The 142,887-nt window shown below is 37.9% G+C and overlaps 5 protein-coding genes across 10 annotated transcripts in view; all 5 read right to left on the bottom strand.

Moving 5' to 3' along the window:
- Window positions 1–13,872, bottom strand: part of LOC139758941 (uncharacterized) — a 222,005-nt gene extending 208,133 nt beyond the window's left edge. The window contains exon 1 of the mRNA XM_071680756.1: window positions 13,765–13,872. The gene's annotated coding sequence lies outside the window, so the exon portion shown is untranslated. The remainder of the gene's footprint in view (window positions 1–13,764) is intronic.
- A 7,741-nt stretch (window positions 13,873–21,613) lies between these two features.
- On the bottom strand, window positions 21,614–73,394 carry LOC139758972 (ribosomal protein S6 kinase delta-1). Its single transcript, XM_071680823.1, has 12 exons — window positions 73,299–73,394; window positions 71,105–71,262; window positions 69,946–70,057; window positions 67,874–67,935; window positions 63,218–64,185; window positions 53,520–53,632; window positions 51,679–51,831; window positions 49,005–49,132; window positions 45,463–47,304; window positions 43,632–43,896; window positions 39,937–40,032; window positions 21,614–37,977 (listed from the first exon to the last, which is right to left on the bottom strand). The coding sequence occupies exons 1-12, from the start codon at window positions 73,392–73,394 to the stop codon at window positions 37,876–37,878; spliced, it is 4,095 nt and encodes a 1,364-aa protein (XP_071536924.1). The 3' UTR covers window positions 21,614–37,875.
- Window positions 73,395–76,228: 2,834 nt separating this feature from the next.
- On the bottom strand, window positions 76,229–97,698 carry Xxylt (Xyloside xylosyltransferase). The gene is made up of 4 exons (XM_071680814.1): window positions 94,106–97,698; window positions 90,740–90,922; window positions 89,331–89,562; window positions 76,229–84,818 (listed from the first exon to the last, which is right to left on the bottom strand). The coding sequence occupies exons 1-4, from the start codon at window positions 94,559–94,561 to the stop codon at window positions 84,553–84,555; spliced, it is 1,137 nt and encodes a 378-aa protein (XP_071536915.1). The 5' UTR covers window positions 94,562–97,698; the 3' UTR covers window positions 76,229–84,552.
- Window positions 97,699–100,223: 2,525 nt separating this feature from the next.
- Window positions 100,224–113,363, bottom strand: LOC139758971 (protein HGH1 homolog). Of its 6 annotated transcripts, none has more exons than XM_071680819.1 (8): window positions 113,222–113,363; window positions 112,148–112,265; window positions 110,279–110,481; window positions 107,476–107,708; window positions 106,362–106,483; window positions 103,766–103,956; window positions 102,992–103,125; window positions 100,224–100,390 (listed from the first exon to the last, which is right to left on the bottom strand). In XM_071680819.1, exons 2-8 carry the CDS (start codon window positions 112,230–112,232, stop codon window positions 100,246–100,248), a joined length of 1,113 nt encoding a protein of 370 aa, XP_071536920.1. In that variant the 5' UTR covers window positions 112,233–112,265; window positions 113,222–113,363; the 3' UTR covers window positions 100,224–100,245. The 6 variants fall into 6 exon arrangements, with proteins under 6 accessions (XP_071536920.1, XP_071536918.1, XP_071536916.1 ...); XM_071680817.1 differs by having other exon boundaries at window positions 113,154–113,293; XM_071680815.1 differs by lacking the exon at window positions 113,222–113,363 and adding an exon at window positions 113,052–113,164.
- Window positions 113,364–119,647: 6,284 nt separating this feature from the next.
- Window positions 119,648–142,887, bottom strand: part of LOC139758969 (major facilitator superfamily domain-containing protein 6-like) — a 31,821-nt gene continuing 8,581 nt past the window's right edge. Inside the window, exons 3-12 of the mRNA XM_071680813.1 lie at window positions 136,279–136,357; window positions 135,621–135,923; window positions 134,857–135,217; window positions 133,761–133,915; window positions 131,447–131,634; window positions 129,933–130,069; window positions 128,285–128,397; window positions 125,636–125,887; window positions 124,413–124,553; window positions 119,648–121,759 (exon numbers count right to left, since the gene is read on the bottom strand). Coding sequence (XP_071536914.1) covers window positions 121,575–121,759; window positions 124,413–124,553; window positions 125,636–125,887; window positions 128,285–128,397; window positions 129,933–130,069; window positions 131,447–131,634; window positions 133,761–133,915; window positions 134,857–135,217; window positions 135,621–135,923; window positions 136,279–136,336 — 1,893 coding nt within the window. The 5' untranslated portion in view covers window positions 136,337–136,357 and the 3' untranslated portion in view covers window positions 119,648–121,574. The remainder of the gene's footprint in view (window positions 121,760–124,412; window positions 124,554–125,635; window positions 125,888–128,284; window positions 128,398–129,932; window positions 130,070–131,446; window positions 131,635–133,760; window positions 133,916–134,856; window positions 135,218–135,620; window positions 135,924–136,278; window positions 136,358–142,887) is intronic.

The raw sequence follows: 142,887 nt of genomic DNA, 5'->3' as shown, positions 1-142,887 counted from the left end.
TCTGAATGACATAACACTATTAGCCCTCAATCACTGTCTCCCAAACTCTGCCTCATGTTCTACTGTTCTCCAACATCTCCTTCATGTTCTACTGTTCTCCAACATCTCCTTCATGTTCTACTGTTCTCCAACATCTCCTTCATGTTCTACTGTTCTCCAACATCTCCTTCCTGTTCTACTGTCCTCCAACATCTCCTTCGTGTTCAGAGATGAACACCAGAGAAAAAGAAGCGAAGAACAATTAGAAAACTTAGGCGAGAGGTAATTAGAGAGACAACACAGAATGGTTATATTGAAATAAGGTAAATTCTCACATAACAAAGAACAAGTGATAATGACTCACACGAAACAAAGAATAAATAAAGAGAACATCATCAATAACATGAACAAGAACAAACACACATTAATGTTTCCAGACGAGAACGTAACACAAGCCAAAAATGAAACAAAATAAAAGATGAATTCAATATGCTAATTGAATCAATATTATTCACAAGACAATACAAAGAAAAAAAAATATACAAAGATTATATCGATAACACGTTATCTACACAGTATGATAAGAATGATATCACTCAGGTTGATAAGTTGAAGGTGATAACAATGACCACAGAGGCACTTGAACACAAAGACCATATGGGTTTTCTAACAGACCTTCCCAAAGACGAAGAGGGAATACACAAACCAACCAATGATGCTCAAGTTTGACACAGCCAACCCGAGGGTGTAGCACAGACGAAGGAGGAGTGTACAAGACACGAGATGACAGTCCTGTATATCTGAAGTATACTGGAACTTCATGATGGCAGTGTAGTTGAAGTATACTGAGACAGAACCCAAATGACGGTAGCAGAGCTGAAGTATATTTATAAAGCCAAGATAACAGTATGGTTACACAAGATGACACACCGTGTGCCACACATACACGAAGGGTTGATCTACGCGCCCCCTAAAAACACAGTCTAGCTCGACCTTAACGTGTGACTTCCCTCGTGACTGTAGTCTTTGAACAAGTAATGAAGGAAGGCATAATGCAACAGCGAGTGAATGACCATCACACTGATGAAGGTCAACATGGATTTATGGCCGCCACAACAACACAAACGCCCTCTGCACAAATGGAAGACGAACACACGTGGAAAATACCACAACGGGGAATAAGGACGCATCCCGTGTGTCTTGCCTTGACTAAAACCTTCTCACAAACTATACAACACCACTGGATAAAACGGGTCAAACTATACAATACCACTGGATAAAACTTGGTCAAAGTATACAATACCACTGGATAAAACTGGTCAAACTATACAATACCACTGGATAAAACGGGTCAAACTATTCTATACCACTGGATAAAACGGGTCAAACTATACAATACCACTGGATAAAACGGGTCAAACTATACAATACCACTGGATAAAACGGGTCAAACTATACAATACCACTGGATAAAACTGGTTAAACTATACAATACCACTGGATAAATCTGGTCAAACTATACAATACCACTGGATAAAACGGGTCAAACTATACAATACCAATGGATAAAACTTGTCAAACAAAACTTAACAGGTACATTTGGTCAATGCACTGAGGAGTTTCTATCTGTTGGAAGATGCTTCGTGAGAAGTTGCTCAAGGCACACAACCAGGTCCCACACTCGTCCACAAATCATGACAGAAGACCAACTTATGCACGAAAGTGTAATCCTTGTGGTGTCCACTGACACGCCCCACGTGCAGCATGCCCGCGCGTGCACGACACGAGAGCAGCAGAGCTGTGTGGCAAGAAGGTGAACAGTCAAGGAACTGGACACAGTCGAATGGAATTTGGAGTGAGAAAGGGGTGTGAGGGGGAGAGGGATAAACGAAACAAAAGCCAGGTGATACAAGGGGGGGAGACAGAGTGAGCCGGATGGCATCTTCAAAACAAGGTCCAGAAAGCGAGCAATAATCATCAATGGCGTAGTAGAAACAGATGGAAACAAAGAAGTGGGTGTGGGAGCTGTTGTTGACGTGGAAGTGGGTGTGGGAGCTGCTGTTGTTGACGTGGAAGTGGGTGTGGGAGCTGTTGTTGACGTGGAAGTGGGTGTGGGAGGTGTTGTTGACGTGGAAGTGGGTGTGGGAGGTGTTGTTGACGTGGAAGTGGGTGTGGGAGGTGTTGTTGACGTGGAAGTGGGTGTGGGAGCTGTTGTTGACGTGGGAGTAGGATGGGTCCCACAGGGTGGTCAACTGGGTCCTGGGATCTGTCCGATCCCGCTCGAGCGGTGATCTTCGCTGGAGAGTTTCAGTGATGTCGGCACTGCCGTAAACCACAATTTGTAAAGGAAGAAAAAAAATATTAGATCAGATATCAGGATGTGTGTGTGTGTGTGTGTGTGTGTGTGTGTGTGTGTGTGTGTGTGTGTGTGTGTGTGGTACGTAGTGTCAAGTGCTGTGAGTGAGCAAAACCGTGTGGGACGTGGGTTTGGATGCCAGCAACCCTACATGTAGCCGCTGCAAGAGAAGGAGAAGAAAAAAAGAAAATGAGATATGGGCCCGAGACGGTGCTGGCTTACTCCCAGGCGAGAGCAACAAGATAGTGCGATGTGAACGAGGTTGAATGATACCTAACTACACAGCCTGGGAAGACGAGGAAGGGAAAGACATGTGACGGTCTATGTATAACAACAAACGGAGGACAGTAGATGGAATATACTGGCTTTAAACCCAGCCCGACGTGGAAGAAAACAGGCGCTAACTCTGCAGTAATACCATGGAAAATACCACGAAGACCCTGTACCCTGGAACATACCACGAAGACCCCTGGAACATACCAAGAAGACCCTGTACCATGGAAAATAGCAAGAAGACCCTGTACCCTGGAACATACCAAGAAGACCCCTGGAACATACCAAGAAGACCCCTGGAACATACCAAGAAGACCCTTTGAAAATATCAACAAGATTATCAAACAAAAATACATAAAAGCCCAGAAAAGTGACAAATCTATATACGAACAGGAACGTTCAACAGAAACCTTGACACATGGCAGAAAACACTTCCAGATGAACCCAAGAATGATGATGATCATGTGTGCAGCAGATGAGAAGGAACCAGGGGTGTTCATCAAGCAAACTTTGCGGTCAACGGTACGCGCTGGCACCACGCTCGAACGTAGGTGGGTCGTTACTGTCCCTACACACACACACACACACACACACACGCACGACGGGCCGGCTGGAGGAGTGGTATAGCGCTGTCTTGCACCCTGCCTTCCACAGAATAGCTGATCAATACACAGAGGTGGAATTCATAAGGCTACTGACCTCAGGGCCCGCCATGTTTATCATCCTATCACTGATCACCCCCCTACCCCACGACGGTACGACCAATTGAGCACGACGGTACGACCCTTTGAGCACGACGGTACGACCCTTTGAGCACGACGGTACGACCCTTGAGCACGACGGTACGACCCCTTGAGCACGATGGTACGACCCTTGAGCACGACGGTACGACCCTTGAGCACGACGGTACGACCCTTGAACAAGACGGTACGACCCTTGAGCACGACGGTACGACCCTTGAGCACGACGGTACGACCCCTTGAGCACGACGGTACGAACCCTTGAACAAGACGGTACGACCCTTTCGGAATGATGACCAGTGACCCCTTAAGCCTGCAGACCCAGCTAACGGACCAGGTTAATCCAGTGGACAGCGCGAAGGCAACGCGAGCAGTGGAGGATGATACGGGCGCTGCTCGGGTCTTAAAACCCCAGCGGGACGTGGAGGATGATGTAAGCGTCCCGTCGTGCTCAAGGGTCGTACCGTCGTGCTCAAGGGTCGTACTGTCGTGCTCAGGGGGTCGTATGTATAACCTCCTCCTCACTATACTAGATGCAGGCGGTTGTAAAGGGGGATGCGCGACGCGGCCTCAAACAGTCTGTGTGATCATCGCTGTACGGGTAACGACACGAACGACACGAACGAACGACACGAACGTACCAACGACACGAACGAACGACACGAACGTACCAACGACACGAACGAACGACACGAACGTACCAACGACACGAACGAACGACACGAACGTACCAACGACACGAACGTACCAACGACACGAACGAACGACACGAACGTACCAACGACACGAACGTACGTACGTACGTACGCATCAAGCAGTAATGCCAATGTTGATCATAACTAGCCACTGTTGCCAGCTCCTAGACACCACCAAGCCACCCAGCCACTGTTGCTAACGTTCAGCATAATCAGCCACCCAGCCACTGTTGCTAACGTTCAGCATAATCAGCCACCCAGCCACTGTTGCTAACGTTCAGCATAATCAGCCACCCAACCACTGTTACCAATGTTGAATATAATCAGCCACCCAGCCACTGTTGCTAATGTTGAATATAATCAGCCACCCAGCCACTGTTGCTAACGTTCAGCATAATCAGCCACCCAGCCACTGTTGCTAACGTTCAGCATAATCAGCCACCCAGCCACTGTTGCTAACGTTCAGCATAATCAGCCACCCAACCACTGTTACCAATGTTGAACATAACCAGCTACCCAGCCACTGTTGCTAATGTTGAATATAATCAGCCACCCAGCCACTGTTGCTAATGTTGAACATAATCAGCCACCCAGCCACTGTTGCCAATGTTGAACATAATCAGCCACCCAGCCACTGTTACCAATGTTGAACATAATCAGCCACCCAGCCACTGTTGCTAATGTTGAACATAATCAGCCACCCAGCCACTCTCTCTAATGTTGAACATAATCAGCCACCCAGCCAGTTGCCAATGTTGAACATAATCTGCCACCCAGCCACTGTTGCTAATGTTGAACATAATCAGCCACCCAGCCACTGTTGCCAATGTTGAACATAATCAGCCACCCAGCCACTGTTGCCAATGTTGAACATAATCAGCCACCCAGCCACTGTTGCCAATGTTGAACATAATCAGCCACCCAGCCACTGTTGCCAATGTTGAACATAATCAGCCACCCAGCCACTGTTGCCAATGTTGAACATAATCAGCCACCCAGCCACTGTTGCCAATGTTGAACATAATCAGCCACCCAGCCACTGTTGCCAATGTTGAACATAATCAGCCACGGTGGAACATTACCAACCACCCGGAAAATGTTGCCAATCCTTAACAACAACCATCAGCCTAAAGGTCAGCAGTCGTGTCGGGACCGGGTGTAGCCACACACACACACACACACACACACACACTACGCACGGGGGATGGAAATACGACGAAGAGCGTTGACGTACGACTGGGACCAACTGCGCATGCGCGGCTGCGCTTGCTCGATAAGCCAGCCAGTTCTCGCTCTTCCCAAACCCCGTCTCAATACATTTCTTCCCATGAGTCCGGCAAGATAAGAGAGATTACAGAGATATACAGAGATATATCTTGGATACATTTCGCTCGTGTGTGTGTGTGTGTGTGTGTGAGGTATGGATGGGGAGGAGGTTCATGTGAGGGGGAAAAACAGCTGAGTGACTCAGGTGTGATGGAGTAGTGGTGGTGGTGGTGGGAGTTGATGATGAAGGCCAAGTTAACTGTTCAGGAAAGCAGAATGGTTATCCCAGCGCCGGCTGGGTGGTTCACACAGGAAACCAAACCCCAGGGAATTATTTTTGTTTACCCACATAAGATGATTTAGGCATTACCGTGAAATAGGCCTATTATTCATAATTGGATAATAACAATCGTAATTAATGATATATTACCACTGGGTAAACGCTAAAGGTTATCTACTACAGATTAGGTAATTACCGTACCCCATGTAACGACACGTCTCAGCAATTTAACATGAAATCACCCACAGTGATACAAACATAAACATGGCTCAGTTATCTGCCAATTACACTGTCTATCCAAATGGGTTTATCACATCAATGTTGACCAATTTTCGGTTTGTTGCTAACCTGGCCTCAGAATTTGACTGCCAAGATGTGGGTTTGTCAAAGGCTCGAGGTCATTAATCTTCGGTAATTAACGTGGAGAAAATAATTACTCAAATAGTGATGAGAGAGGCACTTAAACCCTTTCATCACGACGGTACGACCCTTGAGTATAACGGTACGACCCTTGAGCACGACGGTGCGACCCTTGAATATAACGGTACGACCCTTGAGTACGATGGTACGATCCTTGAACACACGACGGCACGACCCTTGAGCACGACGGTACGACCCTTGAGTATAACGGTACGACCCTTGAGCACGATGGTACGATCCTTGAACACACGACGGCACGACCCTTGAGCACGACGGTACGACCCTTGAGCACGTAGGTACGATAATTGAACACACGACGGTACGACTCTTGAGCACGAAGGTACGACCCTTGAGCATGAAGGTACGACCCTTGGGTATGATGGCCTGGCCTTTTGATCTGATCTTATCTGTGTCGTTTGGTCATACTCAAATAGTCGTACCGTCGTGCTCAAGGGTCGTACCGTTGTGTGTTCAAGGGTAGTACCGTTGTGTGTTCAAGGGTCGTACCGTCGTGTTCAAGGGTCGTACCGTCGTGCTCAAGGGTCGTACCGTCGTGCTCAAGGGTCGTACCGTTGTGTGTTCAAGGGTCGTACCGTCGTGCTCAAGGGTCATACCGTCGTGCTCGAGGGTCGTACCGTCGTGCTCGAGGGTCGTAGCTTCATGTTCAAGGGTCGTATCGTCGTGTTCAAGGGTCGTATCGTCGTGCTTAAGGGTCGTACCGTCGTACTCAGGGGTCGTACTGTCGTGCTCAGGGGAATTACATATGAGATTACCTAGTGTTATAACGAACAATGATTCTAGAACTTCTAAGACGACCTGTAGATCTAGAACTCTAGATCTAGACGTGATATCTAGCCAGTTCTCCTTCGTCATGAACTTTCCTCTTCAATATCAAGTCTTGATTCTAAGTAACATTCTCACCTCAAACAGCCGCACCAACACAAGAACACTCAGCTGCCCTGGGCGCTCAAAAAACCATCTTTAATAATAATAATAATGTAAGGCATATGTACGTGTAGGAAGAGAGGAAGAGGTGATTGGTTCTCAGTGAATGTAGGTTTGCGGCAGGGGTGTGTGATGTCTCCATGGTTGTTTAATTTGTTTATGGATGGGGTTGTTAGGGAGGTGAATGCAAGAGTTTTGGAGAGAGGGGCAAGTATGCAGTCTGTTGTGGATGAGAGAGCTTGGGAAGTGAGCCAGTTGTCGTTCGCTGATGATACAGCGCTGGTGGCTGATTCGGGTGAGAAACTGCAGGAGTTGGTGACTGAGTTTGGTAAGTGTGTGAGAGAAGAAAGCTGAGAGTAAATGTGAATAAGAGCAAGGTTATTGGGTACAGTAGGGTTGAGGGACAAGTCAATTGGGAGGTAAGTTTGATGAGAAAAACTAGAGGAAGTGAAGTGTTTTGGATATCTGGGAGTGGATTTGGCAGCGGATGTAACCATAGAAGCGGAAGTGAATCATAGGGTGGGGAGGGGGCTAAAGTTCTGAGAGCGCTGAAGAGTGTGGAAGTCGAGAACATTATCTCGGAAAGCAAAAATGGGTATGTTTGAAGGAATAGTGGTTCCAACAATGTTATATGGTTGTGAGGCGTGGGCTATGGATAGAGGTGTGCGGAGAAGGGTGGATGTGCTGGAAATGAGATGTTTGAGGACAATATGTGGTGTGAGGTGGTTTGATCGAGTAAGTAATGAAAGGGTAAGAGAGATGTTTGGTAATAAAAAGAGTGTGGTTGAGAGAGCAGAAGAGGATGTTTTGAAATGGTTTGGTCACATGGAGAGAACGAGTGAGGAAAGATTGACAAAGAGGATATATGTGTCAGAGGTGGAGGGAACGAGGAGAAGTGGGAGACCAAATTGGAGGTGGAAAGTTGGAGTGAAAAAGATTTTGAGTGATCGGGGCCTGAACATGCAAGAGGGTGAAAGGCGTTCAAGGAATAGAGTGAATTGGAACGATGTGGTATACCGGGGTCGACCGGGGTCAATGGATTAAACCAGGGCATGTGAAGCGTCTGGGGTAAACCATGGAAAGTTCTGTGGGGCCTGGATGTGGAAAGGGAGCTGTGGTTTCAGTGCATTATACATGACAGCTAGAGATTGAGTGTGAACAAATGTGGCCTTTGTTGTCTTTTCCTAGCGCAACCTCGCGCACATGCGGGGGAAGGGGGTTGTTATTTCATGTGTGGCGGGGTGGCGATGGGAATGAATAAAGGCAGACAGTATGAATTATGTACATGTGTATATATATATATATATATATATATATATATATATATATATATATATATAAGTTGAGACGTATAGGTATGTATATTTGCATGTGTGGACGTGTAGGTATATACATGTGTATGTGGGAGGGTTGGGCCATTCTTTCGTCTGTTTCCTTGCGCTACCTCGCTAACGCAGGGGACAGCGACAAAGCATAATAATAATAATAATAATAATAATAATAATAATAATAATAATAATAATAATAATAAACATTACTCAACACATCTAGTAACTATACACTTTATTCCATAATCATGAAGAGTAAGGACATAAAAATAGATTCTAGAAGGCTTCAGAATTCTTCAGTTACCCACCACCAGCCACTGGTTCAGCAAGGCCAGTGGTGGTGGCCAGGTGGAATCCTTCTCGAATATCACAACCAGTCTCCAGTCCCGTAGCGCCAGACGAGAATATGTGTGAGTGGGGAAGAGACAGAGAAGAAGGAGATGGTAAGAGAAATATTACGAGACAAATCATAAAAATGGTTTTAAAACACCAAGAACGTAACGGAGACGCCCAACAGCCTTGCAGGACGCTATGTCTCCGTTTTCTGTTGAATAATTCAACCCGGAGCTTTCCAGCTTCCCTATTGGCTCGTCGGTAACAGCCAACCAGTCTTCAGCCAGTTACCTAACGACCACCACACCTCTGTCACCACGGGGGGAAGACGTAGCCACGCAACATGAGTATTGTGGTCGACCTGGTAGAAGTGTTCACGCTAGATTGTTACCTGGTCGACCAAACTTATTATTTCTCTCGCCTGAACCCAATAAGCTCACCACAACTGCTGTTTGTGGTGTATACAATCCCGTAATGACCTCATTACAACCATTATATATATATATATATATATATATATATATATATATATATATATATATATATATATATATATATATATATGGGCCATTCTTCGTCTGTTTCCTAACGCTACCTTGCTGACGCAGGGAACAGCGATAACGTATAAATAAATATGTATCCAATTAAAAGCGGAGTCCGGTAACACTTATTTATTTCACTCTATTGCACTCTTGTTGTAGACCCCCCACCCCAACCCATCCCCCCATATATCTAACTTTTCATCATTTTTCACTTTTTCTTCATCTGACACCGTGAACTGAATATCATCACATACTCATTTTCAATATATTCTTGAATATATATATCTTTCTTTCAAACTATTCGCCATTTCCCGCATTAGCAAGGTAGCGTTAAGAACAGAGGACTGGGCCTCTGAGGGAATATCCTCACCTGGCCCCCTTCTCTGTTCCTTTTTTTTTTTTTTAACTTTCCAAGAGAAGGAACAGAGGAAGGAATATATATATATATATATATATATATATATATATATATATATATATATATATATATATATATATATATATAAAACGTTCTGGGTATAAAACATTAGCATATCTGTAACTAGATTACTGTGTGGATAATGAGATACGACATAAATAGATAAAGATACAGAAGAACGCGAATACCATATTTGAGCAGAGTTATATGTAGGTGGAACACTCTCAACAGGCCATTCAAACCAGAGTTATATGAAATGTATTATGAATGATGAAAGCTGATGTGTATGGTTCATACTTGGCTTGTACCGTCGTGCTCAAGAGTCGTACCGTCGTGTTCAAGGGTCGTACCGTCGTGCTCAAGGGTCGTACCGTCGTGTTCAAGGGTCGTACCGTCGTGCTCAAGGGTCGTGTACCGTTGTGCTGTTACAGAACAGCGTAAACATATCATCCAAACGAAGAAATAAAAAGTTCTTTCCAAATACATACATATATATGGTCAGCTCTGGAGGCCTACCTCAACCCCTAAGCCTGTGTGTGGATCCCTCCTTCCACGCTGCTCCTCTGATCAATCAGGTTGTTTGAGGATGTGGCCAGCAAAGCTCACGTTCCATTCATAGGTACTCAAATCGCATTTACCCACGGGAATGACACCAAATAAGAATGGTAGTTCCACCACAACTAATAAGCCACTTTGTCACAACCTAAAATCATTCGTTTCCTCGTCTCACAAACATCCAGGCTTTAAAGAATAACAATTAACACTCATTATCAATACGGTAATTAGTCCCAGGAACTGTAATTCGTTTCGATGGGTAATTTTGCACACTAAATTGCCTAGATCCGTCGCTAATATACCCATAATAAACCACGGACACCACCACCAAGGTTCCTTGTCACATAACACGACCCCCCTCTACCACATTATCACACAATCATTCTATCGCGTTACGGCACGATGCTAACTTGCATATGGCAAAGGCTTCACCAACATGTTAAGTTCATCGCTATTGCACGCAAGTTGATGCGACATTTCCACAATAGAGTTTATCTATTAACAACCATCTGAATTCTTAATATGAAATAATTAAATATTAATTACAAGAATCGGATTTCCAAACTTCATATAAAAGTGCTTTTCAAACTAGATTGCTATCATTATAACAATTTCTTTAAAACAAACAGGAACTTCTTTCTTAATAAATGATGTTACTGTAACATAAAATATTCCGGGATTTTACTTTTTTTTTTTAAAATTCCATTGTGGATTCCAATCCCTGAAATATAAACCATAACCCGTTTTCTTTCCCATGTAACTTCAGGTACCCAGAGGTCAAACTACACGACTGAATCTATATTCAACTCGTTACTAATCAACGAAGACACAATACACAATAAAGTATTTACTTTTCATTTACGCTATAAACTAAAATTTTTCTCTATAATCACAAATTAATCATAAGTAATCATAAATACGTTTGCTTTCCCACACCTTAACGCTCCACTTCGCAGAACGACCAGACATAACTACTCCAGACGTGACCACTTGCAAGCAAAACCCACACATAATGACATGATAGTATATCTAATTATCATACTTGACCGCCGTCTCTCGCGTTAGCGAAGTAGCGCCGGGAAACAGGTGAAGAAAGACCCATCCACTCATCTTTTTTTTTATCTGTTATCTGACACGGCATGGACAGCTCAAGCCCTCAACAAGGCCATCCCAAAAACGCTATATATAAATATATACAGGAGGGTGAAAGGCGTGCAAGGAATAAAGTGAATTGGAACGATGTGGTATACCAGGGTCGACGTTGCTGTCAATGGAGTGAACCACGGCATGTGAAGCGTCTGGGGTAAACCATGGAAAGTCTTGTGGGGCCTGGATGTGGAAAGGGAGCTGTGGTTTCGGTGCATTATTACATGACAGCTAGAGACTGAGTGTCAACGAATATGGCCTTTGTTGTCTTTTCCTAGCGCCACCTCGCGTGCAAGCGGGGGGAGGGGGTTGTTATTTCATGTGGCGGGGTGGCGGCAGGAATGGATGAAGGCATGTATATGTGCATGTGTATATATGTATATGTCTGTGCATGTATATGCAGATATACGTTGAAACGTATAGGTATGTATATGTGCGTGTATGGGCGTTTATGTATATACATGTGTATGTGGGTGGGTTGGGCCATTCTTTCGACTGTTTCCTTGCGCTACCTCGCTATCGTGGGAGACAGCGACAAAGTATAATAAAATAAATAACATTACATATATATCCTAAACTGAGCCAGGGATGTATTTTATCGAGCAACTCCTAGGCGTGAATGAACAGCTGGGTTCACTGTGGACCGACTTCCGCAACCGGGATTCGAACCTGTGTGGTCGACTCGTGACTGTGTTACCGGACTCCCGTCTGCTTGAGCTTACACCTGTAAGTACAGAGTGACCTCTAACGAGGCTGTTACACTTGTCAGTTGACGAGAGTAAAGACCAAGCATACAACTTCTGGTCACAAAGAAGTCCATCTGGTCTCTGCTAAGTATGACGTAGCCTTAGACCTGCAGGTGCCCTTGGTCTATCTAAAGGGGTCTTGGGAATATGTGTGTGTGTGTGTGTGTGTAATTATTATTTGTATCAAAAATGTTTTACACTAGTGTTGCCCCGTCTCTTAACTTTAAACATGTGTGCCATGTCTTCCCTCTTATGGGTGTACACACACACACACACACACACACACACACACACACACACACACACACACACAAGCCACAGCCTTAGCGAGATAGCCATCTACCGGCCAATCCCCAGAGGAGGATGAAAACCTAGGTTAAGTGTGGGCCGACTATCGAACTTAGGATTCGAACCAATACAGTCCCAACCTTTGTTGGGCCCGTGGGTGTCTCATGGTCAGTAAAGCTAACCGCTATATCACGAAGGCCCGTATATATATATATATATATATATATATATATATATATATATATATATATATATATATATGTGTGTGTGTGTGTGTGTGTGTGTGTGTGTGTGTGTGTGAATGATGCCAGTCTACATTTACATGTGGTTAAATCCACGAACGAAAAGTCACTTTCTGCCTGGCTGTATCATCGTTAATGAGAGGAAAAAAAAAGAAGTACGGCCTTGTCTAAGATCTGACTCCAAAGACGTCCATCGTTTCCCTGATACTGATTGGAGCGCAGCCATGGAACTGCATTATCCCACAAAATGGTTCTACGGGTTGTAAAACATATACATGCATTTCATCCAAATAGATACATGGAACTCCATTTACGACATGATAGAGAGAGAGAGAGAGAGAGAGAGAGAGAGAGAGAGAGAGAGAGAGAGAGAGAGAGAGAGAGAGAGAGAGAATCATAGACAAACACGAGAGAGAAAGAGAGAGAGTGTGTGTGTGTTGCAGCAGCAGCAGCAAGGAGCGAGGGAAGACATGGTGGAGTCTAGCTAGCCTAGTCTGGGGGGGGTAGCAGCGGGGGGGGGGGGGGGTAGCAGACGTTACGGCGGTAGTGTGTGACGGCTCAGGGAGGGAGGGAGGGGGGAGGGGGACGGTCCGTAACATGCCGTCCGTGACACCATTCACAAGACCCCCCCCAGGGGGCGGAAGTCGTCCTATACTCGCGTATATTGATCACACAATCCAGACCTTTATGATCTGCTGCTCCTTACGGCGGTATACCACCCGCTTATTGGGGGAAAATGAGGCTTATATACACAGACCTTCCTTCATCCACCGACAAATAACAGGTTGTAAGTAAGGGACGCCTCGCACTGTTACCTGTTAAACAAACCATTTTCCTGAAAATAAAATTCGTCTTGCGATCTCATAAAGAGAGCGCGCAATTACCCAGGCGGCCACTTAGCACATGCTAGCCGGGAGATAAAAGCTGGATTGATCTTTGTGCGCAGGTATTTCGTGTTGCAATATTGGTCGGGTGAGCCACCATACTGTGCCAGTCTTCAAGGAATCACTTCGACCTTCATCCAATGTAAACACAGCCAGAGGCCACCATGATCAGCTGAGTAGCAGACGACACACACACACACTCCCCCCCCTCGTAATGAACCTTGTTTCACCATCCCCGCGCCACTACACACCTCCATTCCTCACATCATATAAGAGGATCACCACTGAGACTCTAAGGATACTAAATCACGGCATTTTCCTCACTAACCATTGGTATTCAGAGGTATTTGCACGGAGGCCGCGCGTACATCCTGACTCCACTCGCTCAGTGACAAGACTGACAGTTGCCTGCCATCTGTTGGCCGAGCTCGCTACTAGCCGCCGGACCTGCGCCTCCACACCTATGGATTTTCAAGTACTATTCACCAAAATATACATATTCTCTATCCACTCACGAATATTCTTGATTATTCAGTAATTATGCATATATATTTTTGCATAGTATAAAACTCCAAAGCGGTCTTATTACACAGAAGTCTGTGGGTTATTCATCTTTTTTTTTTATCCTCAGTCGTACAAGACACCTGCTCTATCTCGCCCCAATCTGTAACGGCTCCAGAAATTTCCAAATTACTGGCGTGGACGAAGCACAATCAAAATTCCTCTTCGACACGACTGCCAGGCCTACAGTAGCATTTTTGCTTGCCCTTAAGCCATAAGAAATAAACATGATTCACCCCCAACCCCATCAGTGGTGGAACCGCGTTTGCCTAAAACTTCCGAGGAAACAAAAGAGCTTCTAAAATGATAATACTTTCCCTAACAACGTAGTTAATTGGTTTACTGGTTGGCGGTGGACAGAGTCAGTTCTTGCAGTTTTCTATTAATAGCCTTCTCCCACTAGACTAGCCTATATGGGTGTTTTACACTAATAAGCAATATTTATGGTTGCAAGGAGGCGTTGAAGTCACTGTTGATGAGGTCATGGCTTCGATGCCTGCGCAACACACACACACACACACACATACACACACACACACTTACTCAATTTTTACCTCACCTAAACAAATGTCCACTCACTCATTTCAGAATATATCTTCTATAACCAGCCACTAGTGTCACACGTTCAAATAAAGATATGACGACAAAAGAACGGATTTTTCCCATTGTTTCAACAACAACAATTACAAAATTTATTAACTGTAGCTGTATTGTCTTCCACCTAATTCGAGTCTGGCTAAAAATACAACATATCACACCTTTTTTTTTTTCACCCGACTGATTCATAAAGGTATTATATTTTGGTTATTCATGTATATATAGAATATCATAATAATGATGAAAGGAACCCATAGTTTAGCATTAATGAAAAATTCAAAGTTTTCCAAAAAAAAATTTTGTTTTCTGCCCTTCCATCATCGGGAGGTTCATCCACCACACATAGATCACAATTATATGAACATATATCTGTTATATCTGCCTTTCCTTCTGATCCTAACCTGTTTAACCTGACCTTCATAGACCAATGCATTTCCGTCGCCGTGACGTAGAGAAAACCATTATTACTTGTTCATGAAGGTTGCCGCCACAGCAGTAGTGTATCGTAGCGCAATATCCATGGACACTACATTTTTTTTTTCGTCCATGTGTCTGTCTGTCTGCGAATTATATAAGTTCAAATCCATACTAGATTCTGAAAATATGTAGCATTCATATTGTTTTTCGAGAGATAAAATCCCTTGCTCTTCTTTTTCTTTTTAGTAAATTAAAAAAACTTGATGTTTTATGAAATATAACCAAATATCTTATTTATGAAGTACTAATTAACGAATCTAAGTCGGGGTGTACAAGGGATGGCCATTTATAGAATACCTCTTAACCTACTCTGTTAACTTAGCACAATCTAATGTGCCATAAAATACCCTAACCTAACCTAACCTAACCTAATCCAACCTACCCTAGCTACCCTAACCTACCCTAGCTAACCTAACCTACCCTAGCGAACCTAACCTAATCCAAACTACCCTAACCTAACCGAGACTGACCTTGCTTCCTTCGCTAACCCAATCTAACTCGACTACACCCACAAACATAATCTGACGAAACCTCTTGCAAGGGAAAAATAATATACTAGTATCCTTTTCGTCCCATGTTGGCTGAGCAGGTCGAGTGGAAGCCAGCTAGGCTAGGCTAGGAGAGGGCTGGGGTGTGGGGTGAGGACTGCCTAGTTGAAAATTTGATAGCTCCAGCCTCCCGACCATGACAAAATCCAGCGATAAAGATGAAGAACCAGGTCAAGCCGGCCACCACTGCCGCCTTCCCACACACACACACACACACACAAACACACACACACACACGACCCTTGTAAGCGCTGCTTCCGTACCATGGCTGGTTGTTTGACCCCTTTGAGTACGACGGTACGATCTTCGGGATTAAAGGTACCTGCGTTCTTTACGTATAATGGCCAATTATATCGTCGTGCTCAAGGGTCGCGCTATCTTGTCCAAGGGTCGTTAACGTCGTACCCAAGGGTCATGCCCTAGTGCCCAAGGACTATACCGTCGTGCTCAAGGATCGTACCGTCATGCTCAAAGGGTTGTTATGTCATGCTCAAAGGGTTGTTAGGTCATGCTCAAGGGTCGTACTGTCGTGTTCAGGGATATGGTTAAGCCATTACAAACAATTTCGTAAGCTCGACGACTATTTGCAGCAAAAAAAAAAACTTTTCCTTTCCTAATCCCTTGTATCAATCAAGACTAAATATTAAACCATAGTTTCAATGACCTTATCTTTCAAATAAAGTGATATTATTTACTCAAAACATAAACACCATACTCACCTGTATCAATAGACTGACTGGGAGAATATAAATTTAATGTTAAATAAACATTGATGCTATTCTCAACCACAGATTATCAAACTATGTTCACGTTTTCTTCATATTTTAACGATGGAATTAAGCATTTATCTTCCATGTCTTTACAATTTTTCTCTCGTTCGAATGTTTCCAAAAATCTCCAGGTTGATAAATAATTATTGGTAAATAAGGTGAATTAAATTGTTTATCTCTAAATACGTCAAGGAAAATGGGTAATCTTCATTCTACAAGAGTAATCTTAAATAAAAAAGATTTCACAATTTAATTAATTACAGAAACTTCGTCAGTATCTCACAATTTACAGAATCATTGTTGTGGAGGTCAGGTCAAGTTGGAAATTAAGAACTCGACTTGACCAAGGTCAAGCGCTCAAAGAATTAACTGATGTATCACCTCAAACTTAAAATAAATTTTACACCAGAGGTTTTCTGAAATAAACAAGAACTGACTTTAGTTATTAGGAAACTGCATTAATGTAACTTCAGGATCACAGAGTTGAGACTGAATGACCCGTTCACTCATTATAGATTTATGGCCATTTAATCTCGTAAACAATAGAAAATGGCTCCTCAGATGATGACATTAGTAAGATATTATTTATCAAATAAACTACCAAACAATCAACCAGTATAATAGGTACAGTTTATACATGTAACTAGCGTCTCTATGGTCTTGAACACCATTAGAAATTGTGAACTGGTTTACGATTGTTTACCCTAACGACCCCAGCAGTTAATATTTTATTATTATCTGGCTACGCTTTTCCTTTTATGTAGTGCGTTCTTCAAACATCGAATGTGTCTATATAACAGCCGATTGAACACAACGGTACGACCTCTGAGCACAACGCTACGACCCTTGAGCACGACGGTACGACCCTTGAGCACGACGATACGACCCTTGAACACGACGGTACGACACTTGAACACGACGGTACGACCCTTGGGCACGGCGGTACGACCCATAAGGTACGATGAGCTGGCTATTGATTTGACACCTCAAGGATCAAGTTTGTAGTGGAAAAACTAACAAACAATTTCGTCTTTTACTTCCACCCACTTGCTTCAGCAGGAGAGAGAGAGAGAGAGAGAGAGAGAGAGAGAGAGAGAGAGAGAGAGAGAGAGAGAGAGAGAGAGAGAGAGAGAGAGAGAGAGAGAGACTGGTCCGCCTCGCATCAATGCAGGGTCACACTGACCCCAGCACAGCCCCGGCCCCCACCCCAGGAGGAAGGTACTAAGGGGTCGTCGTCCCACAATGGCTTCCTCGTTATATACAGGACAAAATCAGGCGGGAGATATGAGCAGACACGAGCACAGGAGACGCCCCAGACCCGGTGTGTTCTTACAGTGAGGAACATCACAATCAAAATGAACGTAAGTGATAGTTCAAAACCCCATTGGAGGTGGAATACCCGCCATTTGTATCAGTCTGTAATTCATTGATGAACGACATTTTACGAAGGCCAAAACAGTATATGGAAAGTGGGAAATAAGTTATTATATATATAGGAGTTGACGGTTACATATTAAGATATTTAATTTAATTTATTATCTACCAATGAGCAATTCTAAGACATGTTAATAGTATTATATTTACTACACTCACTACTGCAGGACTTGTTTTAAGGTAACAGGATAATATGAAAACTTACTAGATTTTAGGTAATAACTAAGCTATGAATATTGATCCGAAGCCAATCTTGAAATCTGTCTTTCAGGTACCGTTAAGTTATTTTACGTCGTATATTGTTCATAAGTAAATCTGAATTATAATTTAGAAGTAGTGTAAACATTTATGATATTCCTGAACATTTTATATTTGCCTCCATCTTCACTCAATGGTTGCCTCCACCTACCCACAATATGCGGTATGCTTCCCCAACCTACATTTTTGCCATGTTCCCTTCAGCTACACAAAGAAACCCTTATTTATATTTACCAGTAATTCAAGATGTTTACTAAACTGAAATCTATGTTATATAGCTACAGTTAAGAAGACCATCAGGTCGTAGAAGTAAGGGGTTAGAGGACCACAAGGGTGTAGAACTAAGGGCTTATAGGACCATTAAGCCGTATAACTAAGGGGTTGTAAGGCTATCAGGTTGTAGACACTGAGGTAATGGGTCTATTAGGCTCTAAGAATAAAAGCTTCAAGAACGTGAACGCTGTAAAATGGAGGGGACACATGCGCAGTCATCTTTGAGTAAAGGGTTGTAAGACAATCAAGTTGTCAAACTATCAATATAGGTTGATTAGCCTGTGGAAGCAAGGTCATGGATTCATTACACTGCAGACAATGTGGCCATAGGGTTAAACGTTTATAGGACACATTAGTCTTGAAGTAAGAATGGAGGGTTATAGAACTATAAGTCTGTCAGTGATATTTCGAAAGATAGGATGACAAATATGCAAACAAGACTAAGACGGTAATATCCATGAGCATGACAGTACGACACCCCAGTGCAACGGTACGACTTTTGGGTGTGATGTCCTTGACATGAACATTCCAAGGGTCAGGTCAAAGGCCATTATGCCTAAAGGGTTCTACCGTCGTGCTCAAGGGTCGTACCCTCAAGGTCATGCCGGTACCGATAAAGGAGGTAGAATCTAATCAATAACTTCATCTATAAACTTAAGTTGACTATGGAGGAGTGGTCTCGTTTATAGTTAATATATTAGCTCTATACAGTCCCTGGCAGCACAGTCGGTTAGGTTAGTAAAATAATTCTTTGATATATGTTTCACACTCGCGCTTTCATGTGACTTAACTTGGCAGCTAAACTGTTGAAACGATTTTGAAACTCTCTCTCATACATTCATATATATATATATATATATATATATATATATATATATATATATATATATATATATATATATATATATATATATATCCTGTCTACCAGTAATGCTAACTAAGAATGCTTTGTTTTAATACAAATGTGTACTTTCAATTAACAATACAATGTCATCGCTGAAAATGCCGTTTGCTAACATTTTTTGTACTGGTTCCTGGCGGGAAATTTGCTTTTCGCAAACGCATAAACTATTTCTTTGTTTAGGGTTAAACAAATTTGTTGTTTTTTACAGCTTCCTAAATAGAAAGAATGAGTTTAAGACGAAATTTTGCTACCCAAGAGAGAGAGAGAGAGAGAGAGAGAGAGAGAGAGAGAGAGAGAGAGAGAGAGAGAGAGAGAGAGAGAGAGAGAGAGAGATCAAATATATCTTCCCTGCACTTCACGTCCATCTCTCTCAAGAGGTTGGAGCGCGCCTCCACTTCACTCAACAAACTGCCCCTTTGTCGGCTGCAGGCATCATCATTCACCATACTTATGAATGATACTGTTCCTCTCTCGTTCACTTAATTGTAATCAATACTTACTAAAGACACTTCATGGTGCTTACCTACTTCATACTGAACAGGCCTTCATTACCAGGGCGGTTCTCATGGGGATTGCCCTCGCGCTTCCATGCTGTTGATAATGCAACAATAAAAAGATTAAACTGTGAAGCCTTAAATAATTTCCTTTGCCTTAATGGCTCAATCATCTTATGGTTAGTTAGATGTAATACCTTAAGCATGAACCCCCACAACATTCATATTCTTTATCATATTCATAGCAAATTTAATTGTATGTGGCATTAGTTTCATTGCAGAGACTGCGGCAGCTTTTAAAAAGTGGGGGCTTCATCACCCCCTGTGCCACCACCACTGCACTGGATAGGTTTAACTTAAATCTTCATAGTTTTGATATTTTCGATTTCCCTAATAAACTCCCAGAAGCTCTATACAAGTCTAAATACATCAGACTGGTTGCTATGAAGAATTTTCAACGATGATGGATTTATCTCCACCACATGGAATGAAATATTTGTCTAATAGCTACCTGCTGTGTACTGAGGAAATAAAAAATAATAGCATAAAGCCCATGAAACAAAAGCCAAAGGGAAGCAGTTGTAAGTAACCACAGTACCACCATAATGAAATAATATGGTAACCCCTTTCAAAGAATTATTTCCCATATTGCATGATACATAATAATTTAGGTTACGCAGATGCTCAGTGTTAAAAATGTTCTCCAACAGTAAAACAAAAATATTTACCAGAGCAATGCCACTTACCGTGAATGAAAGCCACACTGTCTGTCATAGTTCAGTACAAAAGGTTCTCTGATCCATCTTGCTCCAACTACAGGCTTTTGTTTTGCAGGCATCTTACTGAATGATTGTACAGAAGTATTCTGGACACTCAACATAGCATCTTTTAACACAGTAGTGAGGAAATTCCCCCAGTAGGCCCTTCCTTCTCCCCCAGTATTCAAGAGCAAACGGACATTTTTGCCACAGAAACTAGGTTCTCTGAGGCCCTTTTTGGTATAACAATTTGAATTGTAATGTTCCTTGTGAGCTTTCTATCCTCATGATAATCATAATTTATCTCCATGAAAGTAAATGGGCCCTCCTGAAAATTTGCCTCAGTATTGAAAATTCTTTAAAAGATGCCCACTCAGGCAGTATGTTAGGTAAGGAGAACAAGGAGCAAGCTCTCTGAAACACAATTAGAAATTAATGTTTGTCTTGAAGTATCACTTTTCATCTTAAATATTGTGCACTGTTGATGAGCAGGCAGATCCTGTGGTCAAACTTCCTGCTAATCCTGACATAAGTAAGATTACTAAAAACAATATCATCATATACTTTATCAAAAGGTTGAAAATTTAAGCATAGCTTAACCCTAAAAAAAAAAGCTGTTTCTTATTCAGCACAACATGTTGCTATAAGAAACAAGCAAATTCATATTTTCAGAAATGTACTGAATATTCTAATATGGAGTGATCTGTAGAACAATTTGGTGAGAGGATCAAGATTTTCCTATATGAATGAGGTATCTCATTAGATACTAGTGCTTGAAGGACAGTTTGTCAATGAAATTTTTGAAAGACTTGATAGTTACGCTGAATTTATCTTACATTAATGTTTTTCCATATGATGTCTGGTATTGTACTGAGAAATGAAAAAGCATATTCACAGATATTCTCTGACTGTGATCATAAAGTCTCTAAGAGAGTGATGTTATCAATAAAAACAGATCAGTCAAGGAAAAGATAAAAGATAAATAGACATGAATCAAATATCTGCATACTATCGTACAAAACTCATGAACACCTGTAAATACAAACACTGTCATCATATAAACTGCAGACCTTCTAAGAGCATTATGATAATAATGATAAATATTCTGGGAGAGTAAGGTATTATATTTGCATCTTAAAAAGTATAAACATACAATAGGTCTTGGGTACCATTGCACCCATGCATAACAACTAGACTACAGGTATTTATAATATATGTAACAATTTCACAGTTCACAAGTGCATTTCATAAAAATCTGATCTTAATCATACATTTGTAATTATAAAAAATGAATAGGATATCTTATTACTATAACATTCCATCAAAACATCCTTACTTACTTATCAGACAATATAATCACATTACATGTTGGCTGATGGCTTATTTCCTATAAATAAATCAATATTCATATCAGGTGATGCTACTACTATGCAAAAGCTTTTATAATTTGGAACATTTCAAAGCTTTCTGAACAAAGTGATATTTTTCTTATAATGACAGCATGCAGAGTTGCTTTATATATGTAGGAAATCAATAAGATGTTCATAGTTTCCACGAGTTCATATCCTTTACAAAGATAAGTTAATGACAGATGGAGTCGATTCTCTTTCATTAAATTTGAGATTCAAAAAAGTGACTAAATGGATAGTTAAAAAAGAGAGCAAGGGTGGCTGAAGATCTTCTGAGAGTGAAGTTTAAATCTGACTCTAGTGTAGATACAGACAAAAGAATAATAGAATTATCAGTCTGCCTATGAAAAATAAGTTGTCCAAGAGGAATGTACAAGAAATAAATTGTAGAGTGTTATCAGATCCACTTTAAAGATTCCTGGAATGAACAAGGAAGTTCAAAAAAAAGTGCTCTGATTATGTGGTCAAATTGGAATATAAACAGTATTAATTTCACAAAGAAAGTTAAACAGTTTCTCGAAGCAACAGGAAACTGAATACAGGTACATAGCTGACATACAATAAAAGAGAAGTATATGGGTAGAACTGCTGTGTTAAACATATCATGGATGGAAAAGAAAGTCAACATTCTTACTGAATGTTCCATGCATATATACTTTCTGCCTTTCACTTTTTTTATGAGTTATCTTTCTATATCTACTTTATGAGAACAACAGTGTGATCAACAGTACCAAAGCATTCTAGGGGAGATTCAATACAAAGAGGGTTAATCAATGAATAAAGAAATTTCAGATATTACTATTAATGGAATGGTCCATGCTAAGTACTCAGATAGTATGTACATGTGAAGGAAACTAGGGACATTTGGTGCAGGGTATCATCACAGACTGGGTAGAACATAATGATGGAGGACATATGTCCATAAACAAGGGGTCCTCAAGATAAGACACTTCTATTTGCAGCTTTCTGCTTTAACACATTTTAGAAATGGGATACAGTGCATCAATACAGTGCTTCAACTTGTGACAGATTGGAAAAAAGACAACACATAAAGACACATATTACAGTATCATCTACTGTGTATGTTTACGTTTTGCTATGGGTTCTTGATGGCTTGAATTCTATCATTCATTACATAGATGCTCAAACTCTAGTACCCATTTTTGGCATTCTTTTGTGAATACACAAAATATTATTTGCTCAAGTTAGGCAAGAATCTGCTAAAAGAACTGTGCAGGAAAAATTATGAAAAATACAATTTACCATATCATTCATTAGGTATAATTTACTTGCATCAATGGTGCTTAGCCTTCTAATGATCACTACTATTCATGTGCTACCTAGCTATGATGTTTACCAACCATTTCCCTTATCAACTTTGTGAGCATGTATATAATTATGAATTTATGAGTTAGTTCAGAAAATAAGAAAAGCATCTATTTTTAAATCATGCAACAATAAGTGCAAATTTTTGGCATTCTAATGTAGCATGTATGTCCATCCAATATAAATGAACACCTGTGATAAAGTTTGACCTAGCATATGTGTCCATCATGAAAGAAAGCATCAAATATCATATCAATTAAGTTTAAAGGGAAGAGCATGTGGTATGTCATTCTTCACCTAAGTGGTTTCATGTACTGTATATTCAATAATTAAGAGTCAAGTACAGGAAAATTTCAGTTCAGGGACATAACCCCCATATAAAATGGGTTTATGTGGTTTGACTTACAAAAATCTGACTTGCAACAGCTTGTCCAGGAACATTACCCTGTCAGAAGTTGAGGCCCCTCTGTACAAATATGGACAGGGACCGCGGTGTTCAAAATAGATTGTTCATCAGCCACCTTGTTGCATACTCGGGAAAAGATAGATTTGAATTAATGAGACATTACAAATGTTGAACACACAGAGCAACTGAAAACTATCAAATTTCACGAATTCTTACCATGAAAGTGAGTATTCCAAGTCAGTCTGTCATATGTCACAAACTGAGCTCCTAGTACTGTAAATATCGTGTTCCAACAACCTAGCTTGAGAAATTTGACAAGATTAGCTTGTTCTCACAATTTACAACAAACACAAGCATGTGTTTCCTATGTCTTTTAAATCCATTCCATTGACCATTCAATCCACGATTGTATAATTTTCTTTTACTTTTTCCACAGTATAAAGGCAAGCAAATAGTTATAACCATAGATAACAATAGCACATCCTTTGTTAGAAACAACTTAAATCACAAAATATTTCACACATGAGAGGATAGTGAATACAATATATTTACACTTAGCTTGTTACTGTACCAAATATAAAACTAAATGACACTGATAGTATTAATGAGGCAACATAGACCTAACTAAAGGGAGTGGTTCGGTGGATTCTGGATTAATGAGACACTGCTCTTCTTTAACAAACGGATTTTTTTTTAAGAATCCTCTGAAGTAATATTTAGAATTCCAGATTCTATAGTACATTCCAAATAATTCTTAATTTCGAACTTCTGTATTCAAAAGTACTGTTTCACTGTTTCACCACCTTAATTTTCCTACACAGGGCTATTAAAAAGATGACAAAAGAAGAAACTGACATTTTGATATGGACAGTTACCCTGTTTTTTAGCAACCAAAGCACAACCCAATCTATCCCATGTGACCTAATCTTTGCTAATTATCTTAGTTGCAGAACTTTATCGAATACCTTCTGAAAATCTAATCAGATGACATTAAGAGCTTTACTTTCATCATACACATTGAATATACCAGAAAAGATATTAAGCAGATTTGTCAGAGGTGAATGATCACTTCAAACCCATACAGAGAATCATTTACTGAAGTGATACTCAATATGATTTGCTATATTATCTTAAATGATGGCTTCTATGGGCTTACCAAATATGGACATTAAAGTAAGTGGTAGTAATTACTGGGCAAGAATTTATATTTTTTTATCATTGGTGTTAAGCTGGCAAACTTATTCCCTGGGTCTTTTCTTGTAACAAGTGACTTACTGAAAAGAGCAGTCAAAGGCTTAAATATTTTGTTTACCATCTATTAAATACAGATAAAACTGATATGAGTATGGACGATTTTGTTCACAAAGAAATGATAAATGAACCAGAAACAACTTCGTGTTAGATGGTCATATAAGGAATGATATTGTTGTATGTGTGATAGTGCATGTAGTGCGACTGAAAAGGCAGATCAGCGTATGTGGAAATGGTTCAAGGATGAGAAATGGATGAGTGAAGAACTGACTAAGAGGATATATGAGTCAGAGGTAGATGGAGCACAGGGAAATGGATGTCTAAGGAGATGGAATGATGGAATGAAGGTTTTGGGATTTTGGGGCCTAAATATTCAAAGATGTGAAAGGTATGCACTGGATAGTAAGATATGGACTGATGTGATATATGGGAGGTAATGTGCAGTCTGCAGCTAAACCACAGAGGATGAAGTGGTGAAGGTAAACCACTAAATGGTGCGTGGGGTTTGGCTATAAATGGTAGGCTCTGATTTTCGTGCACTGTAGAAAACAAATGGAGATTGGATGTATGCAAGTGAGGCCATTTAAGTCTTGAAAATAAATAGTATCTTAAGAGTGTAAACAACAAAGTCTAGAAGTACTGCAAGAATTTACAGAAATATATAGGGGTGTTGAATCAGGTTTGAAAAGATTTTACAAATGACTTTGTGAAGGTAGATGTGTGAATTTTGATGAAAGATCGGTATTTTAAGAAGATATCTGCTGCACCTATGTAAGACCTGGGTTATTAGTCAAAAAATTTCAAGCATGCTCGATCTAAAATTATTATAGCAGTTGTTTATGTGCTATGTGGTAATATGCAAGAGGACCTTTAGGGATATTTTTTGAGGGGAACTTTGAAAAACAGTTACAAAAGTAGACCCAACGAGAAGTTACTAATAATAGTAACACATAAACGGATGGGAGATGAAGTTGTGGAAGAAGTGATATGTAGCTATGGGGTCCCAAGCCAAAATGACAAAAGGGTATAGTATAAAATAATCTTACATCAACAAGGACGGGTGAGAGATGTATAAGATAAAGGAGCGACAGACAGCTATAGGGACTAAGATGAATATGAAACTGGTGAATGGATACAAGGAACATGAACATCAGCTGGTCTAATTGTTGCAAATACAGCCTTTTAACATACGGAGTTACACAAACACACATATTAAAAGTACAGAGATGACAGATTGGATGAGAGAATAACTAATAGGATTCTGCATGGGTCACACAGACGTGCTATAACAATGAACATACGAGATACAGCTTGACAACCAAAAATTGATGTAGAATTGTTTCATACTGTACTCTGAAAACAACTAAGAACTCATAGTACTGATTTTTAGATGATTATAATCAAAATACATGATTACACAACAGATACTTCATGATCATCTTATTTGGCCAGATATTCTAATATCCCAAAGTTCTTGATTTATGCATTCAGCAATGCTCAGCATGATTAGTTCTGATCTCATGTCTGATAGCTGGTTACCGGAAACACTGATCCAGGAAAGGCCAAGCTATATTTCGTAACCATGACTAGAGTGTACAGGGTAGATTCTGTACATCTGACCCTGTTTTAAATCAAGGAAGCAAGAAAAGCCACACTTCCGAGTTACTGAATTTCCCTCTGAATAGCTATCAATATAGTTATGGCTGAGAGTATACAAGAAATGAATAACAAATATAAGCATGCGTTTTCTAGATGTTCGTTAAAAAATTTATACATGAATATAGTATTCAGAAGGATTTCCTTAAACATGAAAGCAAAAATGACACATTATTTTGCTTTCCACACATATTAAAGTGGTAAAACAGCTTACAACAGTGATTGTCTTCCTCTGTTAAACAATCAAGTTAATTGGTTGAGAGACTTTGCTAATGACAGCCATGATAACATGAGATGATGGGAGAAGATAGACTGGACGCAGATAGAGGGTCATACCAACAGACACGTAAACAAACAGGTAAAATCATTTTCATCTTAAATCTGCACTGCAGTATGTATTACTCTTAGTACTTTTAAATACAGGCATTGGAGCAGCATCACTTCTTTTTAATCTATCATATTTTCAAGTTTCCATATATTACAGAAAATATCAAGTAACTATATAACTATCTCAACAAATAGGACATAAAAATACTAAACACACTTATATATAAAAAAATATAATTAATAATACACTGCAAATTATGTTAGAAACATTATATATTAAAATTAGTAAAGTACATCAATAACTATGTCTGAAACCTTCAGTATAATCCTCTACATATGGAAATTAGATAAATATAAGTAAATACAATCCTTCTGTTAATGCACTGGTGAATACCAAATACATATCTTCACAAACATCCATAGGAATAAAAAGTGTTATGGAATTACAAAAATATGCTTGAGTATCAAGCTGAGCATCAATATATTTTGAAGCCCATGGACATAAATTATGCATACTATCAATTAATAAATCATTATTTGGCATGGTAAAGTTTACAGGAGTGCTTAAAGAACAATTCAGATCTACACGATAAAAATGATATCTGGCTTACTAAGTATATGTGATCAGCAACACAGATAATCAATGAAAGAGCTACACAGAAAATATAAGAAAAACTTTTAAAATGTAATTAATACCAACAACTCTTTAAGATACAGTGCTCAGTTATGAGTGAACACTATCAATGGACCTGGCTATTATTTGGACATCACACTTTTAAGGATGCTGAGAAAGGTTTGCACAAATTATGGCAATGGAGATGGTGCATAGTATGACAGTAAAAAACATAATGGATAATCTACAGTCAAACCTCAGACTTTAGTCATCGCCATCAATCCAGCCGTTCAAACATTATCCACAGTTATAGTTAATGTTCTCCAAGAAAAAACTAATCATAACCCTTACACTTCATGCAGGATGATTTACAGTACAGGGCAACAGAAAATTCAGCACCATGAAAATTATACTGTTTTTACTCAAAGCCACTATCAGATTTTTGTAAATGCTCAAGAGGCATTGTTACAGCACCTTTAGTGACTGAGAAGCATGGGACCAACACAAGACTGAGCAATTTTGAGGGACAGTGTTGAATATGAAAATTTGTGGGAGACTATCAAGTGGGGCCTCAGTGTAAATTTGGTTAGACAACCTATGGGATAAGAGATTCCGTCTTTACCCAGGGAAATATCACAATAGCATTAGTATGGCAAGTGTTCTTCCTCTACTTACAATTATTTTGTTCCAACAAAAGTTATACCTCACCCCCACTTGGTAACCTGCTATGCATCCTCAAGTTCCATACTGTCTTTCAATGTTTGCAATTTTTTCTTTTTTTGATTTACCTATCATATCTTGCTGCCTTTTCCTTTTTTTCCTTACAAGTATACTTGCTAGGCCATCCTTTATTCTGTAAAAACACTTATATTTCTTACAGTACAAGCACCTGGTCATAGTATCACTAATGTGACAGCTAGACCAAAAAACAATTTTTCAGCAAATGCTTTGTGTCGTTACTCAATCCTCAACACTTCAAGGGTATGGACAAATGCTGTCTAAGTGTCAGGTTAAATGCTGGTAATACTGATTAGGTTCCTTACCCTATCAAACACTAAACTGTCTGAAAAAACTCTAAAATGTAAGAAGAGGTAAGGGTAAAGATTCAAGCCACCATTGCCAGCAATGGAACACACATGTGTATCTGAAAGAAAGAAAAGGGTCCAATTTGTTAAAGTGGCATTGCTCTTACAGTCATACACCTCACATTCTTTAAAGAAAAAAAGTAAGATTTTATGAAGTCATGGGTCAGAAACTGAATTTATCTACCCCTTAAGGCTAGTGGTAAATGCTTACCCTGTCAGCCTGACCCTCAATACGTCCTGATGTCTTAAAGAAATTTATACCTTAAAATCAGATGGTATTACCGTTTCACTCTGCACTCCAGAACTATCTAGCTACTGTTTCCTAATTCAAGTATTAGTAACATATATCTTGCAATATCTCTTCTAATTATCAAACATGCATGCAAATATTCATTAACATTTATCATATATTTCTGACAATATTTGAATTAATCGTCATATACATCATCAAAACTTGTTTTACATGCAAAACATATTTTTCTAATGACCATATTATCTGTAAAATATAATACACATCAGACATGTCTGCAATTTCATCACTTTAATAAACAGATTATATTTCAAAAAGACATTTCTCAACTTTTTAGTGATTACAACTGATGTGGTTGTGTTTGGCTTGAGAAGTATGTGCAGAATCAAAACAAGTGAATACGAACTATCACATTAACTCAACTACCATAAGATACTGCAGAGTTTTATCTTATTGTGATAGGTAATCTACTTAGAGAAATAGAGCCCTCCAAAAAAGGTTGTACTTTATATGCTTCATGTTGTACAAGTAGATTTTTATAGGGAGGAAAACTTATAAATGACTGTGCAATGATTAATGCTGATATTACTGGAAATGTTCATATACATAAGCCAAAAAATTGATATCAATGAGAAAGTGTGGCAGCACCCTAAAAACTTTCTATCCTTTCCCTAAATTTCCAAGTTTACAAAGCACTGTGACACTATGAATACTTACATAACCTTGGTTTAATTCTCTTGCAATATCTTATTTGTGTATGTGTCATGCTTTCAGCCTTGAAGTCAAGAATTTTATGAAATCTATAAATTCTTTCAGTGATATTTTCACTCAGTGCAACTGATTCATTTACCACAAGACTCCTGAGCTGTGGAAGGACCTCCGCTTATAGTTTTGTATACTGTACACCTGTGCTAATCTCTGTGCAAAAGAAAACATGGTTGGATTCAAGCACTAACTTTCTGTCTTGCTTTCTCACAAGTAAGTTTCTACATCATCAAAACCTTAAGATTTTGCTCTTTAGAGCTAATTTTTTACAATGTTCTACATTACAATTGTAATTCAAAGTTTTATAATCTGGTCAGATTTTACTACAGCCTTGAAAATTCTGTAGAGATTCATTTACTTTTACTTCCTTGTCTCTATAAAAATTCATTTCATGCCTTGCAGGCATAATTTCAGAAAAGTGTTTTATCGGTTTAAAATTGAAGTGCAATTCTGAAAAACAACACACCATATCACTTTAACTTAAATACAAAAAAGTGCAATATGAAAATGTTGCTCTTTAAGGTAAATTTTTTTCTTAATTTCAATCATTACTAACAGTACACTGGGACCATGTCCAATGCAGATTAGTTTAATTCTAACAAGAGTTTCATGTAAATCTATATACTTTTATGATTTTCCTCAGGAGTTGAGGTAAGTAATGCCCTAAACAATAGGGAGGTCACAAATCTAACATGGTTATATTTCTAAACCTCTGATTAAGTACACCTCTTCAACATCGAATAAAGCCCCAACACCATGAAAAAATTTTTCCTAACAATATATATATAAAAAAAAAAAATCCCAAATCAAGTCCTAATATACTGAGTGAACTGAAAACATGTTACTAAAATCATAACTGCAAATTCCAAGGACTGTTAAAAAAGTACACCATAAGTGTGCTTTGCACCTTTTGATGAGAAAGCTATTGTGAAAACTGTATTCTTTGCACATTTTCATAACTGAATCAAGGATGCAAGATTAAGTGCTGCTCATATTTTCCTCCCATGTGCCATCATTTCAAACACCTGTAAATGAATGTATGGTCCACACGACTAGGAGTTATGAGGTTATTACTATCATCATCATTAGGAAAATATGAATCCTCTGGAACAAAACGTTCTTTGATGAAAATTTACTACAATGATGCAACCACACAGAAAGTGACTTTTCACTCGCACTGTAACCACCACCAGCAGAGTCCAGTAATGCCAATTCAGAGTCGTCAAACATTCTGACAGCCATTTCACTCCTTTCTGTACTACAGTGTGAAGAAAAAGTGCTCTAATCATGCAAGTCCTAAGACAGACACTTCTACAGGAACTAAGATCAGTATAGAGGGGACTAAATAGATAATCAATTATCAGTATTTGTACATTTGTAATGTATGGGAAGAGAGTGTTACACTTGTGGGCCCCATATCATGAACTTCCTCCACTAATATACAACTTTTTGAACTTAGGCATGTTGTCTACATTCACTCCTTCATGGCTAAGTATCCCCAATGCATCTACTTCCTCTATATGGTGCTATAAAAGTACTTCTTTACATATTTTTTACAAATATCCAGCTTGATTTCATGTTACTGCCACTGGTTGTTCTATTCGTGCATCTTTAGAAGAACTGTTCATGATTTACGTTATTGAGTTGGTTTAAAAATTTGTTAGTTGTGATCAGGTCACCCTCAACTTTCTCTCTTCCATGATGGGCAAATCTAAAGCCTCTAGGTCTTCCCTAAACTCAACTCCTTTAGTTAAGACCTCTAGACTTTCCATGCAACTCAGCTTCCTTAATCAAAGTATCATCTTTGTTGATTTCCCAGTGGACCTTTTCTGTTAGTTCTCTGACCTTCTTAATATGCACTGACTAAACTTGGGAAGCATATTCAAGTTTTGGTCTAATGTTGGCTGTGTACAGCTTGCTATTTCCTTATGCACATATCTGAATGTATAACATAATATCTAATGTGGTAGGTAGTTGTTAGTAGGTAGTCACTTGGGAGGTACATTTCCAGTACTACCTGCCTGGGTATTGGAAAGGTTAGTGATGGCTGCATAGTCAACCAGTACTTTGACCCAGGTAGCCGTTTTTTCTTTCTACCTCACCCAACCGGGGACTGCTGGCATTCTGTCCACAAACCTACAATCTCTCCTTGTCACAGATAACACTTTGTAATGCTTAACTCACACAATTCATTCTTTGTAACCCTGGATTTTCCTGTGGTGGGTGTTAAGTGCTAGCCCTACCTTTTGGGAAAATGATGGAGCAATACATAGAAGTGGGAATTAGGAATGTCAGACTAGAACATTAGGTAGGAACGTTAAGTACAAGAAGTAGGCTGGAGCATTAATTGGGAGCATTAGGAGAAAGTAGCAGACTGGAACATTAGGTATACACATTAAGTATGAGTTGGTAGGAAGTGGCGTTTGAGATATACATAGATAGACAGATAGATATACTTGAATGTTATTCTAATATTAGCTACCAGACAGTTTGTATCCTTCTACTACATGTGGGATTCTGGCAACATATTAGGGATGCTATCAACTCCTAAGTCCCTCTCACTGAATCTCATCAACCATGCATCAGAAAAAAATGTTGCTTGTCAAGGTTCTCATGAGGGTTGATGCAATCCTTTTTGCTTTTCACTTTCCTTATGATCTTGACATCATCAGCAAACAGATTCAGATAGCACTCTAATTCTTTTGGCAAGACACTGACAAAGATCTAGAAAAGCAATGATCCTAGAACAAACCTTTGTTCTCTTCCAGTAAGATAACCTTTTATCCATGAAAGTAGTCTCCCTTTTATTCCTACCTGAAGATCCAGCTTTTTACTAGCCTCCCATATGGCAGAGTGCCAAATGCTTTGGTGGCCCAGTTACAGATGATCCATGCAGCCTTCTCTTTTGCTTAAAATAAGCTCACATTTGCATAGAAATCTAACAAGATTTGTAACATGACCCTCTTTTCCGGACACCATGATAGTCTCTCACTTTTCTCGTATCTTACAGACCACCCTCGCCAAGGGCACTAGCCTGTAGTTCAGTGGTTCAGCACCTTTTCCTGGTCTCCTTTCTTAAAGACATGTATGATGTTTTTCCTTGGCAGTTTACCTTTTTGCAAGGACATCTTGAAAATCATTTCAATCAGTATGTTAAATACATTTTCTACACAGCTTCAGCACACAAGGAGGAATTTCATCAGGACCACAAGCACTATAAGGGTCAACACCCATGAATATTCTATTCATGTCTTATCAAGATATTTCAGTGCTTTCCATTACCTTGTACCCATTCCATCCCAATAGAGTTAGGGATATAATGTCTTTCACAGGGAACACTTTTGAATCTGTCATTCAGTTCTTCATATATCCTTACATCTCTGTCATTAAAAAACACAAAAAACAAATAAAAGGTGGACTGAGAGGCAAAAAAGATGGTACCAAAATCAATAGAGCTGGGTTAGAGGGAAAAGCTAAAAGCCTTAAATTTGTCCATCATGGAAAAGAGAAAAGAGAGGGGTTATGTTTACACAACCTTTAAGTTTCTAAACCAGAGAGATGATAAATAATGAACAGTTCAATGAAAGAAGTAGGGAAAGAACAATCAGAGGCCATACCAAAACATCAAAAAATAAACTTGCTGTCAAGTACATAGGTTCAAATCCTGGTTGTGGCTGTCAGTCCACAGTTAACTCAGCTGTTTATCCACCCCAAGGGGTTGGTCAATAAAATGGGTACCTGGCTCAGGCAAGGGAGGGAGAGAACATTGTCTCGGAGAGCAAAAGTGGGTATCTTTGATGGAGCTGCAGCTCCAACAATGTTATATGGTTGTGAGGCATGGGCTGTAGATAGGGTTGTATGTGTGTATGTGTGTGTGTGTGTGTGTGTGTGTGTGTGTGTGTGTGTGTGTGTGTGTGTGTGTGTGTGTGCATGCGTGCGTGTGTTGGAAATGAAATGTTTGAGGACAGTATGTGGTGTGAGGTGGTTTGATTGAGTAGGTAATGAAGGGGTGGGGCAGATGTGTGGAAATAAAGAGTGTGTGGTTGAGAAAGCAGGAGAGGGTGTGTTGAAATGGTATGGGAATATGGAGGGGGTGAGTCGGGAGAGATTAACAAAGAAGACATACGTGCCAGAGGTGAAGGGAACAAGGAGAAGTGGGAGACCAATTTGGAGGTGGAAGGATGGAGTGGAAAAGATTTTGAGCAATTGGGGCCTGAACATACAGGAGGTCAAGACGCATGCAGGGAATGGAGTGAATTTGAATGATATGGTATACCAGGGTCAATGTGGACTGAACCAGGGTATGTGAAGTGTCTGGGGTGGTCCATGGAAGGGTCTGTGGGACCTTAGTGTGGATAGGGAGCTGTGGTTTTTGTGCATTACACACGACAGATAGAGACTGAGTGTGAACAAATGTGGCCTTTTTTGTCTGTTTTCCTGACACTTTCTTGCTGAAGCGGGAGGTAGTGACGCTATTTCCTGTGGGGAGAGGTAGCAACAGGAATGGGTGAAGGCAAGCAAGCAAGAATATGTTCATGTGTATATATGTATATGTCTGTGTATGTGTGTGTATATGTATGTATATGTTGATATGTATATGTATGTATATGCGTGTGTATGGTCATTTATGTATATATATATGTGTTTACGAGTGGTTGGGCCACTCTTCGTCTGTTTCCTTGCACTACCTCACTGATGCAGGAAACAGCGATTAAGTATATAAAAAGAATAAGAAAATTATTCTATTTATTATATCATACTTGATCGCTATTTCCTGCATCTGTGAGGTAGTGCCACGAAGCAGACAAAGAAAGACCCATCCACTCATATACACACATACCTACATACTCGCCCAAACATGACAAAAGCTAAGGAAGGAGTAGCACTACTCCTGAAGCAGGAGCTGTGGGAGTATGTGATAGAGTGTAAGAAAGTAAATTCTAGATTGATGTGGGTAAAACTGAAAGTGGATGGAAATAGATGGGTGATTATTTGTGCCTCTGCACCTGGTCATGAGAAGAAAGATCATGAGAGGCAAGTGTTTTGGGAGCAGCTGAGTGAGAGCATTAGCAGCCTTGATGCACAAGACCTGGTTATAGTGATGGGTGATTTAAATGTGAAGGTGAGTAATGTGGCATTAGCAAGGTAACATCAAGAACGGAGGACTGAGCCTTAGGGGGAATATCCTCACTTGGCCCTCTTTTCTGTTTCTTTTTTTGGGAAAATATGTATATAACATTAATGGGATGGCCTTGGCTAGGGCCCTAGTTGCCTGAGCCATCTGAGTTAACATAGGAAAAAAATAAAAGTACATTTACTGTAACAGTAATAAGAATAGTGGACGAATGGAATAAACTGAATGAGTAAACAGTAAAAGTGCACAGCAAACAGAAGTATAAAGTTGCAAGACAGCAGATGTGTTTAAAAAACTGGGTCCCACGAGTATAAAACTCCCTCTTTGTAAACTGCAAACAGGTAATTACACATACATACACTTCCACTAAGTTGCTTTCTGGTATGATTAAATGATTGTTTTCAGGTACCGCACCATTTCAGGTCTACAGTATGTGAGGTATAGAAACAATAAAACATTAAATAAGAAAACTGAGAATTAAATAAAATAAAAATGAAATGCAGGAGGGTGAAACATGCATGGGATAGAGCAAATTGGAACATGTTATACAGGGGTCAACATGCTGTCAATGGATTGGACCAGGGAATAAGAAGTGTCTGGGGTAAACCATGGAAAGGTCTGTGGTGCCAGGTTGTGGATAAGGAGCTGTAATTTTGGTGCAGTACACATGACAACTAAAGAATGTATGTGAGCAGATGTGGCCTTTCTTTATCTGTTCCTGGTGCTATCTCGCTAATGTGGGAAACTGCAATCAAGTATAGAAAAAATTAAATTCATGTCAAATGATAAAGATGGGTATGTCTGAAGATATGATAATCCCAAGGTTGTATAAATGTGTCTTTTACCTTGAATGAAAAATAATGAAAGAGTGAACAAGCTAGATACAAAATGCATTAGGACAATATGTGGTGTAAGGAGGGCAAATTGCTTAAAAAATTATAGTCAGAGTGAGGTGTGGTAGCAGATGCAATCTGATTGAGAAAGATGACCTGGATGTACTGAAAGGGTATGGATATATGGAGAGGATGAGTAAAGAAACACTGACAAAGAGGCCCTCCATGTCTGAAGCATACATAAAAGTATTCATTTCATGTGTATTCAACAAGAAGCCCAATGTCTGTATGTCCATAATGTGCAACATAACTAACTAATGATGAATTAGCATGTAATACCAGGACCCCTTCACCAGGTTCCTTCAACTTCAAGGAAACCCTGGAGAAGGGGATAGGATGGACTTCTTTGGAGTGAAAAATTCTTCAATGATATTGTACTCTGATTATACAACCTCGCCTAAGGTGACTTTTCACTCGCAGTACAACCACAAGCAGGTAAAGTCCACATCCACAATAAATATATGTAATAATAAATCAATATGTACAATAATATTTACAATACAGATATTGCAATACAAGAATTAAATAAACTGCCCACTTCCACAAGGATGGAGTTTATTCCTTTTTTCAAATGATCCATCACTGTCTTTCCCCTACACTAACTAGTGCTCTATCCTTTCCCTATACCAACAGCTTTGACAAGTTCTGTCTAACTGTACTGGTTAGTACTCAAAATTATATTTCCATGTTCTGTTGTTTTATTTAGTGTAATGTGTATAAGTTTTGTGAATGTATATGATAAAGGGTTGTGAACATTGGGTATAAGGGTATCTGAATTATAACCTCCTTTTACCTTTGATGCAGCTATGATGCAGCCTTATTGTCACACCTGTAATAGTGAACTAATACTACGTTATCCTGAAGTCTTACAGTCTTGCCTTTGATAGTAAACTAATGCTATGCTATGATGCAGTCTTACAGTTGTGCCTGTAATAGTAAACTAATACTATACTATGTTGCAGTCTTCCACTCTTGCCTATGATACCAAACTAATACTATACTACGCTGCAGTCTTATGGTCTTCCCAGTGATGAGAAACTAATTTCTTTTACTGTGTTGAAGCTTCAGTCTCTTTTATGTGATAATAAAAATTTTATGACTTTTCCACTAAATCAGTCTCAAATGTCTGATTGTACGTTACTAAATTGTTTAACTTTAAACAATTCACGCAAGTGATAGTTGAGTAATTCACGATTGGAAAGTTCACTATAGTTTGACTACAGACTCCTCAAATAGTAATTCTAGACACAACATTCTGGCCAGTGTTTGCAGCTGCATCTCTGGAATGTAAGGAGACAAGTGATACCATAGGTATGAGGTGATTACACAACCTGCCATGACCTAACACAGGTATGCCTCCTACCCTGATCTTATGCAGGTATGTCTTATCAAACATAGATATAGATGGGCAAAAGACTGGGTGTATGAGGAAATCTGACATAATAGTATGAAAAATCTAAACTTAACACTGATGCTCAAGAAAATGAAAGAACATTAGTAGCGTATTTTGTGTCTGGCAGTAAGGTTGTACATCACCTCTGGCATTCAGTTGGCCAGGAAAGAATTTTCTAAAAAGTTACATGTACTATATATACAATGTTTGCCATAAAAACGAATTCAACACTTTACGATGTTATAATCACTGATTAGAATGTCTAAACTGCAAAAAAACAGAAACAACATTCATCCATTGTTAATGTATGTATGTACAGTACATATCTATTTCACTCATTTTCAAGTACTTCATTTCAGATTTGTTAACTGTTATAATGCATGCTACTTTCCAGCTCCTGCATACAAAAAGATACAGATGAAGTTTCAAGATATGAAGTCCCTGAAAGTGCTAAAAGGTGATATGTCAACATTTATTCATTTACCTTTATTGCATTCATCCTTTCTTTTGTAACATTACATCTAAAACATTTTTTTTTTGAATCAGTTTGCTACAGTTTACTAGGCTTACCTTATCCATTTCGATTTTGGTAACATTAATTCAAGTCATACTGCTATACTGCATTCAATCATTCATCACTTGTTTTACACAGGAGCATGATGAACCACTATAACTGCTGGGTCAACTGCATCAAATTTTCTGTCTATCAATGCAGCTACGTAAAATTTTCCAAGTATTTGGCAATTAGATTGGCAAAGCACCAACAAAACTGTACCATTAACCAGTTCACTGTAAAGCCATCATTCTATTTCTAAACTGTACTCGATAACAATAAAGCTATAACTATCACAGAATTGCTAATCTGGCCACTGTATACCCGTGAAGAAGGCATGGTCCTTAATCTCCTGTGCCCCAGCAACTCCGCCTCCAAGACGCTCAGTTGGGTGAGCACACAACAGCTGTAAGTACAAGGAAATCTATATTCAACAGAAATATATCTAGACACCTGAAATAATTATCAGCCCCTCAAAAAATGTAAAAAATAATCATGCAAGACATCATCTTGTTTCTCTCTAAACTCCACTTCTTTACATGACACTACCAAGAACTTTTCAAGGATGGAAAACTTACAAATTCTTAAAGAAAGCATGATTTCAGTAAAATCAAAATACTCCAATACTTCTTCTCTTGTCTTTAGGGATCAACTCCTTTGATAAGGCACTCTAAAATATATCTCTACTCTCTTCATAATCATGTAAAGAAACACTCAAAAAGAAAAACAAGCTAAGATGAATGTTACACTTCAAAGTTCCACTTCTTGCTAAGACAATAGAAAGATTTTTTAAAGTTTTAAAACAAAACTGAGAAGTATGATAATGGCTCTGTCTACTTTCAGAACAAGTATATGGAATCAAAAGGAAAACTTTGATGCCTCTTTCTCGAAATGTCTCAGGTGGCATCATCACCTTGGATGAGAGCTGAGAAGGCAAGTAATGAAAACTAACATTATAACCCCTGACATTCTTTATTTCTTTTAAAAATACTGTTGCTTACATCTGACAGTATCAATAGATTTCTTCAAAACTTCACATGGCTGAAACTGTCACATCTACCAATAAAACTGGGGCTTCTTTGGGTTTTAAAAGTACTTCTCTATAAAGAAGCTAACATCTGTGTTCATCAGTATAACTTTTGCCAGTCTGTATATTCATGTACCACATATAAAAAAGCTAATCAGACACTGAGATAGAGTACAAATAGTAACACTACAAAATAGAAAATATCAATAGTCATCACATATTCAAAAAGCTTTTTATGAAGCTGAAGACTCTCATATTCAGCACAGATGGAGTGAGGTATGGTGGTTAGTGACAAGCCTGTTTATGAATGATACTTTGATAGTACAGATTTTGTAAAACTCTATAGAGACAGAAGAAAGTGTACTAAAGTGTGTTATGGATATGGGAAGAGAAAGACAGGGAGAAGTGTGAGAATCTGAGTATCTAGGAGCTATCCTGGGTAAGTATGGTAATATGGAAGGGGACATATGGGTGAGAGCAGCACAGGGGAGAGAGCCATTGGATCTCTTGACAGAATAATAAAGGGAAGAGGTGTAAGTATGGAAATGAAGAATGGATTAAGGAACAGCATAGTCTTCCCAACCCTAACCTATGCAGTCGAAACATAGACAGAGAATGAGCCACAGAGAATCCAAGCTATGGCAATAAGCTATTTAAAAGGGGCATGTGGTCCAGCAAGATGGAATGAAGAAAGAAATGATGGGGGCATACGAGAGATGTGATATGGCAGGAAATGAAAAGGGAGTGAAGTGCTTTGAAGTTGTTTGGGTATGTGGGAAGAATACAAGAGAGAGAGTTTAAAAGCAGAGTGTATGATAGTACAATCTAAAGGGTTGGTATGAGAGGAAGACCACTTGTGACATGGGAAAACAGAATGGAATAATAAGTGAAATAGTGTATGTGAGGGAGGAATGTCAGCATAAGGATAAGTAGAAACTCTTTTGCTGTGGCCACCCTCTTGATGGGAGTTCCTAAAGGGAATGGGATTCAGAGATATAGAAAGATAGATATATACATAGATTGACAGACAGATAGATAGATAGATAGATAGATATATAGATAGATAGATAGATAGATAGATAGATAGATAGATAGACAGAAAGACAGATAGATAGAAAACTCTCATCATGGACAAACATCTACATGAAGGGTGTACCTGAGATGAAATATGAAAAGACATATAGAGACAACTTGGGAGTGAAGAAAAATAATCGAGAGTTTTGGAGGTAGTGGGAAACCTGCCTTTTAAAACAGGGCAGGTCTTACTTCTCAATAAAGACATGAGTAGGTAATGAAGTCCAAAGCTTTGCACCATAGGGAAACAAACTTTTTTCTTACCTGTGAGATGAGGGAAGCAGCCTCTGGTGTGAGATGAGAGGGCATAAGCAGTTCTGTGTGAGATGTTATGCCTGAAGGATGAGCTGCTGACACACTCTGCATATAAATGTATTGCATGCTAGTACATATAGGATAGGAAAGTCTTTATAAATCTTCAAAAGTTACCCACACCAGCAGCTATGGATGGCTAAACAAGGTTAAGACAAATATTTCTAAAGGATGTCAGGTAAAACTGTTAACATTATCTAATCCATTATAAATTCTAAACAATCTATATATACATCTCATTTCCAGCACATCCACCCTCCTGCACACAACTCTATCCATAGTGTATACATATATATATATATATATTCTTTTCTTTCTTTCAAACTATTCGCCATTTCCCGCATTAACGAGGTAGCGTTAAGAACAGAGGACTGGGCCTTTGAGGGAATACCATCACCTGGCCCAATTCTCTGTTCCTTCTTTTGGAAAAAAAAAAAAAAACAAAAAAAAAACGAGAGGGGAGGATTTCCAGCCCCCCGCTCCCTCCCCTTTTAGTCGCCTTCTACGACACGCAGGGAATACGTGGAAAGTATTCTTAATCCCCTATCCCCAGGGATATATATATATATATATATATATATATATATATATATATATATATATATATATATATATATATATTTCTTCTAAAATGGGAAACATATATATATATATATATATATATATATATATATATATATATATATATATATATATATATATATATATATACATACACTATGGATAGAGTTGTGTGCAGGAGGGTGGATGTGCTGGAAATGAGATGTTTGAGGACAATATGTTTTGTGAGGTGGTTTGATCGAGTGAGTAATAATAGGGTAAGAGAGATGTGTGGTAATAAAAAGAGTGTGGTTGAGAGAGCAGATGAGGGTGTTTTGAAATGGTTTGGTCACATGGAGAGAATGAGTGAGGAAAGATTGACAAAGAGGATGTATGTGTCAGAGGTGGAGGGAACAAGGAGAAGTGGGAGACCAAACTGGAGGTGGAAAGATGGAGTGAAAAAGATTTTGAGTGATCAGGGCCTGAACATGCAGGAGGGTGAAAGGCGTGCAAGGAATAGAGTGAATTGGAATGATGTGGTATACCGGGGTCAACGTGATGTCAATGGATTGAACCAGGGCATGTGAAGCGTCTGGGGTAAACCATGGAAAGTTCTGTGGGGCCTGGATGTGGAAAGGGAGCTGTGGTTTCGGTGCATTATTACATGACAGCTAGAGACTGAGCGTGAACGAATGGGGCCTTTGTTGTCTTTTCCTAGCGCTACCTCGCACACATGAGGGGGGAGGGGGTTATTTCAAGTGTGGCGAGGTGGCAATGGGAATGAATAAAGGCAGACAGTATGAATTATGTACATGTGTATATATGTATATGTCTGTGTGTGTATATATATGTATACGTTGAGATGTATAGGCATGTATATTTGCGTGTGTGGACGTGTATGTATATACATGTGTATGTGGGTGGGTTGGGCCATTCTTTTGCCTGTTTCCTTGCGCTACCTCGCTAACGCGGGAGACAGCGACAAAGCAAAATAAATAAATAAATAAATAAATAATATCTATATATATTATACATTGTATAATAAACTTCAAGACAGAGATTCTAACTAAGTATCATTATCAGATGAGTTCCCTTATTCAACTGAATCTACAACACCATGCAATAATTTTCACATGTTATTGTTATTATGTGAAACTAATCTATCTGTCTACCTATCTATCTATCTATATCTCTTGATGCCCATTCCCTCTGGAAACTCTGATCCAGGGGGTGGCTACAACAGAAGAGTTTCCACCTATCACTGTCCTTACATACCTCACTCGCATACACTGTTCCACACATTTCTTCCCATCTCTCTCCCTCCAATACTCTTCCATTCTATTTCCCCATACCACAGGTGGTCTTTCTCTCACACCAACCCCTTCTATTCACCTATGTATATCTCTGATGCCCTTTCCCTATGGGAACTCCCTCAAGGAGGTGGCCATTGAAAAAAAAAAAAAAAAAAGCCTTCATACTGTTCAACTCAGGTGCTGCTTCTCAGCCTTTAATGCTTAACCCTTAACAGGCTGGGAAGAAGGCAACTCTAGAGCAGTGTCTTCAGAGGCTCCTACCTAATATTCCTACTGATTACTTCTACCTAATGCATCTACCTAATGTTCCTACCCAATGTTTCAACCTACTACTTCTGTCCAATACTTCCATATGATGTTCCTACCAACTGCTCCTACCTAATGCTCCTGTCTAATGTTCCTACCAGCTAATTCTATCTATTGCTCCTACTATTTTGCCAAAAGGCAGAGCTAGTGCACAGTATTCACCACAGGAAAATTCACTTATGAAGAATGTGCCGTGTGAATTAACCTGTGTTTGACCTGTGTTTGGGCAACACAGGTCAAGGTCAGGAGGACAATGCTGTCCCTTAATCCTGTTTTCACTTCCATTCTTACACCTTTGCCCTTCATTATTCTATCAAGGGACCCAATTACTCTTCTACCCTGTACTGCTCTCTCCCTTATTTCACCTTCCATATGACAAACTTAACCAAGATTGCTCCCAAATACTTAAATTTTCTCTTCTCTTCCAGTTTTTCTCCCCCATATCTCTAACACAAATAAGTACACTGTCTTCTTTCCCAGCAAAGACCATTACTTTACTTTTACTTGAATTTACCTTCAATTGCTTATGTTTACACAAATCATAAAACATACTTATAACCTTTTGCAACACCTCACTCTAAGCAAACGACACAGTATCATTCACAAATAGGCTTGTCACTAGCCACTATATCTCATCACCTTACTCTAACTCTTAATCTTTTCCCTAGTTTTGCTTTCAACTTTCTTATCATTCAATCCACATATATGTTAAAAAGCCATGGTGACATCACACAGTCCCTGCCTCACACCTACATGTATAGTGAAATTTTTGCTCAATCCTCCATCCACTCTTACACATGCATTTGCCTATCTATAGAAGGCATTCACACCATCCAACAGTAGTATGCAAATCCCACACATCCTTAATACTTCCCATGAAGCATTCCACTTACTATGTCATATACCTGTACAACCTTTATTTGGAATAAAACATAAAATTCGCTGCCTGTCATAAAGAATTTTTAGCATGTATTCAAATTTTTTTATCGTTGAAGGAAATTCCCTATCTAATTGCCATTCACAATTCCCCAGAGTTCAAGAGCATCACCAAAGGAGTGCTATAGCCCTCCTGTTGCCAATATCAAATGGGAAAATTCCATCTAGTGATGGTATAATGGTACAAAACAAAATATGTTCTCTGAAAAAAAATACAGGCTTTACATTTATGAACTGGTCTATTTCGTCTTCCACACATTTTATACTGTTTATGATTCAAATGGCGAATAGTATGAAAGAAAAAAGATGATTCAAATGTTTCATGAAGACATCATTTCAAGAATCTACTGAAATAATACTTTATATTTGGAGTTTTACATCATAAAATGCTCAATAAACAATATGCCACTAGAATAAACTTAAAATTGGAATAATTTGACAGAATACAAATCACTATGTAGCGATTAAGTCACAATGGTAAGGCCTAAGCGTACTTACACATTTCTATAAACAAATGTGTCATACTAACAAATAAAAGAAACATGTAACTACCTGTCCAGTGAGCATGTGGTACATCAGAGATCCAACAGACCACCAGTCAGAGGCAGTTGTAGGGTGTGCTAATGGGGATTCTAGCTCTGGGGCTAAGTATCCCTTCTTCCGTCTTGCTATTGCTTCATCCACAGCATGCTGCCCATTCATGCATTTCCAACTTTTACCACCCCGCACATTACGCTGCACTGAAGACCAACGGCTCTCATACGTTACAAGTATGCTGCCACCATCATCAAGTAGGACATTGTCAGGATTGAAGTCTCTGTTAATTGACAGAAACAAAAAGCATACACTGGTAAAGAAAAAGACATACAAGATGGTCCTTTACAGTTCCATATCAAAATCATGAGAGTAAAGAAAATTTTTGATGCATGTGATTCTGTTAACAAGAGATATGGTAAAGAAAATAATGATTCCTGCGAATGTGAGAGGGAAGATACACCAAGGGAACTTACTTTGGTGAATGAATAAACTATTTTCTTAGTCAATTAAATTCCAATACAGTACTATCTCACCTAGAACAACCTGTATTCTGCTTCTTTTAAAATACTGCTTTCTTCTGCCACACAGAATGTACAGTTATCTATCCTGAGTTCATCTGACACAGCTCCTTACATTATAATTTCATAGAGTAAAGCTAAAGTTTCTTCACCTTTCCTGGTGAGCTTTGGAACACTTCTGTCAAATACCTTTATTATTACGCTCTACAACATTCTTGTAGTTATAACAGAAGTTTAGGAGGAGCAGAAGGAGAAGTTCTAAAACATCACTTGCATACTGTTCTCATCCTGTGCATGTAAGGGAATTCCTCTCTGGCATTCAGTCTAGGATAATGCTTCACTCAAATGGGGAAATTAGATATAAAAAAAAGTGGGAAGAGTGTGGACAGATCTGACCCAAAGGGGTTGAGGTGTCATGTCAAGCACAGTACACCTTTACTTGCATTATACTAGGTTTTCTCCGTAACAGTGTATCCATTCAGTCCCATGCTTAATCATACCATGTACAGCAACATGGTAGGAAGGGTGAAGGCCATGTCTATTAATTCTAACTAATTCTAAATATACATGTAAATTCCCAGGATTCATTACAAATAACTTAGGTAAATGATATAATTTGAAAAGGACACTCCAAGATGAGGGAGTATTCCAAAAAAATCCATATAGATAATGAAATACAATACAGCCCTTGCTAAGTGTTTTTGGAGCAGCTGAATATCTATATGGGAGAAGTGTGTTAATGTGTAATACCAGCCTATGATAATAACATAAATATATCTAAATACAATTCAGAATGCAAGAAAACAAAAAACAAACACAAACATAGCCACCAAAAACTAAAAATATGTAATGGAATAAAAATCTACAGAAAAATATTTCTTCCATATTCTCAAGATCTTGAAAAGAGAGACACTCAGATATCATCCAAATATGCAGTCAAACTTACCTTACCAGTACACAAAACCTGAAAAAATCAACCACAGAACAGCAGTTATCTACAAAACTGTTGCAAAAAAAAAAAAAATAACCTGGTTCAACCTACTGATAGCATGTAGTCCCCTATGCACCACATCACTTTAATCTGCTCTATTCCTTGTATGCCTCACATCCTCCTGCATCCCCAGGCCTCTACTGCATCTTTCACTTCATCTCTCCACCTCTTCCTTGGTCTTCCTCTTTCCCTTGTTCCCTCAAATTCTATGTACACCCTCTCAGTAATCATTTCCTCACTCATCCTCTCTAAATACAAACATGTTGAAAGAAAATGATAACTGAATCCTAATAATAATGTCTTCACTTGGATTATCTTCTTTCATATGTTAGCTTACCCCCAAACAATGCCCAGCTGGTGCAGTGCCGTGATGGCTGTGATGACTTGAGATAACCACACTTTCACAATCCCTTCTGGCAATCTAGGTTGTAAGTCATGTCCTCTACTTGCTGAATACTTTTCAAGGAGAGCTGCTAATGAGCTCTCTACTGGAACATCAAACTTGTTTGTGAGAAAATGTTCCTTAAAGCCTGAATTACTAGTTGCCTGAACATTTTGTGGCTGTTCAGACTGGACAATGATATCCTGGATGGCTTCAGTTGATGCAATGCCTTGAGTGATGATTTCACATTGAGATTTTTCTATCTGAGATTCATTACTATCACAAGCTTTACTTATTTCACAAAGATCTACCTCCAATTTTGGTTGTATTAGCATACTACTTTCATTTTTAGCAGCCTTTAAATTGCTTTCATGTGGCTTCTGGTCAGTAGCAGGGGACCTTGAATGATGAGCGATCAAAGGTTCTTGAACAGACAAAACAGAAGTGGAATGCTTGTTGTGGGCAATTTTCTTCTCATTTTCCTTCTTGGATGAGGATTTTTTCTCTTTATCTGTATGATCAAAGCCTATACTGCCACTATCATAAGGAAGTTCAGAATGTTCTATGGATGTACTTTCATCAGATTCATGAAATGTTGCCATACATTGGCTCTTACTCTGTTGAAGTGTATAATCAACATTCTGCAATAACTTTTTGGAATTTCTAATAAGATCTTCAATATCTAAAGAAGCAAGTTCTGAATCCTCCCGTTTGGTCCAGGACAAGGAAGGAAGAGTCATGCTACCAAAAGATGTGTCTGTTATGCTGTTGTCATCTCGCTCATCCTCAACTCCTAAATGAGAGTGTGATGTCTTTAGATATAATGCTTCTCTTCCTCCATGCCCTGTGGGCAAAGTTTTGTCCTCTCTGTTATGATTTACTTCATTTTCCTTCTCATCTGGAATGGATTTCACTTCATCATTCTTTTCATGATGCCTCTGTTCCTCTACCTCATTCTGACAATTTCTCATATCACTTTGAGATGTTTTTCCATCAATGGCACCAACTTTATTTTCCATATGATGAGGCTCTCCTACAGGACAGGAACTATCAACAGGATCTAAGTTAGGTTCAAGGTAAGAATCAGTAGTTATCTTAACCTCTGGCAAATGTAATGGATCTGGTAGGACACTGGGAACACTGACAGGCAGAGAACAACTGAAGTCTTCACTAACTCCTGACAAAGTGTCACTCCCTATACTCACTTTATCTTCTTCATTTACCAAATTAGTTCCATTAACTAAAACCCCATCCTCAAGAATGTTGTTATCCTCCGCAACTGATAATCTAGCATCATCTGGTGCATCTTTACTTATATCAGAGCAACCAGCTGAAACAACTAAAGCACCAGCACTCATAGATTTAGGCACTGAGTCTGTTGCTACAGTGGTGCTCTGACCTAATGGAGGGATGACGACCATGGAGGAGGAGGACGGTAGGCTATGGGTGTATTCTGAGAAGAGTTGAAGGTAACCATCAGGGAGACAAGAAGATGAGGCCTCCGAACATCCAGAACTCCCTCCTATTGAGCTGCATCCTGGGACGGTAAGGAAGTTGCTGGTGGACGGTGTTGTTTGGGAACAAGACTGGTGTGAGGGTATCTGAGAAGACAAGTGGGAAGTAAGAGAAGTTGTTTCACAGAGGGACAATGCTTCACTGGCAAGACCATCATATTCTGTTGTTTCTTGCAGCAAGCGGCGACCAGCATATGTGTTGATGGAAGTGTCTAAGATTTCATTTGGATCCGTATATGCCTCTTCCACATACTTACTGATGTGGCTCCACAGCTTTCCCCCACTGCAACAAAATGCATTCATTAGATCTCAGCAACCTAAAAAGCTTTATGCAACCAAATAAAACTTTTGAGACAACTGCTTTTGAGTGAAAAGGCCACAATAACAATTTGCCAAAATATATCACTCATATTGAAACTACTTTCAAAACAAGGCAGTGGGACCCACGAAAAAAGAAAAATAAAGCACTCTCACATATGCCGACTGCTCTCTGATAATCATGCTTTATAGGCCAGTTGATCATGTTCACAAAACAAATAAAGCAATCACTGAGTCATGAACTCCTCCAACCCTCTACTGTCATCATCACTACACACCAACACCTGGGCCAAAGTGACTTTATGACACAATCATCATTTAAATATATCAGATACACTGTCTCCAATGAAGAGCCACACTAACCATTTCTACAGAACTGTGGCTGCATGGCATAACTTTTTTTTTTTTTTCAAACTATTCGCCATTTCCCGCGTTAGCGAGGTAGCATTAAGAACTGAGGACTGGGCCATTGAGGGAATATCCTCACCTGGCCCCCTTCTCTGTTCCTTCTTTTGGAAAATTAAAAAAAATTGAGAGGGGAGGATTTCCAGCCCCCCGCTCCCTCCCCTTTTAGTCGCCTTCTACGACACGCAGGGAATACGTGGGAAGTATTCTTTCTCCCCTATATAAATGTCTTTCAATATTCTGTGAAAGTTGAGAAATTAGTCATTCTACCCCAGTCTAATATTTGGAACAAGATAGTCCTTGCATGATATAAACTAACTAGATGAAAAAGCTGCAAATAAGGGAGGCAATACTAGCTCTCTTACTATTTAGGCACATTCATAAATCGTTTTGTCTTAGATAAAGGAGTCAAGTTACATATGCATTACAATATGCAATGAATTTTCATCCAAGATTATTTGAATGTGAAAATACTTCTTCTCAATGAAAATCAGCCACTCTCAGTCAACCTGGGAGCTTGACAAAGGGAATTCTTTCCCAATACATCAAAGGAATCTACACCTACATTTGGAGAATCAATACTGGTGGAGAGACACTGACAAATGCCTGTCTAAATTCCAGCATCATAGAGGGCAGATATTGAGGGAAGTGTGTAAATCCATAGGTCTGACAGCAAATCTATCTTACTCAATATGCTATTTTCCATTGTGCAATACCTAACTCATAAATTCTCCTTCATGCATCACTGTCCTTGTGCAGTTCATAACATTCCCAACATACTAACACTTTTTAACTATGTATGCCCTCATTCTTTGACTCTTCTTGACTTATTCCTACTCCTCTGTATTTAACATAATCCACGATTTTGCACTAACGAGGTTTTGCACATTCCAAATATGCGCAGATTTCTAAGGACTGTAGCAAGAGCTGAGTGTGACTGCTGGTAAGCTATCCTAAGAAAAGCTGCAAACACACGAAATCATGACTGAATATCTGCTCTGTCAGTTTATATCAATGATAAGATGTGTAGTGATAACTAGAGATGAGGGCAGTGAAGGTGTTGGATTGTGAGAAAGTAAACTTTTGGGCTTGATCAATTCTGATAAATCGACGCTACAATTAATTTCTAGTGAGCCTGTTGGTAACTACCATCTAACTGCTATTCAGGTACAAACATTACTTAAATAATACTACCTGCCACAGATGTGAGAAAAAATACCAAAAGGCACCAAGAAGAAAGTGATCAAAGTGGTAACTTGCCTTATAAACTTGAGCACAAGGTATATGGCAGTATCCGTCTCATGATAACGAATGATTGGCAGCATAAAGGGAACATTCTTTGGTACGATAGTTTTCTCGCCACTGCCACTTCCACTCTTGATGAGGACCTACAAATTGAATTTCATATTAGCTAGGGAAGAGGTTTTGAATGACAAATGCAGTTTTGAAGAAAAACTTCATGAATCACCATTTTTGAAGGATCAAAATGACAAATGCAATCTAAGAAGGGCACAGGAAGAATGGTTAGGGCACTTGCAATCTCTAATTAAATTCATGAAGAACAGTTACAAATATCATGCTTATAGTTAATAAAATTCATATAATTCTCAGATGAGGAAATTATCACTATTAACCATGCTATATGAAAGAGCATATCAAAAGGTGTCAGTGAAAAGCATTCCATGACATTAAAGGAAACTTCCTAATGTTTCTGATATCAACTGATGATTTGTGGAGTGGTGTGCTGGAGTATAAACGAGTGACTTGAATTAAATGAGGGAGTGCATTTAGGCTGTGTGATGTCACTGTGTTTATTTAATGTGTTGAGGGATGGGACATTGTGTGACATGAGTATGAGGTGGAGTGAGTGAGATACTTTATGATTGAACTGCTCCCTTTGTCTTGTGACAAACCTTATGGCCCTGTCCCCTTCATCATATGAAAAATAAAAGCTTTACAGTTCTGCTTAACATCTCATCTAAAGTTTGCTTCTAACAGGTATCCATAGATGTCACTAGCTGCATACTGCTACAGGTGCAAAGACATTTCACACATCTCAGTCACCCCCAAAATGTCAAAGAGGGTGCATATATGTCATCTGAGTAAGAAGGCAAATGTTGGTGCTCATTGTTACATTTTGTCTACAAATTAAAGATATCATTTCTGGGGTTTAATAATTGATGTTTTTGGTGTATATGAAGTTCCTTGTTTATTCATTCATGTATATAAAGTTATGTTTGGGTAAAAGAAGGATGTGGTAATAAGAAAAGTGTGGTTGAAAGAGCTGAATAAGGTGAGCTAAATTGGTTTGGACACACAGAAAGAATAAATGAAGATAAGTCAACAAAGATATATGGCGAAGGGAATGAATAAAGGCAGCAAGTATGAATCATGTACATATGTATATGTCTGTGTATGTATACATATACTTTTTTTTTTTCTCCAAAAGAAGGAACAGAGAAGGGGGCCAGGTGAGGATATTCCCCCAAAGGCCCAGTCCTCTCTTCTTAACGCTACCTCGCTAATGCGGGAAATGGCGAATAGTTTGAAAAAAAAAAAAAAATGTGTAAGTGTGGATGTGTATGTATATACATATGCATGTGGGTGGGTTGGGCCATTCTTTCGTCTGTTTCCTTGCGCTACCTCACTAACGCGGGAGACAGCAACAAAGTATGATGAAATAAATAAATAAGGTCAACAAAGGAAATACGTCATTAGTGGAGGGGATAAGAGGGAGACCAAACTGGAAATGGAAGTGTGGAGCAAAAAATATTTTGAATGCTCAGGGCTTGAATGTGCAGGTGGGTAAAAGGTGAACCAATGAATATGGAAACAGCCAGGGGAACCATTGAAAGGTCTTCAGAACTTGGATGTGGATAGGGACTTATGGTTTTGGTGCATTACACATGACAGCTAAAGAATACATGTAAGCTAATGAGGCCTTTTACCTATGTTAGTTCTTGACACAAACTTGCCATTGCAGGAAACAGTGAACAGTTAAGACAAAATGTTTGTATGTATAAATAGCATATAAACATATAAAACATATGTAGGGTTCATGTAAAAAAAAATACATAAGATGTGTACAAGATATATATAATATACATATGTGTAGTGTGAAATCATGCCTTGAAAGGGAATCATAAACTGTATATGAATAAGTGCATACAGAATATATTATTGCCTGGGTAATCATAACTACTGAATACTTACACACATTAGGAGCATCTACATGGTCAGCATAGCTCCTTCCTTACCCATCCACTCAACACCCTCCCACACAACGAGGAAAGTATAGTCATTAGTTTTGATATGTTCTACACGGAGAAAATAAGTAACTTTTTTCAGAAGGGCACAGATCTCGGAGGCAATCTCACCATCTGAATGTGCATGGATGTAACAAGTATGAGAAGATGAGGAAGATTAGTAATTTGTTTGGAATGAAGAGCCTGATGTTTGGCTCTAAATGAAACTAAGCTCAGGGGAAGGGGGAAGAACGTTTGGGAATATCCGAGAAGTAAAGTCTGGGGTAAGTGTGAGGATGAGAGCAAAGAAGTGGATGGTACTTCTGCTGGAGTTGAGAAAGTACGTTAAAATATGTAAGGGAGAGAGTTCCAGACTCAAGTGGGGTAAGAATGAAAGTAGATTACATGAGGTTGGTGAGGAGCTCAAGATTCACTCTAAAAAAATCACTGAAGTTGTTGTCAAGCTAACTTATATAACTTAGTGTTACCAGAGCCTACCTACTTGTGCTTACAAGTGAAAGACACCTTTGGTGAGGATGCATCATCACTTCTCACTTCTCAAGAGTCCATCATGTCCTTGTTTCTGATTGAAGCACAACCTCAAAGCTACAGCTCACAGAAAGGGTCCTGGGTTTATATATATTAGTAATAATGGTAATATGACTCAACATCTTTATTAGCTATTGTACCTTGATGGCAACTGTGTCACCATTTGTAGTATCTGTGGCAATAATAACAGATCCTGCTAAACCTGCTACACGATATCTCTGGATATCTGATGCTCGGCACTTGAGTCCTCCTTCGCCACTATTGCTGGTCTCCGGTGGGGGTCCATCTGGGCACTAAAAGAACACAATACATAGAAAAAGCACTTTGCAAAATGGAACTGTTTTGAGATTGATCCAGTAGGTGTGCGTTAACAGCCCATCATTTAATGTGCAAATTCCATAAATGAGCATCTGAGGTTACAGAAAAACACCAGTATTACAGCTAGCAATATGCATCACCTCAAATGTCAAATACATAAAAGGGTTATGAGTCAGAAGCACAACTACATATATATCTAAAGTCCCTGAAGCTGAAATATCTCATCTTAAAGTCCTTCTAAATCATGCATGGTTCTGCATTCTGCACATAATAGGAATTAGATCCATTCTTGGGCTTTGCATATATTAGGCTTTCAATCTGGATAACTGAATGGCCCTATTTTGCCTGTGAGGTCCTGAGACATAATAGTTTGGTTTTTAGCATATCTCTTAGAGCTCATCAACTTAAGTTTTAGCTGAAACAAGTCACTGACAATTATAACTCTTTCTAAGTGTATGCCACATTTCTAGAAGATTCCTGTTCAGTATTTCCTCATAAACTTATTAAGTTAATTCAATTTAATTTCTTTCAACAATTCAAATCTCTTTTCTCTTCAAATAGCATGGTAAAACTTTCAGTGATACAGACTTCAGTAGAAATATGTAAAAGGGAATATTTCATTTCCTGTGAATGGGAAAACATACATACAGGACTGTTTTGAACAATGCTATTAGGATCTAAAAAAGTTAACATAGATTCTTTTATTCACACATATTTGCCATTTCCCGCATTAGCGAGGTAGCATTAAGAACAGAGGACTGAGCCTAAGAGGGAAAAATCCTCTCTTGGCCCCCTCCTCTGTTCCTGCTTTTGGGAAAATACAAACTGGAGGGGAGGATTTCCAGCTCCCCACTCCCTCCCCTTTAAGTCATCTTTTATGACATGCAGGGAATACGTGGGAAATATCATTTCTCCCCTACCCCTAGGGATATAATGTAGATATAAAATCAACATAGATATAAAGCAAAATTCATAAATCTGAAAAGATTCTCCATTAAGTACAGAGCTACCAAAGCTGTCAATAGATAAAAATCTATCAATTAGATAATCAATCTTCTTTTCTTGTGAAATGGAAAAAACATATATAAAGGATTGTTTTGAACACTGCTATTGGGTTCTAAAAAGTTAACTGAGACATCAAGGAAAATTCATAAACCTGAAAAGATTCTCTGTTAGGTACAAAGCTATCAAAGCAGGAAACAGCTACTTGGATAAAAGTATGCCTATTTTCCTTACTACATTCCCAATGTAATGGGAAGGATCTACATAGAGCCTCTGCAACATCACTCACACATCCTTAACCTACACTCAAGTGTCTTGAGTGACACACGGACTTCTTTGCAAGAAATAAAGTGAAAAGACAGCCTGATTTAGCAATCCATTAACAATCTCTATGTAGCCCATTTACTTTCCCTATGCAGTCTCAGTAGATTTGCTTATTCAGTACTCAAGTTGCCATTCTATGAGAAAGTGGGATGGACAAAACACAAGAGTCACTGATCATCTCCAGGCTCTTTTCACTTGTTCCCATCTTGCACACATGCCATCATTCTAGCCTTCAACATTATCGCTGATCTATCCTGACACCTAAATCCAATCATCTCATTAGTTACACTCAATCGTGTCATAAAAAAATCTAAACAACTGTTCTGTTCTGAACAACCTGCTCTTTCCTCTTATCTTTGCGAGTGAGACGAGCCACCAGCTGCTCTGCTCTTTGTAGATACTGGGCAGTTTTCCGTCTAACAGCTTCCCTACGACTTCCGTCACCATCTCCTGGAATCCAGAGTTGAAAACTTCCAGTTACAATGAGAAAAGGAAGTGCAAAACCTAAGTTCTTATAAAATAAACCTGCTCTATATCATAAAATTCATTTACACTTGACTAACTTTACTATCCATCAAGACCACAAAATCTACCATACACAAATAATCACAATTAACAAACTTGATGCATGGATATGTATGCTATGTGGAGTAATCTTGATTAACCTGAACATAAAAAATAAGTTCTAGTCATGTGACAAAAGGAACCTCACAAAGAAATCAGGATCATCTAAATATTATGCTACACCTAAACTTATACCACAAACAACAGTCATAACACCACCTTGCGTCAACCCTCCACCAGCACTAGAGAACATTCACATAAGTGTTTACCTTTTATTAGTAATTGCAAAATAAATTTTCAGTCTTGAAATATACCATTTTCATTCTTTTGGTAAGAAATGTAATATGGAATTATAAGTGTTTGATAAAAAAACTAAATTATGATAAGTGGCACATGCTGCAAATATGTTCTAATAATCTACAAATGACATGTGAGTAAGTGCACAAAAGAAAGAACATACAATACATTTGCAAGAAAGGAAAACCACACTGTATGTCCTATGAATGTGTGCAAATGCAGTAGAGCAAACTTTACCAAAGGAAGGAGTGCATGGGTTTCCATGTGAAAGGCAAACAAATGCAACCAGTATATAAGTAATAACTATTTATTAAGTTTTAACATACATTCAAAACCCACACACAAACATACTATGGACAACAATATTAAAACAATGCCCGACTAAGAGCATGGACTATGATTTCATGTCTATGTGTCTTCCACAATTAGCTCTTTCATGTAAGGCAAATAATCTGTTCCTGGGTTCAAATGATGCATACAATGTCACACACTTTAGGTATGATGAGTATGTTTAAAGTATTCATGACAATACATACTATGTTTCATATCAATGGAGCACGAGATTGATCCTCCAATTAAAGTGTATATGTCTGAAGTAACTATAGCACTTATTTCATAACCTAAAAAAGAATAACAAAAAGACCATGTAAAGCAATGTCATTAGTAAGTGAATGAAATCTTTATAGCACATTTAACTGGATGATACAGAGTATGAAATATATGACATGAACTTTGCAGTCTGGGTGATTGTGTCTGGTATCTGAATATTTACAAATACTAATATTTCTAATTCTATTCATTTGTTTCTGCACAGAACCATCATTAATCTATGCTTCCTCATAGAGAATCATCATTAACCTAAGTTTATTTCTCACTTCAAAATACTCTGACTTCCTTGTTTGCTTCTTTATTTCTAGTAACTTTCAATAAAGATCTCATTACTTCCTTCAAATGTATTAAAGCATATCACACCCAACTAAATTCATACATCTGATTACTCTGTCTCCCGCTATGTATAAAAGCATCATCTTAAATGAGAAGTTACCACATCAAAATGTTTCTGCAAACAGAGGCTAGTTCTGCACATAGCACATCATACAACATTGTGCCAATTCCCTGAAAAGAAGGCAGATTTCATGTGAGGAAATTGCAAAATTTTACTATGTCAAAATACAGTTTATTCCAATGCACCCTAAAGCCTTATGTCCAGAGCACTCATATTTACATTTTACATTTTTACATTAATCCACCACACTTGAATGATGTGCTTTATTCTAACCAAATCACCTGGGAGGAATCTACACCTGTTGAAAACTACTGTATATAAGTACTGTTGTTCTTTCAATCATCCATTCAACTACCACACAGGAGTTTGATTGTGCAGAATACCCATGAAATGTGGAAAAATAAATGAAAACACCATACAATGTTGGCCACTGTCCTACAGAAAGATAATGTGATTTTGATGTGATTTGGCGGCCACTTAAAGGTGATGAATATCAATCTAATTACCAAAAGTAATAATCAAGCCAGTCTGTATGTCAAGCCCACTTGTGCAAAAACTTTAATACAGCAAACCTTTAACTGGATTTTCCTTCAGGAAAATCTACCAGATTTACTGAGAAATTCTAACATGAAAAAAGTTAACTGAGTAGTCTACTGAATCTGTAAGTGTTAAAAACACTTCTAATACAGTTCCCTGACTCTTATGATGGTACAGATAAAAAACTGAGTAACTGACTGATAGCATAATATTACATGTTCAAGAAAAAGTCTTTACTCATACAATAAAAATATTTCTGAGAAAATATGAAGTTTCAGGGAGTGGGAGGCTGGAAATCCTCCCTTCCTGTATCATTACCTTCCAAAAGTAGGAACAAAGGTTGGAGCTAAGGGAAATTTTCTTAGAAAGTTAAGTCTTCTATTCCTAATGCGACCTTGCTAATGCAGGAAATAATGAATAAATAAAGTAAAAATGAATAAAGTGGTACAGGATTATAATGATAGGTGTTGAAAAAATATTGTGTTACAAAAGTGGATAACTTGCATCTGAACAGGAGTAAAGATGGTTCTGTATGCTGAAGCATATCACAATGCTAAAATAATCTGCAGTATTATGGGGGATGCATTTGATAATGATGAAGATGTATGTATCTTATATACTTATGTAATAATGAAATGTTACCATGTTAATAATGAAACAGTGTTAGAAGTACTGGGTGTTATTAATTGAGTAAAGTTGTTCTGAAATATTGATGAATCAGTATTAAAACAGCAAAACAGTGCTGGAGAAACGATACATGACTGACAGAGGTGTGAAAGAGATCTAACATCAAATATGCACTGTTAATAATCTTTTTTTCCCAAAAGAACAAAGGTTAAGCAAGCAAATCCTATTCATCTATCTAGCAATACACTATGTATAGAGAACCAAAGTTGTCTATCAATCAAAATCCTGTTTGTGTAGCATTTGCCATACAGTAGCTAATGGTGTTGGTTTAAGAAGAATGAATAAGTAGATGGATGGATGTCCCAAAGCCAAAAGTGAACACTGTGCCAGTGTGGAGGCTCAGCGTAAAATTCACCATTTAATAACTTTTATTTCATTCTTTTTATACCTGACTGTCATTTCCCACATTCGCTTGGAACAGATGATGAAAGGCTAAACCTGCTCACATTCACCTTCTAGCTGTCATATGTAATGAACCAAAACCACAGCTCCCTAACCACAACCAGACACCACAGAGCTTTTCATGGTTTCCTCCAGTTGCTTCACATGCTCTGGTTCAGTCCACTGACAGAACATTGACCCCAGTATACCATATCATTTCAATTCACTCTATCACATGCATACCTTTCATCCTCCTGCATGTTCAGGCCCTGATCACTCAAAATCTCTTTCACTCCATCCTTCCATCTCCAATTTAAAGTCCCCATTCTCTGGTTCCATCCACTTCTGACACACATATCCCCTTTGTCAACCTTTCCTCACTCATTCTCTCCATATGTCCAAACCATTTCACCACACCTGCTTCAGCTCTCTCAACCACACTCTTGCTTCAGCTTTCTCAACCACACTTTTTATTACAACACCTCTCTCTTACCCTTTCATTAGTTACTTGATTAAATAACCTCACACAACATAATGAACTCAAACAATTAACTTCCAAAACATCCATCCTCCTCTGCATTATCTTTAGCCATGCCTCACTTCCATTAACACTGCTAGGAATACTGTACCTTCAAACATACCCATTTTTGTCCTCCCAGATTACAATCTTTTATTCTTATGAAACATTTCCCGTGTCAGCAAGGCAGCGTCGAAAACAGATGACTGAGCCATAAAGGGAAAAAACCCTCACATGGTCCCCTTTATTTGAAAAGTAAAACCAGAGGGGAGGATTTCCAATCCCCCACTCCCACTCCTTTTAGTTGCCTTCTATGACAAGCAGGGAATACATGGGAGGTATTCTTTCTCCCCTATCCCCAAGGATAATGCTGGTGCCTGTGGAGCATGGGTGAAACCAGGAATGGATGACAGAAAGCAAGTATGAATATGTACTGGTGTATTTATGTATATGTCTGTGTATGTGTATGTATTGATATGTATATGTATGTACATGTATGAACATTCATGTACATGTATATGTAAATGAGTGGATGGGCCATTCTTTGTCTGTTTCCTGGTGCTACCTCACTGATGTAGGAAACATCTGGTGTAAACCAAGAAAAGGCCTGTGGGACCTGGATGTGGATAGGGAGTTGTGATTTTGGTGCATTACACATGACAGCTAGAGACTGATGTTAATGAATGTGGCCTTTTTTGTCTTTTCCTGGCAAGCAAGTATGAATATAGACGTGTGTATATGTATATGTCTGTGTATGTATTTGTTGATATGTATATGTATGCATATGTGCGTGTATGGGCGTTTATGTATATATAGGTGTATTTGGGTGGATAGGCCATTCTGTGGCTGTTTCATGGCACAACCTCGCTGATACATATATACACATATACATATTCATACTTGCCTGCTTTCATCCATTCCTGGTGCCACCCCACATTTGTTCACAATCAGTCTCTAGCATGTATATGTATGTATACTAATGTATAGGTATGTATATGTGCGTGTGTGGGTGTTCATGTATATGCAGGTGTATGTGGGTGGGTTGGGCCATTCTTGCATCTGTTTCCTTGAGCTATAATTTTCCAAAAGAAGGAACAGATAAGGGGGCTAAGTGAGGATATTCCCTCTAAGGATCAGTCCTCTGTTCTTAACGCTACCTTGCTAACACGGGAAATGGCAAATGTGCATGAAAAAATATATAAATATTCCATCGTATATAAACCACTAACAAAAGAAAGCTTATTTTACATGAAGGCCCAGTGGGGATAGTAAGAACATGTAAAATGACTAACATGACTATTAACATCTCTGTTCAATAATATGGTGTAGTGTGTTTCTTCCTCTGTTTACCCATTTTCAATGAGCCTTAAATTTAATGTAAACTTAAAATCTTCAGTCTCAAAAAATTGTTTCATCAAAATTCATGGTTCATCATGCTAACACCTACAGAAACACTATGCTTGCACTATAAAAACATACTAGCTATATAAAATATTTCATCTTTAGAGCAAAGGCAATATTAGCAACTGTAGCATAAGGCAAAACAATCTTAAAAATATTTTCTACATCTTACTTAATAATTTCTACTCTAATCCCATAAAAATAAGTTAGGGAAAAACATGACACCTCATGCCTATGTTGCAGCAAAAGAGAAATAAACCACGCTAAAACAACGACATGATGCAAGACAGTTACAAGAATTGTAACACTGGTTTACCTCGCTTTTTTGTATGTTCCTCAGGAGAAGTAGCTGCATACAAATATAGAAACCAAATTTACAATGTATACTGCAACCAAGATGAGGGAACTCTGATCACTGTTCATAATCTAGCTCTAGTATCTATGAAAGGATCTATGAATCTGAAAATAAAAATGAACTTTCATACAAGCTGAGTCATTCATGAGAAGTAAAGAAGAATAATTTCAAAAAAGATGTTATGAAGACCAAGTACTAAAGACTTACCTACATAGTGAATGAACTCTATCAACAACTGTAAACAATAATTTCCTTGGCATCTAACATGATATGGTACTCATACAAAAGGAAAAATCTGCCATATTTAAGAATATAAGAAATAAGGGAAGCCATATAAGCTGCTACTTCAAAGAAACTTACACTATCCACAAATGCACAAAGGTAATCCTTAAATCAAATATTTCTGGAATGAAACATATTTTTGGAGTGGATTATTTTAGATACAAATTCATATCATTCTTTTCTTTAAAGTTTCTAAATATCTAGTAAGTAAGCAAATGCTATTTATCTATACACTGCCCACCTAATCCAACTCCACAGAAGGAAGATTCTGCACCTGCACCATCACACTATAACCTCAGAGAAATTTCTGCAGATTTCTCCACGAGAAACCTCTCATATATATTCATAGACTTGCATGTGTTCATCCATTCCTGGCACCATCATGCCCCACAGGAAAAAGTATCATTACCCCTGCTTCAGTGAGGTAATGCCTGGAAAACAGACAAAAAAGGCCACATTCATTCACACTCAAGTCTCTAACTGCAATGTGTAATGCACCGAAACCACAGCTCCCTATCCACATCCAGGCCCCACAGACCTTTCCATGGTTTACCCCAGATGCTGCACATGCCCTGGTTCAGTCCAGTGACAGCATGCTGACCCTTTTGCCACATCGTTCAAATTCACTCTATTCCTTGCAAGCCTTTCACCCTCCTGTATGTTCAGGCCCCAATAGCTCAAAATCTTTTTTCAAGTATGATTATGTTCATGTGTGACAGGGTGGTGATAGGAATGGATGAAGGCAGTAAGTATGAATATGTACATGTGTATATATGTATATGTCTGTGTATGTATATGTTGAAATGTATATGTATGTATATGTGCAAGTGTGGGCGTTTATGTATATACAGGTGTAAGTGGGTGAGTTGGGCCATTCTTTCGTCTGTTTCCTTGCACTACCTCGCTAACGTGGGAGACAGCGATTAAGTACAATAAATACAAATATATATAAATAATTTATATTCATTATTACACTTAATCGCCATTTCCCATGTCAGTGAGGTAGCATCAGAAAACAGACAAAGAATGGCCCATCCTTTCATATACACATATACATAAATGCCCATACATGCACATATACATATATACAAATGTATATATTCATACTTGCTTGCCTTCATCTATTCCTGTTGCTACCCCGCCACACAGAAAACAGTGTTGCTACTCCTTGCACTCTTTCTTTTTCATACATATTCATCATTTCCAGCATTAGCAAGGTAGTATCAAGAACAAACAACTGAACCACAGTGAAAAAAATCCTCACTTGGCACCCATCTTTGTTCTTTTGGAAAATTAAAACAAGATGGGGGATTTCCAGCCCTGCTCCCACCCCTTTCAGTTGCCTTCTACAACACAGAAGGAATAATTGAGTAGCATTCTTTATCCCCTATCCCTAGGCTGGTAATATCACACACCCCTTCTACAGACCAACCTTCACTTTGAACCACGCTCTCCTCTCTTCCTACTCGTACATATGCCTTATACCTTGATAAAAACTGACCATTCTACCACCAGTATTATCATATTTCCACCTTTATTAACACAGGGTATGCTGCATCAATTCCTACAAATTCTGTCTCAAATGATGACTTACATTTCCTCATTTCTCTTCTTAAAGTTTTAGCAATAAAAAATCACAACTGAGTACCCAACTATGTTCATGTGGTAAAAACTCTTGCCCCATGCCATCCAACATTACATACATATCAAAAACCGTGAACAGATTAAAACAAAAAATTCTTTTTTCTTTTCTTTCAAACTATTCGACATTACCCGCATTAGCAAGGTAGCGTTAAGAACAGAGGACTGAGCCTTTGAGGGACTACCCTCACCTGGCCCAATTCTCTGTTCCTTCTTTTGGAAAATTAAAAAAAAAACGAGAGGGGAGGATTTCCAGCCCCCCGCTCCCTCCCCTTTTAGTCGCCTTCTACGACACGCAGGGAATATGTGGGAAGTATTCTTGCTCCCCTATCCCCAGGGATATGTACAGAAATATGTACAGAAATATCTTGCAGACCCCAACATGCATCTTCCATGCTGAATCCACTGAATGTCTATTCAAAAGTCCAACACTCATGAGAAAACAACAAACAGGGCCATTGCATTTCTTGGCCTGCATTCCCACCTATTAGACATGATCAGCTTTCTGAACACTGCAGGAACCCAAAAGAATGGGGTCTTGAATCTAAGAAGTATGGTAATTTATGTATCCACACGTATGCATTGGTGTGATTACTATTTGTGTGTTATCGAGAAAAAGTTATACAATCTTGTTGCTGCCCCTTAACCTTGTATATATGTACAATGTCTTTACTCCTATGTGTGTATATTATAGACACATGTATCTATGTGTGTTATCATCCTCTTTTCATACAAGTTCATTATTTCCCTTGTTATCAAAGTTGCATTACATACACATGATTAAGTCTTTGAGGAAAAAATTTCCACTTGACTCCTTCTTATGGAAAGTATTGGAGGAAAGGAGGCTTTTCCAGCTCTTAATTCCTGCCTATCTGAACTGAATTCTGTGACATGTAGGGTTAATGTACTTACCCACATATTTGTACTGCACTGGAAGAGAGTTTTACTTTCATGGGGTCCTATCTTTTAAACATTCTCTTCTATCATACAACCTTTTAAACATTTGTATGCTCTCCACATTTATCACACCCTTTTTCAGCTTATTGCATTCATCCACTACTCTTATCCTATAAAAGTACTTTATTCAATCTTTTTAAGTCACTTGCTTGATTTCATCTGTCCACTGGCTGTCCTATTTCAATATATTTTGAAAAACTATTTACTGTCTACATCAACTGTGTTCAAAAGTTAATGGCTGCAACCAGGTCACCCCTCACTCTTCCATGATGGGCAAGTTTAAGGCTTCTAGCCTTTTCTGTATCTCTGCTCTCTTTTTCTGGTACCATTTTTGTTGCCCTCCACTGAACCTTCTCTATTAGCTTTTTTGTGCTTCTTTAGGTGTGGTGACCAAACCTGACAAGCATATTCTGGTTTTGACTTTAAGGAGGATAAAACAGCTTGCAGAATATTTCCTAATTAAAATGTTTAAAATCTCTTCTGATATTTTTCAGCCAGTTTGTTTCCCTTACTATTCTCCTAATGTGGGACTCTGGCAACAGATTAGGGATGATGCCAACTCCAAGTCCCTCCATTTCCTGCTACATGATAATCATACTGAGGCCTCCTTTTACTCTGTTTCATCCTCACTGCTTTCCACATGCTTCAGTTGAATTTCATCAGCATGTATCAGACCAACTGTGTGCATGTACGTCTTTGTGTGATTCCTATTTGTGTGATACAGGGAGACATTTTACACTTGTGTATATATGTGTTTCTACACTTTTGTATGTATATATGCAAACACATACACACCCTGGCCTGTGGCTCGTATCCATTTTATTGACCAACCCCAAGGGGATAATGAGTGGCTGGGTGGCCTGTGAATGCATTATGGTCAGTAGCACTAACTGCTAAACCAGAGATGTTTGTGTGTGTGTTTGTACGCAGGTACTACCTCTGGGTTAATTTTGAAGGGCTCTGGCCTTAGAGCACAGAACAGAATGCTGTCATGAAAAGAAATTTCTTACAAAACAAAAATACATCTTCCTTTCCCATTCTTTTTCATTGCTAAATCCACTTTATCAGGAAAACATACATATTATTGGGAAGAAATGTTCAACAATCTTGGGGAATTAATAAAAAGTAAGAACACTAGAGAAGGCCTATATCTCGAACATGAGAAGGCAAGAACATTCATGATAATAAGAATAAAAAGTGTTTATCACTGACTGGCAAATCCTTCCAGTTAGTGGTAATCATAACTTGATCATTCATTGGTACTTAAGATGTGTTTGGTGATTTATCTAGCATGGAGCTAAAAGTTTCTTACGTACAACACACAAACCCACTTTTATTCTTTCTAATGGAATGCAACTGCTGACACATTTTTCTGGTCTATATTTAAAGAAATTTAAAGACTACACTAACCTTGTACTCCCTGCAAAAGGGTGCCAACTCCTTCCCGATACATATTCAACGCTTGCTTGTAGTCCTTCTGTTGCTCATATTGCTGCGCCTCATTGATCTGCTGAGCAGCAACAAATATGTACTGAGTGTTTGCTACCTCCTGTGGACTTGGAACTTTATGTGTTGGGATGACCGGAGTGACAGTTTTAGTTAAAGGCGTAAGAGGGGTAAGGGGTACAGAATTTTTTCTGTCACTGCTACTCATCCGTCTTGTAACATCAAGAGGAGGTACATGATGCGGGGTCTCTTTTACAGGTGGGGTCTCTTGTACAGGTGTTGAACTTGTAGTTTTCCCGTTTGATACTTTTGGTGCTTCATCATTCAATTGTGACTTGTGATGCTGCTTGGGGGAATCATGCACAGGGTTCTCATACACACAGCAAGGCTGTGATGACAAACTAGACAAGGATGATGTTGACGCATGTCTCTCCACATGATTTAGGATATCACTGTCAACCTTTCTAACATCACAATTTCTTGTAGGAAATTTAAACACACTATCTTCTACACCATTCCCACAAGACATGTCCCAACTAAGATCACTTACTCTGCACTCTTTTCTTTTATTTTCAATGGTTTTGTTCAGTGAAATCTTCTGATTAATTTCTTTAGAATTATACTTATCTATGCTGGTCCTTTGCAAAATACTTGAGACATCCTGCACCCCAGCATGGTCCTCTTTAACTGATTTCAAATATGCATCTATATCCTCACAGGAACCATCATTTAAGACAGCAGCATCTGATGCTAAACTTTCAGTTGGTGGAATGCTGATGCCACCTGGCAATGGTGGAGATGGTCCAACAGCTTGTGGGGAGTCAAGACTGGAACAAATACTAAAGTCATCCTCAGTGTCACTCAACTGGGAATACAGTGAGGAGGATTCTTGTATTCCAAGTGTTGATGCCAGAGACTCGGCCTCCTTGGATCTGTTGGAAAGGAATATTTCTTATGTACATTTGCTTACTAAAAAAATACAGAGCTCATTATGAACTTTCAAATAAAAGACTGTAATATCCTAATGTCAATCTAAGAAGACATCAGCATTCTCAAATTTTTGACCATGATCTAGTTCATAAGAAAAAATTTCAACGGCAAAACCTGAATCACATATAACTATATGTAACACAATCAAATCTGGCTTGAAATTCCTCATTGATTCTAATATGTATTTCTATCTATATCATCTATAATACTTTGTCGCTGTCTCCCGCATTAGCGAGGTAGTGCAAGGAAACAGACAAAAGAATGGCCCAACCCACCCACATACACATATATATATACATAAACGCCCACACACGCAGGGAATACTTCCCACGTATTCCCTGCGTGTCGTAGAAGGCGACTAAAAGGGGAGGGAGCGGGGGGCTGGAAATCCTCCCCTCTCATTATTTTTTTTTTTTTTTTTTTTTCCAAAAGAAGGAACAGAGAAGGGGGCCAGGTGATGATATTCCCTCAAAGGCCCAGTTCTCTGTTCTTAACGCTACCTCGCTAACGCGGGAAATGGCGAATAGTTTGAAAAAAAAAAACAAAAAAAAAAAACATACATACACATATATACACATGTACATATTCACACATGCTGCCTTCATCCATTCCCGCCACACAAGAAATGGCACCCCCCCTTTCCCCCATGTGTGCACGAGGTAGTGCTAGGAAATGACAACAAAGGCCACATTCGTTCACACTCAGTCTCTAACTGTCATGTGTAATGCATGTATATTCCTCTTTGTATTTCAACTTTCTAAAAGGGAGAATATAAATTTCTACCTCAAAATAAAGCTTAAAGATAATACACCTACTTTTATTCAAACTTGGCCACACACACAGGAACATGCGAAGAAAAACCACATCCACTCCCATCCATTCTCTGACTGTCAAGTTTGAGAATATAAGTGAGTTGTTAAAGGAGAGATCCTGCATAAACATCCTCTAGGATAGTGGAGGTTGTATTGGAAATGAATACATAAATATAGACAGGTATTTATCTATTTTTTGACAGCACGTCGATATACCTGTACATTTCCATTATGCCATCTACTATCCAATACGGTGTTTGTGGAGAATCTCCTTCCTTTCATAACTACTTATATTCTTACTAAATACTATCTCATCTATATATCCCCCAATTTACCCTTTCATTTCACAATTAATTTTTTGATTACTGTCTTCCTTCCACTGACCTCTTTTATACTCTATCTAATATGTTTCATACATCTTTTCATTTCACATGTCCAACCTGTTTCAGAATTCCAACCAGAATTTTCAACTAAGCTTTCTATTCCTCCTTCAGGTATATTCATCTCTCCTCAAGCCCACTCTTACTTTACCAATGAATCTATGAATATCAGTTTCCAGGGCATAAAAACTTGTAATTTTGACTGTTACACACCTACAACTCACTTCATCAGTAGGTTAGACATTCTTTAAATATCTAGCTGCTTACCTATCTTTAAATACTCTGTGATATATCAGCATCCATTCCATCAACTTAACCAAACACTCCTAAAATATATCACTCCTAATGCTGAGCTTTCCACTGTTCAATAGAATCTAACATCCCAGTCTCCTCAGTTAAACCAGTGCTTTTATTGGTATCTATTTTCTGCTTCTTCTTTTTACCATCTATTTACCAGCTGTAACTTCATAACCACTTCCATGAGGTGGATTCAGTGCATACAGGCACCTTTTATATGACTTCAGCCCTAACCATCTCATACATTCTTCTTAAATTCTTATTTACATCCTAAAGATCTACAAATCAAGTCATTACTACAATGTTGTGACAGATTATATACTGACTTCTTTCAAATTAAAAATTTTTGAAAGTACCTTTTTCACATAAAAAAGAAATATAGTTCAAATGTTGGGAAAGGCATATTTCTAGGTTATGTGAATATTTGGATAAATCAGCTGCTTGTCACTCATGTCTGGCATGTGCAAGGGATAACATGAATTTTCAACCATTATGTAAACCTAGGACTCCTTTCACATGACTTCTGCAGCATAAAGGCTGCACTACAATCACTAGCAGGGAATTCATGGTGATTCTTTAAAAACAAAAATTTCTGGTTGAAAGTGAACTTCTTTTTCGTCGAATGACAATGATACAACCTCATTGAAGGTGACTATTCACTTGTAATGTAACCTCATGCAGGCAGAATCTGGCAATACCTGTGCAATGAATATAAACATATCCTGAAACCTATCTGACAACACTGAAAATTTTGCTTTTACTGTTTATCTACTATCTATATTTCTGGCAGCTTGTTTCCCCTAGAAATGTTCTCCTGAAGGGGAATGGCCATAACAGAAATGTTTCCAAGCTGCTGTATCTAATGATACCTCACTAGCATGCTACATCTCCATCACACTTTCCTGGTCCTCTTCCTTCTATATTCCCTTACTTTACCCTTCCAGGATGACGGCTGTCTGTCCTTTACTATATTTCATTCTACTGAGATTTTACATTTTCTTCTCCAATCTGATCATCAAGTATGCTCTCCACATCACCAAATCACCTGAAAGTACTTCTCTTAACCCCTTCTTATGGATCCACACCCATGTCTTCACAACTATCGATCATTTAATGCAAAAAGCCTATTTGGTTCAATCACTCATTAAACAATTCTAACTGGCAATACATATGCAGCGAAAAACAAATGTTATCGCTCAATAACATGGGCATTTCTTGGAAGAATAAGCCAGAAGTAAAGCCATCTTCACAATAGTAACTGTGCACATGCCCTTCAACAGGGAAGTTAACTGAGGTTTCATAAACTCACTTGCTTTGTATTCATAACTGTTTTACATTCTACACTGTAAATGTACTCATTTCCCCATCTTTCCTCCACATATTACAACAAATGTATACTTTCCAAATGAGGATCTTCCCTCTTAGGCTCAGTCCTCTGTTCTTAACGCTACCTTGCTAATGCGTAAAAAGGTGAATATGCATGAATATGCCTGGATGTGGAGCGGAAGCTGTGGTTTCGGTGCATTACACATGACAGCTAGAGACTGAGTGTGTACAAATGTGGCCTTTGTTGTCTTTTCCTAGCACTACCTCGTGCGCCCACATGGGGTGAAGAGGGTGCAACTTCATGTGTGGCGGGGTGGCGACGAGAAAGGATGAAGGCAGCAGGTATGAATATGTACATGTGCATATATGTACATGTCTGTTTATGTATATGTATGTATACGTTGAAATGTACAGGTATGTATATGTGCGTGTGTGGGCATTTATGTATATATGAGTATATTTGCCATTCCTGCATCAGCGAGGTAGTGTTAAGAACAGAGGACTGAGCCTTAGAGGGAATATCCTCACTTGGCCCCACCTGAGCCAGGTACCCATTTTATCAACCAACTCCTAAGGGTGGATGAATAGCTGGGTTGACTATGGACTGACTGTGGCATCCTGGATTCAAACCTATATACCTCACCCTGGGTGGCCCATGAATGCATCAGGGTCAGAAATGCTAACCGCCGCTATTAATGCTGGTAACAGCAATATTATATTCACAAAGATGGTGTATTCCTTAGGGCTCACATAAATTATGCCCTCAAGAAAGCTTCAATCACTCAATTACAAAACTAAATAGAATCAAGACTTACCTTCCCTTGGAATTCTTCTTTTTCTTACCAGATGATGGTGGTTTACTACTGTTCTCTTCATTCTGTTGAAGAACACAAATTATTATAGATTAATTTTTCATGTAGGATCTCAGAGAGATATGAATGAATATGTCACCCATGATAAAGTTTAAACACATCACTACATGACTTGGGTTATATGGTAAGAAGCAAGTTAGTTATGTAAACTTAGAAGCCGAGATACATATAACACCATTAATTACGAAAGGAAAGATGGGGTGTAGTATATTTTGGGAAAATACTATCTCTTTCTTATCAGAATCACTCTGTTCCTATTTAGGTAGGTGAACTAAGTGCATAGATGCATGCATATTTTGTGGGAAATTATTCAGCAGAATGCAAATGTAGCTAAGCCTCAGGCCTAGGTGAAGTATCACACGAGATGCTGAAAGAGGTAGGGACATGATCTAATGGGGGAAAAAAAGGTGTAATAGTTAAAATATTCAATATGAACCTCTTAATATACAAGTACATTTAAACATCTTATATCAATCATCTATCATACAGTCTTTACCGTATCACTGAGGTATATTTATATGAAGTCTGAAGGGCAGGAGGAGGATTTTAATTCATATCTGAAGTAACAGGATCATCAACATCTGTGACAGTAACGCTCCCAGCCCTCTTCTGTTTACATCACTCAAACATCTATCAAGCATTGGTAATTTAGTACTGAGGATTGTTTTATCAATATACAGGCCTTTATTTTTCTCAGCTTACAACTTGAAAATTTCATCCTTCTCCCTGCAAAGTAATGAAAATTTTGGGTAACAGACATGTCTGCAGATAATCCCTAATGCCACTTTCTGCTAGCACCACATAATGATGGTATCATAACTTTATATACTTGAAACCTTTCTGTAAGTAAGAAAGTGACAACTTATAATTATCTGTGAACATAAAATGTTCTGGTCGGCAAATTGCAATTCACTGCAAACTAGGTTTTTCTTTTTTCATAAAAATATCAGTAACATGAAAGCAAGATTCTGGTTTGGAATCATTGAATAACCAGCAACAAGCATTTGGCTGAAATAACTTTTAAGAGAATTTTCAAACTGAGAGGACTAAGGACATCCAAAAGCAGACATGATTCTGAAAATTTTGGAGTAATGTGGTAGCTTTACATATATTTGGAATGAATGTGAAGAGCTAATCACCAAAGGCAAAAGATACTCAGGCACACAGAAAAACAAGAGTAGGCAGAAATATGGATAAGAAGTACAGCTACAAGTACAACTGTGTGACAGCTCACACAGCAAAACTTCCTGCTCCTGATTCTTCGCCTTACCTCTATGTAATATTCTACTTATGTATGGCATGTTACAATTCACTTTCCATGACTAATTTCCCTGTACTGAAAAATACACTGATTCCTAAACTATGTATACATAATATATCCAGCATCAAGAGAGATGTGGATATAACAGGTAAGTTCTGGTGAGGTGAGGAGTTTTATGGTATAAGTACACATATTTGTGTGTAAAGCTTTGAAAGGCGGGGGAGGTAAACTGCAACTTCACTTGAATAAGCATAGGCTGAGCAACAAGATCAAAGCATCAGTTGATTTTAGTTAGTAAAAGCTTAGACAAGATGCATATAATTGATGGTGGCAAGGAAATAAATTATGTATCACTTTTTCCAAAATTGACTAGAACAGCCTAAACCTACCACTGGTATCTAGTAAAATACACAATCTTAGAAAAACACATAACAAAAGTATCAAGTTTAGTGAAATGCTAAAGTCAATAGTAAAGCAACTCAATATAACAAAACATCTATTGTCACTGAACCACTGTATTTACAGTTATTCATACAGTATTTGCAAACTGAACAACAAATAGCCCTTAACCTTGACAGTCCTTTGATCCAATCATTTCTGAGAAGAACATTCTAATTATTACCTTAGCAGTCCTTTGATCCAATCATTTCTGAGAAGTACATTCTAATTATCAATATGTACCTCATGAGATAAAACATTTTGAAAATTAAGATGTGACTAATTCATATGTCAAACAAATCACTTAAGTACTTACCTGAAAGAATTTGGTGAATGGCTCTGAAGTGAATAAGGGGCTGTGCTGTCCTATAAACTTTAAGAGGTTGAGTGTAGCTTGTCTTCTTGTTTCAACAACGTCTGCCTCAAATCTAATTAAGAACAGTTATTTGTCAATAAATAAACCTATCTATCTATCATCATTAACTCCTGACCTACAGCCTCTTTAACGAACTGAAGTCATGGAATATGATCCCACATTCTTCTCCATCCATCCTCCTTTTAAACAGTTTTCCACACAATGTGCTTCAATTTCTCAGTTCTCACATAACACCAACTCTTACTTACTAAACTGCTATATACTCAGCACTCCAGCTTTAAATTATCAAATCACAGCTTGATAATATCAATATTTCACCTTAATATCCTCATCTCTCATCTTATCCAACAAAAACTCCACAATCATTTATCACTGCAATATTCTAAATCTTCTTTTTTCTTTTTTTTGCATATCATTTAGCAAATCACAGGAAAAGATCTATGTTTCAATATCATACGTCAGTGCTTGGTGCACCACTCTCTCCAAAAAACAAACAACAGATGAGAAAACTGTGATCTGATTCAAACTTTAATATCCAGCCAAAGTTAAATGAAACATGCAACCTAAGAGATTACATAGTTGATCCAATGAAAATGTAGTGGGAATTAGCAAAGGTAGCAACTGGATATTTATGTAAACTGTGGGTTAATGATACAAATTCCATCAATACCTTCCAGACTAAAGCAAAACTTGTCAAAAACGGAAGTCTGGGACAAAAACACACAAATATACGGATGGATCACTTGGTTCCATCTACAACTGTGCACTAGTTATTATGCTGTTTTATCTAAATACAATATCAGACCCAAATGAGTTCCAGTTACATAGATGTAAGGTAAATATGAACACTCATATATCAAATATGATAAAAAAGACAAACAAACATGTTGTGTAACGACAAAAGTATATCCCCTAGTTTCCAAGCCTGAGATAAAAATCTAACTGAACCACTGATGCTACCTTTGAAGGCAAATGATTGGCAATACATTTTTTTTCCTAACAGGTCTTTGATATTATGTGAACAAAATGTTGACAAGTATCTGGTTGTCTTCTAATCATAAGTTACAGGTTAGTTTCCCTTAAATTCAGAGAAGCCTACCTGTTAAGAACAGTGGCACGAGGGAAGGATGGTACTTGTCCTGGAAGGCCAAGCTTCTGGTGTAACTCAGATATGGCTTTGTGTAATCTTCGAAGCTCTGAATATCGACGCCAAACTACCACTGATGTTGAAGCTTCTGGACTTATCCGTGGGAAGACCTGCAGAGAATGACAAATAACATAATTATGGGCTGGGGTCCAGCTGAGCAGATGGAAGTACAAAGATGGGGTCCAACCAACACATAAAATTAGAAATTAGATTCATGCCAAATACATGGAGGTGTGAGGCTCATGCCTATCTTCCCTAAAAAAGGTGCATGTAAGCACCTGACCCTCCGGAAATTGTCATTATAAACTCCTGATAAATTTATGACAATCCCAAGGCACTTAAATACTTTCTATTTTGTTTGTGCTGGAATAGTGAAATTAAAATAATTCATTGATAAAGAAATCTATAACTTATAAGTCTGTTGATCAAATATTCAATGCACTAAGTACATAAATAAGGATGGCTAAAGAATTTCTTTGCTTGGATTTTGGACATAAAATCATAATCAAAGGCAAAAATATCAAACATACAGGTTAATCTGTAATTCTTTTAAAAATACAAAAAAGTAGCCTTAAGATCAACTATCAATACAAATACCAAAGTATTATAAGTGTCATTTGATAGCATTTCAATGACACGTCTGGCATTACATGAAAAAACAGGTATCCTTAAAATTTATTGAAAAAAAGATCGTATGATCTCCAACTACAGGATGACATTTTGCTGATGGGGGCTCACATCAAGTATTCATAAAACTATCTTTTCCATATATCTTTACCCTTAATTGCCAGAAGTCATTCTATGACATTTTGTGTATTAGAAATTGGGAGCACCATACGAACGCCACTTTCCTAGGAATATTTTGAACATCGTGCCAATATTTTGAAAAATGTTTAACTTCTAAGTGTCTTTTAAGTATAAAGATATATGTAAAATGTAAATATGTGTATCCACATGTAAACAGTAACCATAGGACGTGATAACTGTCTTTAACAAATGTGAATCACAAGGCTCATAATAGCCACCAACCCTCTCTCCCTTACCACCTCTGGCACGAAAATCAAACATTATCTTTAGGGATATCGTACACCATATTCAAATTATTCAGTTCAATTCTTTTACACTTTCTATTAACATGTATTTTTTTCATGAATAATAATGAGTTGTTACTGAATATGCATCAGATGCTCAACCCTCCTCCTTCACATCTTGCTGGGGTTACACATAATAAGGTGTGTTAGCTCAGTTTTTTAGCATATCCTTTACATTTTCATTCAATTCTTTCATTTTACTGGGATTGCATGCAGTGGCACGAAGTACACACTCAAAGAACACAGCAAACAAACTTCCTAGTATATCAATGTGAATGTCACCATAACATTTGCATATTCTACATGTAGCATTACCAATATGAAAACTTTATGCTGGTATGGCTGCTAAGGGAAGCTAGGTCAGGTTTTCATGTCTACCTCTAAAATATTTTACCTACATCTTCTGGGATCATCATCGCTTCCCTGATTATCATATTCACTTCAGATAAAAAAATTAAGCTTAAATTATGCATCGCGTCTACATCCCTTGTACCAAGTATAGGAAGTCCATTAAAATGTCCCTAAATTGGAACTTTACTCCACAGCCACATACAGCAACAGACAGAACTCTGCCGAACCTGAGCCAATCCAAGAAATCCATCCTGGCAGTTCCTAATACGTACTAATTAGTAGCTTTAAGTAGCCTCTCCAGCCAGGAGCACCGGTCTACTACAACAGGTAGGTCTCGTATATTGCCAAGCATGAGGGAGAGGCATGACTCCTGGACGTGGCACTTCCCTAGACTCCATCAGGCCAAGGGACGACCTCCCGGTGCCAGTGTCGGGATATGTGATGGGGGGCGACAACCCATCACGGCCCACACGTCCATCAATCCACAAATACATTGATTTAACGTGAACGTGAGGTTATTACAATTTCCATAGCAATTCTACGCTGCTGACCAACAAATGATGATACCCGGTGAAGGCCAGAGATGCCACTTTCTCCCTGATACCCACCTCCTCCAAGCTACAAGTTCTTCCTCCTCTAAGCCATATATGCCATAAATATATACTGTTTCTTACCGTATGGATGTCTCATTAGCTCCTACTTACGGTGGATTTCACTTGGTAAATTGTGTAGCCTTTCGTATGTCGTTTTGTTTCTTCCACTTGAAATATTCTAACCCACTGATCTGTTTTGGCTGCCATGTTTGTTTACACCAAGAGGATCAACTCCGCCCCAAGAAATACATTAACGGTAAATATATCACAAGAAGTTAATTCCTCGAATTATATCCCAACTAACATACACACACAAAGGGAATACTCAGAATAATCCAAAATATATTTTTTTGAAATACAGATCATGATATTATTGGTCATTCTATAAAGCGCTACACTTTAGCCATTACTGTATGACCTTTGAATAGCATGGTACGACTTTTGACCTATTAAGAGTTAGGACGAAGGCCAGGTCAATGTGCATAAGGATAAAGCAGCTGTGTTTAATGATTAAATTCCGATCTATCATTGAATGTTCCTCACCAATGACCATTAAATTTTGTTACCTTATTTACTCGTTCTGCCGGCGCTTTCGATTAGCCTTGGAAATTTCTAAACTCTTTCTGCATTGTTGAACAAACTTTGTTACTGTAATAGACATATAAAGATTATAAAGAAATATTTCGTGGTATCTGAACTCAAGTTACCTTTCAGCGGTTGCCCCTCCAATTATCATCGTCAATGGACGGAAAGGAGTAAAGTCTTGTCGAGGCCTTTCTCGCTCCAAGGAAATCCATCACTTCCCTGCTCCTTCGTGGAGTGTAACCTAATATGAAGGTACTCATAAAAGGAACCCTGACTATAATAATAATAATAATAATAATGATAATAATAATAATAATAATAATAATAATAATAATAATAATAATAAATAATAATAATACTTGAAGTTTCTCAACTAGACTGATAATTCTAAAACCTGGAAACACCATGAACTTGATTTTGACAGTATTAGGTATTTCATCAAAAGCTCATCATTATCTTTCAGAATCTACTTGTTACTACCCCAAAGTTACACTGGTTGGCTTGGGCATATGAATATAAAAAGTTGGTTCTCTTTACTTTTTGCAATAGCTGTATAAATGCTACTTTGGTTTCTGCTTACAAGAATTGACAATTAGTGTGCCTCCACCATTAGCTAGACTTCATAGGCAAGCCAATTCACCATATCATCACTCTATGACTTTTGACAGTCTAAGAGTGGGCTGTTAAGTCCGCTTCTTTCCCTATACTGGCAACTTAACATTCTACCTTTTGTTTTTCCTAAAAGCTAAAACTTACTCCTTTTCAAAATGCAGTTTTTCCATTTCCTCGTCAACTCTTCTCTCTTTACTCATTTATATCTTGAATGTTCTTGTTTCGTTGAGCCTAACCTCCAAGGAATTTTGTCTGTTTGGGAAACCTCCCAACACACTCAGGTTGCCCTTGTTTCTGAATCTTTCAAAAGCCAAATTTTGCCCTTTTAATTCACAGAAAAAATATACTATATACTATACCATATGCTACAGTACATTAATTCAATTCAGTCTATCCAATGCACTCTTCTTGTTCTTTGAAATGTTCAGGCCCTCATGCCCCAAAACCTCAACTCTATCCTTCTGTCTCCATTTTAGTCTTCTACCACTTGCTCTCTCCTCTCCTGACACATTTCTCCTCTTGATCAGTCTTCCTTCATTTACCCCCTCCATATGTCTTAACCATTTCAACACACCTAGTTGTCCTTTCCGAACTCTACTTACACAACTTTCTCTGACACTGACATTTCTTACACAATCCATCTCATACTACATATCAGTCTCAGGCATTTCACCACCAACACATCCATTCTTTTCCTTTCGTCTTTAGTCAAGGCCTAAGACATATCTGCATAACACTCAAAACTATTATACTTTCAAACAAATTCATCCTTGCCTTTAAAACTGACCTCTCCTTCCACACAGTCCTTAGTGCAACCACGACTTTCAGCACCTTCTCATGTCCTATGACTCACTCAGCACCAATTGTTTCATTCAAATGGTTTTTCCACTCACAGGTATCTAAAACACAGGTATCTAAAACAGTCTACCTTCTCCAGGTTCTCCCCACACAGACTTATACTCAAAATATCTTTCTTCATCACCCAGCTGCACTTCATTATCTTACTCTACTTCATAGCACCGTTCAACTTTTTTCTTTCACACACTCTCCCAAACCTTGTCACCAGCTTTTTTTTCCTTTACCTCCAAGGACAATTCACATGCAAACATCAACTGACTCATTGCCCAGGACCCTCCATCCTCAGCACATTGCAGATCTTCCCTTTTATGAATTTGTCTCTCTCACCACTTCATCCGTGAACACATTAAACAACCATTGCAACAATATACACCCTTAATGTAGACCCTTCACCAACAATCACTCACCTTTCTCCCATCCTACTGGCTTTATCCTCCTGGGAAAAAGTCCTCATGGTACTGAGTAGCTTTCTTCCCACACCATATATTACTAGCACTTTCTGCAGCTCTGTCATATGCTTTCTCCATATTCATATATGCCACATACAAATCCATATCTTTTTCCAAGTATTCTCACAAAAATTTTTGAGAGTAAATGCCTGGTCCACATATCCCTGTCACTCATGAAGCCATATTGCTGCTCACCGGTCACCACTTTCCCATACATCTTACCAGTTACCCTCAACAGAATTAAACCTCTGAAGTTTGAATATTCATATAAGTACCCCTTGCCTTTATACAGGGGCACTATGCAAACATTTGCCAGTCCTCTGGTACCTTAACTTGAGCCATTTAAATGTTGAAAAGTGCATCTAAAGACTCAATAGCAATGTCACACCTTTCTTAAAATCAACTGCAGTCCAATTCACTCCTTCCTTGCCTCACCTCTTCATTCCTAACCACCTCTCTCTCTTTACCATGAAATCTGCTGTATTAAGGAAATCCATTCTTAATCATCTTTAGCTGCTATGAAAAAGGCTAAAATGAAAAAAATTCCTTTATTGGAAGATGTATAGTCACAATATAACAGTACTAGTTTTCAACCTAATGATAACTAAAAAGCAAAGTTCACATTCTGGAGACTCATACATATTGATCACATACAATATAAACAGTTTTCAGGGTTAACATTTCATCAGATTCCAAATGCCCAGAGTTTGTCTGTTGTCTATTCTAATGGCAATGATCTATCAACTTTTCACACAATCTATGCTGACTACGCCAATAGCAAGATCCGTTTGCATTTGTCTACTAAATAAGTGGACAGGTAACTATTAACATGCTTAATGTATCTCAGTATCTGACAACCATCCACCTCTGCAGGATAAGCCTACAATATCATTATAACAACATCCGACTGTGCTTGAGGGAACCTAAGGTAAAAAATCAACACTTGTATTTCATCTCCTGAACATTTCTAAAGCTGCCTTGACTAGCTAGGTTAAAGTACCAAAAGACCACACAGAGGGAGCCAAGAAATTAACTGAATAACCCTTTAACCCTTTCAGTGCTATGGTACTCATCTAAGGAAAGGTGTCGTCGTTGTCTCTGCATTATAGGGAGAGTTTTACACTTGAGATGCCCCATATCTTCACCTTGTTTATATGTACCATGTCTTTACTCTTTTGTATATATCCACACATAAACACCTTAGCCCATGCCAGGTATCTAATTCATCAATGAGACCCTTAGGGAGGATGAACAGCGGGGTAGACAGTGGAGTGGCTGCCTTGACCAGGATTTGAACATAGGGCTGATGTACCCTAATATTTGTCCTTTTGCTATGACACTTCTCTTGAATGTATACTACATTACGGATATGATACCTTTCCACTTTTCCCTTGTTCATGTTTGATATTCAAAATGTCTTGTTTCATGGCAAGTATTAATTTTTCTTCTAAAATTTTTTCCCATCTCAGGTAACATGATACTGCTTTAGTGTTAGGAAAAAATTATGATGAAAGGGCTAATGGGCTATGAATATGTGACATCATACATTTATCCTGGGGACAGAGGAGAAAGAATGATATCCACATACCTCCTGTATGACATAGGAGGTAATAAGGAAAGGAGTAGCAGACTAAAAAAATTCTTCCCTTCCTTACTAACATCCTAAAAGGGGAACAGATGGATAAGCTAAGCAAGGATTCTTCAGAACTCTAATGTTCTGTTATCTGTTTGTGGCACTACCTCATTGAGAGGGGGGAGGGCAAGCAGGAACTGATACAAAATAATGATACTCTTTTGTCAACAATGAAAGGGCACAACAAATTTGTGCACTTGACCAATACATGTTAAACAGCATTTTAATGATACTGCATAAAAGTGAAGAGGAAATATCATACCTGATTACAGCATCTTGCATACATGATCTCTGAGCATATATAAACAAGAAAAAGGTTTCTCTCAAATATAACAACACAAATATTACACTTCAATCAGTAAAAAAAATTATACTTATAAAAGCAACAATAACAATGATTATAATAACTCAATTCATGGTAAGTAACATCTAAAAGTGGAAAGCTAAGAATTGACCACAACTTAGTTGTAACTAATAATAACTGTAAAACATAATACCCTTAATTCCTGCAGAAAGGTTAACATGCAGCATACAAAGAATACTCAAATAATATACAATTCTCCTATATTTGTATACTGAAACCATATAAAATCTCAGGTGATCTTAGAAACATTTATATGATGCAACCATAATAACTAAACTCCACTGTGGCTGAAAATTTAATATCTTTGCCACTGTCCGCTGAGAGAAAACACCTTGTAAACTACAGCTTACGAATAAGAGCAATCTAACCCTGAGTACTCCACTCTAGGTAATTCAGGGAATAAGCCAGTACTGCAAAGTTCATTCTAAAGTTTATAAATGGAATATGCTTCATAGCCACAGATGTTTAAATGGCCAAGTTTTCATCTCCACATGGTAACACAAGACTACAAATACTAAATCACTGCAAGGCCAAAGGAGTTAAAGTGATAAAATGGTAACTATTAACTTACATAAGGGTTCAGTGTTAAATAAAACTTTTAACTATTTATAAACCCATAAGGTATAAGTTATTTTTTTTTTCAAGGTAGTCAAGGTGAATACTTTCTCACCTTGTACAAATGTAATTTCCACTTTGCACTCCCATGTCATCTTTGGTCTTACCCTTTGCTTTATTTTTCTCAAAAGTACATTTTAAAAATTCATATCCTTATTCAGTCTCTGTCTCAACTATCTCATAGTTCTATACATTACCCACTCTCTTTTGTGCTCCACTATAATACTTTCAACCCTAATCTACTTTTTTAATGAATTACTCCTCTCCATTCTGCATATAGCTGATCTAACATTATATTCTTCTACACAATTAACATGGAAAACCCTGCTTTCCTTAGCAGTTAAACTATTCAAAATGTTGCTGATTTCCAACGATCATTGTAAGTAAAATCTCTGAAGCTTCTCTACAAAAAATTAATGCTTGTATGGCATTTTTTACCAAAATGAAAATGAAGCTTTCACATGAAATTAACTGTAAGCATTTAGTGTGAGGACTTCAAAATGTCATGAAGAGGTACTTCTCTGAATTTTGATTCAATCTAGGGATTCGACTCGGTTTTCTGAATGAAAAGATTTTAAAACACTTCTGCCCCAGCAAGAACATACTCTTTCAGAACAAAAACAAATGCAATTAAAAAAACTGCACCTGTATAGTAACTAAAACAAAGGTGCTTACAGCTAGCCTCAAGGCCATCCAACTAGATGTATTCATTCAGTGATAAGTTCAAAGCCTGCACACAATTCCCTCAACATGGTCCTTATTCACACTCCAAGAACATCTTTCAAGAACTCTGAAATTAAAATGGAAGCAAATGATCCATATACTACATGTGTACAGAAGAAAATTACTCAAAAATTTGCCTGGACTGCAATTAATGCAGGGTTAATTGAAAATACCCAACTAGTTTATTGTTGGCTTTGCTACTAACTGTCCTCTTCTATCTGGCTAACACTGAGTAAAACGTTTTTAACTTTTCTGCACAACACACTTGTACATTTGGAAGAGTGCATCATATCCATGTCAAAACTCTAAAATTAAGATATGAGTAATCTTGTTAAGTCTGTTTCTAATTCTCTCGACTACTATCAAAGACACCCTTTATATCAATGGTCAAGACTCATCTCTACCTCTATATCTTGCCCTGGGGCTAAGCTTCACTACCACTCTGCTGGTTAACCAACTCATTCATGTCTATGGTGTACACCCCCACTGCAGCCTGGCTGATCAGGTTCACTTTGTAAAAGTTTATGTAGTGAGTTCTCAAACATATAAAGTTTCTAAAATACGTTAATGGAATACCTGTCTTAGATCACAGATGTTTAAACTTTATTCATTTTGCATTTTCTAAGGTACTCAAAATTCACTGGTCTGACCTTGCAGTCTTCCTAAACTGTAATTCCATTAGGGGTAGATCAAAAGCATATGATCTCTCTCTCAGCTAACTCATCTCTGTCCTCATGTTCAGCGTGCTAAACTAAACTCACATCTTTCACATGACTGAAGCACTTTTTAATTATTCACTTTCCATACAAACATGGTTTATCCAAGAAGGCTCATGTTCTCTTTCATATTTCCATTTTCACACACAAAATGCCTCCGCTGTTCATGATCAACAACCATTCTCCTTGCATCAACTCACTAAACCTGCTTTCACTCTTCTCATACTTTCAATCAGACTACCACAGAACTACTTCATCAACTCATTATCAGTTGTATGTCCTACATGGCCACACAATTTTAATGAGCTTTCACCCATCAGTCTTTCTGGTAACTTTTTCATATCACAAATCTGCCTAATCTTTCTTTCCTTTACCTTCTTAATTTTAGTCATGGTACACATGCTATCCATCAAGTGTATTATCACAATACATTGGAGCTGGAATAAGTACTGCAACATGCAAACTTGAACTTTGTACATTAACTTCACCTCATTATCTTCCAGGAACACAAAATTGTATATGCCTGGGTCTCATACAAATAAAGGTTCATTATATATGTGAAAGCTTCAAAAAAAATCTTGAGGTATTTTGTTCTTTTGACAAACCAAGACAGAGACATTTCCCTCATACGCAAAATATAATCTTGAGAGTATCAATTGTAAGTACAAACAGAAGTATGAGATGCAATTCTTTGAATAAAGAAAAACATACATATATACAACTGATTCAAAAGTATGCAAAACACTTTTGAGTACATAAACAGTAACTGAAATGACATTTCAACATAAAGAAACTGTCAGTGCATGAAAGCAACATCACTCTTCTCATGGTAGCAATGTCACTCACCATTTAAGAGTGAAGAGGACATAGAATATGATATATCATCAATCAACCTTAAAAAAGTGATAATATTTTCCATAATTTTCTGAACATAAAATAAAAGATACAAATATTTGGAAAGATTCTTTACCCATTCATCCTATTCTGAAATCATGATATAGCTGACATGAAAACATTGAGCAAAATTAATATCAATCATAATAACCTGAAATATAAAAATCAGTCCTATAAATGAGTAAATGAAGAGGTATCAGGAGATTCAAGATTACCAAATCACACCTCTAATTTCTATCAAAACTGGAGAATGCATGAAACAGTTCACAAACACTGAGGCATAATCACTAATACTAATATTCATTGTATGGTATAACAATTCAAAACATCAATTTTCATATACAAGGATTTAACATAAACAATACCTGCTCACGTTCCTTGTGCTGGCACTCATGTTACTCAAGTATAATGGATCTTGTTAATGCATAGTGAATATAGTATTTTTTAGGGGGAAAGGGATGTAGGGGTTGCTTCGTTGTGCTCTTCCTTTAATAAGCTAAAAAACTTTATAATATAATCTAATGGTGTTATGATATACACTGCTTTATAAAATATATCTTTCTATTATGGTCATTATGAAAGTCGAGATGGCACAGGGAAAAAATTCCCTAATCTCAGGAAATGGCGAATATGTCTGTCCCTTGCGCTACCTCGCTAACGCGGGAGACAGTGAAAAAGTATAATAAAAAAATATAAATATCGCATCGGTGAGGTAGCATTAAGAACAGAGGACTGAGCCTTAAGAGGGATATCCTCACTAAGCCCCCTTCTCTGTTCCTTCTTTTGGAAAATTAAAATAATGGGATAGGGAGAAAGAATACTTCCCTAGTATTCCCTGCATGTCATAGAAGGTGACTAAAAGGGGAGGGAGCAGGTGGTTGGAAATTTTCCCCTTCCATTTTCACTTTTTCAAAAGAAGGAATGGAGAAGGAGGCCAAGTGAGAATTTTCCTTCTAAGGCCCAGTCTTCTATTCTTAACACTACCTCGCTAATGTGGGAAATGGCGAATATGTATGAATATATATATATATATATATATATATATATATATATATATATATATATATATATATATATATATATATATATATATTCATACACATGGCAGCTAGAGACTGAGAGTGAACGAATGTGGCCTTTTTTGTGTTTTCCTCGCTCTACCTCACTGAAGAAAGAGGTAGCATTGCTATTTCCTGTGAGAATGTATGTATGTATATGTGCATGTATGGGCATTTATGTGTATATATATACACATATACACCCATATACCCTGGTTCAATTAAATGCCTTCTTGGCAATGTAGGAGGCCTCTGTATAGCATTAATAATATGATAAGTCAGCTGGATAGTCAAAAATGAGTGGAAGAAGCTAAAATATCTACTAGTGTTGGGTGCTATTTCATAAGAAAACATAAATTGACATCAGCTGCTGTGTAAGGGTTAAGTTAATGATGCTTAAGATAGACCTTTTGCATTGCATAAACAAATTTTTAAGTCTGAGATAAAAGTACTTCAGAAAATAATCTCATGAATTAGAGTGAACTTTCATAACTAATAAACCATTCATTATGATAATTTTCATTGAGCTAAGCAGAATATGCTCCATCCATCACCATCACTCACTCCCTCTTAATGTATAAACCACACTCAGTTCTTGGTTGCAGCAATTTGCAGTTCAACATCACAAGCCACTTTTTCATTCAAGGTACCTACACATAATAAATAATGGTTGCATGAAGCTTCAAACCCAGTCACAACACAATTTTGGGTTAATAAAAGCTCATTTGGAAGAAGACTTGGAAATATACCATGGAAGTGCAATGATGTGAAAAACATAACAAAGAGAATATATAGGCAAGTAGGATATACATAAAAAAGCAATAAATAAGGTCCACTACTAAAAAAAAGAATAGTATGAAACATAAAAGGAATATGCAGGAATTTCTTTCACCTTTCAGTCTCCATTCCAAAATGCTACTAGAAGCAAGCATGCATGCAAATAATCGGCAATAACTTATTCTATCTGATTCATGGCTTGGGATCTAGGTAATTGTACATATTTTCAGAAATGTTATTGAATCACATCCTGATACTCATAAAAGCTGGCAATAGCAAATGAATGTTCATTTCTCATTTTTCAATAAAGCTTTCTTACTGACATGCCACTAAAACCACAAAATCTGAGGTGTCACTTCCCTTGCAACAGGCCCAAGCACTCATAATATTCCTAAAGCTTAAAGCAGTTAAAGCAGTAGATCTGGAGACTAATATATAATCTGAAACCATATGAACTCCCAAATTTGTAATTACAATTCCTTTATAATGATGAAGCTTTTGGGAGTGATTCAAACCTGAGTTCTGATACTTTTAGTAACCTGAACATCTTTATGGATAACAAAAAAATAAGTGTGTCTATGCCTCAATAATGTCAACTTTTTATCGAAAACTATTCAATTTTCAGAACATCCCAGGTATATGGCCACCAATTCTAACCACTTTTATACTAAATGATAACCTGGAAACCTATCACTGTGTTATAACTTGTATAACTTTCACTGCATCAGTGACTTGTACACCTATTACTACAATGACATGTGTACCTTTTAGACCATAATGACTTGCAAACCTAATGCTGCAATGATCATAAACCTATAACTACTTAACGATTTGTAAAATTATTACAACTAGATTTAACAAAAGGCACTTGCAATGCCTATCCTACCACAAAAAAAAAAAAAAAAATAATAATAATAATAAAAAATCTGTATGCCATGATATTTGTCTTTGCTTAAAACATGAATGTTACAAATCTAAACTTCCCATTGTTCAGCACTCCTGAGCTATGGCACTTACAAAAATAATTCACATGCAAGCGAAGTGTATGTACCCAAGTGACCCAAAATCTAATCAATCTGTCACATCCATAACCAGAACAGGTACCTGTGCCAATAGTAAGAAGTTTCAATACATATACTGTCCTTGACTTATCATGCAATGAGAATGTGTCTACAGAGATAAAGACAGATACTGAGATGCAGATGTAATGTTCCACATACACATAATGGGCCATAAAAGCTAAAACTCAAAAACACATACACATAGCAATAACACAAGCCTTGATATTTGTCTGCAATTATATCATTTTTTTTTTGTTAGTGATCTGATCTTCCTTACCAAAACATTCACATTCAATTATAAACAGACCTGAACGGGACAAAGGGGGGTAATCACTGCCCTGGGCCTAAGGTCCATTAAGGTGCCTAAGCCCAAACTCCTCTTTTTTTCATCCCAATCATTCCTCGTCTTAACTGTAAAGTGAAAATGCTCATCCTCATTACCTCCTCATTACATGAAGCATACATTACATGCATTTAGCTGTTTTCACAAGCTCAATGCATTCCTTACTTAGGAATTTCTTTAAGTGAGTTCATGAACAGCTAAAAAAAAGATAGAAAAGGCCACTAACAACCTTGCTGGCACCCTCTTTAAAGAGAGAGCCCTTCATAACAGCAATGAATAAATACTAATAAATAGATAAATAGAAATAAACAAAAAGACACATTTCTTACTAAATTGAGATAAAGACTTATATGGTGCTAAATGTTCTGCACTGTACTATGAATCTTCCGTTTTCCAACTGGCTGGCACATAATTCTGGAAAATACTCCAGTTTACTTCAACAAACACTCAGTTCTCAAGCATTCTGTACAAGAAGATGTAAGATGAGAAAGAGTCTTATGTCTTTATTTTTTAACTTACCTAGCTTAGCAGTATAACCTGAAGACATTTCTTGGTAAGACACAATAAATGAGGATGAACTTTATAAAATTAGCATTTTCATTTACATCATCCACATATTTGGTCCACTATAAAGTATCATGGTCCCTGCCACATCAGCAATCCTCACCTTTCAACTATCATAAATCATCAGGAATTGGAGTCTTACAGTTACCATGAATAATCTTCAGTTCACTTGTACAATTAAAATATTGGTCAAAAACAGCATGGTAACCATGGTCTCTCCACCAGCTGCAAAGCTGGCGGTTCCAACCACAAGGGAGAGTGTAGAACACTTCAGGGTAGTCAAATGCAATAAGAGTGTACAAATCCTGGTCTCCCAAGTGTCCCTGAAAACTGTAGTACCTTGTCTTCTCTATCAATTTCGATTTTACCAGATACCCACCTGTGGAAAAGAATTACACTTCTTGTATTACTTCAAGTATATAGGGACAGTCAATGTGATGTCAACAGTGATGTCACATGACTCTTCTGAAAGGCTGGTGGACAAAACAACAACATAACAATGCACTTCAGAAGTACATTTTTCATCATGGTGAACAGCTGTATCATTGCTGGATATGCCCCCCAGAAAACTATGGATTCAAATTCAAGTTTCAGTTGTCTGCCATAATGGAGAAGACTTTAAGTGGCAGCAATAAATCAAAAAGATTTTAAACTTGGCCCAGACAGTGATGTGAGAGTATGCAGAATTCATTTCATGGGTGGTGAGCAGCTGCTTTGGTTAGCATTCTAGTTTCTAGTTCAAGCCACATCTTAAAATACTTGTGAATCTGCTTGTATGACTATACCCTAATTCAACAATATGATCATGATCTTAAATAATTATTTGCAGGGTGAATGTCTCAGTAAGCAGACCATTCAGCAAATGCCATTACAAGCATACACATTTTGTTTAAACATTTAGCTATTCAAAAATTTTCAATTAATTATTTGACCTTTAAAAACATGCCTATTTGCCCCCTCTTGCCTGCATTGTCTTACAAACTTTCCAATTTCTATGAAATTCATTACTGACCCTTAATCAAATTATTTCTTTCCAGTTAAGGCATCACTGGTCAAATGCAGTCCTTCCTTAATTTCGGGTATGAGAGGGAACTTACTTCTTCAAACCAAGCTAGAGATCAAGGGGTTTGAAAAGAGACAGTGGAAGCCAAAAGGGAGAAGACAACATCTGAGGCAGTATGCAGTTATAACAGGGTGGAAATTCCTATGTGTGAAGAAACAAAGCCTCTTATGGCTATGCATTAAGGCTATCAGGCCAACCATACAACAAAAATTAAGGATCTGATAGGCTTACTGTTTATTTGAAATAAGTTCATTTCTCTTTTTAACTCTTTGTGTCAGAGAATCCAAAAATTTATCATATACTGACATCATATTCACAGCTGACTCAGTGGCCATGATTATTGTTTTGCCCACTAGCATTTTGTATACACACAGAATTAAGGAGTGTTGTTCTTTTGGTGACCAGCCCCATAGTTAATAAACTGTTTTTGGTATCTGAATATATACTATGGACATCTAAGTAGTAATGCAGTAAATCTTTTAAACACCTTCTTTAACAGTATGGAGACATACATATAAAATTTCCTGGACCTTCTGGCATAACTTCAGACCCAATCACTCCATTACCACACTGCACATTTACCTTAAACACCTCCTAAATGGCTTCAACAAATCACAACACCCCTCCCTAACTGTAGCAGTTGCAATAGATATCAACAAAGCATTTTAACTGACCCCTGATACAACCTGACACAAAAATCCCTCAACAATACCCTCCATTACAACAAAAAAAGTGGCTGGCTAACTTCATAGCTGGATGTAAAGCCACTGTCAGTCACAAAGGCTTCATCTGCAAAACCATCAAGCTTTACAATGGAATGTCTAATCCATTTCAGCACACCCTCTTCAGCTCTCTCATGTACTCTGTACTCTTCTTACTCCCACACCATCTTTTACTCACTCTTCTTACTATCACACCTATGTCTTGCTCGATCAATACTCCACCCACCACATATTGTCCTTAATCATTTCATCTCCAACACATTTACCCTCTTCCATATTTTCTAATCCAAGGCCCACACCACTCATTCGTACATTATTAGGACAACTATTCCATCAAAAATATCCATCTCTGCCCTCATTTACAGTGACCTCTCTTTCCACATACTCCTCAGTGCACCCAGGACCAAAGCCCCTTCACTTATCCCATGGCTTACTTCGACTTGCATGGTTCCATCCACTATGATTTCCACCGTCAAGTATCTACAACATTCCAATTCCTCCAGGTTCTTTCTATTCAAACTCACACTTCAACAAACCTGTCCCTCTTCCCAGCTGAACTTAATAACCTTACTTTTATTCATATTATCTCTCAACTTTCTCCTCTCACACACTCTTCAAACCCCATAAATCAGCTTCTGCAATTACTCAACTAAACTTGCTAATAAAGCTGTGTCATTGGCAAACGGCAACTGACTTACTTTCCAAGACCACTCATCCACAACTGCCTTTACCTCCTCACTAACCCATCTATAAACAATTAAATTGCCACAGAGACATTATATATCCTTGTTGTACATCCACATTCACCTGGAAGTCCCCGCCTGTCTCTCTTCCTTCTTGTGCACTTGCTTTATTCTCTTGACAGTAACTCCTCACTGCTTCTAATAGCTTTCCTCCAGCACCATATATTCATAAAACCTTCAACACTGCATCTTCATCAACCCTATCATATGCTTCTGCCAAACCCATAAATGCCACATACTAATCCATTTTCTTCAGGGATTTCTCACACACGTTATTCAAAGCAAACACCTGATCCACGCATCCTCTACCACACTTGCAGCCCTCTCAATCATCACTTTCCCATGCAACTTACTAAACACTCTCAATAAACTCAAATTCTTTTTATTATACTTTGTCGCTGTCTCCTGCGTTAGCAAGGTAGTGCAGGAAACAGACGAAAGAATGGCCCAACCCACCCACATGCACATGTATATACATACACACCCACACATGCACATATACATACCTATACATTTCAATGTATACATACATTTACATACACACACATATACATATATACACATGTACATACTCATACTTGCTGCCTTCATCCATTCCCATCGCCACACATGAAATGGCACCCCCTCCCCCCGCGCATGCACAAGATAGTGCTAGGAAAAGACAACAAAGGCCACATTCATTCACACACAGTCTCTAGCTGTCATGTGTAATGCACCGAAAGCAAACTTACATCTCTGAAATTCAAGCATTCACATCTATCCCCAAGACTTTATTCAATAGTACTATACAGGTATTCCAATCAACTCTCAGGCACCTCACCTTAAGTCATACATAAATTGGAAATCCTAAAAACTAATCAATGACATGGTCATCCCCTTTCTTGAGAAATTCAACTGCAATCCCATACACTTTGCCACACTTCATCTAACGTAATGCATTCACCAGCTGTTCTTTTTGAACCAAACCACTCGTCACGACCCTCTTGCTTTGATTACCTTCATATTCCAAAAAATCCCATACCAGCCATCTTATCATCTAGCACATTAAACAATCCTTCAAAATTCTCATTCCATCTCCTCTTTGACTATTCTTTGCTTGTTTCCATTTCCTCATTTACTCTCTTCACTGATCCTACCATTTGCTCTCTTTACAATACTCACATCCTTCCAAAACATTTTCTTTTTCTCCCTGAGATCTGCTGATACTTTCTCATCCCAACTCTCGTTTAGCCCTGCACCTTCCTCTTCATCTCCCTCTGCTTCCTCTTGTATATCTCCCAATTACCTCAATTCCTTCCCTGCAAGTAATCCCCATATACCCCTCTTTTCCCTTTAAATAACATCTCAAATTCCTCATACTGCCACTCACTATCCTTTCTCCAATACCCACAACCCATCTTGTCCATCCCACAACTTCTCTTGCACATGTAAGCACTGCTTTTATCCCTAAATACCTCCCATTCCTTATCAACTTCTCTAACTTTGTTTACTCCCACTTTTAGTCATTCTTTATCCAATCTGTCCTGGATTTCCTCAAAAAATCTTTTCCAAGCACCCTCTTCCTACCCATCATTTTCTCTTTTACTAAAGCCTCTACAAACTTTCACCTTTGTCTTCACTTAGAAGTGATTGGACATCCCAATAGCAGTCTCTCACAGAACAGTTACATCTAAAAGTCTTTCATCATGCCTATCAATCAGGATCTAATAGTGTATGCTTAACATTAACCCCAATCACCCATGATTACTTATGTATGTCCCTCTTTTATGACTAAGTATTTCTAATCACAAGTCATTTTCAGCACACAACTCCCCAAACTGTTCACCATTTTCATTCACAATGGGTACCCCACACCCCCCAATTATGTCCTCAACTACTGCATCAACTACTCTTGCATACAGATCACCCATCACTATTACTTGATCCCTCTAATCAAAATTACTTATGCACCAACTCTCATTCCTCTTGCTACCATCACAAACAGTCATCTGCTTCCTACCATCCACATTTACTTTTACCCACATCAGTTTGGGTCTAATTTCCTTACACTCTTTCACACATTCCCACAACTCTCTCAAATGAAGTACCAACCCTTCCTTAGTTCTTGCCTTAATTCTAACTCTAGATTTTGGCCTTGGTACATTCTCAAACCATTATTCCCTTTCCCTGTGAGTTTTGTTTCACTTAGAGTCAGAACATCCATGTTCATTTTCCCAAACATACTACCTGTCTCTAAGTAAGGAAGCAAAATAATGGAGAACAACAAAACTAAATGAAAATCAAATCATGCAATGATCTGTCATGCACAAAATATGAATTCATTCACTCTAACCAAATACAAGACAGTAAAGCAATCTACTTACTTATCACCTGGGATTTTCTTAGTTTGTCAATGTCAACAAGAACAACACCACTGTTAAAACCAGGAAATCCCCCTTCGGTCGGTGGGCTACCTAGTGTGGTGTTAGGATGCTTTTTGCGATACACGGAGAGCAAGTGGCGGTACACAGGTGACTGCTCTAATGTCATGCCAATCACATTGCTTGAGGTGAACCTTTCAAAATGGGAGTGCAGCTCTGCTATATCACCTTTGACCTGCAATTAGAAAATATTATATTTACCACACTACAACTAAAAAGCTATTTCCTGCAACAGCACAAGAGGAATCAATGTTTTTCAAAAATGCAGTCATAGCCAATTTTAGCAGCAGCATCCACTGTAAAACCTATCTTGCTCACACAAAAACATATATAGGTAAAATCCACAACAGCTTCCAGTCTGCTGTTGCAGATTGGAAGTTGGAAATTCTGCCATTCATCATATATATTCCAAAAACTTGGAGCTGAGTAAAAGTTATTAAATATCCAAAAGTTGCAAATGTATCCATCTCTAAATCCAGTGAGTTAAACTTCAACACTCAAGGGAATGAAAGAGATGAAGCTGGAGACCCAGGCTTCTAAGTCTGCTCAACAATAATTTCAAATGCCCTAACTGATGACGACCATCTTCATCACAATATAACAGGAACTTAGCAATACAACCTCTGTTCGTAATTACACAAACTGAGGACCCATTTTATGGGGTTCCTACTGCTTTAAGCCTGTGCTGTAATCAAAAGCAAGAAAATTATGGACACATTTGGAGTGAAGAGTTTCTCAACAAGACTGTATCCCTTTCAGCTACTGATTATGATACAACTTTGTTGAAGGTGACTTTTCACACATAGTGTAACCAAAAGCAGGCAGTCTCCTAACACCTCACTTCTTGTCTGGGTGGTAAATACAGAGATGCATGATAAGTGTTGAGTATTGGTATTTAGTATTTAAAATTTCTTGCAACATGTTACACTCTGACAGAAGGCAAATTACAGCAATCTCATATGCACATGAAAAATAAGAGGTTTATGTTGTCCTTAAGTTCCTATAAATGAAATGAACACACTTTTCAAAATAAAAGATTATACTTCTGAATCCTGTTCTTAAAGTAAATTACATGCTGTCTTTAAGCCGTGTGATACATAAGAGGGAATATCCCCAGAACCAGAAAACTGCTGATTTATTCAAGCTTGCAAACAGGCAGAACTGAGTTTACAGGAGATCTCACAATGTGTGCTAAGGTTAGATTTGGCTAGAAAAAAAATGTGAAAAATATCTGAATGAAGCATCATTCAAAGCTGTGAATTCCTGCAAGAATTCATGTCTGCTGGTTACTCATCTGCAGGAGTTGAGAACTGATTACCTATTCCAAAAACACTTTTAATATACTAACATACCTTTATATCAATATCCATAAGGATAACACGATCAAGTCCTGGAAGAAGTTTGTGCAAGTGAAGTGAGAAGAAAAACAGTGCATCTCGATAATATGCATTTGTTCTTCTGGTAAAGAAATCTTGCAACGTTGTTACTGAATCTTCAATCTCAGGAATGAAGTCATCAGCTGATACATAAACAAGCTGTGTAAAAAATCAGTAATAAATGTAGCTGTTACACACTACTTTTTGCAGCCATTTACAATGATTTATCTACAATCATCTCAGATTTTTGGAAGGAATTGGTTCAAAATTCACCTAAAGAAAATGTTTTAACTCACAAGAGAAGAAAGTACAATAGGTAAATCAACACAGTTCCTTGGATCAGGGATTACAAATGTGAAATAACCAGTAGAAAAAAATTAAAATCAGCTGAATTTACAAAAAATGTATGGATACTCTTCTATGTATCTTTATCCAAACAAATTTCTCACTGTAGCTATAGCAGGTGGTGTGAGTAGAAAAAAAATCTACAGTTGAAAAAATAAGCATTTGAATGAGTTAAGTCCATAAGGCATGATGTGATTCACTTGAAATATTCTTTTGCCTAAAATGCATATCAAGCCTCCTGTAATTCTTTGATAATGAATATACTTTGGACTAATTTAAGTGCAAATCTTTAAAAACAAATAAAATGGTTTCAAAACTGATACACGACCTGTAAAACTATAATGAGATTTCCTAATAAAGTATAAGGCAAGAAAGAACACATGTAGGAGCCATACTGCAGTATGAAGTTAATTGTTTATCATTTTAGTATATATTCAACTTTAGTGATAATGATGACACTACATGTACATGCAAAGATATAATGATATCAATTAACTGCCCTGAGAAAAAAATCTACTTATAAAACTAGGAAGGAACTTTGGAACTCTCAACCTTTTCATGTCTTTCCCAATAACTATGACCTGGCACATTTTAAAAGACAGGTTTTTCACTTCCTCCAAAATTAGTAAATACTTTCCATTGTCTTTTCTTTTTCCCTTTCATAATTTTCTCCATATTTCCATTAAGGCCCAGCCTTGATGTGGACTTTTGTTCGTGACTGGAGCCTTCAACATAAAACAAAATACAGTGGCATGTTCATTTCAAACAAATTAATGTAACTAAACTTCTGTTTCTTTACAAACTTTACTCAAGCATACCTGATGTTGATTCTGGATGTTACCATCTACCTGACACTGTGATCTAGGTCCGAGATATACTATACTTCTGTTCTGATCCAGCAGGTTACTTGAGTTCAAAGCCCACATATCTAAGTTAACATTGAAGTCTAACCAATCATATTCACTTTACTGATACCTATTCACAATGTCTACATATTTTTCAAAAGAAGAAATCCATAAATTTATGATATTTACAGGCAAGGAACTGACAGATTTACCTTACTGTCCTTGTAGCTCAATTTTGCAGCTGATGCTACATGCTAGCCCTGACTACCACAGTCTCATTGTCGACAATAGTTTCTAGATAAGCAGACAAGTGTTCTATTCAGTCATTATACTTTGCTTAGTCCTTCTATCAGTAGGGTACTGTTCTGGATTGGACTAAGCCACCAACACGTTTCTCATGAATATCATAATATGCACTTCCTGTCAACACATATGTGAACCACTCAAAATTATACAATGGCTTGTTTAGGGATTTAATTCGGTATTTTCATACTTAGTAGGACATATCTGCTATGCATCTAAACCCACATTTTCCCTCTCAAGCCATATGCATAGTGCGACAATATGTGATCTTTAAAGTATCCCTAACATGTGAAGGTGTTCAAGATTATTTGGTTGGTGGATGTAGCTCGATGCTGATGGCCTTAATGACCCTTGGTAGTTAATGGGCCTAAAGCCCACAAAACTAGCCAACTCTCTCCCTCATTACCTTCCCATTATTGGGTTACTAGATTCTTTTTTCTTTCTTTCATACTATTCGCCATTTCCCGCATTAGCGAGGTAGCGTTGAGAACAGAGGACTGGGCCCTTGAGGGAATATCCTCACCTGGGCCCCTTCTCTGTTCCCTCTTTTGGAAAAAAAAAAAAAAAAAAAAAAAAAAAAAAGTTACTAGATATTGTGAGATAATATATATGGGTAAAAATAAAAGGCCACTCAAATAATTCTTTACAGATGAAACAAGAAATCCATAACAAAGATCCAAAACCTAAGAGACATGCTCTCATTCCAATAAATTACCCATTCTAAGTATTAGATGATGTTTTTACAAGCTTCTGTTGATATTTCACACGTGTACTACCTATTCTTATATAAACTGACCCCAGCCTTTCTCGTTACTGTCACCTTTTATCACTTAAGAAAGATAATTCACACAATTATGTTCCACGAGTGTTAGCATGTTCTCTAAAAACTATATCGGCATTGCAAAATAAAGTCATCCAACTTTCAATGCTAACGGCGGTACAATTAACATTTCTTTTCTGGTCTTTACAACCCTTACTATTATTATAGATGATAAAGCTGAATAAAATATATTACTCCTAATCATGTCTGCAGTTTTTATTCTATACTTTGACTTTCGTAATACTACGTAGAGCAAAGTCATTCCGTATCCAAAGGTAGTTTTTTTTTTTTATACTTTGTCGCTGTCTCCCGCATTTGCGAGGTAGCGCAAGGAAACAGACAAAAGAAATGGCCCAACCCCCCCATACACATGTATATACATACGTCCACACACGCAAATATACATACCTACACAGCTTTCCATGGTTTACCCCAGACGCTTCACATGCCCTGCTTCAATCCACTGACAGCACGTCAACCCCGGTATACCACACCGCTCCAATTCACTCTATTCCTTGCCCTCCTTTCACCCTCCTGCATGTTCAGGCCCCGATCACACAAAATCTTTTTCACTCCATCTTTCCACCTCCAATTTGGTCTCCCTCTTCTCCTTGTTCCCTCCACCTCCGACACATATATCCTCTTGGTCAATCTTTCCTCACTCATCCTCTCCATGTGCCCAAACCACTTCAAAACACCCTCTTCTGCTCTCTCAACCACGCTCTTTTTATTTCCACACATCTCTCTTACCCTTACGTTACTCACTCGATCAAACCACCTCACACCACACATTGTCCTCAAACATCTCATTTCCAGCACATCCATCCTCCTGCGCACAACTCTATCCATAGCCCACGCCTCGCAACCATACAACATTGTTGGAACCACTATTCCTTCAAACATACCCATTTTTGCTTTCCGAGATAATGTTCTCGACTTCCAAAGGTAGTTATGATTACTAAATAAACTGGTACTTTTACATTCATCTTGACAAGGATAACAGCAAGTCTTGTGGGTGAAAGAACTTACCTTAACGTATCTTGAATCCAATTGGTTCGCAGCTTGAGCCTGAGTGATAATCTCGGAGGCAGTGTGAAAGCCATCCTCCTCTGTGACCAAATGGAGGCGGAGGGGCGCTGAGGCAGCCCTCAGGAGGGACCCGACAGCCACCCGAAGCTTGTTCTGCAGAGGCCAGTTCTCTCTAGCGTGGGTGAAGATGAGCACCACGTCCAGAGGAGGACGATAGAGTAAATCATTCTCCCGGGGGTCCAAGGGAGCCACCTCCTGCTCTGGGAAGGCCTGGTCGGTGTTGCCTGAGCCCACGTCTACCAGTTTACCGGGATTTAATAATGCCTCTGGCGATGATGTTGGCGACAGGAGAGGCACCAGGGACCTCACGTCCCTCCAGGCCATTATGAATATGACGCAAGCGGCCAACACGAGGAGGATGGTGGCCTGGCCCAAACACCGCACCCGTAGTAGCATCTCTAGGGTAGGGAGGCAAGGTTGGCCGCTCGCCTCCACGAACCTCCCTCACCTTCCTCGATCTTGTGTTTATACAACAAAGCGAACAAGTGTTTCGTCTGCAGCCCTCCCGGATTATCATGACATTTTAACATCCTCCTTTTATATATATAAACTATATAATTTCTTCAAAAGAATGATCCATATTACTTAAAAAATCTGTAATATAGATTCACTTATTTAATGTATATTATTAGAGGAAATTGATTGAGATTTCTACAAGTTTGAAAGTTTTATTCATCTTAAAGTTTGTATTATTGTATTTCATGAAAACCTGGAAAGTGATGACGAACACAATATTGAAGAAGATAACGAACCTAAATATTTAATGCAGAAAACATGACAAAACCTCTTGCTCATCAAAATATTCAAGATAATGGGAAGGTCATTCTGTATGATGGCCTAGCCTTAAATTTGATCCTTTGGAATTGTCAAAGGTTACGTCATCATACCCAAAGTTCGTGACATTGTACATAAAATTTTAAGCTAGATAGCTATATGCTGATAATTTACTATCCTTGTTACAGTCTAGTTTAGATTTTTCTAAGACAACATTTTATCATAATCAAGACAAACAATCCTAGCTTTACCTATCCTATACAAGTAAAGAATAAGCAACACTAAACGAAAATAGTTATAGTGAACCTAAAGTATCTAACTAAACTTTTGTAACCTAAGAAAATTATTCAACTTTTTTTTTCCTCACTTTGCTTGGTAGGTGGCTGTCTTTGCGACTCCCTACTAGCTATCACAAAAAAGTCATCTCTTAGTACCGAACCTACTGTTACCTAAAATAAATTCATACTCACACATATGACTGTATGCCACCCATTACCTTCTCTTATGGTGTTGTTACCCTTTCTATGTTGTTCAGGCATTATTTTAGCCACTATCATCGTGAGCTTTGCTGCATGTCCTTGCCACTATGGCATGGATCTGCGGCACACGTCCAGAATCAAGTACATAAGCACATGAGGAACATATATAAACTTTTACATTCATAATTTTTCAATACGTCATTGGCAATAACTAAGTATGTTTTTACCATTTCCTTTGTTGGTTTATTTGTGCCTCAGGTCTATCATCTGTCAGGGTCATTAAAGCCATCAAATTTTAACTATGAATCAAAAGCAGTTTATCATTTTCAGTTATTCTCAATAATTCCAGGACAATATACCTCTCTGCATATATTACAATTGTGCTGTGCAGACTACGTATGGCACTAAAGTGGTCATGTTAATAATCTTCAGGGGTAATATCAACAGGTGACTATATGTTAATTGATTTTGTAATTGGTCTGTATTTGCTAAAGAAGGGTTTCCCCTTTTCATAAATTTGATAGTAAAGATAATAAATGCCTTAATTACAATACTTTTCAATAAATAATTGGCTCAAAAGTATTCTATTACCTTACTTTATAACCATTTTCTTTTTTAGTAGATTTTATGCAATTTTGCATAAAGTGTTATTCATCATGAAAAAAAATATCTAGGGTCTAAAAGTTACATTTCAGTTACTGTCATAGCAGTACTTTTGTGTTTAGGAGTGCAGTTAAGTAACACACACCCCATATGATACATGCAAACATAGTTTTCATACTCACAACTAGATGGTGTGGGTAGCATTCGTGCCAAGCAAAACCAGGGGATTGCACATGCAAGATTAGCAGGCCTTATAAGCCACACATCACTGCCATGATCTTCACACTCCAACTATGAACATCAAGATAGCCACAAGTCTACAGTCACCGCTGGGAATTATGCAGCCCCTTTTTCTTGCAGCAGTGTAACCATGGGACCATGGCCATGCATCCGCCCAACTGCATTAACACACATGGAATCCTGGCTACACCTCCTCCCTCCTGCAGTTGAACCATTGCAACAGTAACCCCATAGAACGTTGGTTTCATCTCCTGTCCCCTGCAGCAAAATCAAGGAAACCTGATAACACTCTCTCTCCTGCAGTACTGCCATGGGACCTTGGCTGGCACCTCCTCCCTCCTGCAGCAGCACCATGGGAACTCAGCATCACATCCTTCTCCCTGTAATACAGTACAACAATAGGACTTTGGCAATGCCTCTGTCCCACTACAGCACCGTGTGATTTTGTCAGTTCTTCCTTCCTCCTGTTGAAGCATCACGAGACCTGGCAACTGCTCACTCCTGTGCCAACATCAAAGGACCAGGCAACAATTCACTCTTAATGTTCCTGTATGAAAGGTAGCTACTGTTCTTGAATATATGAATATAGTATTGTTGTGTTACCTGTGTATTTGTATCCCTCTGTCAGTCCTCACATTATAACAGTTTTAGACAGACATACCTAACTCTAGAAACTAGGACATTAAAAATCTAACGTTAAAGTGTATTTCAAATAATTCATGATGATGATGAGCCTGAAATAATCACGACACGATTACAGGCTAATAATTCTTGATTGATCATCCTATGCCAATCCGTGGCATCAGTTTTTAGGACATAAGGTTATTAACCTAGGTAAACAACTTCTTGACAGTAACATATTTCCAGTTTTGAATAAAATATTTGCCACTTAGTAAAAATTTCAGCCTTTTGTGAAATTTTAGTTTAAAATCTCATCATATGTGGTATTCATCATATTGAACTGTATTTGTTGATCCTGATGACTATTGTCTTTCACAAGGTGGATCAATGATAATAAATGCCTTAATCACACTACACTTTTTCCAAAAGAAAACTGTCAGAAAATATGCTGAGGAATTGTATTACCTGATTTTATAGCATTCATGGATCTGGATAAGGTGTGGGATAGGGTTGAGAGAGAAAACTTTTGGAAAGTTCTATAAATACATGGGGCAAATGGAAAGTTACTAATTGCAATGTGAAATTTTTGCTGATAGGGTACAGCATGTGTATAAGTAAGAAGGGAGAAGGGCAAATGTTTCTTAACCTATTCATGGACGGGAAAGTGATGAAGATAAATGTGTGGCTCTTAGAGTAAGAGGAGGGTCTACAGGATGCTGGGTAAAGGGGTTATGGGAGGTGAATCAGTTGCTGTATCTGGATATGTCTCTGGTGGCAAACTCCTGAGAAAAACTGCAGAAGATGGTGTTTGACTCTCAGATAGTGTGGAAAAGAAGTGTTCAGAGTATATACATGATTTAAAATTAACAATGACAAATTGATACCAAATTACAGCATATCAGACTTTGAGAAAAGGATGCATGAAATTAGCAACAGAAACTGGATAAATCTCCTTGATGTTAGTAATGTGGAAAGGATGAGGAGCATTTTCAAAATCAAAATTGTGGAATAAATTCTTCATAAGAAAAAACGAAGAACTTTGTCATCAGAAAATAGCTGATCAAGTATTCATGAGAATATGGAACATAAAAAACAATAAGACAAAGTACACTAAAACGTGAAACTGTTTTATTTCACTGAACATTAAAATCAACTCGAGAAAGTCTTCAAGTATGTATGACAGAAAAATAACATAAAAGATGCAGTCTGTCTACTAACAAATGTACATAGAAAAAGAAGTGATGATGATAATGACATTGATTCCAAATCAAATAAATCCTTCACCTCTGCGTTGAAAGTTTAACATAATATATGTAACCTCAAGCACAAAAATTTTCCAGGTTCAGATGACAAAAGACTAAATGTGAAAAAGTAAGAACTGAAATACCAAAGTATTCACACCAAATCAATCCAAATAGACTGAATGGCCCTAACAATATAATCCTAAGAGTTTTAAAGGAGGTCAGATGGTACTTGATAATCCTCATAACCAAAATGACTAACAAATCTCAATCATATCAATTTTCTACTTTATTCTCTATAACTTTTTTCTTTCAGCTGAGATGGCCTTGATTGGGTCATGTTATTTGCCCATGCCATGTCAGGCACTTAAGAAAAGTTTGAGGTACAAAGACTAGAAATTGGAAAATGTCATCCTTTTATATATATCTATATCCTGGGGATAGGGGAGAAAGAATACTTCCCACGTATTCCCTGCGTGTCATAGAAGGCGACTAAAAGGGGAGGGAGCAGGGGGCTGGAAATCCTCCCCTCTTGTTTTTTTTTAATTTTCCAAAAGAAGGAACAGAGAAGGGGGCCAGGTGAGGATGTTCCCTCAGAGGCCCGGTCCTCTGTTCTTAACGCTACCTTGCTGATGCGGGAAATGGCGAATAGTTTGAAAAAAAAAAAAAGATAAAAAAAAAGTGCCTTAAGTTACTGCCAATTAGCCTCACACTAGGTCTAAGTAAAATGATGGAAAAATAATGAGACAAAATAGTAATATCTTTAGATGACAACATAATGAACAATAAATATGGCTTTTTCTACTGAAAGTCTTGTTTCACAAACTTTTGAATTTAAGAACTGGGATTCTTAAGTATCTTCAGATGTAAAACATGTAACTTTTAGAGGCCAATCTCCAAATTGCAATATAAGAGACTTCCTTGTAAATCAAAATCACATTGCACTGGAGATTGTAAATCAAAATCATACTGCATAGATGTACTCTGTACAGCACATGGACTGAAGACTAGCTCACTATCAGAAAGCAATATGCAGTCTTGAGTGGCAAAGTCACTGATTGCCTGCATGTAACAAGTGGAGTGCCTCAGGGATTGATTCTGTATAAACAGTCTAGCGCTTGGCCTTAAATCCAAAAGCTCAAAATCTGAACATGATACAAAACTAGGTGGCACAGATATAAAGAATAAGAATTTGAAATAATAGAGATATCTTCACAACCTAGCAGAGATGGACAGATGAGTGGCAAATGAAGTTTAGCACTGACAAATGCATGATTATGCAGTTCAAAGATACGAATAATATGTATGATGATATAATGCTTGGAAGTCCACTATTCAAAGCAAAATGAAGGAAAATATCTTGGATTAACTATCAGTAACAATATGAAGTATGCTTCTCATTGTTCAAGAGCAAGCAATTAAACAAACTAAACTCTATGTTTTACATTTGTGAACAATGATCAAAATGCACCACAAATAATTCTAACTTTTTAATCATTTAGTAAGATTGCATCTTGAATATGCAGTCTAGCACTGGGCACCAGGCTATAAAAGGGATGAAAAAAAAACTTGAATGAGTACAAAGAATGGATGCAAAGCTAATCACAGTTCCAGAAATCATACTGTATGAAAACTAGTTGAGAAGAATAAATTGATTTTCTCTAAACAAATTAAGACTGTTTAGGGACTTGTTACATATTTAAAAAATTGAATAAATTTGAAAATGTGAATCATAAAAACCTTTTTGAAACATAATCTAACTTAAGAGCTGTGATAATACTGAGGGAAACGTTTCTATATACAACAGCTGAATACAGGCTCAAATACCAGAAAATTGTTAATGGAGTTTTCATCCAATCTGTTTCTAACTGCTATTGCCAGAGGGAGTAAAGGGCAGAGAGAAAGCTCTCTTTCTGTTCTCTCATATCATCTATCTAGAATAACCCTAATTTATGGTTAAGCCCATAGTTAAACAAGTTATAGGCCAACAGGCATTCGTTTATCTGTTTTTCTTGTGTACTCCCACTTGATTTATCAAAGTTGTCTGAAATATATTTTTTACAGTGAAGTATCATATGCAAAGATTAGTAAAACATTAGGTTTGAATGAAATTTTATTTTGCTTATTTTTCTGGTTCCTCTGTTATGGAATTCATATTTGATGATCCTCCTGCCAAGTACTCCTCATCCTGAGCATTAAACTTGTTAGCCAAATCTGGTGGCACGTGTACTGCCGAAAGATCTTCCACACCAATCTCATCTTCTGTTCTGATATTCAAAAAAAAAAAAAAAAAAAAAAAAAAAAAAAACATATATTAATGAAATTTGTTGTATGTGAAGATATGAAGGAGTGTAGATTGTGCTGTGTTCAAGACACTGAAAGGCAATTTTATGTTGTCTAATCACCTGTAACAAGTTAAAAGGGGCATATCAGGCACATCTGCAAAGAGCTAAATGGTGTATGAAGGGTTGCTTGGGGGTATAAGTAAAAGATGAAGTCCATGAGAAAAGGCTAGTCAGCCTGAGTGATTTTGGTAACTTTATACTAGGCTTTAGAGTTTGGAGAAATGTCCTAGGCTTTAGAATTTGGAGAAATGTCAAGTGATGAAGAACTGAATATCAATGGGAATACAAATGTAAGAAATTCATGTCAAGCAGCATGAACATGTGTACAGTCATATGGATAGAATCTTTATCTGATATCTTTTCAATCAAGAAGCAAGATGGTGTTCAAGAGTTACTGCCTTAAAATTTTCCCCTCAATTTAGGGGGGTTGCATTCTTAGAAAAATGTGTGTATAAGGAAACAGTCCTTAGCAAGCCCAAGTGTACAATGTCCACAAAATGTCTTGTCAGCTCCCCCATATATTTTCAAAGGCAATTTCATACCTACACGTTAGTACTTTGTCATCTCTCCTTTGGCCTTTATTACCATCCACAGATGTGCGGAAATGTAATTGGCATGGTTCCTGATGTATTCTATATTCATGTTTTGGGTCTAAACGGTCTTGATTCCCTGAATGAGGTGAGGTACTGATGGGGTGTTGCAGGAAGCAGCCATCTTATTGTGCATTCTGAACACCCAGTGAGCCTTGAGATATCACATGTATCCACATTTTCTTGTTTCCAGGCAAGAAAATGAGCTTTCTCCTTAGAAAGCCAAAGCCAATCCTCTTGAAGAAAGGTTGAAGAAATACAGTGTTCAGAAGAGAAATTCCCAAAATGAAGTGGCAGCCAGGAAGAACATAGAAAGAGCATCCCTCCCTAAAGATAGCCCAAGGCATAATAAAGTGGGTTGCTAGTGCTTACACCATTAGAAACACTCACTTCAGTGACCACATGTACAAGGATTTCACCCTTAACTTAGAGTGTCATACACTTGTACTCATAATAAAACCTTAGCAGCATATTGCCTTTGAAAATATAGGGGGTGGACAATGCTTTTTGCGGACACTTTACTTGCTAAAAACTGGGATTTAATCATGATACCTTCTTAAATCCCTTTCAATCACTCCAAACAACGAAAAAAAGGACTCACAAATTCTGTAGAGATGATATAAATGAGAAATTTAGTACAAAATCAATAAAGACAAAATAGGAAAGACTTTGTATGTACAGAGGTTCTTAACAGAACTGAAATTTGATAAATTTTTCTACTAAATAATTACTGTGGCTAGTGACTTGCTTTAACTTATTTTTTTTTTTTTTTTTATACTAATCGCCATTTCCCGCATTAGCGAGGTAGCGTTAAGAACAGAGGATGAGGACTGGGCCTTTGAGGGAATATCCTCACCTGGCCCCTTTCTCTGTTTCTTCTTTTGGAAAAAAAAAAAAAATGAGGGGAGGATTTCCAGCCTCCCGCTCCCTTCCCTTTTAGTCGCCTTCTACGACACGCAGGGAATACGTGGGAAGTATTCTTTCTCCCCTATCCCCAGGGATAAAAATTTAACTTATATTTTCATTTAATATCAAGAAACAGCAAATATGATGCCTACAAAATAAGTATCAATTGACAACTGGAAAAGTAAGTGAAAGGATAAAGTTGAGAGTAAATGTGAATAAGAGCAAGGTTATTAGGTTCAGTAGGGTTAAGGGACAAGTTAATTGGGAGGTAAGTTTGAATGGAGAAAAATTGGAGGAAGTGAAATGTTTTTGATATCTGGGAGTGGACTTAGCAGTGAATGGAATCATGGAAGTGGAAGTGAGTCAGAGGGTGGGCAAGGGGGGTGAAGGTTCTGGGAGCAATGAAGAATGTGTGGAAGGAGAGGACATTATCTTGGAAAGTAAAACTGGGTATGTTTGAAGGAATAGTAGTACCAACAATACTATATGGTTGCGAGGCATGGGCTATAGATAGGGTTCTACAAAGGAGGATGGAGGTGTTGGAAATGAAATGTCTGAGGACAGTATGTGGTGTGAGATGGTTTGATCAAGTAAGTAATGAAAAGGTAAGAGAGTTGTATGGAAATACAAAGAATGTGGTTGTGAGAGCAGAAGACGGTGTGCTGAAATGGTCTGGATATGTGGAAAGAATGAGTGAGGTAAGAGTGAAAAAGAGGATATATGTGTCAGAGGTGGAGGGAACAAGAAGCAGGAGACCAAACTGGAGGTGGAAGGAAGGAGTCAAAAAGATTTTGAGTGATTGGGGCCTGAACATACAGGAGGGTGAGAGACGTGCAAAGAATAGAGTGAATTGGAACGGTGTGGTACACTGGAGTTGATGTGCTGTTAATGGACTGTACCAGGGCATGTGAAACATCTGGGGTAACATGAACATGAATAAAGGTTAAAGGTAATAATAAAAATTATAAGAAAATACAGAAAATAAGCAGAAACCATAAGAGAAATGTAAAATTGATGAAAACTTTACCTTATAAGGAGGTTAACTATATCCTCATTCAACATAATGCACTTCCGATCTTCCTCCCACTTGTGATGTTCTCGAAGAATGAGATATATGTTCTGTTTCCGCAAAGTCTCCCTACCCTCACGCAATATGCAGAGCTGTGAAAAAAAAATTTTGTCTAACTATATTCTCATGACATGAAACAGCTAACTCTCTTAAGTTTTTTCAGTGACACTGGCAAGGTCACAAAGGTCAAATGCATGATCTGAGAAGAGAAGTATGATTCTGAGGAGAGGTTTGGGTCCATTTCTTTTTAGGTTCATCTTGCTATAATTCCAATACAGTGTACAATAAAATGGATATAAAGACAAAATGTATAAAAAGATAAAGTGACAAGATCTAATTTTTATTCGAAATTACCCCAGGAACAATTTTTAGAACAAAGCCCAGGTATATCTGAAGGTGGAGTAGTTCTGACAGTGTTGAATGGATGTGAATCTTAGACCTTGAATGTAAAGAAAGGAAGGATGTGGACATGTTGGAATTGAAATGCCTGAGGGAAATATGTGGCATGAGGTTGGATGATCTTGTAAGGAATGATAGTGCAAAATACTGACAAAAAACAGAAATACTATTCCAAATGAAAATTCAAGTATATAATGATGGTTTCTCCATTTCTACATTCATCTAATCATGTTCCAAGGCAATTACAGAGGCTTGTTCTTTGAATTCTTTCCCCCCTTCCAAGAATCCATAAGTTCAGCCACTTCTTCATCACCCCCAGGTCAGGTACTTTACCTGCATTAAAGCTTCAAGAAGTAACTTGCGAATCTCAGAATCTGGCTCCCTTTCCTTGTCATCAGAGAGGTACTGCAGATCAACTGGCAAAGAGTTGTTCTCCTCTTCATTAAAAGTGTCTGGCCCAGCAAGTGGCAGTAGAAGTCTAGGTACAATGTCCACATCCTCACTCATCAACCATGGGTGGTATTCTGTAAGGTTTGTGAGCAGGAAGAAAACTAAGCCATTTCACTTTGTAAAGACTAAAGAGTCCAGGTTTACTGAACACATGTAGTCATTAGAAGATAAGAATGTAACATAACACAATATAAGATAATAGCATAAAATCAAATATAATATAGAACGTAATAAAATATTCTGAAATATCAAGTGACCATGAGAAGAGAGACTATGAGAGGTAAGCATTTTGGGAGCAGCTGAGTGATGGTGCCAACAGTTTTGATGGAAGAGTCCATATATTAGTGATGGGTGATTTGAATGCAAAGGTGAGTAATGTGAAAGTTGAGGGTATAATTGGGGGCATGGGGTATTCAGTATTATGGATGAAAATGATGAATAGTTTGTGAAGTTGTGTGCTGAGAAAGGACCAGTGATTGGGAATATCTGGTTTAAAATTTAAATAGGGACACACAAGTACATGTATGTGATTATGAAAGATGCTCAGAGGGCATTATTGGATCGCATATTAATTGATAAGCACATAAAAAGATTTTAGATGTGAATGTGCTGAAAGGGTCAACTGGTGGGATATCTAATCACTATATTTTGGAGGCAAGGGTGGAGATTTAGAGTTTTTTGGAAAAGAGGAAACAATATCAGTGAGAAGAGAGTAGTGGGAGTAAGTGAGCTTGGAAAAGACTTGTGTGAGGAAATACTAGGAGGGATTAAGTGTAGAATGGGAAAAAGGTGAGAGTAAATAAAGGAAAGGGAGTGGGTGAGGAATGGAAGGTATCAAAGGAAGTAGTGCTGGCATGTGAACAGTGGGAGGTGGGCAGAGTATAAAGGGTTGTGAATGGTGGGATGAAGAAGTAAAGTTGCAAGTGAAAGAGAAAAGAGAGGTGTTTGGGTGGTACTTACAGGGAAGGAGTGCAAATGACTGGGGGATGAGAAAGAGGAAGGATGTCAAGAGGAAGGTGCAGGGGTTGAAAAAGAGGACAAATGAGAGTTGAGATGAGAGAGTAACAGCAAACTTTAGGAAGAATAAGGTTTTTGGAAGAAAGTTAACGATTTAAAAAATATCTGTGAAGAGGGCAAAAGGGGAACAGGTAGTGATAAATTGAGTATTTTGAAGGACTGTTGAATGTGTTTGACGAGAAGGTGGCAGATGTAGGGTGGTATGCAGTGAGAGAGTCATGGAGAGTGGTTTGAAGAGAGAAGGGGCAATGAAACCTTGCATAAGACGAAATGTGGCAAAGTGGCAGGAGTGGATGATATTGCAGTTGAATTTCTTAAGAAAGGGGGTGACTGTGTTGTTAACTGGTTAGTTAGGATTTTTAATAAATGTATGAATCATGGTTAGGTTCCAGAGGATTGGCAGAAAGCATGTATAGTGCCACTGTATAATGGCAAGGAGGATAAAGGTGTGTTCAAACTACAGAAGTATAAGGTTTGTAAGTGTACTTGGTAAGTTTTATGGGAGGATACTGACTGACAGGGTGAAAGCTTACACAGATTATGAGATTGGGGAGGAGCAGTGTGGTTTCAGATGTGGTAGAGGATGTGTGGATCAGGTGTTTACTTTGAAGAATGTGTATGAGAAATACTTAGAGAAACAGATGGATCTGTATACGGCATACATGACAGTAAAGCAAGAAAAGATGGACACTTTTATGTTCTGCCAGGTAAAATAAAAATATTTGCAAGGGGTGAGCACTGACACCTTTAGAGAAAGGTTAAACCAACAGCTGTAACTCAGATGAGCCTGGGGTAGATGACTATACAATATGCATGGGTGGCAGAAAGCAACAGCATTATCAAACAAGCAGTATTTAATGCAAGTGCTATACACTAGCTCTGCTGTATGACAAAATCTATTTGTCCTGAATATGTGTAGATAGGTACTAATCTCTACCATGACCTACATTTCCTCCTTGTATAGTACCTTCAACTGTGCTACTATACATCTTAAAAAGCCCATAATTGCCATGCATTCTATGAGGCCATACCAACTAATGATTTCTCCACACCACACATCCTCCTTACATCATCAGTCTTCATTCTATGCATGTCCTCAACTCAACTTTGTTATACAAGTTACCCATCTTTAATACTTTTATTTCTTACATATCGTTACCCAATAGAAACCTGGGTTTCACATCCATACAACAAACTTTTAAATTTTCCTTTTATATGAAATTCTAGACCTTTTAATTAGGATCTATTTGAATATAAGCTCAAATAAGATACAACTATTTTTAAAGTAAAACCATCATTCTGTTGTCACTTGACCGTTTAATTAGGATATATTTGAATATAAGCTCAAACAAGATACAATTATTTTTAAAGCAAAACCATTATTCTGTTGTCACTGGAAATATATTTTACCTATTTCAAAAATATAATAAATCTAATGATGATGCCATCAAGATGAAGTTACCTTTTTCAAAACAGCAGTTGTGAATTGTGGCTATGACTGACATTCTTCTCCCCTTTGATTCCTTGTAATCCATGAAAGTTATGAGGCGTTGAAACACAAATCCATCCTTGTCCATTATCTGTCTGTTACAGTGAAGACGTTAGCTATTTAATTTTTTGGGGCAAAATATCAGCAAAAGACATCTGTTCCACCCATTTGGCACCTGATCGTGCCTATCCTATTCCAAAAAAGTCATATCATACATGGCAAATAATAGGTAACTTGTAAAATAATACCTCTGAATTCTTAACACATTTCCTGAACTTTGTGGATGTGGAAAAAGGTCAGTAAAATTGACATCATCACAGTAAAAAAGATGGATGGAGTCTGTGGTCAGGGATGGCTGGCAGTGTTCTTTGTCATGGTGTGTGAAGAAAGCATACTTCTGGTCAATGCCTAAATTAATCAATTAAATCTTCACACCTGACAGGTATGACTAACAATATGGGAGATGGTATAAACATGTCTAAGATATGCCATGATCAGAGGAAGGAAAGTCCTGTTTAATGTGTGGGAGATGGCTCACTGGACAGTTGACAGGCTATACTTGCATTTCTTTTTCCCAATATGTTACATAAGTTTTAGTGTCTAACCTCCAAGTACCCACAACCAATGGTTTTAAGTTGAATATTTCATTTTTAACTCATATATCTCACCAGTATCTCCTCCCTTCTATAATTCATTTACATTTCATCATACATCTTATTCGAAAATCTACAATTCTTTTAATATCAACTCTCCTAAACCTGCAGCCAGCCCCCTAGAGAGCTGTTCAAACATTGCTGGATATTCCCCACTTTAACTTTATTTTTCATTGTTTATATAATCTCCTCCCTCAACATTCTATCACTTGGTTTCCCTTTTCTAATCTAAATTTATGTTACCATATGAGTGTAAACACAATAGCTATTATTCAGGAAATAATCTTTTCTCCAGTAGACATCCTCATCAAACATTCTGAGAAACAGCACATCTCTCTAGACCAAAGTATCAAACAATAAATAGTAACAGTAGAAATATAAAAATGGAAAGCTTACATTTTATTCAGCTACAGACCACACAATACAATACATACCTTCTACCATCAGCCAACTGTGAGAAATTAGTGATAACTGGGGCCAAAAGGTGAAGTTTGGCACCTTTCTTGTTGTAGTCCGTCTGACACAGGATATTTACAAGGCCTTCTAGATTGGTTGGCCCATCACTTATGTCATTCAATATCTTCTGACACAACTTCTTACATTTAGAGAGGTTAGCTAAGATCCCACACGCAAAATCTGCATGTGGATATTGCTGATCCTTAATGCACTGAAAAAGAATTTTGAAATATGCATTAATTTTTTCAAATTTTATTCAATTTGATTTTAATTTAATTTGGTAAACTTAAAACTGTAGAGACAAAAATCTTTACAACTTAGCAGCCACATTAGCAGACAGCCTGGTTGAAAAGGATGCCAAACTACTATACAGAGTACTTATTCCCTTCTCAAGGGATCTCCTATCAAGAGTCCGCCAGTCATGAGCCAAAATAAATTTTTCAGACCCAAGTTCTAATACCTTGGCTGACAGGTTTCCTTGCTATATATAAGTGGTGTATCTGGAACCATCTTCAGTTAGAAATGCCCAATCTTCTTCAGAAAAGATTAAAATAACAAGATAGATGAGTGGGCTAGAATCTATCTTTCTACCTTTTGAATTCTCTTTAAAAATATCCCTCATTTCTCAAAACTACTTTTCTGTACTTGAATATACCTACATCAGTATATGTGTTTCTCAATGCAAGATAAGCTAATCTACAGGAAAAGAGGGAGCCACTAAATCACAGGGGTATTCAAACACTTAAGTCATTGAGATTATCCAGGACAAATAGATATGGTATGAACATTTATTCCATAAGTGTTTCTTTGTAATGGCAAATGCTCTGTGCATAACTTCTTCAAATGATACACAAAGCATGTTCACCTTGATAAATGGGATATTGTTCTTGAACAGAGCATTCAAGGTTTTAAGTCATCCAGTTGACTGAAACCAAGTCACTCATCTTTGCTGTAAACATGAAAACATTGTCAGCCTGACTATGAGTTCTAAGATTTAAAAGATCATTTATATCTAGATATTTGGGAAAACTGATGATTCAGGATGGATTTACTGGCAAGAGGTAACCTACACAGCAAGACCATCTTAGTCTTCTCATCTATAGGCCTTTGGTACTCTTGTTACCAGAGACAAATCCTGGATGCTGGTAGAAAGGTGGATTTGAAGGTTGCTAAACCTGAGAAACTTAAATGGCTTTAAAAAGTTCTTAAACCTGTAAATTCTTCCAAGTTTTTCAAGATGAATATCTATCTATCAATCTACATCTCTGATGCCTGTTCCCTTTGGGAACTACCCCAAAGGGGTGACCATGGCAAAAGAATCTCTGTAGCTGGTGAACTGTGCCCCTTCTTAGCCTTTAATGCCTCACTCTTAACTGGCTACTAGCAGAAGGCAACTCTAGTGCAGTGCTTTCAGAGGCTCCTACCTAATGTGTGCTTCTACTTAATGCTTCGACCTATTGTCCCTACCTACTACTTCTACCTAATGCTCCTGTCTAATGTTCCTACCTGCAACTTCTATCTACTACTCCATCATTTTGCCAAAAAGCAGGGCAACCACACAGCACTCACCACGGGAAAATCTAGAATTACAAAGCATGAGTTGTATGACTTAAGTGTTATCAAGTGTTATATGTGACAAGGAGAGGTTGTATGTTTGTGGACAGAATACCAGCAGTTCACATATGGGTGAGGCAGAAAGGAAAGATAGCTACTTGGATCAAAAGGAATACAACTTGACAATGTAACCCCCTATATGATGGGTTTCAATTGTTCGACTTTCAACAGGATTTCCAGGAATATATTCCTGTTGCAAGTTATGGTATAGATGTAACCTAACTACCAAAAAAGCGTATGCTCTATTAGCTGCAAACAGCTATCACTAATACAAAATGTAGCTCCTGCATATTCTGCAGAGATGAAAATTACTCTTTAATTAGATGAAACTGTTAGTTGATCTTTCTAGTACAATATAAAGCTTCTCCTCTACAGTTCAAACAAAATACAAAATATCACAGCACAGGATATATGATCATTCTGCTTCGATGAATATCAACCAAACACTTCCCAAACTTAACTGCCACAAAGTCGATCTATGCAGGAATAGCACATTGACTATAAAATACAAACAGATCTAAGTGAAGCAACCTGGTCTGCTACTAAAACAAGCTGAGCTACCATCTTAAGGGTTTACTCAACATTAGCTAGCCAAGGCAATGAGGCACATGACTGGAATTAGATTTTCCAAAAGATCTGGGTAGCTTTGTCAGAGGAGGGAGCACTTGCTCTTGATGCTAATGGGCATAAGCCCTGTCACTTCCGACAAGTCATACAACCATATGTTTTTGCAGTGTGCTTTCATTGTAATGGCTCTTGAGTCTGAAGATGTGATCCTTTATGTCAAATGTCTACTCTTCTATTCAAGTGTAGTGTTTCATGTCACTCATTCAGGTGTGCTATTTCTTCATGTCACTCATTCAGGTGTGCTATTTCTTCATGTCACTAGAGTTCTCACTATACATGCCTTCAAGGTTCTCATGCAATAAAATGCTTGAAATTTCATTTGTAAATCATTCAATGCATCAGACGTTTTCAAGCATTTATTTTTTACTGAATTTTATTCTATCCCTATACATTAAAGGTTATCATCATTTTGTCATCTGTTATATCTAAAGGTGTACTATATGAAATAAATTTTCTGAATCTAGAATGTTTATGAAGATCATGCAATGAAGAGTTCCAAGGAATCAAAAAGTTTTCTACAGTTTACTTCTAGTCTCTTACTTTTATCATTTCTGTTGTGATGTTGGCATCCTTTAATTCTAAAAGAGCCTCTGCCCCTGGTTCTTCTGCTGAAATATTGACCAAAGCACGCATAGCATCTTTGGCTGTATATATTTCTGGGTCTCGAATCAAGCCAATGATGGCTTTGAGAGCATCTGGACGAGAGGATAAAAGAGACAGACCCTCTGGAGTACCTGTTAGTTCTGAAAATCAAAGAGGTGCAGTAAGGACTAGAATTAATGTGGAAGTAAATATATTTGAGAGAAGAATATTCTATACATCTCTAAGCTCAAACAGATACTCAAAAAGATGGGACCCCAAAACTAAAAATCTTACCCTATATTGAATAAACAGGCACTAGTACATATGGATTCTTATAGTAAATAATAATAAATAATAAAACTAAACTTACTGAACTCATATCATCTTTACCCATTATTGATGTAATGAATCTGTTGTGAAGAGAACTGTTAGCTTCGATCAGGGATTTAAAATGAACAATCATCCTTCTATGAATATAATACAGAAAATAAAAATCTTTAATGAAACCTGGTCCCAGGATCATCCAGTCCAAATCTTATGCCTAACAATGCATAGCATTACCTGTTCACCCTACAGACATAACTAAATACTGTTTCTAGAGTACAAATCACCAATTCCATATAATTCATTAAATCATATTGTTGAAAGTGCAAGCATAGTAAAGATTTCTTAATAGTAGCTGTCTAACCAGACAGCATTAGAAAATGAATAACTTGCCATAATACCTTGCAAAGTTAACTTTCAATCCTCTACCACTCTTAAGACATTCATTTACTGAGAAAATATAATTTGTATCTATCAATGTAATGCATAAAATCTATGTTGGCCATGTCTAACATAAGCAAACTTGTACTGTAGCCAGCCTAATAAAAATCCCATTACTTAAAAAGAAATTATGAACTCATCAGGATTATCATGTGAGCTTATTTACATGCATAGGAGATTGGAAAAATTTCACTTAGCCAAAACTATATGATATTCTGAAACAAGAAGTACAATTCTTCTAAGTGCTCACTCACAGCAACTGAAAATTTGAAGACAGAGAGTGACCTATACATCTGCTTCCATATGTAAAGATTATACTTTACTAAAGATATTTAGGGAGGCAACAACTCACCTAAAAATTCTGGTAAACTGAAAAAACAGAAAATGCTTAAAATAATTCTAATTAGTAGAAATAAACATAAAAACTTCTTAAGTTCAAGAGAAACACATTATACGTTTATGTATGCTACTGAAGCATTTTGTGAATGGAGGAGGTTTAAAAGCAAACGTTGGTCTCGATGAAGAAACTTAGTGTGCAGAGTAAAAAGTAATACACTGAGCATGGATTGAGGATAGTTGTATGGTGTACAAAAGGCAATGCATACCTGACCCAACCCATAAAATGGGAAATAGAGTTATGATAACAGATAGACAGAGAAAATAATAAATATATTACTGTATCTAGTACTACAGCAAGTTAATTTATAATAACTGTTTCTGACTGACAGCAACATCTATCTGTCTTTACAGACATACATTCACAATTAAGCAAATGCATCTTCATAGGGTCAATGTGGCTAATTGCAATGAATCTAGCAGAGTAAACTGTATTTCATATTCTAAATCAATAGTGGATATATTTACTTTACCCTTCCAGTTTTTCCATACTTTCCATAACTATTTTAGGATGCAAAATAATTTGTTAATTCCGTACTAGTGCAATGTATTAAGAGTTTTCTCATATCAAAAACTACAAATTCCAAACGTGCAAGACATTCAAAATACAAATCACAAGCTACATCAGCAAATTAGCACAACATACCAACAGTAAGGTTCACTTACGAGCAGCTGTCATACATGCAGCACTCTTGATGTCCATCCGTCCCTCTGGTGCCAGGAACTGAATCAGCTCTTTAATGGAGTCCATTATGCTTGTACATTAGAACTAGAATTTCATAGCCTAGAAGAAATATCTTCATGAGATAATTTATAGATATTTTGCAGCAGCAAGATTGATCCCATGCATTACACAGTTTTTTTTTTATGTCATAAATTTTCCCTCAGTTTCAAGCCAGAATTTTGGTTTAATATTCTGGTACAGTAACTATCAACTATCTATTTACATGCCTTAATGTTCTCCATTAAGTATTTCAACCCCAGCATGAAATATAGTCCTTATACTGAGGTTTGCAAACAAAAATATTACCCTCACAAAAATACTAAGAATTGCAGGCAATAGGTCTGGAAATTTCTTAGTCCAAAAACCTTTATGTTCTAAAACTGAAATATGACAAGGAAACGATTCTGTACTTGAAATAATCTCGGAAAATATCTCGTAATGCTTCCCTAAGCCAACAGATAGCCAATATGCACAGAATTATCACATAATCTTCTAAAGTAGTAACCATTAATTACTTATTCATTTCCATAAGCTACGTATGTGGTGCCCTTGAGCTAAATATCATCTCTAAACATGTCAATTGCTTAACATCATCATCAAGTCAAACTTCAGTTGGTACATTCTCACATGACGACGTGGCTTGCCTGCAGACTTTCAGATTCCAGAGTCAGGTTATGACACTTGAGAGATGCAGCCCAAGAGCTGTGGTTTCATGCTCAAAAGGGTTTAATCTGGTAATTTAAGCTATACGACCACCACTGTCTTAATGCCGTCCACAACTTAAGACACATGGCGTTCGTAGAATTACACCTAATAAACTAACGCCACTAATGGGTTTCCCCTCACACAAAAGATCAGTTTCCTTCTGGTTTATATCAATCTTAAAGTCTTTAGCTTCACTCTCTCAAAACGACAATGTTCACAAACAGCATTAACCCCACGACCTACCCAGTGTTGACACTCCAGCTATCATGAAGTCCAACGTCTACGCAAACAGTTTGAACGCACGTATTTACCAGAGCACAATGATACCACCCGCTTGGTAAGATGATTAGGAAACTCCTGCATAGCTCAGGGAGTCGGCCAAGTCCACTGGACTGATGCATAGATCATAAAGTATGGTGGTAGTGTGTGTGTATGTGTGTGTGTTTCTGAGTGTGTGTGTGTGTGTGTGTGTTTCTGTGTGTGTGTGTGTGAAGAGAGTTCGGGGCTACGCTGTTCCTTGTATGCACAATAACATTAATATTTTTCTTCATTACATTTGATATTCACAAAACACGCAGGTAGGCATTAGGATTTTTCTTTTACACTTGTTCGCCGTTTTTTGAGTTAGCAAGGCAGCGCCAGAAACATGAAAACAGGCCTCATCCGCCCCACATCCACTCTCTAATTGTCCTATGTAATGCATCAAAACCGCAGCTCCTTATCCACAACCAGGACCCACAGACCTTTCCGTAGTTTAACCCCGGCTGCTGGACATGCCCTAGCTCACTCCATCGACAGCATTCTTTCCGGTGTCTGCTTTACAGAGTGCGAAGTTTATCAGTGAGCTTCTCTCCTGTGTGACTCATGTTCGGTCCCCCTCCTCTCAGGGATTTTGGGTAATCTTTTGTCATACCCCTTGACATCTCCAAAGCATTTGATGTGTGGCATGAGCGTTTGCTTTCCATACTTCCCTCTTCTGGTTTTTCTGCTTCTCTCTATTCCATAACGCATGTCTTCCTCCATAGATGATCCATTGCATTAATGGATGCCTTCCTCCATAGAAGGCCTATTGCAATAGTCTCTGTCAGCAATTTCCAACTCTTATTAAAGTGGTGTACCTCGGGCTCTGTCCTCTCACCTACTTTCTTATTTCTCACCATAAATTATCTCTTCAACATTTAACCCTATTCACTCTTACATTGATGATTCTACTCTATATATTTCAACTCATATGCTTCCCCTTCCTACTTTAATACTTATTTGCTTTCTCATACTGAAGACATCTCTCAATTTGTACTTGTGCAACATTCTGCAGTGGGGAAGCTAAGAACTGGTTAAATTCAGTGGTGCTAAAATGGATTTTCTGAATGTCACTTATTTCCCACTAATCAATTTCAAAACACCTCAATTCATCCTTGCAGTAATATGAACATCATGGGCACAATCATATCCTCCACTTTATCCTGAAAACGTATGTTCCTCCATTACTTAATGAATGTTTGTAAGAATGAGAAAGACTAGTGACTTTTCATATCATTAGTATCTGTGACATGGGGAAATAGAGTGAAGGATCACTTGAGGGAGAAAAATGGTAGAAGAATGAGTGGAATGGGGTATGCAAGGAGGCATGTAAGAACATGGATAAGTGTGACTCTATGGCCAGGGCCACCTCTGTGGTAGGAATTCTTAGAGGGAACAGGTATCAGAAATTTTTTTTTTTTTTTTTTTTTTTTTTTTTTAATACTTTGTCGCTGTCTCCCGCGTTTGCGAGGTAGCGCAAGGAAACAGACGAAAGAAATGGCCCAACCCCCCCCCCCATACACATGTACATACACACGTCCACACACGCAAATATACATACCTACACAGCTTTCCATGGTTTACCCCAGACGCTTCACATGCCTTGATTCAATCCACTGACAGCACGTCAAACCCTGTATACCACATCGCTCCAATTCACTCTATTCCTTGCCCTCCTTTCACCCTCCTGCATGTTCAGGCCCCGATCACACAAAATCTTTTTCACTCCATCTTTCCACCTCCAATTTGGTCTCCCTCTTCTCCTCGTTCCCTCCACCTCCGACACATATATCCTCTTGGTCAATCTTTCCTCACTCATTCTCTCCATGTGCCCAAACCATTTCAAAACACCCTCTTCTGCTCTCTCAACCACGCTCTTTTTATTTCCACACATCTCTCTTACCCTTACGTTACTTACTCGATCAAACCACCTCACACCACACATTGTCCTCAAACATCTCATTTCCAGCACATCCATCCTCCTGCGCACAACTCTATCCATAGCCCACGCCTCGCAACCATACAACATTGTTGGAACCACTATTCCTTCAAACATACCCATTTTTGCTTTCCGAGATAATGTTCTCGACTTCCACACATTCTTCAAGGCTCCCAGGATTTTCGCCCCCTCCCCCACCCTATGATCCACTTCCGCTTCCATGGTTCCATCCGCTGACAGATCCACTCCCAGATATCTAAAACACTTCACTTCCTCCAGTTTTTCTCCATTCAAACTCACCTCCCAATTGACTTGACCCTCAACCCTACTGTACCTAATAACCTTGCTCTTATTCACATTTACTCTTAACTTTCTTCTTCCACACACTTTACCAAACTCAGTCACCAGCTTCTGCAGTTTCTCACATGAATCAGCCACCAGCGCTGTATCATCAGCGAACAACAACTGACTCACTTCCCAAGCTCTCTCATCCCCAACAGACTTCATACTTGCCCCTCTTTCCAGGACTCTTGCATTTACCTCCCTAACAACCCCATCCATAAACAAATTAAACAACCATGGAGACATCACACACCCCTGCCGCAAACCTACATTCACTGAGAACCAATCACTTTCCTCTCTTCCTACACGTACACATGCCTTACATCCTCGATAAAAACTTTTCACTGCTTCTAACAACTTGCCTCCCACACCATATATTCTTAATACCTTCCACAGAGCATCTCTATCAACTCTATCATATGCCTTCTCCAGATCCATAAATGCTACATACAAATCCATTTGCTTTTCTAAGTATTTCTCACATACATTCTTCAAAGCAAACACCTGATCCACACATCCTCTACCACTTCTGAAACCACACTGCTCTTCCCCAATCTGATGCTCTGTACATGCCTTCACCCTCTCAATCAATACCCTCCCATATAATTTACCAGGAATACTCAACAAACTTATACCTCTGTAATTTGAGCACTCACTCTTATCCCCTTTGCCTCTGTACAATGGCACTATGCACGCATTCCGCCAATCCTCAGGCACCTCACCATGAGTCATACATACATTAAATAACCTTACCAACCAGTCAACAATACAGTCACCCCCTTTTTTATCAGAAATCATAGAGAATCATAGGTATCAGAAATATAGAGATATATAGTAACTTTTCAATAATTATAATCTTGCAGCAGGTGATCTTCCTTACACCGAAATCCTTGCCTAACCTTACAAACACCAGTGAAAATGAGTCTTTGGACTCTGTGGAAATCTTTAGGGTAAAGACCTTACCTTTTTGTCTTTTGCAATTTTTTTTTTTTTGCTTTAGATTATCAATCATCAACAAAGTTGAGAGACATTCACTATTTTATTTAATTTGAGGATTTCATATGGTGATGCACTTCCTATAATTCAATTTAGTTGTGGCTTTACTTGTGAATAGTTTATTATTTGATCTTCAACCTAACAGAATAGATGAACAATCAATTAAATGAATACCTAATATCCACAGAAAAGTATCATAGATAACAAGCAGTCTAACCCATTACATGGTAGAGTTAAGTTAACTTAGGCAGTGCAAGCTCTAGGCAGATAAATTGGTAAAAATTAATTAGATAATGGATGACCTTGGCAGAGAAGGGTAGTCTAGTTAAGACAATGCCAGTAACACTCTTTAGACAGCTTCACCATCATCGTGGCTGCTGGATATGTGAAAATCTAATCACTGTCAGGGTTGAGCTTAGTCTGTGCTGTTTGCATTATTTCATTAAAAGAAATATGGTGGGATTTACTGTAGACGACAAATTAAGACTGAAGAAGTGGGAAGTACAAATAATATTTTACTGTATGATGATTAGATCAAACATAAGGAGGGTTCTGAAGGTAAGGGTAATTGTGGGGCTAATTAACATAAAAGCAGGTGAAATACTCGGGATCTATCTATTAATATCTCTGATGCCTGTTCCCTCTTGGAACTCCCATCAAGGGGTGGCTACAGCAAAAAAGTCTTCACTTATCCCTGTCCCTATATCAATATGCCTTCTGGGATACACCATTCCATCCACTATCTCTCTCCCTCCAGTAGTCCTCCATCCTATTTGCCCATGTCACAGGTGGTCTTCTACTCACACCGACCCCATTAATTGTACTCTTACACACTCTCCTCCTAAATTCCCAGTCTTGCATTCTTTCCATATGTTCAAACCACCTCAAAGTATTACGTTTCACTCATTCTACCACTCCACAACTCATTCCCTGCCATACCACATCTCTCATACACCCTTTCATTTCTTTCTTCATTCCATCTAGTTACACTGTATGCTATTCTCAAATAGCTCATTTTCATAGCCTGGATTCTTAACCTCTGTCACTCATTCCATCTGCATGTTTTGGCTGCATTGGTCACGGGTGGGAAGACTATGCTGTCCCTTAATTCTCACTTCACTTCCATATTTACACCTCTACCCTTCATCATTCTAATAAGGGACCAAATAGCTCTTCTACTCTGTACTGCTCTTCCCTGTATTTCTCCTTCCATATCACCACACTTACCAAAGACAACCTAGCAGGTTAAATTTGTCTTGATTTTCAGAGATATAGAGGAAATATACCAGACATGCCCTTGATATCAGCACAGCACGAACTACTTGACAATTTCAATAAATGGACAACACACCAAGTAGTTAGTGGAGTTGCAGTACAGACTCTTCAGTTGCAGCCATTATATATGGTTCCAGCAGCAGATCACATTACTGTTCATACATTTTTACTATAGATCTCTACTGTTGGGGAATTATAGGTAAGGTTTTCATAGGTTCACTTGATTTCTACAAATTATTCACTTTACATTAAAATCACATTTTCCTGGCTCTCTTACCCCCTCAATACTTTCGGCTTATGTTTCATTGTACAATAAAGAAGAATGATCTGAATAACACTCCCCTAGTTTTATTCTATTCTTCACATTAAAACTTACTATTCTATTAGAAATTCAATTAGATTCCACAGTAATAAGGTGATGGAACTAAATCTGATCATTAACGAAATGTGAAGGGTGACTGAAGTCAATTGACTATCGAATTAGAGGACACATCCACTGTCAAATAATAGTGTACAGGTTCAATCAAACTCAAAATTAATTGAAAAAGTTAATTCATACATAATAAAATATGATCTTAATAAAATCAATAACTCTAAATGCTGAATCACAGTTGATAATGTTATATGATGGCTAATGAAATATGGCTATGAAAAACATAGTATATACAAAAGACACAGTTCAGGTGTTTCATTTTTTTGATGTGTAAATCAGATAAAATCACATCGATGGACACTTATTATCTATAATATTACAGAATATATCCTTGCATGTTTTTTCTATTTCACCTTGATGAAATTTAGGATTTTTCTTAAAAAAACTTTGGATCATAGGCTTCCCTGTCAAAATATAAGTGAAAAGCATTCTTGCAGTTGGAAAATTACAATATCACAGTATAGGTCAGAGCTCTTGGTGTATCCTGTTTTTCGATAGATTTAACCCTCATCAATGGTATGTGGAAGAAAAAAATCTGTTAATATTACACAAAAGACCACAATACTACCTCACAACCTGGCTATCACTAAATTTTCATCAATATGGCCATAAGTAATGTCCAAACAAACCAATTTCCTGTCAGCAACATGCTAAAACAAAATCTATCATTACAATAGCTTTATAATTTCATAGGATATATGTAAAAATTTGCATATTCATATTCTTAACCACAGTATTGTTCCATGTTGCTCAGAAAAGATGCAACATGCATTTTGAGGTTGGTATATAAAATTTTGTCATCTTTCTTTTAGCATGTTCCTGAACATCTACTAATGGTATCTACCCATTCACAGGTATATAATAATCTATGTTAACCTTAAGCTTGTGTGTGTGTGAATTGTGAGTCAGTCAACAAAGCATTCCATTAACATTGAATCAGATGCATTTTTTGCTTCCCAGCACTTCAACCATTTCTTTATCAATTAGTCCACATAACAGCTTTATCTTCCCAGATATCATCCTGAGGATTCTTATTCCTGTTAAAGGTTTTAACCTCTATAGTTGAGCCACTACTAATCTGGCTATGTTCTTTCAACAGTTTAAGATGCTTCAAAATGTTTGTTCTTTTTTTTCACTCTTACAGGATAAGGAACCATTTTTCGACTAGGAGACATTTCTTGGATTGAGGATTCTTAATTTTCAGTCTCTGTTACTGGCACAAACTATTACATTTTTTCAAGACAATTTGCATCTTGAGGTTTTTCCATACTGTAAATGTATCAGGACCATTCTTTATCATTTTAGATAATCTTGAATGTTTCTTTTCTTGTGTCATTTAGGCTTATAATCCTAAGAATGTCTATGAATGGTTACTTTGATGATGTGATTCAGATTACATTCCTGGATAAATGATAATTGCCTTAAGCCAGTAATTTGATTTTCTGTAATTTGATTTTAATAACTAAATCTTTCTGTAGCAATATTAATATTTTGTTGTTTGTATGTCTTGTTGAGATTTTCTGACAGTAACTTTCTCTTATAATTTCATCACTGTTTCTTGTTGTAAACTTCAAGCTCAGTTGGTTATAGTGGTTGAAGAATTTCATGTTGGAAACGGATTTAGTGTTGCACTGTTCTTCCCTTAACCAAAAGCATTTACAGTGTCAGAACTGGATCAGGTTTTTCCGAAGCTATTTCTTTGGCAGCCTCAGGTCACTTCAGATTAATGCCCTTGAAAATGATTGATTCCCTAATGGGTAGTAAGAGTTCATCAGATACTTTTATCTAAATCTGATATTTCTATAAACTTCTCTTCCAGTCTGTGGTCGAGATTCTCTATCCTCTCAGTCCAGTACTATAACATTAGTGGTTGATCCCTTTTCTTTACTCCGGGACTAATATGAATATATCCTCCTGTATTAGTCATTTTGCAAGGTGCCTTAAGTATCATCCAGTCCTTTCTCAGTTCCAATGAAAAGTTTTAGGTTCTTAGTTTCCTCTTGTTTCTAGTCATTATCTAGGTTTCTGTTAAGTCTTTTATTATAGTACAACATTTTTTACTCCTCAGTTTTCAGACAGTACCACAGCTAAATATTTGGAAGATTCAGGCAATTTGTAGCTAGCTATTTCAATATTGTTTGGAGCTTGTGTGATCAACTGGCAGATCATTAGAATAAAGGAATCTATATATTTTCTGAGAAAATTTACTCATCCTGAATCTGAAAATGATGCTTCTCTGGTTATAGAAAAATGAAATACAGCATTATTAACAAATATAAAGCATACAGAACTCTAATCTATAGCTGATTCCTTTTATAGGTTTTCACAGGGTGGTTTCAAATCTATCCATGAGGGACCTCTTACACCTTACTTTGTTAATATCAAAATTTTCTTTATGGTCCTCGGATCAATTTTCCAAACCTTGAAACATGCTTTTATGGAAGTGGACTTGGAGAGGACATCTACAGACACTTTTGTTTCCTCTTTACAGTTAACAGAGGTTGCTATGATACTTGTTTGTTAAAAATCCTAGTCATACAATAATCATAACTTATATTGTCTAAGTCAAATATAACAAAGAAATAACTTTTTCACACTGACTCAATTTTCTACAAAAAATATATATTTCATCAAGCATTTCAAGGTGAGATCTTGTTACATATTTGGACTCATTACAATGGTTAAAATAATGAATGTGTGAATCATAATTATTTACCTGTTTAATGCATTACTTAGTAGCCTCTTTCGAGTCATGATGCCCTTGGTTCAACTGTTGCTTGTAAAAAGAGATCTATATATCAAACAATAATACCTGCAAAAAGAGGATTGAATCAATTCAGAAATTTGCCACTTTCCTAATGAGTCTGTTCCTCATAAAATATCCCCACAGTTTTAACAAACATGGGATTTCTTAAGGTCCAATTTCATACAAAATCATGTGGCACTTCTCTTCATACCATAATCTAATGTGTTTTTCTAAGATGAACCTTAGCTGTGAATTGTTTGTGTGCCCTTGCTGTAACACAAGATGAAGAGTAATGAGACTCTCACTCTCCTGAACAAGCTAAGTATTCATTTCTAAAGTCTGTCATTTTCATTCTGTTTTCACTCACAGAGAGTAAATGTTCTTTAAATGGGTTGCCATTTCTCATTCTTTCTTGCTGAGATATTTAAGAACACTTGGACATAACCAATCATTACACATCCATATATTTGTTCTGAAAACTTTTCCATGCTTCTACAGAAAGAATTTCCTCAGTTTGTCATTTAATAGACCAATACTTTCTGTTGAGTCATCTTTTGGCTGATCTTCCTTGTGGTCACTTCCATAAGACTCCATAAGCTCTCCTTTTTCACTGTCCTGGCATCCTTTTGTATTTTAATCTGAATCATTTTCCACGGGAAGGACTTTTTTTTCTCCCTTCTCAGCATCCGCACCATGTTCTACTGATTTCTTGTCCAGCTCATTAGTGTTGCATGTAGTGTCTATCATTTTAAGAAGCTCTGGCTGTATCTTTAAATCCTTTTCTGTAGCTTCTGCCTCTAAGTCTCTTTCTTTAGTATCTGTAAAAAAATATAGTTTATTAGTCCACACCCACCTTCACAGAATATATGATATTAACATTATAAAAAGAGGCATTACTGCTTAGGGTTTAGGTTTTAACCCATTAATGAGTATACCATTGAAAAAATATGATGAAAAACCAAGAACTATTTGACATAGCTCTTTATGATCAATGCATTTTCCTTAAAGATGTAAAAAAATATGAGTATTGGATTTCTTTTCATACTTGATCACTGTTTCCCATGTTAGTGAGGTGGCACCAGGAACAGATGAAGAAAGGCTGCATTCTCTCACATACATTCTCTTGCTATCATGTGTAATGCACTGAAACCACAGCCCTCTACCCACATTGGAAAATAAGATCAAAATCTTTTAACAGTAGTGCATTAGTGAAAATTCAAAAATTTTCAAGATACAGTAAATACATGAGGTTTCATAATGTAGTAGTTAGCATTGTGATCTGGAAGGCAAATGTGCCTTGGTTTGACTCACAACAGGGCAACTAGCTTACAGAAAACCCAAATGTTCATCTCTTTTGGGGCTGGATGATACATAAATTCCTAGGGAGGGTATTGATTGAGAGGGTGAAGGCATGTACAGAGCATCAGATTGGGGAAGAGCAGTGTGGTTTCAGAAGTGGTAGAGGATGTGTGGATCAGGTGTTTGCTTTGAAGAATGTATGCGAGAAATACTTAGAAAAGCAAATGGATTTGTATGTAGCATTTATGGATCTGGAGAAGGCATATGATAGAGTTGATAGAGATGCTCTGTGGAAGGTATTAAGAATATATGGTGTGGGAGGCAAGTTGTTAGAAGCAGTTTTTATCGAGGATGTAAGGCATGTGTACGTGTAGGAAGAGAGGAAAGTGATTGGTTCTCAGTGAATGTAGGTTTGCGGCAGGGGTGTGTGATGTCTCCATGGTTGTTTAATTTGTTTATGGATGGGGTTGTTAGGGAGGTAAATGCAAGAGTCTTGGAAAGAGGGGCAAGTATGAAGTCTGTTGGGGATGAGAGAGCTTGGGAAGTGAGTCAGTTGTTGTTCGCTGATGATACAGCGCTGGTGGCGGATTCATGTGAGAAACTGCAGAAGCTGGTGACGGAGTTTGGTAAAGTGTGTGGAAGAAGAAAGTTAAGAGTAAATGTGAATAAGAGCAAGGTTATTAGGTACAGTAGGGTTGAGGGTCAAGTCAATTGGGAGGTGAGTTTGAATGGAGAAAAACTGGAGGAAGTGAAGTGTTTTAGATATCTGGGAGTGGATCTGTCAGCGGATGGAACCATGGAAGCGGAAGTGGATCATAGGGTGGGGGAGGGGGCGAAAATTTTGGGAGCCTTGAAAAATGTGTGGAAGTCGAGAACATTATCCCGGAAAGCAAAAATGGGTATGTTTGAAGGAATAGTAGTTCCAACAATGTTGTATGGTTGCGAGGCGTGGGCTATGGATAGAGTTGTGCGCAGGAGGATGGATGTGCTGGAAATGAGATGTTTGAGGACAATGTGTGGTGTGAGGTGGTTTGATCGAGTAAGTAACGTAAGGGTAAGAGAGATGTGTGGAAATAAAAAGAGCGTGGTTGAGAGAGCAGAAGAGGGTGTTTTGAAATGGTTTGGGCACATGGAGAGAATGAGTGAGGAAAGATTGACCAAGAGGATATATGTGTCGGAGGTGGAGGGAACGAGGAGAAGAGGGAGACCAAATTGGAGGTGGAAAGATGGAGTGAAAAGGATTTTGTGTGATCGGGGCCTGAACATGCAGGAGGGTGAAAGGAGGGCAAGGAATAGAGTGAATTGGAGCGATGTGGTATACAGGGGTTGACGTGCTGTCAGTGGATTGAATCAAGGCATGTGAAGCGTCCGGGGTAAACCATGGAAAGCTGTGTAGGTATGTATATTTGCGTGTGTGGACGTGTGTATGTACATGTGTATGGGGGGGGTTGGGCCATTTCTTTCGTCTGTTTCCTTGCGCTACCTCGCAAACGCGTGAGACAGCGACAAAGTATAAAAAAAAAAAAAAAAAAAAAAAAAAAAAAAAAAAAAATATATATATATATATATTACTGTACTTCATCTGTTTGAGGTTACACTGCAAGTAAGGAGTCACCTATGATAAGGCTGTATTATCAGTAGCTGATGAAAGAGAGTGCAGTAACGTCTCATCAATGAACTTCTTTCTTCAAACTAAGTTTATCCTGTCCCTGCTACTGACTGCAATGCAGCCTTGGGGCTACACACGTGCATACCATAAAAATATTTTGTTTTCACACAGACACAGAATGACATTATACAGGACTAAACTGTTTCTTATGCTTTAAGATTCTTCCTTATTTGTGAGAGATGGCTTATCTAACCAATCATAATCATGGTACAGAGAATTCTGCTCGTGAAAGTTTGTGTGTATTTATTTTTTGCATTATGGTGAGAGTTTTACAATCATGTTACATGTGTGTGTGTGTGTGTTGTGTGTGTGTGTGTGTGTGTGTGTGTGTGTGTGTGTGTGTGTGTGTGTGTGAAGAGAACTATGTGAACATAGGAGACAGTTTGTCAAACAAATATGGGAGATGAACAGTTCATCAAAGATTTTGTGAAAATGGAAGACACCTCATCTTGAGGGTGTGGGGGCACACCTCCTCTGTAAATGTGGGACAGGTAAGTACTTACCTTGTGGGCTTGGAAAGAACTTTTGGTATGCAAGGTGCAGGAGGCAGGTGATGAAGGCAGCTGCACCTGTTATAGAGTAGAGATTCTGTCCACCCACAGCCTCGTATGATAAACCTCCCATTAAACTTGCACCTGCATATCCTGTATACAGAATTGAACAAAATGTGTGCACAGCCAAATGAATGTCAATATTCTCTGCTACAGGAATGTATATGAAGCAAACTTATGATATAATAATGATCATAATTTTTACTAATGTGATATCTGAGCTGTATGAACCAAATTCTAAAAAATTCAAAAACATCCTGATGAACACAAAGACATGGTCAAGTGCATCAGAATTATGCTAATCTTTGTTACTTAATCAATCACTATAACTTTTTTGGGTTAAAAAGATGCTTTCTGGATATGTATCTTACATCACTCTCATTACAGTGGTGGTATTAAAGGTAGAAGCTATGTAATATCAAACTTAATATAAATATATAAACTTCTATTATAATGAAAAATACACTATGATTGCAGTAAGGTTGGGGTCATAAACTCACTATCATACGTATCAGGTGTAGTCTTTTGTTGTATATCAAGTGTACAGTCTTCTGTTGTTTATCAGGTGTACAGTCTTTTGTAGTGTATTGGGTGAAGTCGTTTGTGATGTATCAAGTGTATAGTCTTTTGTGATGTATATATTGTAAAGTCTTTCTGAAAAGGGAATTATAATGAGTAAGCCCATACAAGTAAAATTCTAAGAGGCCTGACTGTTGATTTTTGTTTTAGTACCAACAAAAGTCAATAGAATCCCAGGCTTTTTTTTTTCATCCATAAAAAATTTAAGCATCCTCTCCAGCTTTACCATAGCATCTATATGTTTTCATTAATTCTGCAGATATATGGTTTTTAAGCCAAATATCACATTTTGAACAATGTCTTTCCTTCAAAAGTTAAAGTGCTGGATTAAGTGAAGCAAAAACTTTAAAGGTAATCATTCTATACACTTACATCTCTTATCTCCTCATGCTAATGAATTCCAGAATTCTAAGCATCTACTACTGCCTCTTCTGACACTTAAACCATTAACAACTTCAAAAAAGAAGAGATTGGCAAATATATGAAGTGGCCCTTTTGAGAACTAGATTAAGGAAAAATTATGGCATCTTAGATGACATCTTTGACACTTTAGATACTCTTGTTGACTTAGATATTACATCCAGCAAGTGTCATACCTAATGTTCCATAGCAGACCCCAACAACACTCTGGATGGTGTTAGAGGTGCCCTTAGGTGTGATGTTGGAAGCATGGACAATGATGGCAGTGAAACCCAAACCAAAACATGGGCCATTGATTAATTCGAAGGCTATGGTGATCCATACTGCTTTCAGGGCACTTGCAAGTGCCAATCCAAGGAGTCTGATGGCATACAGGAACAAGACGATTGTGATGACCTTCTGGGCACCAAGTCTTTTCATGAACCAATCTGAGTGTTCCACAGAAAGTAGTTTCTGGTAAATAATTAACTGTTAAACCTAACATAGGGTTATGAATTTAGGGTAAAGGAAAGTGTTCTGTTCTGAAAGCAACCAGTTTCCAAAATTTTGGCATTATCAACAAAAAGACAATGATCTTGATTTTATTATAATATCAGTAATGATCTGAAATTTATCGAAGTATTACAACTTAAAAAGTAAAAGAGTGAGAGGACTTATTGAAAGAAACTTCACTCATAACATAGATACCTTACTAACCTACTATAACTCACTGACCATATCTTGTAAGAGTGACAACAGTTCTAGTCTCTGTATCATGAAAATGACCAAGATACAGAATAAAGCGTTAAGAAAAGGGCAACAAGATTTATACTAGGACTAAAGAAAATTGAAAGAAATGAAACCATGTCTTCTACAGAAGTGATAAGTTCTTGCTACTTGATAAAAGTTTTTCATATACACATAAGGTATAACATTTTCATTATTGGTACACTGTTCAAGGTACATCAGAATCTGGGAACAAATAAAAGGCTATATCTTTGAGGAAAAATGATTCTCACTTATACTAGAAATCACTTTTAGGGTGATGAGTGAAGATTTGAATAAGCTGTCTGCTAATATTTCCTGGCTTATCATTATCATTATTACTTCTTTCATATTTGATCGCCATTTTCTATGTTTGTGAAGTAGTGCCAGAAACAAACAAAAAAAAAAGCCTGCATTCACTCATATCCATTCACTAGCTGTCATGTGTCATGCACTGTAACCACAGCTCCCAATCCACAACTAATCACCACAGACCTTTCCATGGTTTTCCCAGGCTGCTTCACATGTCCTGGTATGACAGTACATTGAACATAGTATACCACATTGTTCAAATTCACTCTATCCAGAGGACACCTTTCAGCCTGTGGCAAGTTCAGGCCCTGATCACTCAAAATCTTTTTCACTTCATCCTTCTACCTCTAATTTTGTCTACCCTTTCCCTTTGCTCCCTCCATTTCTGACACATACCCTCTTCATCAACTTCTCTTCACTCAATCCCTCCATACGTTCAAACCACTTCAACAAATCCTCTTTAGCTCTCTCAACCCCACTCATTTCATTACCACAACTCTCTCTTATTACTTACTCTTATCACTTACTTGATCAAACCATCACACACACACACATATTGCCCTTAAACATTTCAGTTCCAACACATTCACCCTCCTTAGCATATTCTCATCTATAACACCATGCCATGTATACATATAGCATTGTTGGGACTATCATACCTTTAAATATACCCATTTTTGCTCTCCTCAGATATTATCATCATTATCTCTTATTATCATTATCTTTTATCATTATCATTATCATTATTATTACTATCATTATCATTATTATTATTATTATTATTACTATCATTATCATTATTATTATCATTACTACTATTATTATCATTATCATTATTATCATTATTATTATTATCATTATTATTATTATCATTATTATCATTATTATTATTATTATCATTATTATTCTTAACATTATCATCATTAATATCATTATTACCATACAACTCCAGGACTCCTTCTATGAAGCTATTTGCATCATTGAGGCTGAACTCCATGCAGGAGCTGGGAAATAGACTTCTTTCAAGCAAGAAGTCCCTCAATGAGATTTTACTCCTTTCCACCCACTGATGATGACAGCATCACAGAAGATGACTTTTTGTTAATGATGTAACCACTTGCAGTCAGAGTTCAGTAACACCTGCTAACATAATAATGCTACAACAATAGACTCATTCAGGAAGAGACTACATAACAAATTTGTTACCTGTTTGCTTTCTATGTCCTACTGTACTGTCAACTTTCCTTACCTTACACCTTCCTCAACTCTAACTCTGTAGGCACTAACTTTCTTCTACCCTAACTCTGGTGGCACTTAACTCTCCACAAACCGAACTTTGCTAGCACTACCATTCCTCAACCCTAACTCTACTGGCACCTAACACTACTGGTGCTTAGTTCTCCTTAAACCTAACTCTGCTGGCACCAACTTTCCTCAGCCCTAACTCTGCAGTTACTTGACTCTTCTCACCAGAGATAAACATGAAGGGCACTTCAGAGAAAGCCTGGACAAGCATTGAAGCCCCTTGCAGAAGTTTTTTGTGCTATATCACAGGCACTTACCTCTCCTCAAACCTAAAGCTGCTGGCACTAACTTTCCTCAGCCCTAACTCTACTGGCACTTAACTCTCCTTAATCAAACCTTACTCTGTTGACTCAAATTTTCTTCAACCCTAACTCTACTGGCACTTAACTCTTCTTAATTAAACCTAACTCTGCTGGCTCTTATTTTCCTTAACCATAACTCTCTTGGCACTTAGCTCTCCTCACCAGAGATAAACATGAAGGGTACTGCAGAGAAGGCCTGGACAAGCATTGTAGTTCCCTGCAGTAGCTTCATGTGTCGCATCACCTGGGACCCCACTGCCATGTCCTCCTGCAGACTGTATTACAAGGTTGACATCATGAGAGAGAGAGAGAGAGAGAGAGAGAGAGAGAGAGAGAGAGAGAGAGAGAGAGAGAGAGAGAGAGAGAGATCTGGTAGGCGAGCATATTCACATTAATATTAGATCTATATACTTTTACATGACAGTGCATAGCTTAAATGACCAGATTCATAAAAAAGGCACCAATATAAAACAAATGAGCCATGTTATTGCTGGTCATAGCTGGGGACATCACAATTATTTATATGAAATACTGATAAGGCCTGTTTTCTTTTCCATTTGGATCATGCAGAAATATTCACAGCAACACAAATAATCGAATCCTACTAACTTTGTTGAGTTTCTCATTTCAAATATGTGTACAACTTTCTATGTTAAGGAAAAATCATCACTTAAAGTGGTGAAGCCCCTCACCAGATGCATTTCTCTTTTGCTTCCAAAGATCTTTGCAAGTCTACACCACATGTAATGTAATGCAGTATGAATACTTAAATTTGGTAAAGTGGGAAACCATCCTAGGCCTCATGTTCCATTTCCCAATCCTTATGTAACAAATAATCAAGGTGTCAAACCCCATCTCCCTGTCTCTGCTGTCAAATCCTCTCATCATTGAGGGTAGAGTCATAGCTCAGAGAACACTGCTAGTCTTTGTGAACAATACCACTCTTGGAGTTACTTTAGCCACTAACAGTGATGACTCATATGAACTAATTACATAAGAAGCATAACTCCAAGGAGTTTCCTGTTACTAACTTCAACAAGAAGAGTTTGTGCTGTTGCAGTTTCTCAACTGTAGTCCTCATTATTTCATAACGACTATTAACGTACTTTTGATACATATGGGATTTGTCAATATCCTTTTCATTTGATGATTAATCATCTGAAAGTGGCCATGACTTATGGACACTTAATCAGTTTTTTCTTTATATGCACATGTAAAATAGCCATATAGCATACAATACCATTTTGTCTGAGGTTAATGCTGTAACTGCTAAACTGCTACCTTTAAAAAGCTGGTCATCTCTAACTTTCTTTACATTCTGGCATAATTCATGATATAAAAAAAAATGATACAACCACAGAACCTTTTCTATACGGCTTCTGCATCTTTGGAGCTGCACTTCCAGCGGAAGCAGGAAAATGATGGGATTTCTTTGGAGCAAGAAAGGCCTTACCAAGAATGTATTTTTTTCATCCAATGATAATGAAGCAGCCTTGTAGAAGGTGACTTTACACTTGCAAGATAACTACTTGCAGTAGAGTCAAAAAACACCTATATAAGAATATTCATACGGTTATATTATTCCTAGTCAGGTAAACTTGGAATACAGTTATTGATTATCTGACTATAAAGAAACTGGCAGAAAGTGATAGGATAGAGAAGCTGATTTAAAGACTAACAGAGAGACTGAAAAAGCTATAGCTCATTATATGAAGCAGATATTAAATATTTGTAAGTATGACAGTTAATATATCATCATTTAGAAAGATATGTAATATACACAGTCCTCCATAATGTGCATAATACTTTCACAAATACATATCCTGTGTCAAGACCATCATAAAAACCGATGAGGAAGGCAAATCCAAGGAAGATAAGAAAGTGAGGCTGACAGAGTAGTGGTCGAATGTTTGCCCACACCTTCGAACCATTCTCAAGCTTCGGGACCTGTAAGGGGAAGTGTAGAGTTCACCAACTAGGAGTTGAAAAGTTGACATGGAAATATTTTGCACTGACCTGATGGGGAACTGTAGACAGATGAATATACTTTAGTGATAAAAGAAGTTTAGGTAAAATAAAATCAGTCAACTGAGGAGGATAGCAGACACATCAGCACACTTTAGTTGTCTAAAAAGGAGGAAGACATAAAAAGTTTTATAATTTAATTACTGAACTTAAAGGAAAGTACAGACAACATAGTAACCGAGAAGGAAGTATGGAGGGAGTACATATTTAAGTATGTTGGATAAGACGATACAATGATCTCTGCACTTACAACTGATACAGAGCATACTCATGACAAAAGAAATCAGGAATGGAACATCTTACTGTAATCTGTGGAGTGTTTGTCTGTGAAATTATGGCTTATTATAGCCCATGATAAAATACATTTTTCCAGTGAAAACCCTACAATCTTCAAAACTGGGATGACTGCATCAAAGATTTCAGTCTTGACTGGTTATTTTTCTTATCTTCATACAGTAATAAAAAAATGTGTCTTTAGATTCTAATATTCAAAGAGGTTATCTATAAGCACAATATTTAATGAAATGAACTGAAGAATCTTTACATTAATGGAGTTACTCTGTAGCTTTTAGTCACTCAAAGAGTAACCACATACATATTATTACCACATCATTGTAAGTGCCTGACAAAGGTGATGTATGATTCTAATCATGACCTTGATGTAAGAAACTGAGAATGGGAACCTATTAATATCTCCTGACATCAGCCCAAATTAGTAGAGAGATGACTAATGCAATCATGAAATACTAACCTCGGGTTAGGCATCTAGCAAAAGGGAAGTTGAAGGAGTTTACTAAACTTGAGTATCATGTCTGATAAATACCTGAAACAAGCTTGAAACATCAATCTTAACAGACCAGTAAAAATGGTGTTTGATGTTTCTAAATACTTAAGTGACTTGTTGACAGAAAAGTGATTACTCCTGATACAAACTCTGTGAATGATAATTAGTTAGGGAAAATTATTGTTAGAGTGTTGCAATATCCTTCTTGACTGATAAAAAAGTAGGTGATGCTCTCCGACTCTATCTTTGAGGCTAAGAGTTTGCAAAGAAATAACTCGCAGCTTCCTACAAACAAAACTCAAGTTAAGAGACTGGTATATTGACAGATAATGTTACTTAATGCTAATCTTGAAAAAAAGGTGCTGATATGGAGATGGATGATGCAATCTACAGATGTAGATGATGCAGCCTCTACTGGGTATGGTAATTGCAAAGAAGTGACTGCCAGAATTGCCTAAAACTAACAGTGAGTAATGGGTTAGACATTATGGCTTATCATGCCACCTTGAACTAACCCTGAGGTACACAGCTGAGAGAAGGATGTCCAAGAAGCCACACACCACCATCAGTAGGAAGGCGGGTGTGTAGTCCTTGACGGTATTAGTCTCAGAGCACCAGTCCACCAGCAGACCACTCAAGATCCCCATCAGACCATAACTAAGGGCACCCCAGGCTCTTTGACTTCCATAATCCCCATCCTTACCTGCAGGACTGTATCATTTAAGCAGTAGGCATGGAGGCATAGACATATACAAACATGATACAGCATATGACATAAGCTAAGGATCCACTAGTAATGGACCACCATGCTTAATAAAAATTCATGGCATAGCAAAGCAAGTGAAAAACTAACTTTATGATGATATGCCTAAACAGACAGCGTGATTTGGCTCCATATTCAGTTTTAATCAAATGAAATATTTATTCTCAATGAGTCTAAATAAAAACAAGCACAGCTATATGATTTGGCTCCATCTGTAAGGTAGAAGCTGGAGGAAATCTACTGATTTTAGACTAGAATTCTGCTATGCAATGATGAATGTATGACTCATGATGATCAATCATGCAATATTTCATAGGTGTACTTCTATAGTATATAAAAAGAAATACATACATATATATTGTTCATCTATTTTTTAGTACTTAATCAATGTTTCCCACATCAAGAAATACATACATATATATTATTCTTTTATTTTTTATACTTAATCGCTGTTTCCCGCATCAGCGAGGTAGTGCCAGGAAACAGATGAAGCATGGCCCATCCACTCACATACACATATCTATATATAATAATAATAATAGCACAAGGAAACAGACGAAAGAAATGGCCCAACCCACCCCCATACACATGTATATACATACACGTCCACACACGCAAATATACATACCTATACATCTCAATGTACACATATATATACACACACAGACACATACATATATACACATGCACACAATTCACACTGTCTGCCTTTATTCATTCCCATCGCCACCTCGCTACACATGGAATAACATCCCCCTCCCCCTCATGTGTGCGAGGCAGCGCTATATATATATATATATATATATTCTTTTCTTTCTTTCATACTATTTGCCATTTCCCGCATTAGCAAGCTAGCGTTAAGAACAGAGGATTGGGCCTTTGAGGGAATACCCTCACCTGGCCCCCTTCTCTGTTCCTTCTCTTGGAAAATTAAAAAAAAAAATGAGAGGGGAGGATTTCCAGCCCCCCGCTCCCATATATATATATGGGAGCGGGGGGCTGGAAATCCTCCCCTCTCGTTCTTTTTTTTTTTCTTAAAAGAAGGAACAGAGAAGAGGGCCAGGTGAGGATATTCCCTCAAAGGCCCAGTCCTCTGTTCTTAACGCTACCTCGCTATCGCAGGAAATAGCGAATAGTATGAAAAAAAAATTATATATATATATATATATATATATATATATATATATATATACATACTTTTTTCTTTTTTCTTTACCATTTCTCGCATTAGCAAGGTAGCGTTAAGAACAGAGGATTGGGCCTTTGAGGGAATATCCTCACTTGGCCCCTCTCTCTGTTCCTCTTTTGGAAAATCAAAAAGCGAGAGGGAAGATTTCCAGCCCCCTGCTCCCTCCCATTTTAGTCGCCTTCTACGACACACAGGAAATAAGTGGGAAGTATTCTTCCTCCCCCATCCCCAGGGATAAAGAAACAGCAATTAAGTTTAATAATAATAATGATGATAATAATGATATATATACATATATATTATTATAATTTATCTATATCTATCATACTTTGTCGCTGTCTCCCGCGTTAGTGAGGCAGCGCAAGGAAACAGACAAAAGAATGGCCCAACCCACCCACATACACATATATATACATAAATGTCGACACATGCACATATACATACATAGGGGAGAAAGAATACTTTCCATGCATTCCCCCGCGTGTCGTAGAAGGCGACTAAAGGAGACAGGAGCGGGGGGCTAGAAACCCTCCCCTCCTTGCATTTTAACGTTCTAAAAGGGGAAACAGATTATTATCATTATTATTATACTTAATTGCTGTTTCCCATGTCAGCTTGACAAGGAGTTCAGTGACTATATAATTACCAACCTCCAAGGCTGGATGGGCAAAATGCTGATACTGTATGGTATTCAAAAAAAATTGAGTACTACTCAGTATCAGTATTTATTTGCTGTTTCTAAGAAGCTAAGTGATTTTAAACAAAATTCATTATTCACTTAGATAGGATGCTGATGATTTAGGGTAAAAGATAATTGTTTATGGGAATGATCATTGCTTAGAAGCCTTTAGTAAGAGAGACACTTTTGATCACCCACCAATTGTGTCACAGCAGATGGCATTAGAGATGGAGTAACATGTGCTGGAAGCAATTTTGCCCACCAAGAGCAGGGTCACATACAACCAGAACTCTGGCATCACCCAGGGAGGAGTGCATCCTTTCCCAGACCTTTCACCTCCAGCACACTTAATACTGTATAAATGAAGAAAGATTCAGTGACAGAAATCCATAAAAAGGCCTCTGTACATTATTGTGAGTTTAGTGTAGCACATAAGGATTGGATGAATGTTAGAATCTATTCTATGGAGAGGATTCAAATCTTTAACAAAATGATGCATATCTGTCACTAATTGTGAATGAAACTGCTCATGGTACACTGAAAAAGAAATGAAATACTTAAGCTTTTGTAAAACAAACTACATTACTGTAATCAAAGCCTAATAACTCACTTTATAATGAAGTGTATACCCTGTACAAGATATTGAATCCTAGGACAGTGGTACTCTTTCAGTCATGAGAAAATACATTAAAGGTAAAGGCCAATCAAATATATTTATGGTATCAGAAGAAGCAATGATACATACATAAAATGGATTACTTAATGTCAAGTACTATGCTATAGTATATGTAATCTCTGGATTTGTAATACAAGGTAAACCTAAAAAAGAAATTTGGAAAGGCATTGTGGCAGTCATTAGTTTGATATTTTAGTGGTCTATTGATTACAATCAATTGTTTTAAAATTCTTACTCCTATTTTTGAAAACAAAACTGCATCTTAAGACTATTACTGTATCATACTTCAACTGGGCTTAGTAAAACTGTCTGGGAGTTTGTAAAAAGTTCAGTATAATACATCCGATATCCAGTATCATAAAAGTCTTTTTCTTCTAGAGGTATCTAGAATTGGTATTTAAATTAAAGCTTCCCAAAGAGTTTAGGAAGGCTTTTAAGAGAATGTCTCTGCCCTGGAGGTGACTTTTTTCTTCTATGTATAGTGGATGAACTAGATTCTGTATGTTTAAAAGAGAAATTATGTGTTAGGCTTTGTTTCTGTTTCATAAAAACAACATTCTAACTTATTCTTATAGTGCCAAAGCTGGCAATGGAAACACCCAGGTGAAGAATACTTACCTGACATTGAACCCATCATCACCCAATAGCAGAGGAAAGCCTTTAATGAGGTAGAGGGGGCTTTCATACCATCCATCTTCAAAAAGGATCCAGCTGGTGTTCCTTGGACCATCTATTTCTGGAGCAACTGTCATTCCATGATGATCTGGGGTCCTCATGAGCTGACTAACATCAAGATCATTTACCTCTCTGTCAACATCAAGGGTAACAAATTCCCCCTCATGGAAATTCGAAAAAGGAACATCCCCACTGCGGACCACAGAGAGTCCAATGTCTGTCACTGTAAGATTCCCAAGGGGACATGTCTCTGGGATGTTGCAGGAAACTAAACAGTCCCATGCGACTTTCACAGAGCACCTACCTGAAGGACATAGTCAGAGAAGAACATGATTAAGAAAGGTCATAATTAGGAGGGGATATTATTAAGGGATATGGTTAGAAAGGGACATGGTCAGGATGGGATATGGTAAGGAAGGGACATGTTCAAGAAAGGACATGATTAGAAAGGGATATAATCAGGAAGAGACATGGTCAGGAGAGGATGAAGTCACGATGGCAAATGATCAGAATAGGACAAGGTCTGAAAAGGCCAAAGTTAGGAAAGAAAATGGGTCAAAGATGACAAAAATACAGTACGGCAGAAATTATAAACAGTAATTGCACCAGTTTTTGTCTCCTTGTTGAAGAGAAAGAAAAGAAAATAACTTACTAAAAAGTTAATTTCATTTAGAACACTAAACCTAGATTTTCATCAGTAGTCTCACCTGAACCATGTGCTTGAAGGTAGAGGTCACCAGTAAGAGACTGCAGCAGCTTGCCTTGCACTGTTGGAGGATCATACAGTGGAGGAAGGAAGCCAATGGGTCCAATGGCCACCACTAAAACAGTGAGAAGACTTAAGAAGATGGTCTTCCTGTAAGATGGGAAGTAATCTGCAATGCCGGAGATGAAGGGTTTGGCAAAGACTGAAGTACCAATGATGGTGGCTGAGATGGTTCCCTGAACACCAACTGGCACACCAAGCTGCCTGGCCACAACCATCATGAAGGGCAACACTGATGAGATAGCTGTAGGAGACATAAGTCTTAGGAAGTACTTGGAAAAAACTGACAAGAGTAGACCTGACAGTCTATAATGAAGTGATCCATCAGAGGACAGTAACAGTAACCTAAACTCCTTATATGTGCAGACAGAGACAAGCTAGTACAGTCTGACATGCTACTGTTTTCATTTGCATCAATCTATATTCCCGTACTCATATACAGAGTTTGTTGATTTTCTTCATCCTAATGTTAGTTTGCTAGAGGGTAAGATATTGATTCTGGTCTAAAAAGGAAATAGTTCTAAAACACTGCAGGTAGATAGGAACTGATTTTTGCATAAACTTCGGAAAACTGAAGATCCAGTTTGGTTGAAACTTACTTCCCCAGAAGACAAAGAAATGGGCCTTAATAGGCAGTAGCTTCCTGTTGAACTGCATGATAATTGGTGACACTCGATTCTGCAAGACAAGCAACAAATATATGACTTAAGCAACAACTTAATACATAATAACAATGTAAGCAGAGTGAGTCTGAAGAGAGGAAAAGTAAACAGGAAATAAATAAATACAAAAATCTCTATCAAAAGGTTAACTGCTGTAAAAGTATTTGAGACAACGAACAATATTCACCCAAGTTCCTAATATCTGGAAATGATTCTTTCTTAATTGTAAAGTTTGCCTCTCCTTGATAAAGCAATAGTGCATAAAAAGGAATACTGTTAGACACAAACCCAAAACAATCTTAGAGCTATACTGTAAATATAATACAAAATGCTATAAATATTTTACATTTTTTCTACGCGTGCAGGTCATCTGTATATCCCTTTCAATTATCATTTCTTTTTCATATATATTAGGTATATACAGCTTCACCCATCATAATAATTAATGAAATATGGGTAAGGCCATGGGTTTATCTCCTCCCAGAGCCTGAAGATTAGTAAGGCCATGGGTTTATCTCTTAGAGCCTGGAAGATGGGTAAGGCCATGGGTCTGTCTTCCTCCAGAGCCTGGGATATGAGTAAGGCCATGGGTTCATCTCTCAGAGCCTGGGAGATGAGTAAGGCCATGGGTTCATCTCTCAGAGCTTGAGAGATGAGTAAGGCCATGTGTTCATCTCCTCTCAGAGCTTGAGAGATGAGTAAGGCCATGGGTCCATCTCCTCTCAGAGCCTGAGAAATGGAAATAAGATCATGATGAACGTCTTTGATACGGTGGAGGACACAAGCACATGGCTACCTTTGGGAAATTTGGTGCACTTGTGGCACAACTCCTCAGTCAAGATGATCATCAGTCTCCACAGTGCGGACCGTACATACATATGGTATATATAACCCAATCTAATTGATGATGAATAAATAAAATGGAAAACATTCTTTTACACAACGCCATGGGCCTTTGAGCTAACATAACTAGGCACCATGTTATTTTTACGCCTAATTCTCTTCACATTATTGACGTTCAACACCTTTATATATTTCATCATATATTTATATATTTCATCATATCCCTATAAGGTGTTACCGGACTCCGCCCGCTCGGTTAAACCGCGAGTGAAAAGCCACCTTGAGTGAGATCACTGGGGGAACAATCTCGTGATAGAACATTTGACTCTAGTCCTTCACTTCCTTGCTGCTGGAACTTGTGCAGCCTTGAAGCTGCATCGCCTCCCGGAAGAGGAGTCTTAAAGACAATTATAGTTAAGTGAATATCAACTTAACACTCCTCGTTTTGTTCATGAACTTTTCATTTCAACAGCCCTTTCCCCCACCACTGGTACCCCCTTCTTAAATTTCCTTCTGATAATATTTTTCAATCATCTTATATGTTTAGGTATATGGAAATATAAGTCCTCCTACATACATCTTTTTTTTTTTTTTCCATGGTATTCGCTTATTTGTTCCCAACTGATACGTATTTACAGCTTCCTAAAAAAATATAACATTTCTTCCTTTATTCTTAGTGGTAAATGGAATTCTGTCGTGAACACCTTCTTCATCATAATATTCTCTCTCTCTCTCTTCAGTTTGTGAAGAGGAAAATATAGTCAGTTATCACATGTTGGGCACTGGAAGTAAGGTCAGGTGTTTCACTTTCGCTGGGCAAGAATCTATACATCACTCACTGCTGTGCTGGGCAGCTATGTTCATCACCCACTGCTGTGCTGGGCAGCTATGTTCATCACCCACTGCTGTGCAGGCCAGCTTTGTTCATCACCCACTGCTGTGCTGGGCAGCTATGTTCACCCACTGCTGTGCTGGGCAGCTATGTTCATCACCCACTGCTGTGCTGGGCAGCTATGTTCACCCACTGCTGTGTTGTGATGAGACATATGGTAAAGTTTTCTGTTTTCTCAATATTTCGTTTTCTCTTAAATTCTTCTGCTGAACTTTGTCCTCCTCTTCCAATTTTCCTTGGGAGAAATATTCTTTCCCTGAACGAACAACAACTGAGAATGTACGTGGTTTTAGGCGTTTAGGATCGTTCAACGGGTGGTTGGGACTTGACCATGACAGCCTTAACGACCCTGGCAAGTAATAGACCTAAAGCTCCCCCCACCACACCGGCTGGAACCCTCCAACAACCACCCCAAACCCCCAGAGTCACACCAACTCGTCCCCCCCAGACAACAGAGGCGGCCAGTGAACACGTCAGGCACCTACGCATGGACCGTGGGTGTGTTAGTCAGCTTGTGGCCCCTTAACGGGAAGAGCTCAAGGAAAACCTAATAATCTTGTAATTGTCTTAATCAGCGTCCCCCAGCTGAAGCACCTCCCTCACTGTGTCCTTCACAGGAGAGGGAATTAAGCAGTACGGTACGACCCCTGCGAATTATGACGTGGTCTTAGTCATATGACCAGGTCATTACACTGAAGGACCGTAATGTCGTGTTCAAGGTTCATAACGTCGAATTAAAGGGTAACTGTGTCGTTCTCAAGGGCCGTAACGCCGTACTCAAGGGTCGTTAAGTCGTACTCAGGCAGGGGTCATTACGTCATGTTCAAGCGTAGCGAACACATTAGGCAGTCAAGGGTCAACAACCCTATCACATAATAATAGCGACAAAGGCAAGTGAAGGAGTGATCATCCCACATTGCCAGACTAAACGTTCTGTTTCCCCTCACGAACCACTCAATTCCGAACCCAACTTCGAACGTTCCTCCTCAAGCAGCGAACAAAGGGGTACGTGATAGGCCATGGGAGTACATGAGACAGCCACAAAACAAAGGACCTGACGATAATATTTGCTGAAACACAGAAAAAAAATGATCCTAGATCCCTAATCTATACAGATCTGGAGTCAGGGAAGTCAAGTAGCAAACTTTGCGACAGGTATCAACACCACCTCAAGGCTAATTCCACCTCAATTCAACAGGTTCTGTAGCCAACAGTGGTAACTAATCAATACACTGATGTTTTATTACCCTGACAGTGTTGTCGTTGCTAGCGGTGCGTGTGCCTGAGCTGCAAAACAATCATGGAATACTGTCTTGAAGTCTGAGATGATTTCCAATCCGAGAATACTTAAGTCTGAGGGTAACTACGTTGAGACTCAGCCTTCACCGTAAAATTATGGTGGCTTCCATACGCTGCCCTTACCTAACTCATCACGCATTGCTACGCTGAAATGTACTACATACCACAGCGTACCAAGTGCTTAGATACAAACCGCCATGAACTCTCCTTATTTAGGAAAATGTTATGGTTACATTTACAAGAGTTACAGGAGCTTTTTTATTTTGTAATGCACTTGCTGGTTACGTTACTAGCGACCCATCATAGGCAGACTCAAGTTTCTGAAGTGCGTTTGTACCCAAAGGATGACCTTATCTGCTCTTATCGATAAAACTCATTATACGATGGAGTGGAACTGTCAGTCTTCGCACAGTTTAACTAACAGTTGGTTGTGTCTGCTGTATTACCCAGCCAACTTCGCCAGAAATCACAAAGAGAGAGAGAGAGAGAGAGAGAGAGAGAGAGAGAGAGAGAGAGAGAGAGAGGAAATCTTAATATAAATGATAACGAAAAGATTGACATCCCTCTGGAGGAGTCGAAAAAAATGTAAAAACAAACTTTCTTTGTTTATTTTTAAGTCTTTCGAGATAATTTTGGCTCGCGTTGACTTACTAACTGAACCACAAAGTTCTTGAAACAGACCAATTTGTTCAGAATTCCGGATATTACAGATGATCAGTTTTCAAGATAAATTATGATAATTTCTAAGAATGTGCCGTGGTGGTGTTTCATTTGAATCCATCCATCGTGTATATGCGTAAAGTACAGTCAAGATGTACACGGGTAATCCGCTGGACTGGTAGTTTACTTTTGAGCACGACAATACGACCCTTGACCTGATCAATAATGATCATATCATCGTACCATCGTACTCAACGATCGTACCGTTGTGCACAAGGGTTCTTTCGAGCTACTGACGTATTATGAGAAGGTTCCAAACTTTGACTCAAAAAATTCGCTTACATGAAGAAATGCAGATACTCATTCAAACCTCCATGATTTCGCTAGAGAAAGGTACAAATTAGTACCACTATTCAAGGAAAAGGCTACCTATGTGACCCTACGTACACTAGTTTAAAAAAGATGTTACAAGGGATGGAATTTTTTTTTGGCGAAGACAGTCCTGTATGTTCCAACTACTTAATTAGTACAACAAAATTATGGATTATAAAAGTTAAACTGCATGCAAAAGCGTCGTCTAAGAGCCATCGAAGGTATAATTGAGGGAAAATTGCATCATCGATCATTAGCACCTTATCTGCACCCTCGTGGTGTAGTGGCTAGCGTTGGGCCGCTTGGGGGTCGAACTCGCAAAAAAGGTCGACTCTATCATCGCGGTAATCGGTCTGCAGTCAACCCAGCTGTTCATCTCCCCTTATGGGGCTGGACGATGAACCGGGTACCTAGATGAGGCAAGGATATATATATATATATATATATATATATATATATATATATATATATATATATATATGAATCGTGGAGCGTTAATGAAATGGCCTTGATTAAGTCCTTAAGTTAATATAGGAAGATGGAATTCTCTTTATCAACTGTACAGCCTTCATACCTTTCTGCTATTCTCAGTACTCAAGTCTGAGGTCGATAAAAACCCGGCTCTTCGTATCACCACCACTCATGGCTGATACCACACACTGGTTGTGCAACTCTAATCTATCCAAGGGGACTTAAGAAATCTGCAATCAGACAATAATCCTTTTCTTAGAGAATCACAGAAAAACTCGATAGTGTAAGATCTTTAATCAAGTTTCAGTTAAACCATGAAAAAATATATAAATTTCTCTCATTACAATTGATTTTTCAATGTAAGTCCCGTTTGGATGATAGAAAATCGTCACTTATCTTACATGTCAAATTTGAAGTCATTTCAAGAAAATTCATATGATTTAGTACAGACAGACGTAAGAATATATAAATAAAATTTTGCGATTTTATCGCTAAATTTGCCTTGTAAAATTTTCTTCTTGACCTAAAAGTGAAGAAATATTTAATAATCATAATATAATATGATACTTAACGAATTAACGACCTAACTGGTTACAAAGAATATATATATATATATATATATATATATATATATATATATATATATATATATATATATATATATATATATATATTCGCTTCTGTTTAATCCATTGTCAAAAACAATGAACTTCATTAAAATCAATAACCTGACATAGAATTATGATTCCAATTTTTCTCACCTTGTAATACAACGTTGTATAATTCATCTTACATCCTCGGCATTAATCACAGAAAACAGGTCACCGAAGACTTACTGAATGATTTGGCCACTGCATACAAGACTGAACTACTACGAGTTGATTTCTCAGATGAACAATATCCTACATGTATCATTCTACGTTGTACATATCACTACCAGAAGCCTCTCGCTAATATCTTAAAAGCGTGCACGAAGGCAGTCATGAGAAATGACTAAAGAAATACATAAGTACATTACTTTGGAACCACAGCTGCCACATGAATCAATATTAGAGTCAAAATGGAAGAAATATATATCTTATGTAGATAGTTACAATTTGTATATATATATAAAAAATAACATTTCGCGTTTGTCTGTCAGTCTCATGGCGAGCTGAGAATGGCTGAGTTATATAATTCGATGAATTCCATGATTGTGTGTTTGGTCACCCTAGTTTCTGAGTACAGACAGAAGTACAGGTGGTATTCTTCGCGAAGGTGGTTGGCTGAGTCCATCTGATGAGAGATAAAAGCCAGGTTTAATCTACAACCATATTGGTCCATAGCTCTTGGGGTGGGCAGTACATGCGGGTACAAGGGTTCATGTTTCATATGGCCTTCCATCTTTCATCTGTGGACTCAAAATTGCTCACAAAAGTACAGAGGGCTTTGTGGCAGTAAAGTTGTTGTTAAAGGTGAAATAAGGACTAAGGGTCGCGTATTTAGTGTGAGAAATGAATATCTTTGAACTATGAATAAGGTGCTGAAGATTTCCAAATTGATCATTACAATTTGACGGACCTATTGGCCCTAGAAGTTAATAGCCAAACAAACCGACCAACCAAACATCATGGACATCATAGTCATAGATAACACAGTGAATGTATCATTACGTTTTCTGTAGCACTTTTGTTCAATTTCATCTTATCTCTAAGGCTCAAATGACTTTTGAGAGAGTCTCCAAATTCAATAAGCTTCTCGGTTATTTTTATTATCTATAATATTCGAGACATAATGATTTTAGAAGAAACTCAGAGCTTAAGTAACCCAAGATAATAAAAGCGCTACGTACATTTTGTCAGATGGTAGAGCAGAAACCGTGTCGTCAGCCACCCTCCCAAACAGGAAATGGCTTGATAACCTAAGCCTGTCAGCCTAGCCATCTCTGCACACTGCTCACGAACAATACACGTCTGTTCCTACCTACTTACCCTGTGCATAAGCAAGTAATTGCCAACATCTTTGTAGTA

The sequence above is a fragment of the Panulirus ornatus genome, chromosome 32 (genome assembly GCF_036320965.1).
Source record: "Panulirus ornatus isolate Po-2019 chromosome 32, ASM3632096v1, whole genome shotgun sequence".
NCBI lineage: Eukaryota > Metazoa > Arthropoda > Malacostraca > Decapoda > Palinuridae > Panulirus > Panulirus ornatus.
This window is presented reverse-complemented; position numbering and strand designations above follow the sequence as displayed.

Excerpts from the sequence above, each read along its gene's own strand:
- LOC139758972 (XM_071680823.1), bottom strand. The coding sequence starts at position 73,394 with ATGGCAGCCAAAACAGATCAGTGGGTTAGAATATTTCAAGTGGAAGAA. Across the intron at positions 53,633-63,217 it reads CCTTTTGCAGGGAGTACAAG|GAGATGGTGACGGAAGTCGT; the intron begins GTTAGTGTAGTC and ends TCTGGATTCCAG. Across the intron at positions 37,978-39,936 it reads CTGCTTCCCTCATCTCACAG|CTGTTGTGTGCTCACCCAAC; the intron begins GTAAGAAAAAAG and ends TTGTACTTACAG.
- Xxylt (XM_071680814.1), bottom strand. The coding sequence starts at position 94,561 with ATGCTACTACGGGTGCGGTGTTTGGGCCAGGCCACCATCCTCCTCGTG. Across the intron at positions 90,923-94,105 it reads TGGATTCAAGATACGTTAAG|CTTGTTTATGTATCAGCTGA; the intron begins GTAAGTTCTTTC and ends TTTTTTACACAG. Across the intron at positions 89,563-90,739 it reads TTATGGATATTGATATAAAG|GTCAAAGGTGATATAGCAGA; the intron begins GTATGTTAGTAT and ends TTCTAATTGCAG.
- LOC139758971 (XM_071680819.1), bottom strand. The coding sequence starts at position 112,232 with ATGGACTCCATTAAAGAGCTGATTCAGTTCCTGGCACCAGAGGGACGG. Across the intron at positions 103,957-106,361 it reads CAACTGCTGTTTTGAAAAAG|AATACCACCCATGGTTGATG; the intron begins GTAACTTCATCT and ends CAAACCTTACAG. Across the intron at positions 103,126-103,765 it reads TTCTTGAAGCTTTAATGCAG|CTCTGCATATTGCGTGAGGG; the intron begins GTAAAGTACCTG and ends TTTTTTTCACAG.